The sequence below is a fragment of the Coffea eugenioides genome, chromosome 11, assembly GCF_003713205.1.
Source record: "Coffea eugenioides isolate CCC68of chromosome 11, Ceug_1.0, whole genome shotgun sequence".
Classification (NCBI taxonomy): Eukaryota; Viridiplantae; Streptophyta; class Magnoliopsida; order Gentianales; family Rubiaceae; genus Coffea; species Coffea eugenioides.
The window spans coordinates 44710999-44850290 of record NC_040045.1 but is presented as its reverse complement, the minus strand read 5'-3'; the positions used below and the strand labels follow the sequence as shown (position 1 = coordinate 44850290).

At 36.5% G+C, this 139292-nt stretch overlaps 15 protein-coding genes across 20 annotated transcripts in view; 8 read left to right on the top strand and 7 right to left on the bottom strand.

Annotated features, from left to right (window-relative positions):
* The window catches only part of LOC113753060 (aldehyde dehydrogenase family 2 member B7, mitochondrial-like), a 4238-nt gene extending 697 nt beyond the window's left edge, over positions 1-3541 (bottom strand). The window contains exons 1-10 of the mRNA XM_027297137.1: positions 3323-3541; positions 2322-2456; positions 2086-2228; positions 1855-2008; positions 1536-1765; positions 1310-1399; positions 821-994; positions 596-733; positions 190-327; positions 43-104 (exon numbers count right to left, since the gene is read on the bottom strand). Coding sequence (XP_027152938.1) covers positions 43-104; positions 190-327; positions 596-733; positions 821-994; positions 1310-1399; positions 1536-1765; positions 1855-2008; positions 2086-2228; positions 2322-2456; positions 3323-3398 — 1340 coding nt within the window. The 5' untranslated portion in view covers positions 3399-3541. The remainder of the gene's footprint in view (positions 1-42; positions 105-189; positions 328-595; positions 734-820; positions 995-1309; positions 1400-1535; positions 1766-1854; positions 2009-2085; positions 2229-2321; positions 2457-3322) is intronic.
* A 2178-nt stretch (positions 3542-5719) lies between these two features.
* On the bottom strand, positions 5720-10063 carry LOC113753075 (U4/U6 small nuclear ribonucleoprotein Prp31 homolog). Of its 2 annotated transcripts, none has more exons than XM_027297158.1 (9): positions 9885-10063; positions 9630-9702; positions 9285-9350; positions 9010-9147; positions 7988-8880; positions 7820-7890; positions 7179-7284; positions 6945-7020; positions 5720-6158 (listed from the first exon to the last, which is right to left on the bottom strand). In XM_027297158.1, the coding sequence occupies exons 2-9, from the start codon at positions 9630-9632 to the stop codon at positions 6051-6053; spliced, it is 1461 nt and encodes a 486-aa protein (XP_027152959.1). In that variant the 5' UTR covers positions 9633-9702; positions 9885-10063; the 3' UTR covers positions 5720-6050. The 2 variants fall into 2 exon arrangements, with proteins under 2 accessions (XP_027152959.1, XP_027152960.1); XM_027297159.1 differs by having other exon boundaries at positions 9630-9681.
* Positions 10064-13540: 3477 nt separating this feature from the next.
* Positions 13541-17575, top strand: LOC113751772 (spermidine synthase). Its single transcript, XM_027295900.1, has 9 exons — positions 13541-13827; positions 15092-15168; positions 15278-15400; positions 15865-15969; positions 16297-16369; positions 16466-16537; positions 16615-16810; positions 17021-17150; positions 17248-17575. The coding sequence occupies exons 1-9, from the start codon at positions 13629-13631 to the stop codon at positions 17311-17313; spliced, it is 1041 nt and encodes a 346-aa protein (XP_027151701.1). The 5' UTR covers positions 13541-13628; the 3' UTR covers positions 17314-17575.
* Positions 17576-18858: 1283 nt separating this feature from the next.
* LOC113753879 (serine/arginine-rich splicing factor RSZ21A-like) lies at positions 18859-23090 on the bottom strand. 3 transcript variants are annotated; one of them, XR_003465097.1, is made up of 9 exons: positions 22956-23090; positions 22728-22821; positions 21953-22041; positions 20999-21233; positions 20406-20525; positions 20228-20311; positions 19806-20042; positions 19350-19711; positions 18859-19241 (listed from the first exon to the last, which is right to left on the bottom strand). XR_003465097.1 is itself a non-coding variant. In XM_027298146.1 (7 exons), exons 2-7 carry the CDS (start codon positions 22814-22816, stop codon positions 20036-20038), a joined length of 624 nt encoding a protein of 207 aa, XP_027153947.1. In that variant the 5' UTR covers positions 22817-22821; positions 22956-23090; the 3' UTR covers positions 19732-20035. The 3 variants fall into 3 exon arrangements, 1 of the variants encoding a protein (XP_027153947.1); XR_003465096.1 differs by having other exon boundaries at positions 18859-19711; XM_027298146.1 differs by lacking the exons at positions 18859-19241; positions 19350-19711 and having other exon boundaries at positions 19732-20042.
* A 1641-nt stretch (positions 23091-24731) lies between these two features.
* Positions 24732-32765, top strand: LOC113752900 (putative potassium transporter 12). Its single transcript, XM_027296946.1, has 9 exons — positions 24732-25316; positions 26975-27203; positions 27298-27546; positions 28259-28309; positions 28666-28926; positions 30175-30227; positions 30334-30448; positions 30576-30830; positions 31445-32765. The coding sequence occupies exons 1-9, from the start codon at positions 25062-25064 to the stop codon at positions 32494-32496; spliced, it is 2520 nt and encodes an 839-aa protein (XP_027152747.1). The 5' UTR covers positions 24732-25061; the 3' UTR covers positions 32497-32765.
* A 10763-nt stretch (positions 32766-43528) lies between these two features.
* Positions 43529-49260, top strand: LOC113754092 (potassium transporter 6). Its single transcript, XM_027298422.1, has 8 exons — positions 43529-43959; positions 44061-44547; positions 44646-44699; positions 45983-46243; positions 46356-46408; positions 47060-47183; positions 47276-47530; positions 47955-49260. Exons 1-8 carry the CDS (start codon positions 43921-43923, stop codon positions 49013-49015), a joined length of 2334 nt encoding a protein of 777 aa, XP_027154223.1. The 5' UTR covers positions 43529-43920; the 3' UTR covers positions 49016-49260.
* Positions 49261-69970: 20710 nt separating this feature from the next.
* LOC113753986 (probable alpha,alpha-trehalose-phosphate synthase [UDP-forming] 10) lies at positions 69971-77164 on the top strand. Of its 2 annotated transcripts, none has more exons than XM_027298282.1 (5): positions 69971-70129; positions 70432-70501; positions 73946-76035; positions 76118-76385; positions 76647-77164. In XM_027298282.1, exons 3-5 carry the CDS (start codon positions 74048-74050, stop codon positions 76968-76970), a joined length of 2580 nt encoding a protein of 859 aa, XP_027154083.1. In that variant the 5' UTR covers positions 69971-70129; positions 70432-70501; positions 73946-74047; the 3' UTR covers positions 76971-77164. The 2 variants fall into 2 exon arrangements, with proteins under 2 accessions (XP_027154083.1, XP_027154084.1); XM_027298283.1 differs by having other exon boundaries at positions 73943-76035.
* Positions 77165-80049: 2885 nt separating this feature from the next.
* On the top strand, positions 80050-83756 carry LOC113753825. 2 transcript variants are annotated; one of them, XM_027298081.1, is made up of 7 exons: positions 80050-80419; positions 80720-80800; positions 80939-81115; positions 81604-81774; positions 82033-82245; positions 82325-82413; positions 82771-83756. In XM_027298081.1, the coding sequence occupies exons 1-7, from the start codon at positions 80323-80325 to the stop codon at positions 83440-83442; spliced, it is 1500 nt and encodes a 499-aa protein (XP_027153882.1). In that variant the 5' UTR covers positions 80050-80322; the 3' UTR covers positions 83443-83756. The 2 variants fall into 2 exon arrangements, with proteins under 2 accessions (XP_027153882.1, XP_027153881.1); XM_027298080.1 differs by having other exon boundaries at positions 80051-80419; positions 82768-83756.
* A 2589-nt stretch (positions 83757-86345) lies between these two features.
* LOC113751279 (AP-1 complex subunit gamma-2-like) lies at positions 86346-99513 on the top strand. The gene is made up of 18 exons (XM_027295222.1): positions 86346-86757; positions 89040-89342; positions 89622-89763; positions 90342-90515; positions 91559-91738; positions 92784-92938; positions 93327-93417; positions 94004-94167; positions 94736-94790; positions 95527-95649; positions 95715-95810; positions 96470-96597; positions 96715-96819; positions 96950-97209; positions 97309-97548; positions 97640-97815; positions 98532-98636; positions 99107-99513. Exons 1-18 carry the CDS (start codon positions 86726-86728, stop codon positions 99200-99202), a joined length of 2625 nt encoding a protein of 874 aa, XP_027151023.1. The 5' UTR covers positions 86346-86725; the 3' UTR covers positions 99203-99513.
* Positions 99514-100894: 1381 nt separating this feature from the next.
* On the bottom strand, positions 100895-102250 carry LOC113752692 (beta-D-glucosyl crocetin beta-1,6-glucosyltransferase-like). Its single transcript, XM_027296772.1, has one exon. It carries the CDS (start codon positions 102248-102250, stop codon positions 100895-100897), a length of 1356 nt encoding a protein of 451 aa, XP_027152573.1.
* A 399-nt stretch (positions 102251-102649) lies between these two features.
* Positions 102650-113041, top strand: LOC113752690 (AP-1 complex subunit gamma-2-like). The gene is made up of 17 exons (XM_027296771.1): positions 102650-102657; positions 102888-103029; positions 103599-103772; positions 104811-104990; positions 106053-106207; positions 106598-106688; positions 107270-107433; positions 108001-108055; positions 108792-108914; positions 108980-109075; positions 109735-109862; positions 109980-110084; positions 110215-110474; positions 110574-110813; positions 110905-111080; positions 111796-111900; positions 112370-113041. The coding sequence occupies exons 1-17, from the start codon at positions 102650-102652 to the stop codon at positions 112463-112465; spliced, it is 2298 nt and encodes a 765-aa protein (XP_027152572.1). The 3' UTR covers positions 112466-113041.
* Positions 113042-115266: 2225 nt separating this feature from the next.
* LOC113751689 (RING-H2 finger protein ATL46-like) lies at positions 115267-117110 on the bottom strand. Its single transcript, XM_027295787.1, has one exon. It carries the CDS (start codon positions 116529-116531, stop codon positions 115494-115496), a length of 1038 nt encoding a protein of 345 aa, XP_027151588.1. The 5' UTR covers positions 116532-117110; the 3' UTR covers positions 115267-115493.
* A 1254-nt stretch (positions 117111-118364) lies between these two features.
* LOC113752689 (beta-D-glucosyl crocetin beta-1,6-glucosyltransferase-like) lies at positions 118365-119720 on the bottom strand. The gene has a single exon (XM_027296770.1). It carries the CDS (start codon positions 119718-119720, stop codon positions 118365-118367), a length of 1356 nt encoding a protein of 451 aa, XP_027152571.1.
* A 4638-nt stretch (positions 119721-124358) lies between these two features.
* LOC113753154 (threonine--tRNA ligase, mitochondrial 1) lies at positions 124359-134878 on the top strand. The gene is made up of 20 exons (XM_027297253.1): positions 124359-124647; positions 124740-124977; positions 125100-125159; positions 125585-125674; positions 126775-126849; positions 126927-127055; positions 127340-127429; positions 128574-128662; positions 128757-128853; positions 128939-129025; positions 129586-129670; positions 129777-129871; positions 130227-130259; positions 130331-130417; positions 131184-131276; positions 132187-132279; positions 132486-132707; positions 132937-133008; positions 133294-133365; positions 134351-134878. The coding sequence occupies exons 1-20, from the start codon at positions 124367-124369 to the stop codon at positions 134444-134446; spliced, it is 2184 nt and encodes a 727-aa protein (XP_027153054.1). The 5' UTR covers positions 124359-124366; the 3' UTR covers positions 134447-134878.
* An 863-nt stretch (positions 134879-135741) lies between these two features.
* On the bottom strand, positions 135742-137805 carry LOC113753960 (protein RICE SALT SENSITIVE 3-like). The gene is made up of 7 exons (XM_027298240.1): positions 137624-137805; positions 137446-137499; positions 137144-137317; positions 136953-137058; positions 136761-136802; positions 136608-136664; positions 135742-136493 (listed from the first exon to the last, which is right to left on the bottom strand). Exons 1-7 carry the CDS (start codon positions 137758-137760, stop codon positions 135990-135992), a joined length of 1074 nt encoding a protein of 357 aa, XP_027154041.1. The 5' UTR covers positions 137761-137805; the 3' UTR covers positions 135742-135989.
* Between the last annotated feature and the right edge of the window lie 1487 nt (positions 137806-139292).

The following is a 139292-nucleotide window of genomic DNA, read 5'->3' as shown; positions in this document are numbered from 1 at the left end:
TCGTATAACGGAATGAATGTCAAAAATTCTCCCTGAACATACTTAAATTTCAGGATTGATTGAACAGGACCAAAAATCTCTTCCTTAGCAATCGGCATGTCATCCTACACGTTGCAGCAAGCATCAATGTAATGACATACAGAAACTTCCAGTGGCAAATTTACAGGTTTCTCCACCGAAGAGACTTACCTGAACATTAGAGAAAACAGTAGGCTTAATGTAGTACCCCTTTTCACCCAGTCTGTCACCTCCAGTTTCAAGGGTAGCACCACTATCGACTCCAGCTCTAATATATCTCAAAATTTTCTCAAACTGTTCTGAGTCAACCTGGCACATAAATGCTGAATTTATTTTTCAGTTGAAGACAAAGAAAAGAAGGAATTTTTTGCATTTTTATGCCATTAAGGAAAATAATTGCTGGTCTTTCTAATACAATATTTTGGCAGTTCTCTGTATCTCTGCTTTGCATGTATCTGAGGAAAGCAATTAAATGAACTATGTTGCACTCTTCCAAGAAATAGTTAAATTAAAGACAGCATATGTAATGATCAGTCTTTTGTTGGTGAATGTCCGTCACAGCAAATCAGAAGTTTACCTGAGGACCTTGTTCTATTTCTTGCCTGAATGGATCTCCAACACTGCGTTTCAATGCACGTGCAGTGGCTTTCTCCACAAATTCATCATAAACACGTTCATGAACATATGTGCGGGAGCCAGCACAGCAACATTGTCCCTGAGAATTAAGTAGAACATGCTTAGACTATCAGTAGAACTTATCTTCCACGACCTACCAGATTGAGGAGCAAGAAGTAGTAGATACCTGGTTAAAGAAAAGTGCAAAGTGGGCTAGCTCGACAGCATTGTCCACATCAGCATCCTCACAAACAATAAAAGGAGATTTGCCTCCAAGTTCCAAAGTCACTGGCTTAAGGTTGCTTCTAGCAGACAATTCAAGAATAATCTTTCCAGTTTCTGTTGATCCAGTGAAGGCAAGCTGAAAGTAGAGAGGAACCAAACTTACTAAAGTATAAAGAACAGTGGTAAACGGGATTTGACCAAAGTTAGAACAATTGCACTCTTTATAATCCAAACAGTAGCCAAAGGCATTTAACACCCATGATATTAAGTAGCACCTAGAAATACCACTAGCCACCAACGGAAAGGTAGTGGAATGATCTTTTCTCTCGAGTTGTTTAGCTAAGGGACTAAAATAAAGGAAAGCATGTAACTCTCAAAATTAGGCTATACAAGCATTCTTTTAAAATATCTGCAGCAAACCTCAGTCAGTTACGGAGACACTATATTTTACCTTGTCCACATCCATATGGCTGCAAAGAGCTGCACCAGCTGTTGGACCAAAGCCAGACACCACATTCAGAACACCTGATGGAAGCCCAGCCTGTAAAAGAGGCAATGAAAAAATGAGATAACAAACTTAAATTCTGTTCCGTATCACAGGATTGGAAAAGTAAAGCAACATTACTTGAAATGAACAGTTGTTCATTCACTAATGAAGTTCTGGGTTTGACAGTTACCTCATGCAACAGCTTTGTCACATATAGAGCAGATAATGGTGTCTGCTCTGCTGTCTTAAGCACAACGGTGTTGCCACATGCTAATGCAGGCCCAACCTTCCAAGCATACATTAGGAGAGGGAAGTTCCACGGAATAATTTGTCCAGCAACACCAATGGGTTCATGCAGAGTTTGAACATGATAAGGTCCATCAGCAGGAACGGTCATCCCATGAATCTTGTCGGCCCAACCTGAAGAGCAGATAGATTAAAAATCATGCGATGCCACATAGAGCAGTCACATAGCACAACAAAATTGGCAGAGAGCCCAATGTACCTACCAGCATAATATCGCATGAGGCGCACAAACATAGGAACTTCAATTTTAGCTGCTTGTTCATATGGCTTGCCATTATCCCAAGTCTCTAGTGCTGCAATTTCGTCGTTATGCTTCTCAACTAAATCAGCGAAGCGTAGCAATATTCTTTGCCGGTCCTGCACCACGAGCAATAAACATAATCAAAATAGTTCTCCATTGAAATCATTCAAGAACGAGGAAGACAATTGATTACATAAGCAGTCAGCCTGGGCCAGGGTCCTTCATCAAAAGCCTTGCGAGCAGCAGCCACAGCTCTGTTGACATCTTCTGCATCACCTTCAGCAACATGCGCAATCACTTCCCCTGTTCTAGGGTCCAGAGTTGGAAATGTCTTCCCTGGTAGTGAGAAGAAAGCAAAAACTAAAAACATAGTAAAAGGCGATGGAAGAGGAGTACACATAATGGCAAGCATTGCGACAAAAATCACACCTGAGGCTGCATCAACAAATTGACCATTAATGAGAAGCTTAGTGTATTCCACATTAACCGGTGGCTTAATTGGCTCCTCGAGAGCAGCAGCAGTGCTATACCGAGAAATTGCTCTTGCTTGGCAAGCACTTTTTCCTGAGCAAAATAGTCAACGACTTAGTTTAACAGATGAATCAGGCAACAGCTACTCACAATGGCATATTAGAACCTAAGTATCACATTATCACAATCTAGCTTGAGAGAACAGAGTAAACAGTACAAAGGCATTAAGCTTATAATCAAGTGTCAAGAAAAGACCTTGACAAAAATCGACATCATATTTGGCAGACAATTGTAAATCCATCATCGTGTGTTAAGTGTCGCTTTTGTGCATCTGACATCATCTAATTTTTTGCCGGTAAATTTCATGACAAGAAAACCAGATCAGGTTGCATATTGCAGGAAGGCAATCAGAAAGTTCCTGTTTTACGTAGTCATCCAAGTGAATATAGACTGAACCCCATGAATGAATGCAGGAAATATATCTTCCAAGTAAATTATTTCACATTTCAAAAGCGGTCCAAATAAGAACTCTACTAAAAATTTACAAATTGCTCTGCTGCATCATTCTTCAGTCATTCACTATTTTGCCTTTCTAGCTTCTCATCTTTGACCAAGAATTTCAACACTGCACTACAGTACAGAGTCACAATGAACCTGTCTATCCCAACATAGATCGGTTTCATCATATACATGATTAAAGAAGATAAAAAAGATCTAAAAACAAAACATATGTGATGGATAAACAAATTACTAGAAAAGAACGGAAAGTGATGAAAACAGAGATAGACGGGCGATCACCGATCAGTCACATGAAACGACAAAAATCATCCACTTCACTTTAACGTCTCCCAACACAACTTCACGTGAATACTTACACGTTTCATCCAAATACTGTCGAGGATCGTACATACAATGCTATACATGCGTGAACATACATAGACAGGTGTATGAATGAATACCTCCGGTTAGCCGGGAAGCAAGAGAAGATGTAAAAGAACGAGAGAGCAGAAGCGATGAGACCCTTTTAGCCGCCATTCTTCTCCTAGCCTTCAATCCAATAAACTCTGAGAAGTCAAGACTACTTATTCGTAGCTGCACCAACCTGTTTTTTTTAAAAAAATTTCTTCCGGTTTTTGGTAAATTTCTTTTCTGGAGAAGAGTCGTATGAAGTTGGTACCTTTTTCTTTATCCGGGACAGTGGAAGGATGAATATAATAGATACAGGAGATATGAATGAGAGAGAAGGAATGATTAAAAAAATGTCAAATGGATCATGATTGGATTGTAATTTTCAAGAGTTTTTATAAAAATAATATTATAGTAATTTAATATACGTAACTTAAAAAGTTGATTAACAAATATTGGGCTCCGTTTCACAAGTGAGTTTTTTTGAGTGTCTGTCTAAAATTTTACTGTAATTTACCGTAAAAGTTGTAGAAATTTTTTTTTAAATGCATAAATTTTTTAAATTTATAATTTAAAATTTTTAAAATTTTTTTTGAGATTACTATAATTAAAATTATTAAAAAATTTATAGCAAATAAACTTTGACTAGAAACTTGCTTGTCAAATAAGACCATCATATTTATAAAAAATTGACATCCCAAGCAAGACGGAGCTAATAAATATATAATAGTAAACTCCGAGAATATGGAAATTGGTTGCACGCGATGGTGAAGAGCTGAATGGGATGACTTACCAAACATCATTTGGTTTGGTTGCAATGCTTTTGCTGACATGTAAGTATGAAAAGAAGCATGATTGATAATTAGTGGACTTTTCACTTTATTTCAATCCATCAATAAAGTAGATAAGATTGCAAGAATAGGGTGCCAGCATTATGCTGAGCTCTTTCTTTGTCGTTGTTATTGGGTCAGAACCGTTGGAATAAATACAAGTAGTACGTAGTAAGCCTGGGGTGGATCAAAGCTTATCTTTGAATTTTGATGACTAATATAACTCTTGTCCTATTGTTCAAGTGGACGAAAACAGTTGAATGACTAAATGCTACTCCTGCACCGCATTGGATTACGAAGGATTTATTTTTTCTCCTGTTCTACGTCATGTTTGGTAAGTATATGGTAACTAGGATTTCAGTTTGCTGAACTCCAAAAGGAAGACGTAGATATTGGTCTTGTCTTGTTATCTCGTCATGTTGTAATCTTGGAACCCCTAATCTTACATCTTCCATAAGATCATTTCTCCAGTAATCATGGAATAATCCTTTTAACATGGGATGACACGTATTACTTGTCAAAAGTTGGGCAACATTATTCCAAAAGGAAGACGTATAAGCACCGTTTGGCCAAAACTTTCGTTGTTCATATTTGGCTTAAAGACAAAAACTCCCTTACCATTTGATCCAAAGTTGTGTGGTCTGTTCTCTATCGCTTATTTCTTCGTACTGTACCCTCTATTTCAGTCACACTCATCAGGTTGAATATTAAAACATTTGAATTGATGAAAATACCCTTCTAGTTTTTATTGTAACCAAATATCGAACTAGTGATTTTTTTAACAAATTAATTTTATATGTAATCCAATGTTTTTGCTGATCTTTGTTTTCTATTTTTTGGTACTAAATTAAAAAAAAATGGCCCAAAATCACTACCAAATTATGATAATTCCACTACCCGAAAAATTCATAAACTCTAAATGAATTATTTCAACATTTTCTTTTCTATCTTATAAATCTAAATCCATAATAAAAAAGTACCATCAAAAGTATCCTATCATAGTGATAAAATTATTATTATAGTTGTTTATCAAATAGTAGGTATGAACATGAAAAATTTGGCACCTTTTTTTTTTATAATGATATTAGATAATCTTATAATTGTACAGGAAAATAAATTAAAACTCATTACACAAGGATATTTTTGGGTATTCATTAAAAAGAATTGACCAAATCAACATTATTTTAAAATTTTGTTACCAAAACTATCAAATCAAGGGAGGTAAGTATAATTTTTCAAACTTCAGAGGAGCTCAGTGAAATTATCAGAAACCTCAGGGTAGGCTTCTAAAGTTATCCCAGATTCTTTTGATGTTCAAATTACAAGATTTGATTTTTTACAATAAAATATTTTTTATTGAATTTTAATTGGAAGACTAAAATTCTCTGTCCAAAATCACCATGCACGTAATTATTTTAAGGAGTAAACTGCAACTCTGCCAAATCATAAAGGGAGTTTTTGTCATTAAACCTTCATATTTTAACACAGGTGGATCAAATTAGCCACTTCTTTAAGAAGATTGCCCCGATGATTTTGTAATTTAAATAAATTTTCTTTTGAGTTCTCAACCCAAAAGAAAAAAAAAAGGGTTGTCTTGCCAGCCGTGCAAACTATGCCTCGTACTGGTAAAATAATCTTCTTCAGTCACAGACCTTTACACGGTGATAATTACCAAAATCTTCAAAACTCAAACACATAAATGGACACACTTAGTCAAATAAATGATTAAGTGCAACAACATAATCCTACAATGTGATCAGCATCCCGAGAAGGTTACATCAGGTAAAAAGTATGTACATTCAACCAATACTAGGAACCTCTCGTATTCACGAAGTGGTGCCTACATAAAACCTCTTACTCCCAAGAAAATCACCATCCATCGTCTGAATCTCATGAAAGTAAAGGAAAATTGAATATTGAAACCACTGCTGCGTGCCTCCAAATGCTTCATTCATGTCCGCTTTATCTTTGAAAATGTACCAGTTTCCGAGAAATAGGTGCTTTGAGTTCCACTTCCAAGCTGATTTGCAAGTGCTTGAGGATTGCTAAGCTCAATCCCCTATGAAACATAAAAAGCAAGATCTTCAACAAAAGGTGAAGGAGCATTGGGCCTCTAAGGAGGAGAAAGAGAACAAAGATCGACTTAAAGCAACAATACTAGACAAGTATCGACTTAAAGCAACAATACTAGGCATGTATTTATTACATATGCGAGGACAAAAAAATTGTTCCAGCCACCCAAAAGAAAAAAGGGGAAAAAAACAACAACCATTTTGTTTCGAGCCCATAGGCAAAAACAAAATCATATCACATCCCCAAAACAGACAGATTGGCTACTTCATCCACTTAAATAGTTAAACAGATGACTTAGTTTGAGAAGTTTATGTAACTTCACTGTATCTTCTAAGTTCTATCATGCATAACGGAATCTTTGCATCATAGTTCGACACCAACTCATAGCACAAGGCCACTAACAGTCCAACACACCTCACAGTTCATTTTCTACATGAAGCAGCTTATGCTTAAAAGGTCTAAATAGAGAACTATAAACTGCAACTGATAAAAGAACTCTCTTAAAGGATTCTTACCAAAGTCTATATGGACAAAAGGACAACCATTTAAAAGAAGAATCATATTCTTCTGACTTCAAGTTTCTCGATTTGTTCAATCTTATGCCTTTGCTCAGATGAGAAACTGATAAATAATGGGAGTAGAAAAGATAACACTACCCTCAAGACCTAAGAAAGTACCTAAGCCATCTGGTTGCTTGATTCATGCTGATTACTTTACAAATAGTGAGGCTCAAGAGTTACTAGGAGATTAAATAGTCAGTAATGCATCAAACCTGCACAGGTGTGAAGGCTAAACTGGAGGTAAGTCCTGAGGTAGCACCACTGCTTCCATACTGCTTTTCCTTGAACCTAGAAACATATGAAGACTATAAGGCCGAAAACTACACGTAGAAATCAGAATGATCGCCAAATCAGCAGAAAATAATTTTTTAAGGAGGGAAAAAAGGCTGCAACTTAGATCCACTAGGAGGAATCAGAAACAGATGAAGAGGCAAGAAGAGACGTACTTCTTAGCTACTTTTGCAGAAAGCTTGCTAGGACCAGCTGATGATACACGCAATTTTCCACTACCAGCTTGACCAAGCATTCCATACCCTTCGCCAAGCCCATCACCTATTCCCATGGACAATATAAACAGTGAGAAGGACTCCATCCCATGACAGAATAGTCATAGCACAAAAATTATACATGCATGGAACTTCTGAACATAAGTAGCAACACAGATTTGCTTTTATATGTCTTTCAAAATAAGGTAATAGATGGAACAGCCAGACATATTAGACACGCAAATAGCAGCACATATTTAAATAAGCACGTTTTTACCACTAAGGGGAAACAGTTTGATGTCATAATCTCAAAGCTTCACTGCTTTCCCAACAGGCAAAGCATAACCATTATGACCTTGTTCTAAGTTACCACTTACGAACATTGATTCCTCTCCTCTTTTTCAAGATTCCAAGCATGAAATCAGAAGTATAATCTATTTGCTTGTAACATAAACTACCATGATTGGCAGCAAGCACTTGCATTACTTTATGTCTAAAACTGAACATTCAGCTTCGAGCAATTTACAATAGCAACTCTATAAAGTAGATAGATGACTCGAATCGCATTCATCGATGAATTTTAGGTGGATGATGATCATTACCCAAAGAGCTCTCTTCAGGAACTCCAAAAGCCATCCTATTTGCCAGCTTCCTCATGTCTGTCAAAGCATATCTGAATCAAAGTAAAGAAATACATTAACTCTGAAACTTTCAAACTGAAGAAAGCTAACTTTAATTAATCCGTAGAGAAAGAAAAAAATCTGCAATACCTCTCTTTCGTCTTCCGCAGCCTTCGACCACCTCTCTTTTTCTTGGGCTCAGAATCAGGAACAGGCAGAGGTTTAGGCTGCTTTGCAGGAGGGGGTTCTTGCCATTTCTCTATCTTTTTGAGAATTTCATCACGTAAAGATCTTCCCACTTTCCCAGTTGAATCACCTTTTATAGAGTCTATACGTGCTGCCAAGGTAGACTTTGCAGCCAAGAGTCGACAGGCACGTTTTCTCAAGGTAGGTGGCGTACTCTGAAATATTTCACTTTGCTCAAGATAACCAACATGGATTTGGGAATTTGCCGTTGAAAACCCTGCTAAGGTCTTCCTCTTGGCACCAAGAAGCTGTACATTGCAAGCAGGCATCTTTGCCAGCGCAGAAAGACCACCAGCCGTTCCCATGAGTTTTGCAGCAACTGCAGTTCCAACAATAGCCGAAACATTAGGAGCAATATACCCCATCCGACTCTCCACAAAATCAAGGACCTTTTTCTTGGCTGAATCTAGAGTGAGAGCTCTATCACATGCATCAATTGTCTTCTGCAAGACTTCATCTGGAAGTGGCTTTCCACTGGTAGTTGATGCAGTAACTGAAATAACCATGATAATGGCCGAAGGCAGAAGACCTTCAAGATCAACAAGGGTAAGATCCATCTCATTTCCAATTTTCTTAACCACACGAGCATAATCAATCGGGTGATGAACCAGAGATTCTAGTTCTGGAAACTTCAAGCGATACTTATCACGAATAAAATTGTGGATTATGACAATTTCATTCTCAATATCAACTGACAATGCATTGCAGTCTACAATCAACTGATACTCAGGATCATCCTCCAAAACAATGCTTTGATTGGAAATGTCAGACCCCTTCTCAAGTGCATCTTCAACTTTCTGCAACATAAGAACCAACAACTAATTTATCCAAGGCAGTATGCAGATCAACCATAAGTGGGAAAAAAATGTAATAATGGAGTTGTAACACGAAAATGAAATGATGATCAAATAAAAATTTTAGCTAACCTGCATTATATCATTATACCGCTGTGTCTTATGTAGCTTGGAGACACTGTCCAGGTCATCATAATTCAGAGCTTCGATGTCTGCCAAGTCCCCATCAACATCTTCTTCCATTTGCTCGGCATCCCCATTATCCTCATTCTGAAAAAGCACATACCCAATTAAATCCCAAAACTCAAGGCAAATGTCATCGTCCAACAGAAAATTCATGCATCTTTGAGGAACAAAGAAAGCATAAATGGTGAAAGCCGTGAAATGTGAAGAAAAAAAGCACTCACAAGACTATCAGCTTCATTATCAGACAATTCCTCAAGATCTGCCAGGAATGAATCAGCAAGGGTAGCCTGCGACCAATAAATCTATTGTCACTTTGAAATTTACGACACAGTAGATAAGCATAAAACTACTACGACCATCTATTTTCCATAAGCGAACATATTAATTCACAAAGCAATAAACAGTCATAACAGCTGGCAATAGAAAGCACAAAAACCTTAAAACAATAAAAACCTAAACTTTACTTCAGCAAGTTAATTTTAGAATGATATTATACGATATACAACATAAATCAGCAAAATTAAGATTCCAATAAAGAAGTTGAATTCGTTAATTTGGAAAATTACCATGAGGAGAGCGGTGGAAGAAAATTCCCGGAGCTGAATCAGCTGCTCTAGCCTGAAAGTCCAATTGAAGAACCTGATTTTTTAAACAAAAATTACAGTAAAATTATCATTAAGAATTGCAATTTCCAGAAGGAAGCCGATGAATTCGAGTGCGGTGGGGTGCCTTGTGGACTAGGGTTTATATTTTTGAAAAAGCGGCAAAATTCAAAAATTATCGACTAAAAGAATTGAAGCAAGAAGAGAAACTCCACTGACTTCCGCGACGGGAGGGTTTAGTCCGTTGCCGATGATGAGGAGCCAGAAAACTGGAGCAGACGAAAATTGGTTTTTACTTTAGTAGCGTTTTCGGACACAGGTTTGCAGCGGGATAAGTGTATCGTGTTTTCCCGGACGACGGCGTTTGGAACTTCGGATCGATGTCGAAGTGCAAGAGTGATAGCTGCGACGCTTAGTCTGATACCACGTCGTTTTGCGATTCTTTCTTTAGACCTTTTTATTTAAATTAGAGGGATATATTAGGGGGGAGGGATACCTTTCCGACTCTAAAAAAAATACAGTGCATGTGTTTGGATAGTAAATTATTTGAAATAATTTTTTGAAAAAATATTATAGTATTTTTTTTTATAAAAGGTGGTTAGGAAATGTATTGATAATATAAATAAATAAATTTGATAAATAATCTACTTTCTAAACAAATTAATTGAAAACAAAATTACTTCATGTACAAAAAATCATAAAATAATTGCCAAAAAAGAATACAGCGTAATTTTAACAAAAAAAATTCTGTCAAATAAGAAATTTCATTAAAATATTTAAGGGCAAAATTATCATTTGAAATGATAAGGGAGGTATGTATAATTTTTCAAATTTCAGGAAACTCAATGAAATTGTCAGAAATCTCCCTTGAGGTTTCTGAAATTATCCCTATATTGTATTCTATCATCTGGGATTGGCGGGGCGATGGTGGCCGAACTCAGGTGTTTGGTCACCGAGGGGCCGAAGGCTGTAGTAGTACACCATGATTCTACATTCGCTTGGGCATATTCCGACCGATAAGGAGATGGCCCAAGTTCTTGGTATCAACTATCTTTCAAGTGGAATGCATCAATATGGGCCACTAATCTGGCCTGGTACTGATTCATCTGTGGGCTTTCATTCGTCTAATTGTTTTGGCATCCAAGAGAACCTCGGTACTTCCACATCACACAACAACGAACTCAAACCAAACCAAGACCTTGGATCCATATTCCAAACTACTAAAGCTCTTTTAAGGTTGCGTTGCGTTTGTAAAAAATAACACTTTTAAACACTAAAAATACTTTTAGAGTATTTAGAAATTAATTTTTCATAACTTAAATAGTCCAATTTTTGATAACTTAAAAGCATTTTTATTAAAAATAATTATATCATAAGTGCTTCTTTAAATGTCATTGCAATTTCAAGAAGGACCTAAATACTAGTTTTTTTTTTTTTTTGTGTGGGGTGCAGGGGTGGGGAATAGGGTTTGAGGTTGGGGAAGAAGGAGGAGCAAGGTAAGTAGCATTTGAAGTCCGGATTTTAGGTTAAATAATGTGTTTGGAATGCTCATTGTTTACATTTTATTTACACGCACTGACTTGTTTACATAATTAACACATTTTTCAATCACCTTTTTATCTCACATACGTTACATCAAAAAATTACTACAGTAATAATTTACAATCCAAACACACTCAATTGAAGCCTTTTTCTTCAATGTCATTCCAGACCCACAAATAATAATAATGCTACTGCATGGTCTGTATTACATTAGATGGTACAAAGTTTTAACACCGGAAAGGTGCATCAGTCAAAGAACCATAATGAAGGGCATGCACCGGCCACACATATTTTTGTCACCAACACGAGTTACTTTTTCCATTCATGCATACAGGGTACAGAGCTAAAGCTCCATAATCACAAGGAAATTAAGGACTCATAACCAATAAACTTCTACAAAAGTTCTTTGTGGTGGAGCATATTGGAAACCAGAAAGTTGACTAGAAAGCGAATGATGTTTATGTAAAGTTAAAAGAAGAGGAGAATGCATGCATCAGAGCCAATGATTATCACAATCAAAATGAAATTCATGATTGAGCATGGTGGAATAAGCTACTACAAGAGGAAAGTTAACTGAAAGCACAGTCCTTTTTGAGGAAAGTTCTACATGATGAATGTGACCATCATTCATCTCCTGTAATATGAAATTGGGATTGGAACATATTGGATTTCTACAAAAGAATAGGAGCAATAATGGGAAGAAGGACTTTTTTTTTAAAAAAAAAATATATAAGTGGTGCAGTTACGCCTTCATTAATTAACTATAAATGAAAAAAGAAAAAGAATTGATAGTAAATCATGCTTACATTTTATGAACGATGGACCCAAAAGGACAATAAATGATGCAAGTAAAACACCAGAAAAGGACAATGGGTTCTACAAAATAAAAGGAAAAGAAAACAGCTCTACAAAAAAAAAAGGAAAAAAAAAAAAAGGACTTATGGGCCCAAAGCCCAAAATATGATTCTGATTGAGTAAGAGCAAACCGGAAAACAACACGGGGCATTTTGATATTCTGGACCTCTGACAAAAAATGAGCATCGATCCCCACCTCCAATCCAATCAAATCTCCAAGGACCCACACAACTAGAAAAGCAAACCCTAATCGAGTACCCTATCATTTTATATTCTGCTCTTTTTCTCCCACTAATTTTTCCACTTTCTCTCTTCTTTTTTTTTTTTTTTTGAGTATTTCCTTCCTTCCTTCCTTCTATAATACTCTACTGCTACCAGTAAAACATAGAACTAATACAGAGTCGTTGTAGTAACTTACCTTTCATTTAGACAGTAGTAGTATCTCGATTCCCGGATTGACCACAAATAATCTAAAGAATTGGCAGTCGAATTTATTACTACTATAAACTATTCCAAGAGTAATTTCTAGATTTAAATAGATTATCACTAATTAAGTAAGCCCTTCACGTGACACAAGTAAGCCTTCAAATTGACCACCCCCCCCCCCTTCCCTAAATAGAGTAATATCATCCTAATGCTGTTTCAAAGAAACATCATTCACATAATTGTATTGTATGCATGAAACAACAAAACTAATTGCACACTCATGCTATTTGACGAAATAATTCCCTTAAACTACTCTTACAAGTACACCAATTCCGAACATGCTGCTTCTTGACCCCACCCCCAAAAAAAAAAAAATCATCAAAATCATTAGACATATTACATACGAGACCTAATTAATAGATTTGGTAATTACAGCTTTACTACTATGAAAGTCAATTGAAGCTTTGAACAAATTGCTCAAGAATGACTAAAATATAGGATTTCATATATGAAATGCAAATAAACGCATACTTTATACTCCTAAAATAAATACTAAATCTTAGATCCATTGCGAGAGAGCGGTTCCGCTATCCACAACTTCATTAGGAGCTAAAATAGAAAATATCTGTCTTAAATTAGTTTTACAGTTACATATGCATCTCTTCTTCTAAAATTTAGAATTTTTTTTTAGAACGAAGTCTTTATTTGGGGATAAAATAATTAAAATCGAAATCTCAATAGGAAAATTATTAATTTCAAGAATTTACTTTGTAATGTGACTAAAAATTTTACTAGAGTTTATCTTGAATGGAGCATAGTTCCATGTGACAAAATTATCTTACAAACAAAATATTGGTATCATTCCCAAACTTTAACGAGAGAACCGCGTTTGGAGTAAGCCGATTCTACGCAATCTTTCATACCCCCAGCCCCCCAAAAAAAAAAAAAAAGGGGGAATAACCACAAGAATCTAAAGAAAAAAGGTATTGTGGTGGGATTTTTTGCGTGCGGTCACGTTCACACTTCCTTCCCAATCACTCCTCCCACACACCCACCCAGCCGAGCCCAAAAAAAAATAAAAAAAATAAAAAAATTCCGCCTTCCTCGCTCCTTTCTTTACAGATAGCTTCTGCAGAATAAATGGCCGAGCAGTTGGTGACTGAATTACCAGTGAAAAGAGCCCGTGAAGAAGGAGGAGAACAAGTGAGCAACGGTGTTTCTTCTGTTGGAATGGCTGATGCCGTGAATAGCAATAGTAAAGAGGAGGCGGCGCAGCTTCCCGACGGCGTTTCTTCTGTTATTCCTGGATGGTTTTCTGAGATCAGCCCAATGTGGCCTGGTCTGTTTTTTATTCTTAAGCCTATTCTTTACTTTGTTTTCACCTATTGCTTTTATTTTCGTAGTTCTGAATTTATTTTAGCACGTTGGTTGCGTGTTTTGAGCTGGAAAGAGTTTGATTAATTGATTTGAATCATGGGGTTTCTCTATTGTTTGTTTAAGCATGTCTGTCTTTGAGCTCTAGAGAGATTGTGTTAATTGATTATAACTAGGGTTTTTTGTTGGTTTTTTCCCTTTTCCTTGATATGGGTTCGGAGAATCATAAACATGAGTCTTTGGTTTAGTTGTTGTGTAAAAATGCTTTCTTTGTTGTCCGTTTTATTGGGTGTTTAGGTTTTCTTGTTTTTATGTATTCATTATTGTGGTAATTGTTTTTCAGATAACCTCTGATGTTCTATTCTGTTTAGAAGGTAGCGAGTGTAACGAGGAGTAATAATTTTCTAGTAAGCATCATAGCTGCGGTATTATTTCAGAAAAAAAATCGGAAAAAAAAGATAGCTATAGCTGTCATCACTTTGTTGAATGAAGCATCATAGTTGCGGTATTATTTCAGAAAAAAAAAAAATTTTTGGAGCCAAAAAAGGAAAGCTATGGCTGTCATCATTGCGTTGACTGGTTCTCAAATAGCTACATTCGGACGTAGAAACGATGAATCTCTGGTAGCAACAAAATGCTTTTCATTTTTGAGTCTCAAATAGTCAAAACTTTCCTGTATTTCTGTTAGAAATTTAGCTACTATATCAAACTAGTCGTGTACCTTGGCAAGTAGTTCTATGAATTGCTCAACAGATAAATATGGTGATAAGGGTTATCCTTGGTGTATTATCTGTTTGACTGTTAATGTTGTATTCCAATCCCAAAGAAGCATCCATTTTCACAGGAGATAAAAAAGAGAAATAGATGGTCCAAAATGTTTTAGAATCTCATTGTCTATGTGCCATGTTTTTTTGACAGTTACGAAGTACCATTTTCCTACTCATTGTTTCTATCCTTTAGTTTCTTCTTCAAATCCTTTTTCTTTTCATATGGGCCTTTTCAAAATCCATACCTCAGTGCGAAGTTTGACAAACTTCAATATTTTGCTACATGTATTCAGTCCTCTGCTGTTTTTGGTAATAACTGAAGGTACTTTTATTTTAGTAAGTAATAGTCCTGTGTTGAGACTTAGCAGTTGAGCTGTGGTTTATTTTCTTTTTAACTAGGTCTGTGACAATTGTATGTTAAGAGCTTGGAACTCTTTAATGATTAAATGTTTTGAGTTGCAGGAGAGGCACACTCGCTAAAGGTTGAAAAGATACTATTCCAGGGAAAATCTGATTACCAGAATGTCATGGTCTTTCAGGTGTTTAAAAATGTCCTAATTTCAAACAAACCTCCTCCTGGTCCCCGTTATAAGTGTGATTATCTTGAGCAAAGCTTTGTGCCTAAATTTTCTTTGGCTGTTGCTGCAGTCATCAACCTACGGGAAGGTGCTTGTTTTGGATGGAGTAATTCAACTAACCGAGAGAGATGAATGTGCATATCAAGAAATGATTGCGCATCTTCCTCTCTGCTCTATTCCAAGCCCAAAGAAGGTCAGTTTGCTAGGAGTTGTACTGGAGTTTCTTGTGCCTTTCAGTTTCTATTCAATTTTGTATATGAGATCAAATCTACAGTGGCAATGGGCAATTGGCAATAAAAGGTCCACAAAAAGCTTGTGGTTGCATAAAGACCATGTATTTATGAGTTCTGGATGAAGTACATGGTTTTGTACTGGATAAGTTACTTAATGCTGTCTATCGAGGATGAAATTGGAGAAATTGCTGCCTTTACTTAAATTTCTGCAACTTAGTTGGTGGTTTAGATGTGTAACTAACAAGTATGAGGAAATATGCTCAATGATGTAAAACAGCGCATCTTTTGCATCCATTGCCTTGGGGCATCTCTGTCTATATCTTTTCATGTCCAAGTTTCTAGGCAAACTCTACATTGGCAGTGGGGAAATATTTTGATTAGTTTTATGTCCACTATTTTAATTTTTGAATCTGCATGTTAACAGGTTTTGGTTATTGGTGGAGGAGATGGGGGTGTCCTGCGTGAAGTTGCTCGTCATTCGTCTGTTGAACAGATAGACATCTGTGAGATTGATAAGATGGTAGTTGATGTGAGTCATGGTGTCTTCTTTTGTTCATTCCATTGCCTCTCTATGTCCTCTTTACTTCTCAATGTCTTTTTTTTTCCTCCTATTTTTTTTTCACCATTTTGTAAAGTTCCTTTGTTTCATTCCCTTTGGTTGTTGGTTTTGCATAATTAGGTGCTAGTTATTCTTATTCAAGAATGATGGACACATTTATCACATTAGTTGGTTATTTTTCTACTACTGGAACAAATTCACGGAACAAGATTTATTTGTGATCCCTGCTTAAACAAATTATAAACGCCTAGTTCTGATTGGATTTGGGAGCAGTGAGTATGTTCTTTTGCTATTCAGGTATCCAAACAGTTTTTCCCTGATGTTGCTGTTGGATTTGAGGATCCACGTGTAGTCCTTCATATTGGTGATGGTACATCTCGATTCCTCTTGCCTTATTCAGAAAATTCTATCTTTGTCCTCTCTTTGTTGAGTGCTTTTCTTCACCGGCTGTTGCTTATCCTTACAGGAGTTGCATTTTTGAAGGCTGTTCCTGAAGGAACTTATGATGCGATTATAGTAGATTCTTCTGATCCTATTGGTAACGTTCTGTTAAAGCCCTTTGCTTCCTTGTTCTCCTTGTGAGATAGTTTTGTGAGTTAGTTTTCTGGCATTCAGGCCCAGCACAAGAGTTGTTTGAGAAGCCGTTCTTTGAGTCAGTTGCAAAAGCCCTGCGTCCTGGTGGAGTTGTATGTACACAGGCTGAAAGTATATGGCTTCACATGCACATTATCGAAGATATCGTTGCAAACTGCAGGCAGATCTTCAAGGGATCAGTCAACTATGCATGGACTACAGTTCCTACTTACCCAAGGCATTGTTTCTTTCTTTCCGCCTTGCATGTGTACATTTCTCACTGCCAGGGCTCTGTCAATTGGGGCTGCATTTCTTTGTTACTTGGTGTGTTGTATATTGATAAAGTCCTCAAAAGAAACGGACCATCCTGTTTGATATTATTTAATCTCTAGTTTGTTTCCTGCTGTAAAGTTTTGTCTCTTAACACTGTTATTGATTTCCATTACAGTGGAGTAATTGGTTTCATGCTCTGTTCTACTGAGGGGCCACCAGTAGATTTCAAGCATCCAATCAACCCAATTGATGCAAATGATGGCCGTTCCAAAACTATGAACCCGTTGAAGTTCTACAACTCTGAGGTATCTTTCTACATTAAAGTTGCCTTTGAGCTTCTTTCTTTTTGTACGATGATGTGGCTCTCTTTGATTTCTTCTGTCTGCTTTCTACAAAAAAAAGATCCATTCTGCAGCTTTCTGTTTGCCATCTTTTGCAAAGAAGGTCATCGATTCAAAAGCAAATTGACAAAGGTTTTTTCGGCATTTAAAGTAGGAGTTGCCTCAGATCTCACAATTTGCCTTCTAGGCATCAGTTAGGCGTCGGAACAGATTTGGTTGGAATTATGTTTTCGGGGACCAAAATCTGTTAATCGAGCACATTTTGAAGAGATTTTGAGGAGTATGCAAATTTCTACATTTACTTCCCACAGAGTTTTACTTTGTTAGCTGTTTTGTGCAAAACGTACAACAACTTATCATAATAGCAAAAAGAACTCTTTCTTCTTGAATACTGTGATTGTTTTCTCCGAGTTAGTCAGCCAGATTCCACATTGCCGTGGAAGTGTTTGCTGACCCTTAGCCCCTTTTGAACATAAACCTTGCTACCTAGTGGGTTTGGGTACTTTTGCTTCTGGTGTCAACGAAATATTCGCAGTGACCAAACTAGCTATGGCAGTAATAAGAAATTCAATTTTTGCAGCCACCTAAAAATGGTACGAAATTCTATTTTTTTTTTGTTCTTGCTTTAAAAATTCCACTTATTATTTTGAAAAGCCAAATAGCCATTGATGTTCAACAATTTCGTTTGGGAGTTGGGGCGTCGGACAGAAAAGAATGGGAAACAAGAGAGAGGCAGTTTTCTTTTGTTTGTTACTTTTTAGTAAAAAAGAAAAGAAAGGAAATGGAAGGATTCAGAAATCAGGAGGATGAAATGCAGTGCTACATTAGCCAAAACTTTTTTGCCCAAATTGAACGGAAATAGAAGGAAACTTTGAGGAATCTTGTCAAATTTTTTCATAATGCCTATTTTATCCTTAAAAAGGTCTTGAATAAATATTTTATGACTTCCCCAGTTCCACATCCAAAATCATTTCATTAATTTTCAACTCCCAAACAACATAAACAATCCTTCCCCTTCTCTCTCATAAGTCATAACTTAAAGTTTTTCCTTCTTTTCTTTCCCGTCCTAAGCCTGGATATGCTTAATCCTTCCCCCTCTCTTTCACAACTTTAAGTTTTCCCTTCTTTTTTTGTTTCCTGTCCTAAGCCTGGGTTTGCTTTCTGAATGTAGGAGATTCGAGCTGGTGCGAGACCATTAAGAAACAGATCTGTTTTACATTCAACAAGCAATAATAATGTAAGGTTGGCCTTTTAAATTTGGTGGCAAAAGACGCAGGAGTAAATGCAGTTACATCCTACTACTCTTACCCTGTGACTATCCCAACCACAAAATACACGAGGCATATTCGATGAAAATTAAATACCATTCCACCTCTCCGAGGCATCTTTCATTGGAAGCTGGTACTGTTCCACCTTCCTCGTCCAATAAACCACAAAGAGAAAAACACAAATACGTACCGGATACAATAGAAAGAAGCCACTGGTGGAAAGAATTATCCTTGATAATAAATGTTTAGCACATAAACACCACTGAAACTCCGGACAATTGTTCAACCGGATAACAACCCCCACAAGCCATAGAAATGCTTGACCCACAGGCCATTGAAATGCTATAGAAATGCTATACCCACAAGCCATAGCATTTCAACAATTGTTCTTTACCCACAGGTCATTTCGAGAAATATTTGTTGAAATGCTATTAAATAGCTGGAGTAAAGAACCCAATTACCAGTAGAAACGACCTTTTGTCTCAGCCAAAATTGCCATGTAAATACAGGAGTAGGAGGTGTTGAATGCAAAATTGCTATTCCACCTTGAATAGCAGCACCTCGTGCTCCTAGTCATGCAAATCACCATAAAAACAGGTCTGACATATTACAAGTATTTCTTAACTAAAATTGAACTTCCTAGCACAATGAGTCGGGCATATGAAGGATCATGGGACTGGGAGCGCATCGGTAAATGGCGAGTGACACAGGTAAGAAGCTGGATCCGAACAGAACCCTGGAAGACCCCCAGACAAGCAATTGTAGGAGCAAACAAGCTGGCTCATATCTTAGTATCATACCACAATAGTAGGTTAAGGACAGCACTTGATTAGCAACCAAAGCAGAGGAAAATAAGAGCAGCTAAGTGGGGCTGTTCTCACAACAGGACACTCACTGATTTTCAAGGTGGATGCATAAAGAGAGCTGATGCCACTTTAAGTGCAGATGACAACATGATGTGGTGGTACATGACTGTGCAGCTCGAGTCTTTGGAGAACACAAAGCAGCGAAGTGCTCCAACAGCTGGCAGGAAAGGATCTTACATGATGAAGCTCTAATGCATGAAAACTTGGATCGACCAAATTTAATTGCTTGCAGTTTCGGATCATGAAGTCGAACTCATTAAAGCTCAAGATACTACAGCAATTAGATGTAGAAATGCAGAGAAGCAGATCGTGGAAAACCATGGACTAAGAAGCGAGAAGAGGAGAAGAGGCGATACGATGCAGAGCGATGCAGTCTTAGCCGAAATCATACCTCAAAAAAAGAAAAGTATAAGCATCTTAGGACACATTTATCACTATAGCACATAAAAACGGATTAATAGCAACTTTTTTCAATATAAATAAACCTCCAGGATTTTGGTAAGCTGAACAGAGCAAGTCGACGGCAAAGTGCAGTGCAAAGCATTACTTTTTGGCATCTATATGCAGCAGAAGCAAAACCAAAATCCAAGTTCGAAGACATCCATTGACCAGTCATTAACTAAATTATAACTATTCTTGTTCTTCATCAAGCCTATCAGCCTACAATGCAGAAAAATCACATCCCTCCTGCTGGTAGTCTGATACTCCTCTGTCATCAATCCCTGCAAAACACATTAAACTTCGATTAGATTAAAGTTGGGCTTTTATTAGCAGCTCCTCAAACCAGACAGCAACTCTGGCTCAACCTTGGTCAAATTTCAGTTCAGTTCAAGCAGAGTAATATTTATCTAGCTAGGATGCAAGTAAGTGGAACCACATCATGTAGATCTCAAAGCACATGACATACCCATTGGCATAGGGTGATTCACGATGACCACGACGATGGGCCGGTGATTTGCTGTAGTTACTATAGCCACGACGAGGTGATACACTGCACAAGGGGAAAAAAAATTACTAGTGACTACATAATGATAAGAAAACAAAGAGAGATTCTATGAGCATGTCTAATAACCAATCTCACATACCCGTTACCATGAGGTGAATCCCGATGACCACGGCGATAATCAGGAGACCTGCTGGGGCTTCGCCCACGCTTAGGAGATATGCTTCTGCGCCTCGGTGATCTTCTCCTGGGACTGTAACTCCTGCCATAAGCAGCAACAACTCTTGTTGTACAAATCAGTAGCAACAACAAACCCCTATATGTATTTGAGTTGCCATTCCACAAACTTCATTCCAACTTTTTCCATAGATAACCTTTGATTTACAACTATCACCGTCCCCATGTAAATTATACATGACGCAAACAAAACAAAAAACGGAACAAAATTATAATGATCTTAAAATTCAACAACACTGAGCCAAAAAAGATAATGCAGTTCTACAAATTTTATGCAAGAATGACCAATACAATATGTGATATTAAAACCTAAAAGGATGCTAATTGTTGGCTAGAAAAACCAAAACATCTTACTGAATGCTGTAGAACTTTTTCCAGTAAGTCAGTGCAATTGCTTTTTAGAAATCAGTTGGAAGTGAGAATTCAACGTGTGCTTAAACAAAAATACAAATGGAGCAGCTCATGAACTTTGACATTAATAAAACTTAATAAACACACCTCCTCCCATAACTTGGACTCCTACGATACCGAGGGCTCGGACTTCGACGTCTTCCACTACCTAATCCTCTTGGGCCAATGCGCAAGCGACACTCTCGCGCAAAATGACCAGGTTCACCACATTCATAGCACTTCAGATCATCCCCACCACGACCACCGCCACCACGACCACCACCACGGCCTCCACCACCTCCTTTAGAGTTGTGCGACAGCTCTACACGCCATCCATTTTTACCTGTTAAATCGAATTGTCACTAAATAACAACTTTCAAAAGATTTTAAAGAACAATAAAAGAAAGCATAACAGGTAATTTAAAGGGTGGGGGGGAGATAGAGAGAGAGGAGAATCTCAAGCAATGAAAATCCTGAAATCGACAACCAGGAAAATTAAAACAAAAACAGCCACTCAGCTAAGGATCACTCTTCCCACAGGAGAAATCATTTGAACGGAATTTAAACAAACAAGCCAATTAAAAACCACAAAAAACATAATATTAGTGCAAAATAGCATAACAATAAAACTCCAAAAAATTCAAAATCAATTTAGAATCCCCTGTACAAAAGGAATGGAAAACAATTGTTACTGCAACATGGCATTTTTTTTGTTTACTACTGTGCCATGCTACTGAAATTTCAAGACCACAAGGAAGTGGAATGGGAAAAAAGAATCACATTAGCGTTGATTCACTAATCTTACAGCACAATTTTCCTATAATTATGAGTAATTTTAGCATTAAAAAATCTCCATGCTTTTCAGACAACACAAAAAGTGCCATGACCACAAAATCTCACCTAAATTCTCCACTGAAACAAGAAAACATGAAGAGCCTGGATTGTAAAACCACACTAGGCCTCGTTGAGATTCTAGATTGTACATAATTATACAACTTCTACACGCAAAGGAGGATCAAAATCATATTGAAGTGCATTTTTGAAAAATTGCATTGTGCTTACCATCCAGTGCCCGAATTGCATCTTCAGCATCCCGGCGATCATCAAACTCAACAAAAGCATAACCTGGTGGTCTTCGAGCAACCCATACACTGGGTTCGTTTTACCAACAAAGTACCACAAAAAGCCACGAATTAAAACCATGAAAAGCATCTAGCATTGATAAATTAGTGAAACATCAACAGGACAAAACTAGAAGAAACCCGGGGGCGGGGGGGGGGGGGTGGGGAAGGAATTACTGTAGAACAGCTAGGAGAGAGTCAGTCTAGCATAATAAGCAGTAATCATGTGCAGACATAATCAACCAACCGAATCCATACATCTTAAATATGGCAGCACAGGCTAACAAGAAGTTCTTGTAAATGACCAAAAATCAAACCTTCTATTCCAATCATTAGGGGATTCTTTCCATTCTTTTTGTTCTTTGCAATTTGTATATTCTAATTCTTGCCTGTGTCTGCGCAGAAAGACTTGCATTGAGTATCCTCTCTCTTCCCCTCAACCTCCCCCCCGGGGGGGGGGGGGGGGGGGGCCCAACTCAAGGTCCCAAAATATTAATCGAACACCTCAACAGACAATAACCAACCATTTTAACACAACCGCTGAAGGCACCAATTGATATAAAGCCAAATTTCATCTGCAGCCCTAGACTACCGGCCATTGCAAGAATTCCATCGGCACCCAACTTCCTTTTTTTTATGCTTGAATTAAAAAAAAAAAAAAGCAAAAATAATGGACGATCTAGAAAAAAACGAAAAAAAAAAACCGTGAAATTTACCTGCGAAGGACACCATAGAAGCGGAACTCATCCTCGAGATCCCTCTCCGTCACCCGCTGGTCCAAATTCCCAACGTATACCCTCGACATTTTCTCTTCATCAAAAAAAAATCGAAGCGTTAATCAAAACACCATGGAATCTTTGCGTACGAATAATCAGATAAACGTTTCCTACGTTCCTCTTTTACGAATTCATGAACAGAGAGAGAAAAAGAGAAAGAAAGCTTACAGGTAGACAGAGTGTGGGAGTGCAGCTTTCGCTAGTTTTTTCCGAAACGGAATAAACTCACACACGAAAATAGAGAAAAATCTTTATAAAACCCTAGGGGAGAGAAAATGACAAGACGAAACTCTCTGGAAGTTGAAAAAGAGAATTTGACAATTTGTTGATTTGGTACAGCTGGGCTTCGAGCATGAAGAATAGGTGTTGGTTTTGTACTGTTAAATTTTTGGGCCATTTTAAACTGGACCATCTTATGAAGTCCAGGATGGCCCAGTAATTTATTGGGCCCTGGGCTAATTGGTATGGTTACTCGGTTGTACTGTTTGAATCTGTCCCAGTTCCTTTGCAATTTAGAAATAATTTTATTTTCCATAAATATATAAATTATGTTTTTACGTAAATAAATTTCATATGTAAAATTTTCATTAAAGAACTTTGATCTATTAGGAATATTTTCTTAAATAAAGTCATAGTTAATTTAGTAGGTACAATACTTAGAGTGATTATGTTTACTATCATATCATAGAATAGGGGTCAAAAGGTAGGAAAAGAAATAAATAAATTGAAGGGTGATAAGATTATTTAGATCTTTGAATTTTGATCCGAAGTAGAATCACACATATGGAATTCCACAAGGAAAAAACATTTAGTTAGGCATAAAGTACCTTTTACTAGATAAATATGAAGACTTTGTATTTTTAGGGACTAAAAAAAGAACAAGAGCGCACTTTTCAGCTTTACCTATTTTTTCACTTTCTTTTTAGGCGTGATATTTGTCCAGAAAGCTAACAATATCCACAACAATATTATGGTTCCACGCTCAAAACTCTACAGTAATAAACTGTAAATATTTGGAGAAATTATTATATTTGCCACTGAATTGATTAGGACCGGAGGAGAAATTAAACTGTAAACTCTACACTTAATTATTATATTGATGCATGGATGCGTATTAAAGTGATTTTGATAAAAATGGACCTAAAACAATGCACGCACATCGAATTTTTTTAACAAAATTTTATCTCACGTACATCACATTATAAAACAAGTGATATAATAATTTTTGCTAAAACAATTTGGAAACGGATATTAAATATACATTATCAAATTACTGATTACTGGCCGAAATTCTAAAACTTTTATATATATATTTGGCAGAAATATTAGTTGTACATGTTAAATACTACTAATTCATAATGGGTAATTAGATAACTACTAACTACTAACTAATAGTATAGTGAAGTATTACTAGCTAAATTGATTGCATTTTGTTGGAAAAAAATACACGGAACATTATTTTGGTGTAACAATTCTTTTAGAGAAGGTTAAAATAATTTAACTTGTTATTGACATTTTGAATTTTGACATTACCGAATTTTCAGTTTTTCGGCCAAAATCCAAGTACCAATATCCAATTTATCAAACTAAAGTTTGGACGATAACTGAATATTTATCTTGAAAAATCGATTTCCAAATTCCCAAATTCTTTTTACCAAATTCAGTGCCCGATGAATATCTGGTAAATAATATGTATAAGATAAAAGGAGAAAAGGGGAAAAAATTCTTCTAATTACCACTCCTTTTTCTAGCTCATTAGTCACTATTTATTATTCCCAATTTTCCACCAATAAATAATAGAGAGTGGTAAGTGGAATTGGTGGAATATACTACTACGAATTCTGTCCCAGTTTGTCATTTAGTGCGACTGACTGGGTGAGCTATTAGCATCTGCTAACATCCGTTGGATCCAAGAATGGTGAACATATTCTGTTATTCATTGGTCATCAAACCCATTCTTGGTATAATACCACCAAAAAGTTACCCCATACAGAGCCCAGATTGCCGCCACGGTGGCACCAATCAAAGTTTGGATCTTTCATCCTTCCTGGTGCAACATTCAAGGCAAAAGGGTTCGTGTAAGACTTTTGATTCTGACTAGATTAACTACACCAACCAATTAAGAGAGCCTTTATCTGAACAGCTGGGTAACCTGGCAAGTGAGCTTTGCAGATTATGTCGGAAAATGACTGAAAGGTGATATTTTGAGCCATTTTTCATAGTTAGAAGTCATTGTCTGCTGGTTGGAATTGCAGAGCAGCTTGAGAAGGAGCCATGAAAGAAGAGATTGAAGAGAGTAGTAGCGTGAGGTTGTTGCGTAGTACTAGTAGCAGTGGAGGTGGGGAGTCAAGGTGGGTGGATGGCAGTGAAGTGGACTCCGAGTCACCACCTTGGTCCTTGGGTGGGGATCAGGATATTAGAGAAGGGTATGGATCTATTAGAAGAAGGCTTGTCAAGAAGCCCAAGAGAGTTGATTCTTTTGATGTTGAAGCTATGGAGATTGCTGGAGCTCATGGCAATCATGAAAAGGTCACCATAATTTTAAGTTCTTTAGATTTCTCTCCATGTGCTGACAATTAATTTTGAGTAGTTGCATTTCATTAGTAAAATGGAATCATCAGCGTACTTGGACACTGGAGCATCCGAACATTAAACTCAAATTAAGCATGTTAGGAAAAGATACTCGAGTCTATTCTAATGTATAAAGTTTTGGGTGGGGATTGGTATTCTTTTGTGATGTGAAATGAAATGAAGGTTTTGTACTGCTTGCAATATAATTTGACAAGGCCACAATCAGCAGAATCTATGTCTGTTATGAGTACGCTGTTTCAGGCTTAAAATTTCTGTGACTGTTCTTGGCTTAAATCTACCTACTGGGGCAATTACAAGTCCCAAACTAATATTGTATAATCATCGTTCAAATTCTACTTTCCCCATGGCAAATCACATGCAGGGGAAGTCTCTTAAATTGCGGATTAACTTTTAGGCCTCGAGTTGTATTGAGCATTCAGCTGATACACTCAAAAAGTGAGGAAAGTCATTCCTACTTCCAAAGTTAAGATTTTGTCAAAAGGACTGCATCACTTCTGGGAGGGGAGGACAAAATGAAATGACTATCAAACTTGGAATTAATGTTTCACTTGTTTTCCAACTGATGTAATGCAATTTGATCTTTTTGCTAAGAACTTTGCGATATATGAGCATGCTTGAATTGGTTTGGTTAAGGATCTATATGGTGTTAAATTAAACAGGTTTCTGTGACAGTTAGTGAGGTAAGATGCATTATTGGCATTGGGTACAGAAGCCCGCTGACATTTCAAGTGATCATCTCTGGGCATTCAGAATTTCTCCATGACAGTAGGTATCAGATTAAGCAACATGAAGTAGCAGTCTTGCCAAGTGTCCTATGTTTGGGTAAACTTTGAAGCATTGATTTTATAATTAAATGCCAAAAAAGGAATAGGAATATCATGGCCAAAAGCTCAAATCATCCTACATGTAACCACATCAAGCTTTTATCTCTTGCATGCCAATCTCCAATCTCTAACTCAAGGTAGTAGGATGTGTTTCTTCCAACCTTCATCAGATTAGGAGCCATAATCTGTGAACTTGGGGTAAAACACTTTTGCAACACTTGTTCCAACTCCTATCTCAGTGACTTTCTGGGGTGGCTGTACACCTCTATAGCCTGAATTGTACATATTAATCAAAATTTAGACACGAAGCCCAATATCAACAAAAATAGTTTATTGTCTTTTGAGTTGGTGGCTTAGCTTTGAATATTCAACTGATTAAATTAATCTAGAAAATTGACTTATAAGTTAGGAGGCTATTGTAGGACTTGTACTGCAATTTTATTTCCAGCAGACATTGGAGGGAACTTCTACAAAAACATCCTGAAAGAACAACATTCTCCTTGCTGCCTTGTTACATATTTTACTTAGACGAAACTGCTTTATTTACTTGGCTGTTCAAACTTTTCAGTTCTTATTGTTTGGTTTAAGTTATTGGTTGAAATCCAGTAAGAACTCTAGAAAGGGGCAATTAGTTCAATTACTAGCTAAAGGATGCAAATGTAAACATAAGTTCTTCTAGTATTATCTTTTGTTGACCATTTCTTATTAGGGTTAATGACCTAAGTAGATACTCTATCCTTTGCCTAATAATCTTTTGCTTTACCAATTCAGGATGCTTCTCTTTGGCAAACTCTTGCCTTGGCATTTCAAACTCTTGGTGTGGTGTATGGTGACATGGGCACGAGCCCTTTATATGTCTTCTCTGATGTGTTCAGCAAGGTGACCATCACGTCAGAAGTTGATGTCTTAGGGGCTCTATCACTAGTGATGTACACCATTGCTCTCATTCCATTAATGAAGTATGTCTTTATAGTGCTGAAGGCCAATGACAATGGCGAAGGTATGTATTTTTTGCATAAAAACGTTTCATTGTTGTATAACCTGCTGATCTTTTCAGCCCTGGCTTTTCATTGTGATTTTTGATTTACTGGCAGGAGGAACATTTGCATTATATTCATTGATCTGTAGATACGCAAAAGTTAATCTTCTTCCCAATCGTCAGCAGGCTGATGAGTACATCTCTAGTTTTAAGCTCAAACTGCCCACTCCGGAACTTGAAAGGGCTTTGAATATAAAAGATGCTCTGGAACACAAGTCCTTGCTGAAAACCATCCTATTGCTGTTGGTTCTGATAGGAACATCCATGGTAATAGGAGACGGCATTTTGACTCCTGCAATATCAGGTACTGAGTCATAACCCCAACTTTCCCTCAAGTAAGCTTAGCTTGTGGGCAAAATATTATCCTTCTCGGATAAATTAGTCAAATAAACCACACTTCAGTGTTGCACAATAATTGAACATCCATGTTGATCAATTCCAACTGCCTAACTATTAGCATGACACATGCGCTTTGCTGGAACCATCTCTCACTTACATTGTCAAGTACCCTGGTCTTTCTTGGTTCAATAGTTCTCTTACTTCTGTAAGAATAAACGGGGAAGAAGGATCCAAGATCAGAAAGCTATTCTTTGGAGTGAGGAATTTAGTTCATAGGTTAGATGATTATGATAATCCTTGAAATAGAAGTGATGTAAGGATAAGTTCACTTGATATATTTAAGATGCATTTAAAGTTTGGTACTGAGGTAAGTTCCTGAGGTCAGTCATGAACATTAATTTTTCTTGAATATCGAGAAAAAATAACGCATTAATGATGATGCACCAAGCAAAAGTTAGTTGACTTAGATCAAAATACAATGGTTCTGTTAAAGAAATGAAAAAAAAAATTATTTGGTGATTTGGCCATAGGACAAGTCTGACAACTATGTTCCATGTATTAGGATGCTTAGAATGATGTTATGCTTTTTTTACACCTTACTAATAAACTTAATTTTGTGATAACGTGTAACGCTGCTAGCCCTTCTGTTTGTCTCCTAAAAATACTTTTTTCTGCAGTCATGTCTGCTGTGAGTGGTCTGCAAGGTGAAATCAAGGGATTTGGCACAGGTAAATGAGCTTCTTAATTTGATAACTGACTACTATTCTTTCACTTTTTATGTCTGCAACAGCATACATATAGTGATCATCATCTCTATATGTAGGCTTGTAGCACAAGATAATGAAATGAGCCAACCAAGCTTAATAGATTGAAACCATCCATATAATCGTGTTTTGCCCAAACAGATAACCTATTTTAGGATTAAAAAATTTTAGTTACTTTAGGCTTCTTTTAGCAAGTAATATGGCAAATTGGGGGTAATTAGTGCCCAAGGTTTGAAGCGTGGATGCAGCTGCTCAGTACATAGTGGGCTGCACATGTGAATCCTTCTGACCCTCTTGAGATTTTGTGATTCTGTTTGCAGGAGCTCTTGTTATCACTTCAATTATTATCCTCATCGCATTATTCAGCATACAGCGTTTTGGGACAAGTAAAGTTGGCGTAACATTTGCTCCTGCCCTTTCTTTATGGTTCTTTAGTTTGGGATCTATTGGACTCTACAACCTGATCACGTATGACATTACTGTTGTAAGGGCATTTAATCCAGCTTACATCTATCTTTTCTTCAGAAAGAATTCCAGTAGTGCCTGGTCTGCCCTTGGTGGTTGTGTTTTATGCATTACAGGTAAATTGAGTCTGAATGCTCTTGTGCAATTCGTTTTTAAGTGACCCATGAGTTTGCTTGGTTTGTAATGTAAGAAAACCTTCCTTCCATGGTTGTATCATTGTCGAAGAAGACTCTGGAAGTAGATGCACCATTGTTGATGAACACAAGGTTTTAAGATTAATCCTATGGCCAAAGGAAGAATAAAAATAAAATACTGCAGTTAGTAATTTAAAAGTTTGTATTATTATGTGAGTTTGGGGAGAGCATCACTGTGTAGAGCTGATTAGAGGATTCCTGCAACTAATTGAAATAAAAGGATTGTCTGGTAATCATCCTCTCTTCAATGAGGTACTTTGTTTGACTTACGGTATATGACTTGCCTACTCAAAAGGCTGATGATGTAAGGACAGAAGGATTTGGACGAGTCACGAGATTAGATGCATCCTCTCCTTTCCTTCTTTTCCCTTTGTGTCTCTCTCGCCTTCTCCTTGGTTGCTTTGCGGTATTTGTCTAGTATCTCTTCCTTCATCCTCCTATTTGAATTCTAAAAGCTAATGAGGTGCAATTAACTATAAATGGAGATTCTCAAGTACTCTTTCTATCCATTACTTGCATGCTTTCATGTTCTTCCTCCCTTTTCTTGACTAAGTGGGTGGATTTGCTTTTTTATGTGCAATATACCAAACCTTGTGTATTTTACTAATCCAGCTGAATTAGTAATTTCTGATGTGACTGGTTAAATGAATATTCAAAGTAATGTATCCACTTGATCTCCTTTCAAGTTAGCATGTGCACATGTATTCTCTCCATTTTCTCTGTCTATAAGGGTGCTATATCCTATATGCTTCACTACAAAACTACAATCACTCTTTTATAGGAATGTATTGTAGAAGAAGTCATTACTATGATTTTGATTTCAAAATCAGTAATTTAAGGAAGATAACGCCCATAGCATGGTTAATCACATGAAGCAACTGGCTGAACAATCGACGTTCCTTCTTTTGATGATTATATTATGTATGACTGCCATTCCTATTTCAAGATCATCTTCCTCTTGCTATATTGAGGTTAAGTTTTGCTCGGTAATAGCACATAATAGGATGTTTAAGAAAGCCCAAACATGTTAACATGATTCTTGTTTTTCTTTCAATTTTTGTTTTAACTGCTGAGGGAATGTTTGTGTTTGTCTACTTCTTTGGTTTCAAAGTACAGCACTGACTTGGCAGAAATTGATTCCTAATTGCATACTGTACTCAATGATTGCAGGAGCAGAAGCTATGTTTGCAGATTTAGGGCATTTCTCTGTGCAGTCAATACAGGTTTCTGTAATCACAACCCCAACTCAATTATCCTTTGACTGCTTATAAAGCTTTTCTTTGGATGCATTTATATAGATTATTTTTGTTATGTAACTGACTTTTCCAGATTGCTTTCACGGGTGTGGTATTTCCCTGCCTTCTTCTAGCATATATGGGACAAGCGGCCTACCTTAGCAGACACCCTGATTCAGCTAATAGGATATTTTATAATTCTGTCCCAGGTAATGCTTGCTGAGATGTATACACCCAGTGTCATGCAAAGTGCTTTCTTCATTTTCAAATAGTTAAATACCCATTTTTGTTTCATGTACCCATCCTTTGAACATTTCCATTTTTGTGAACAAGCAGAGAGTCTTTTCTGGCCAGTTTTTGTGTTAGCCACAATTGCTGCTATCATTGCCAGTCAGGCCATGATATCTGCTTCATTTTCATGCATCAAGCAATCCATGGCTCTTGGATGCTTTCCCAGGTTGAAGATAGTTCACACCTCAAGGAAACTGATGGGCCAAATTTATATCCCTGTAATCAATTGGTTTCTGATGATTATGTGTATCCTTGTGGTTGCTGCTTTTAGGAGCACTACAGATATAGCTAATGCATATGGTAAGATTTCTTCTTTTAAGCTTTCAGATTGGTTCTTCATACTCAATTATCTCATCTCCTAAAAGTTGGTTTTATGGACTGAAGTGACATAAATTCCCTAAAAGCCCATATAAAATTAGTACTAAAGCATTTTTGTAAATTTAAATCAGAAAATCTTGTTTACAAACATCCTTATTTGAAAATTTGCTGTCTTTCCGAACCACAGCATCATGTGGAAGCATCCATTTTCTGCAAGTGATCTAAAAGTGCACATTGACTTTTTATTTTGATGTGAAGACTGCCAGCTGGTTTCTTCTCTGAATTGTCAACTTATTCCCTTTCTGGAGCCTGAGTGGTTATCTATCTGCAGATGACTGAGTTTTTGATTGTTCTTACTGCTTCTATAGTTTGCGCAAAATCTTTCATACTTCAGTGCAGACTAAAACCCTGTTACATAGACCTGACGTTTGAGTTTGCTTTTTCTATTTCAGCATGGCCTTTAACCATTAAATTTCAGCTAACTTCTAGTTTTTCCACTTTACGGTTGCGATCAGTGTTGCCAATGTGCATACATGTATGTATATACATGTAGTTTGCAAGTCTTATAAAATTAAATTGTCAATTATTGTTTGCAGGCATTGCTGAAGTTGGTGTTATGATTGTCAGCACTAGCTTGGTGACACTCGTGATGCTTCTGATTTGGCAAACTAACTTGTTTCTGGCCCTATGTTTTCCACTTGTATTTGGAACTGTGGAGCTCATTTACTTGTCTGCTGTTCTATCCAAGATCATGGAGGGGGGTTGGCTTCCACTTGTCTTTGCCACTTTCTTTCTTTGTATAATGTACACCTGGAACTATGGAAGTGTACTGAAGTATCAGAGTGAGGTTCGAGAGAAGATCTCAATGGACTTCATGCTTGAGCTTGGGTCTACCTTAGGAACTGTAAGAGTGCCAGGTGTTGGATTACTTTATAATGAACTCGTTCAAGGCATTCCCTCTGTTTTTGGGCGGTTCTTACTGGAACTTCCAGCTATCCACTCCACAATTGTGTTCGTCTGCATTAAATATGTCCCCGTGCCGGTTGTACCTCAGGATGAAAGATTTCTGTTTCGAAGGGTTTGTCCAAAAGATTATCATATGTTCCGATGTGTTGCCCGATATGGGTATAAAGATGTGAGGAAAGATGATCACAATGCATTTGAGCAGCTTCTTGTGGAGAGCCTTGAGAAATTTTTGAGAAAGGAAGCTCAGGAGTTTGCACTGGAGAGCAGTCTGCAAGAACCCGAGTTTGATAGCATTTCCATGATGTCAAGGGAATCTGGACCACAGGATGGCGATGGTATTGGGGAGCTCAGGATCCCATTGATGCATGACCAGAGGCTGGAAGAAGAAGAAACTTTGTCGTCACAAGAGTCTGTTCCTGCACTGCCAGCCAGTGTCATGTCAGTAGATGAAGATCCTAGTCTAGAGTATGAGCTGTCGGACCTTAAGGAAGCCACTGATTCAGGATTTACATACTTGATTGGGCACGGTGATGTGAGAGCAAAGAAAAGCTCTTGGTTCATCAAGAAACTTGTCATAAACTACTTCTATGGGTTCCTGAGGAGGAACTGCAGAGGAGGTGCTGCAACTATGAGAGTTCCTCACACGAACATAATGCAAGTAGGGATGACATATATGGTCTGATGGTGATACTCTACCGAAGCTTAATTTGATTTCAATTTGGCAAAGCTTTTCTGGAATCTTTGTGCCTATTCTTTTTTTTAGAGGCACGAGAGATTGTCTGGAAAGTGTAATATTGTTTGAAAGTTGAGTAAGGCCAATGAAGAGATACTACTTACTATTATTTGCTATATTGATACGGCCAATGTCTCTGTTGGGTCCAAACTGTAGAAATGCATGTTCCCTCGCACTAATGTTGGCTTCTGCAAGGTATGAGTGCAGGACTACGTGTATCAAGTTTGCAAAGCATGATTCTCGTAACTCACCCCAAGAGACATCCTGGCTTTCCTGTACTTTTGGGCTGCATGGTAGCCTCTTTTCCAAATTCTTTGGTTGTGGCTGTGTTGCATTTTGATTGATGATCTTAAACTTAAGAAGCACGCTGGGGCATGTCGTCAATAGTTCCATCTTTCTTATGTAGTAGTCAGGAAAACTAGATATACGCCTCAGGGTTCTGCATATAACTGCTGATTAGGCTAATAGATTTCTTTGGGCTTCTCTTTCGTGAATTACTTCCCATTCGAGTGCTTCTTCAAATATGCGAATACATGGGATCGTGCATGCATCATACATCCTTCAAAATCGTGAAGAGACCAAAATCTTAGATGGCAGCAGCACTAAAAAAGGTCACTGACATTCTCTAGCTGCTGCATTCGTAAGACCCCTTTTTTTTTTTTTTTGTGGGTATGGGGCTGGAGCGGTTTTCGTATTCGACTGAAATTTGTAACCCAAGTTGCTGAAGGAGTAAGTTAGCTCCATTAATGGTATGGGCTTTGCCAGACAGGGTGATTTCTTGAAGCATCATAATCCCGAATCAGTTTGTCCTCTTAGTATTGTGGCCATTGGGAAATAGCATCTATTCGTCGGTAGCCCACCATCATGAATTTTCTGAGAGAAGAGGGTCTATCAGCGGACAAAGAGACAAAGCAACTGGTCTTTATCATAAGATTGAACCACATCTGAGTGAATGTAGTCCACCACGTGTGATGCGCTTTTTGCTGGCATTGTTCATCGACTTCTTTTGGCGTCCGTGCAAGTAAAGAATGAACATTCCTGAGGCTAGTCACACAGCACCACCACTGCCCCATAAAAATTAGGTTGCTGTAATCTAATGCCATGCCGGCACGCAAATTTTAGGTAACAGCCAAGAATTTTTTTTTTTCTGCATTCATTCTAGTCGGCTGGCATTTGGACTTGTTCTCATTGTTTTTTCAGAAAAGCCACCTATTGTTTTGGACGTGCCTTCCATTTATTTCGGGTTCTCCTCCTTTTTTTATTTTTTTAAAACTAAATCACAAGTTAATTGATATTTAGCTGAAATACTTGCTTTCTCTTAGTCATCTTTACGTATAAGCAACATCAAGATTTACAATATCCGTCATTGTAGGTTTTGCGTTCTTTTTTAAGACGGAATTTAAATTCAAGACCTCTGATTCTTAATAATAACTCAACTTTACAGGTACCGAGTTTCTAACAACTGCTCATGAAAATACTTTTTCTAACATCTATCTATACTATATATCGTATAAGGGAGGAGAGGGCCTTTTTAGTGTAAATTGAAAGCTATTCTTCTTAAATTACACTTCATGTGTAACTACTCAGTATCATACTTCTTTCTAACTCTCTTGCTAAATAATAGCCTATTTCCACATTTTATTTATGTTACACATCGAGTGCGCGTTAAACACTAGTATCGATCGCGAATCTATCTTAAAAAATTATGTCATCACTTTTTTCCCAATTTTACCCTTACAAGATGGAGTGCTATGCAACGATCTCATGCTCTATGTGTACTTCCCATGTGTACATAATTGTTACCACCATATTTATCCACTAACTATAGTCATTCCAAGTCTTTCTATCAACTTCAATTTAAAAAATAAAAAGGCTAGAAAATCCTACTATTCTACAGATTAATTCCTTTACTCTAACTAATTTGCTATTTTATTTTATTTTTTTTCGTAAAATATGCACACACACATAAGTGTGCCTCACCAAGTACTTGTGTGTAAAAGGCCAGAAAGTCAGGATACATCATTTTTAACATGTTTGTAGCTAGAGCATGCATGACCAAATTTCTCTACTATAAACGTAAAGCGCATCTTGTTAGACATATTTTTTTATTGTCACAACCAAAAGAAACATTCCTATCCTTACCTATATATGAGCAGGCTTAAGCTAGCCGAACCCATCAATTCCATTATTAAAGTTAAGCATTCTTGTTTTATTATACTCACTTTTCTTTAACTATCACCAAACTTGTCTAAAAGCCGGATCATGGTATACCTAAAATTTTCTTGAAAAAGAGAGGTAGGGCAAAAGAAATTGCCAACAACGAAATGGAGGTCGACCAACGAAATGCCGGACCATCCCATAATTGTCCAATGTTTGGCCGCTGCACCAAGCATAGACTTTTGCCCTTTGGTGGCTCCAACGTTATACCTAACGATTGAATGGGATTGTTCACTTTTTATTTCAACCGGAGTAAGCACAAATGCAGTTCATAACATATTAACCAAGACGACTATTACATGATCTCTAATATTGCATGTTTATTTTTCCACAAAAAGGAAAAGTATAAATATATTTCTCGATGGGAAGGGGAAACACATTTCCAGTCCTTCTTTTCAGAGGAAGATGCTTTAAGATCTTCAAGGACAATGATTAAGTAGTTGGTAAATATAGCACATCACATAAGCTAGCATGGGCCAAATAATCTGTGATCCTCATGAAGAAAATAAAACTTGACTATAACTGCACTGCACCCTCTTATGTGGTCATGTCAATTACCAAACGTGCATGGCCAAAAGGAATGCTTCATGTTCCATGCTATTAATTATTGGCTATTTCCAAATTATGTGCACCACAAAGTCACCGGCCTTGCATAACAATAACACAGTCTTCACCTAATTATGTCTCTGTCATAACCAATAATGCATTGGATATCTTTTTCCGCCAATAGCTTAAGACCAGTTCTAAGCCACACTACCGTCTCTCTGTAGCCTTGAAAAGAAGAGAGTGATGAACACCATCATCATGCTCCCCAGAGACTTTGTTTAAACGTAACATTAATATATTCCAAGCAGAAGTGTAGAGGATACGAAATTTCCTATTATAGGGTTTTCTGGCATATCTCCAAATTTTCTTTGTATCACATTAAGTTAATTAGATAAGTCAATTAGAGATAAGCCCACTTGTGCATCTTCTGAGGATCAAAACTTGCACAATGCATGAAGTAGCAATGAGTGTGTTTGGATTGTAAATTATTTGAGATAATTTTGTGAAAAAATACTGTAGCATTTTTTTTGATGTGATGTATGTGAAATAAAAATATGTTGATGATGCAAGTAAGTCAATGTGTGTAAATAAGATGAAATAATGTGTAATCCAAACACACTCAATGTTTGAATTATGAAGGAATTGGGACAAATAGATGACGCGTTTTGAGAGAGAGAGAGAGAGAGAGGTGGGGAAAGAAGAGATAAAGATGGCCAAGGAAACGAACAATTTCCCTAATTGTCCTAAATTCAACAATAGAAGGAAAGCATTAAAGATGAAGAAAATATCCCATTATCTTATTCTTGGGGAAAAAAATGATGATATACATATATTGTCTCTTGTTTGGATGGGTATTATTTGCGAAAAATCATTTTCATGCATCATCAACCTCTCTTTAATTTATTTTTTTATTTTATAGACCTCGTGTCGTAAAAAGTTTTATAATAATAATTTTAAATAATCTGCTGTCCAAATCATAATAATATCAAAAAACACGGTGCATTACGATATGTTGGGGAGAGCCAGCCACGAATAGTAAAAAGCATCGGAAATCAGGAGCTTTATACTGTGCTACTACGTCGTTTTGCTCTTTCCGACGTGGGGTTAGTCAATTCTCAATCAATACTGATAAAAAGGAGTGATAAGCAGTCGAACCACATTTTTGTTTATAAAGTGAAAAGAGCTGTCACAATCCACCGAGTAGTGAGAGCGCGTATAAAGTAGAGATAGGAAAGGAAGGTGCAAATTCTCAATCTTTTGTTTGCTGTAGACATTAATTTGACCTCCAGAAAGATATATTATGGTTACCCATAACGCGCCATTTTCCACCGCTGACTGTGGTTTCGTGCATCGCACCCCATCATTGGCGCGTCACATTTCCCTGAAGGTGGACCCTTGGCCTTTCCAGCAAAACTCGTCAACTTATAGCTTTATTTGCTTGTTGCATCCATATGGATGCGTACCACCTGCACCGCTTTCTTTTTAATTTTTTTTGTTCCTTTTCCTCCAGATGATTCTTGTCCTCGTCGTTGATAAATTTTCTCTTTTGGCTAACCAATAAACGATTGTTGAAAAAGTTGTGCGATTTCGAGTTGGTAATTCTGGGAAACCATAGATATTTTCCGAGTGACTTCGGTCTTAGACAACTCTCTTTAATTGGTTGATTTTAGAGGAAAGTGGAAATTAATTATATTATAGGCCTTGTTTGGATTACCTTACGTAGCAGATAGCAGTTGAATTTTCCTCCCTAATTAAACAATGACTTTGATCAATGTCTAATCGTTTTGATAAAATATTTCCCCCAAAAAAAAAAAAAGGTAAATACTCATTTTTATACTAAAGTTTAATCAGATACACGTCTTCTGTTTTATACTCATTTTTCTCCATCATCTTCAGAATTTCTTGAGCTGTCGTTTCTTCAGAATTCATACGCGGTAACTAAGAGAGAAAGTCGTTCTTATCTTTGCTTCACCAATTTCTGGCCACAATACCTCATTCACAAAGGAAAAATAAGAGGTTCTTCGGGTGGGTTTTTCCTTTTGAACGTCGCTTTCAATTCACGAAATAAAGAACTTAACTGAATCATGGGCCCTGCAAGAAAATTATCATGGAGTACCATCCTCTTGATTATATAACTATATGGATGGATACTTGTGTTCTCAAATTGGCCGCCCCACACTAGGAATCTGGGATCTTAAAATTTTACTTGCCTCTTTGATCATCTAACAATCCTTGTATACACAAATAATTATTTAATAGTAAGCAAAATAATAAGAAATACATATAGTTGGAAGAAGGATATGTTGGAAGTTGGAACTGGATAGTTTTCAAAGGTAATTTATCGCGAACATAAAATGACACAAAAAAGTTTACACCAATCCCTTTATTTTCGCATGAATGAGGAAATACTAGTTTATAACTTGGAATAATATGAGAAATCTCCCCTGAAATTTCTTTTAATATTACTTATCACCATCAAATTTTAAAATTATCACTTACTTTTCCTAATAATTGCAAAACGACTATATCAACCCTCTTTCGTACATAATTCACATATCAATAAATACAGCCCAAAAATTAAAGAAAAAGGAATCAAATGTCACTTTCTCTTCTTCTCCCTTTCTCCAACATTATTTGTTTGCTCATTTTTTCGGATGAATATGTGATTTTTTATTTGTAAATTGTAATAAATTGAATATTAATTGTCTTTTTCTTTTTGTGATTATGATAAGGTGAGGTATGATTTCTCTGTTTATCATGAGTTGACTTTCATAATGATTTAGTACAAGTTAAAGGTTTAGACCACCAATTGAGAAAAGGTTGGGAAAAAAATAATAAGAAATTAGTTTTAAGTATATAATTGCTGCTAATTTTTTTTTTTTATGGAGTATAACTTTGTGATGTGATGGTATAACTAGAGATCGCCTTTTAGGTGGTGCTTTTTTTGGTGGAGTAAACAAAGTGGTTTAGCAATATTTTTATTTAACAAAATGAGCAAAGGGGTTGTTTGGGATTTTTAATAATTTTGTTACACAAACAACAAAAATAATGAAGATAAGTGATATTTTTAAAATTTTAAATGTGTTAAGTGATATTTAGAGAAATCTCTCTGATATTATCCCCTATAACCTTGAATGGTAAGACAATTACAAAAGCAATAAAACGGCTGGCCGGATGTAATAGGTTGAGATATAGAATGGATGCCCGTTAAAATATGTCTTGAACAGGAGCAATCCTGCAGACTCGTTGAATATTACGTCACGCTCTTTTTGAACAATCAAGTACTCAACCCTCCCGGCTGGGCCGGGCCGGCCGGCTCCCAGACTAATAGCAGTAATTGAACATTGAATTAGCTAATTAAGGTAGGTTCCTATCATTCTATGTAGTCACATCACGCTTTGTTGGACGCGCACACATAAATAGACGAAAAACATTTTTTTTTTAACTCTTTGTTGAAACCAATAGATAGACGAAACGCATCTATAAATTCACATCCTGTATTAGATTGGAAATTTTAAAAAAAAATTTACGTTCGATTCTTTATATTTTATTGATTCTGAACATTGTCAAATAACTAATTACTAGCATTTTATGAAATTTTCAAACAAACTTGCATGGGGAAAAACAAATTCTCGAGTAGTGTTGTTGGCAAAAACTTGAAGCCTTGTTTGGACAGTGATTTTTCAAAGAAAAATTGTTATATTTTTCGTGAACACATTTCTCAATCACCTTTTTATCTCACATATATCAAATCGTTACAGTAATTTTTCTATAAAAAATCTAAAAAAATGCAATCAAAACACAACCTGAATCAATTCCATAGATCGAGTGGCTTAACATTTATTCATACCCTTCAAACATTAAATGCACAATAAAAAGAAACTAGGACTACTAGATCCAATAAATCAGTTCTATCCAAATTTTGGTCAAATGTAATTTATGTTCCGGTAGCTGATCATGCGAAGGTAATACTGTAGCGATTTGTGTAGCGAAGGTTGTGTTTGGATTGCATTTTTCGTCATTTTTCATAGAAAAATTACTGTAGCGATTTGATATATGTGAGGGAAGAAGGTGATAGGGAAATGTGATCATGGAAAACGATAATATTTTTCGACAGAAACAAGCAATCCAAACAAGGCATAAGTTGATGAAGAAAGAGGAGACAAATGTTGTTGGGGTGGTGAAAAAGAAAAAAGGGGCGAGGTCAATGGCTTGAGTCAGTTTTCACTTCATTAAAACAAGCCAGACAAGATTGATCGTATTACGTCATAGGTCCTCGAAAGTTGAAAGTTCCATGTTTGTGGGCTTATACCTTATCTATTGTTTCTATAATTGTGATACATACAAGTACCCCCTGCGTACGAGCTAACTTGTAAGAATACGTATCATGTCGGGGACCCTCTTTAAAACAAGGATGGTGAACTCATCATTCAAGAATGGAAAGTAAAATTGACAAGAAAAGAATGAATTGTCAATATTGCTATTAGTAGGAAACCACTCAGACTCTTTAGCATACATTGAAGAGAAAGCAAAGCACCAGCCTTTGGTGACTGGTGCCTCTCCCATGTGTGTGTATATATATATTGAAGAGAAAGCAAAGCACCATGTGTGTGTGTATATATATTTCCTTATTTTCATTGCATATTGAAAGTAAATGAAATTCTTTTACTATGTTACAAAACATCAAGTGTGACAATATCAATAGTTCTTCAAAAAAAAAAAAAGTGAAATATATTTGGATATCAAATTTTTTCAAAATAATATTTCGCTTGCATCATAAACACATTTCTCAACTAACTTTTTTATATTACTAACTATATTTTTATCTTACATACATCATATCACAAAAAATGTTATAGTAATTGTCTCAAATAATTATTTGAAATAATACTCTATCCAAACAAAGTAGTACTGTATTGTATTCCTTCTCTTTTCTCTTTTGTTTTCTTTTGATTTTTATCGAAAAAAAGTCTTCCTTTTAGCAAAGGTATTCATTCCATATCAGATTTAACAATAGAGACACTGGCAAAATGTAAACAGCGTACTCTAAATTTCTAATGCGAAGACGAGGCTACACATAGAGTTGAACTTTTCACTAACACATAATCAAGGGTTTGCCCATTTTTCATTTTAATTAAAGCTTTTACTTATTTACTTTTGCTATTCAGATTTTAGATTGAAACCAGTTTATCCAATGACATAATACATAATGGGGCTGCTGAAGATGGGGTGTTGTCCCTGGTTCGAGTCTCGCTGCCAGCAAGTTGCGGGGGCAGGGGATTAATTTGGGGGGTCCACTCCCTGCGGAAAACCTAACAAAAAAAAAAGACATAATACATAACTGACCTACATATTTCATATTAACACATAGTACTTATTTAGTACAGAAAGAGTATACAATCAATATATATGTTTTGACATAAATAGTTAACATTCATTGTATAGAATATAAGAGGATATGAGTAAGATTTTGAATTGATTATCTACCAACTCAAACTCAATTATTTACTTGATTGGTTGAACCCGATCACGTATGGTATGGCTGCTGATCGGGTCCTGTCCTTGATTTGCATGCCTTGAATTCATATATAAAATCCAAACTAACAAGTTAAGCGTGGAGTTTGATGTTGCCCCTTTGAAAGCCACTTAATAATTGTCTCAATGATTGTACTCCCTTTGGTCTTACAAAATTTGTTAGACAGTCGTGATCTACTTATTGTTTTTGATTAATCAAGTATTTTATCTTTTGTGACATTTCCCAGAATCTCCATTTGACTGTATAAGAAGGGAGGTGGAAGATACATGCATGAAGGCATCGAACACGCTAATGGAGAATAAAATATGGAGAAGAAGAACTTGTGCATACGCTTATTTCTTGATCGATAAAGCCCATATTGCTTTTGTATGTATAGATAAAATATATTGCTTCTATTGATCAATCAAGTTTATTGCTTTGTTGGTTACATACATATATAGATATATTAGGTCATCTAGCATTTATACTAAAGGGTGCATTTTTTTAAGGCCAAAGCTGATAAGCATTAATAAACTTGTAAAATATGTTTCGAACTAAAGTTGCACTACATACCTAACAAAACTATGGTCTTGTTTGGCAGATGAGTTTTTTAGATATTTGACTAAAACTTTACTATAATTTATTGTAGAATTTGTAGGAAAATTTTTGAAGTGTATAAATTTTTGAATATTTTGAAATGTATAGTTTAAAAACTTTGAAAATTTTTTTAAGATTACTGAAGTTAAAATTGTTAAAAAAATTATAATAGATAAACTTGGCCAAAAACTTGTCTGACAAAACGTGTCAGCTACATACCTAACTAAAGTATTAGTATACTGATAAAAATGTTGCACAAACGAAATAATGCAGCAAGTATACCAAATAGGTCGGCAGATCCTCACTGTACCGCATTTAAAGATTTAAATGCTAATTAATTATTCGAGTTACTTCGTGGAAGAGACCAACCCACATGAAAATAACTGGTCATTATGTTCATTGTTTATTTATTTTTATCTTGCGCAAAAGACCAGAGTCTGCCTTGGCATCTTGGGGGGGCCAATAATCCAAGCCTTATCTGTTGATTGAGGGTAACGTGCTGCACTTTTCCTGATATTAGAAGGAAAAAGGAAAAAAATTTAAAAAGGGAGAGGAAAGAAACACGAGGACGTGAAATAAGTTTCGGTATTATCATTTACATTTTAGAATTTCTTGTGAAAAACAAATTTTAATAAATTAAGGACGAGATTTGCCTGGTCTACGTAAAATTGCATTACACGTAGGATGTACGCGAGTCGAGTTACTCGTGAGTCACTCGGTCAATGGCTTGGGTTGAACTCGGTTTGACCGAGTTCGAACCGAATCTCGAGTTATTTGAATGTACTTTTGAGTCGAGTTTCGAGTCAGTATTTTAGGGCTTGTGGCTCGTTGAGCTACTCGTCGAGTCGGGATATATTTAAATAATATATATAATTTAAATAATATATATATTATAATTATAAAATGACCGTTATGAGTATAATTTATACTGAATTTACAATATACTCTTCTTTATAATAAAATTTCATAATGGCAGAATTGTACATTTTTCGAGTCGAGTCAAAAGGCTTGATTAGGCTCGGCTTGACTAAAGGTCGAATTTTATCGAGTCGAGTCTCGAGCTTAAAGAGATTTTCTCGAGTCAAGCCTCGAGTTACAATTTTTTAGGCTCGAGCTCGAGCCTAGTTACATAAGGGTCGAGTCGAGCTCGAGTATAGCAATACTCGAGCTCGATTTGGCTCGATTACATCCCTAATTACACGAACGCGAACTAACTAAGAATATAATCATCATTTAGAATCCATATGAAAAAGATTAACTACGGGTACATGACACGTAATATTTATATTCAAATATAAATTCTTTGTTTTAATCATGATAACATGTATTTAGACCGATTAGTGTAAAGAAATATCCATATTGTCAGTGTCAAAAAAAAAATTCAATTCAAAAGCCATAATTTCTTTACTAAAGTCTTTCCACGAAATGTAATTAAGCAAATCGTGTAACACGCGTCTCTCACCGTCCTACTGGTTTTTGTACTAGAAGTGTGATGTGAAAAGGAGACTTTAACCATTAGAATCAACTCTACCCATTGGCTTCTCTATCTTTTCTTTGTTGTTTTGGTTACCTCATTAAACTAGTCTTTCACATTTAATGCTTTTTTTTTTTTTTTACCATTTCATAACTTGTGGACAAGCACATTAATAGTTGCACTGTTATAAAAAAATGGTGTTTACTTTAGCGAGTAATAAAACAGCAAGCAACCTATCACTTTCCTGGCAACAAAGAGTCAACTAAATAAATCACACAGCATCCCTATCTCATCTCAACTTCTGCCTCTACATCTTGATTTATTCATATTAACTACCAAAACAACATTTCCTATTTCCGCTTGTTTTTTTTTTTATCTATCTATCCAATTTCCATCCGTCCATTCCACCATCTGATGATACCTGTATTGTCTGCTCTACTTGAATTCACTTCATGGTACACGTTGACGCTTGACACCCTCCACTTTCCCTCTCATGGGCCAAGCGGTCCGAGACTGAGATCATCCCTTGTATAAAATAAATAATAAGAAAACAAATATACATACCAAAAATAAAGAAATAACAAAAATTTACATGAAAAAAGACACAAACCATTGAAGTAAAAACTTGTAAAATCCCACGAACCAACAAGCAACCAAGCAAAGCAAACAACAAAGAGAAAACTCCTTTCAGCGTCAAATGCAAAATATTCTAAAATCTTGATGCTTTGATTCCAGTTTCTTTAAGAGCAGAAACACTTTTGCTTGTGGCTTTTCGTGCTTTCTACTTCCTTCGAGTTAAAATAGGGGGTTGTTCAACTGCTCTGTATCTTTGGAGTACATGGTCCTAATTAACTGAATAAAAAAATCCAGTCTTGGTGTTATACAATTTGGCGTGTGATATTGTGCGTGTCAGCGTGTGTTTATCGCTTGAAAGTTCCTTACTAGGGAGGGTATTTTGCCTTTGGCTAGCTACTGAGTAGTTTCTTTGCAGAAAATGGTTTTCTTGAAAATTTGAGGACTTATCATGGATCTGGAGACTGGGGTGTTTCAAAATCCTGTCAAGGTGAGTTCCTTCCAGTTAAAATTTGGATTTTTATTGGTTTTAAAGGGATCCCATTTGGATTTTTTGTGATTGGTTATTTGGGAATTTCTTTTTGGTTGCAGAAAGAGTCTTGGAGAATTGTTTTAACACTGGCTTATCAGAGTTTAGGTGTGGTTTATGGAGATTTAAGTACCTCACCATTGTATGTTTACAAGAGTACTTTTGCTGAAGATATTAAGCATTCAGAGACCAACGAAGAAATCTTTGGGGTTCTGTCTTTTGTGTTCTGGACACTGACTTTAGTTCCTTTGCTCAAGTATGTTTTCATTGTGCTCAAAGCTGATGATAACGGTGAAGGTGGCACATTTGCTCTGTATTCACTGCTATGCAGACATGCCAGAGTGAATGCATTGCCTAATTGTCAGTCGGCTGATGAAGAATTGTCAAGCTACAAGAAAGATATCATAAGTCCTGCCCCAACTACTTTTGGGGCAAGGCTGAAATCCACTCTTGAGAAGCATAGAGTGCTGCAGAGATTTTTGCTTGTATTGGCTCTAATTGGAGCTTGTATGGTGATTGGTGATGGTATTCTTACACCTGCTATTTCAGGTATTTTCTAATTTTAAGGTTCTTCCCCTACTTAATTTTGAGCGATTCTATTTTGTTGTATTTCTTCAAAGAGTTTACACGTATGTTCCTCTATGCAGTTTTTTCTGCAGTTTCTGGTGTTGAACTGGCCACTGCAAAAGAGCATCACAAGTGTAAGATTAATTCGTATTGCCTTAAATAATGTTTTTGGTGTCTAACTATTCATTTCTTCATTAAGATCCATCATTTTGAACTCTATCTTTTGTACGTCGAACGTATACTAAGACAAAAACTTCTGATCCTAGTCATAATTTTTGTTGAAATGAGTTCATTACAAATATCAACTGTCACCGAACTTGTGCCAGTTCTCTTTTCTCTTTTCATGCCCTCATTTTGAAAGGAGAAAGTAGTTTGAGAGAAACAGGATACCCTTGGGACTTCTGAAAATTAAGTGACAGGGAACCATCTGAAGTCTTTTATTGCAGCAGGAAAATATGAGTAAACTCTTAAGTACATGCTTATCAATGATATTTGAGAGAAACAGGATACCCTTAGGACTTCTGAAAATTAGTGACAGGGAACCAACTGAAGTCTTTTATTGCAGCAGGAAAATATCAGTAAACTATTAAGTACATGCATATCAATGATAAAATATTCTTCACAGGCGGAATGTGCAATTGCTTGGAGCGTATTAACACTAGGGTAAAAGTCACCCGTTAATAGGTAAAATCTGATGTTCACCTAGTTTTTTGGTACCTACTACCATTTGAGAAAGGTATGCCTGTGACCAGCATGTACTCAACTTGAACATATGCGATCTTAAGAGTTAGGAGCCTCACCATTAAGAAATGCCAAAACCTTTTACTAGTGGGTACCACACAGCCAAATATTCATTTGTGGTGGACAATACACTTTTAAGAGCTTCATGCGTTGAGTTTAAGTAGATGTGTGGTATTCTCAAATCATGAAAAGCTGGGAAGCATGGTTTCTGGTTGGGAATTAAAAACCATATTCATTTGATCGTTCCTTCGATGTTTGGTATTGACAATGCTGCAAAAAGTTGATCATAGTGACGGTTGAATTCTGTAGACTTCAAGGCCTTTGTAACATTTCCCATTAGGCATAGCTTAATGTTGCTGCAAATTCTGGAAGTGCTGGCACAGGCTTCCTTAAAGTACATTGAATATATGGAGCTTCATGGCATGGGCAAGATCAACAAACTCTTTTATTCGAGAGAGCATAATTTGGCCTGACAAAAGAGGATGATGTATTACCAAACAAGAATTTTGATGTCTTATGTTCCAGCCCTTTCTTAGTCAAGATTCTGTCTTTATGAGCTGAGTCGTGATACAGTCAAGATAATTGGTATTAATTTATCACTTAAAGCTAATGCATGTTCTTAAAATTCTTCATTAAGTGACATGGAAAACGACCTCCTAACTATGTCTTTTTGCAGATATAGAAGTTCCAGTTGCTTGTATCATACTGATAGGCTTGTTTGCCCTTCAACATTATGGCACCCACAGGGTCGGGTTCTTGTTTGCACCTGTGGTGATAACATGGCTTTTGTGCATCAGTTCCATTGGCTTGTATAATATCTTTTATTGGAACCCTCGGGTCTATCAAGCACTGTCTCCATATTACATGTACAAATTCCTGAAGAAAACCCAAAGAGGAGGTTGGATGTCATTGGGCGGGATTCTGCTGTGCATAACAGGCAAGTTTGTTGACTGATTTGTGTAGTTATTGCAATTTATTGTTGGTCCCTTTATGTTTTCTTTTCCTTTTCTTTTTCCTGTAATAACATAATACATTTGTCCTCGATTCAGGTTCAGAAGCTATGTTTGCTGATCTTGGACATTTTTCCCAGTTGTCAATACAGGTATACTGCTCTCATAGAATAGAAGATTTATAACTTCAAGGCACTCAGTTTATGGCAGCATAATTCTGTATAGGTTGGCTGCTTGGCTTAGACATTTACACATCAAAACCTTTCATAGTCTGTGGATTTTGACATTAAATATTTTTTTCTTCTTTTTGCTTCGGATGTCATAGTCATTGTGTAATTTCACTTTAGCATAGGTAGTCTTGCTTTCTTGTCGAGGATTCGCTTATATTGCCAAGTCTATAGAGGAGTCAACTTGAAGTAATTACACCTCATTTAGCTTTCTATATATGTCAACTGTGCTTTCATGTGCCAGGCTAAAGCATTGTGCATCTTCACTGTATAATCAATCATAAATTCTTGGTTGATGACGCATTCTTTGCTTTTATTACCCCTTCTCTACTATTAAAAGAGTAAGAATCTGCTGTCAGAAAATAGATATTGTTTGTAGATTCATTGGCTAAAATTTATGAAGCATTGGCTTTCTCATGATTATTCTCAATCTATTTGTTAGTTAGTTAATCAACTACTTCTTGGCTGCAATACATGTTGTAAGCAACAAAGCTAGTGAGTAAAATAGTCAAGTATAGATATTTTACCTTTGTGGTAAACTGCAGGATTGTTTAATAGAGGCTTGTGGTTTTGCAGATTGCTTTCACAACGATGGTGTATCCATCACTAATCCTTGCATACATGGGTCAGGCTGCTTATCTTTCTCAACATCATCGTATTCAGAATGACTACCACATTGGATTTTACGTTTCTGTACCAGGTATGTAGTCTGAGATCTTAAGACATGGCTGTCAATATCATAGAATTTCTACAGGCTAGTTAGCTCAATTATCCTCAAAATCTTCTTTTCAGAGAAATTAAGGTGGCCGGTACTGGTAATTGCCATACTTGCTGCAGTTGTTGGGAGCCAAGCTATTATAACAGGAACCTTTTCTATTATAAAACAATGTTCTGCTCTGGGTTGCTTTCCCCGAGTCAAAATAGTGCACACATCATCCAAAATACACGGGCAGATTTATATCCCAGAGATTAACTGGACCTTGATGCTATTATGCTTGGCTGTTACCATTGGGTTCAGAGACACCAAACGCTTGGGTAACGCTTCAGGTATGGCCATCAAAGAAACAAAAAATAATTGTGGCATACAACATTGCAAAAAATTCATCACTTGTGTTAGGTATGAAAGTTACTTCACGTTTTATGTTCATTATGCCAAAATTCTGGTTTAAGGTTGTTCTTGATGCAAGCCGTGCTTATTCTTTAGCTCCTTGCTCTTATCCTTCACAGAAAGCTGATGTCTTAGTCCTTGTGGTTGCTCACCCACCTTTTCTTCTTCCTACCCTTGTCTGATCATTGTGCTGTAAACTAGATAGTGCATGAGCTTCAGGTGTCTCTAGAATTTCGAGTTTCTATTATGCCTGTGTGCTGATTAAAGCAGTGATTGTTTACCCGCTAACTCAGAAACCCTGCATTTTTACTGAAAAGTTTCTCTTTTTCATTTTATGACACAGCTTTCTTTTGTTTAAATCAGGTTTGGCTGTTATAACTGTCATGCTCGTCACAACCTGTTTAATGTCTCTGGTTATCGTGTTATGCTGGCACCGGAATGTGATCCTTGCAATATGCTTTGTAGTGTTCTTTGGCACAGTTGAAGCGCTCTACTTCTCTGCTTCACTAATCAAGTTTTTGGAAGGAGCATGGGTACCCGTTGCCCTTTCATTCTTGTTCATGATAGTGATGTGTGTTTGGCACTATGGCACACTCAAGAAGTACGAGTTCGATGTTGAAAATAAGGTTTCTGTTGACTGGCTACTGAGCTTGGGTCCCAGCCTAGGTATTGTAAGGGTTCGTGGCATTGGCCTTATACACACGGAACTTGTATCTGGAATCCCAGCAATTTTCTCGCATTTTGTCACCAACCTTCCAGCTTTTCATCAGGTCCTGGTGTTTCTTTGTGTAAAATATGTCCCAATTCCTCATGTTAAACATGAAGAACGGTTCCTTGTGGGACACATTGGCCCAAAAGAGTATCGGATGTATAGGGTTATTGTCCGGTATGGTTATCGCGATGCTCACAAGGATGATCTGGTGTTTGAAAATGACCTTGTATGCAGCATTGCTGAGTTCATACGGACTGGAAAGTCCAGTCTAAATTGCACAGACGACGATGTGACAAAGGAATGTGACGAAATGGCTGTGGTTGGAACCCCTTCAACTCATTTAGACGGGATCCACTTGCGGTTCGATGAATCCGAGAACACTTCCTTAGCTGGCACATCGGAGCCTAGGGAAATAAGATCTCCACCAGTCACCAAGCTGAGGAAAAAGGTAAGGTTCGTTATACCCGAGAGCCCGAAGATCGACAGCAGTGCACGTGAGGAGTTGAGAGAACTTATGGAAGCTAGGGAAGCTGGGATAGCTTACATACTGGGGCACTCGTACGTGAAAACAAAACAAGGATCTAGCTTAATCAAGAAACTAGCAATAAACTACGGCTATGATTTCTTGAGGAAAAACTGCAGATCCCCTACCTATGCATTTACTGTGCCTCATGCATCAACTCTGGAGGTGGGAATGGTTTACCACATCTGATTTTGGATGGTAGAGGACAGTGATGCATCTTGTAAATGTGTTTGTAAGTGTTATAGAAGAAAATCAAAGAAACGAGTTGTTTTAACATGAAACTTGCGGAGTTGCGTTTGCCCGGAGGTTAGGTTGTTGTTTCGAGTAATATTTGTTTCATCATAAAAGAAGGCCAGGACGAGTACAGTTGGAGCCACCTTCGGTCGGCCTTCATGGATCCATTTGAAAATATAATGCAGCAAAGTTTTTGTCCAGGCCGTGACTTATCAAAGCCTCTTTAATGGAAGGCTATGTCTGCAGCCAAAATCATGAATCTTGAAGATAAAACCAGCAACGCAATTAAGATATCTGTAATTGTATAGAAACAGGAAAAGGGCGAGAGAAAATATTAAAACGTGACTGGTGGAGGATGCGAGTCAAAGCATGAGAGTTTAAAATTCTTTCTCTGGGCCACAACCAATTCGATTGGCCTCGTCTTTCCTTCCCCGGTCAAATGTTTTTGGAGCTGGAAAGGGAGGCTAAAGCGCTGAGAGACACCTCATAGCGGGCTGCCTAGCCTGGTACGGCAACTTTTCCAAATTGTTGGAAAGAACGTGGGTGCTTCATCCATCCATGTCTTCTAGCTCCCAACCACACTTAGTCAAAAATTGAGGTCCCTTTGGCAAAATATTGACCCACTCACGAATGTTACGGGTTGTATTCTAAGGCAGCCAGCTTTTTACGGTGAATAGACAATCCATTGGGAAGTCTCCATCTTTCCCATCTTTTATGTGATGGAAAGTCATTAGGGGTTGGGTCCAATAACAAAATCCAATCGTCTGTAAAAGAGCCCAATAGTGCAAACGTGTTCACTTATTGGAGTAACCTAGTCCTGTTTAAAAGTGAAAAGCTAGGTGCGGTCCAGAGTCCAGACCTTGCCCATCGCTCTTAATATACACTTTTTTCAGGTGACATTTGCGCATCGCTCCTAATATTTTCCTATTGAGGTTAAATATTTACCTAACATTTTTAAAGTAATTGAAGAAACCAAGACATCCAATTTTGATCCAAAAGCTTAAATTGTTAAATCCTGGGTTCTTATTTACATATTAATCATTTTTTTTTGTCATTTCTCGAACCAATACGGAACACAATTCTTTTATTCATAAATCTAATAATCTCCCTTTCATGAATAAACCCTTACATTGAATCCAAATTTACAAATTCATTTTCAAACCATGGATCCACTTTTCTTCAACATCTATACTGGATTTTGAACCCTTGCCAAACCCACGGCACACTTGATCCAACACCAACCAAACTCCTTGATATCTTGATCCATCACCAAGAAGAGAATTTCATTGGCTAATTCCGTGAAAAACCCACTTGCCATTGAGTAGTCCAAACACAAAGAATTTTACAAGTCCAACTTTGAGAAGAATCCACTTATCAATAAATAGTCCAAACTCGCAATTAGAAGTTCTAATACCACTTGTTAAAGAGAAACATTCTTAGAGAGCTCATTAAAAAGACCCAATATGTAAGTTAAGAATCCAATTTTGACTCAAAAGTTTATCGAGTTTTCGATCCTTTTTTACATATTAAATACTCTTTTCTCTGTCTCGTGAGCCAATGTGAAACACAATTCTTTTACTAACAAAATTCAATTGAACATGGATGAATGTAGGAAATAATCAAGCATAATTCGGGGGGAGGGGTGGTTGGTGGTTTGTAATAGCTGTTCGATACAATGTGGATTGCTTTGGTCAAATAAATCAAATGATTTTGTATTCAGTTATGCATTTCTTTGAAATTGTGGTATGTTAAAGATAGTTGCATTTGCCCCATTGAGATGCAAGAGTCCCATATTATAAAACCAGACATGAGTTCTCGCATGCAAGCTTTGGATTAGCTGGATTTTGGACCGTCATAAAACCCTTGTCTGTCTCTCACATGGTTTCGCTTAATGTTTGACCTGCAGTCGACCCACCGTTGGTTAGAAATGCAGGAGAGTTTCAGCATCCAACCCAAAAAGGAAAAAAAGAGAGAGAGAGAGAGAGAGAGAGAGAGAAAGTGATAAATATAATATATATATATATAGAGAGAGAGAGAGAGAATCAGGAATTGCCTGGCCCTTTGCCGACTGAAATTCTGGCGAGCTTATCTTCATTTTCTTGATCAGGCAAGGATAAAGAAATTGAATGTGGATTCTCTCCGATGTGGAAAATGAAAAGTCAACAAAATCGGCTCCATCTACTTATGTGCAGCATCAACCATTTTCCGCCCATGGCAAAGGCAAAGCTTTCCTTGTTCGCAAGTATCATTCACATGGCATGTTATCATTCATGAATGCAGGCATGGACTGTGCCGTCTAATGAAACTTTAAATTCAAGTCTGAGAATTTTGCCAGAAAAATTCATGCTGCAAGAGTCATGAGTTTATGAAAACAGGCTAATATATTTAAGGGATAATTTCAGAAACATCCCCTGAGATTTCTGACTATGACAAATAGCTCTCCTCTAATTTAAAAAATTACACCTACCTTCGCTAATATTAGCATTTCAATAACAATATAGATCCACTATACTAAATTTGTCCTCAACAACCCTAGAATACCCTCTTTGTTAGTTAGACGGGTCAAAACTTGCTCATGAATTTCTTCCACATTGCAACTACTGCAATCGACATAACCACTACCCTAACAAAATCAATAAGCTACTTCAACTTAATCCCCGTATTCTCACAATTTTGAAAGCCCAACTTTGCCGCCCTAAAGCTTCTTGTGCAAATCAATAATGACAATTAACATTTGCATTCAACCTAATGTTTATCCTCAATTTTTTGTTTTTTTTTTTTTGCCTAAATCTAGTGTCTAAATTGACCAATGTCATTATCCAAATTCAATTTAAATGGATGCAATCTTGTTGATGCTAAAATAATCTAACCTATCAAAAATACCAACATGGAGCAACCAAAAGCAACATTAGAGACTACATTCTATGTCTTTAGGCAAATTTGATTATAGTTTTTATATCCCAAAATTCTTTTTTTTTTTTGTTGCACAATTAGAATCATAGTGTAATCTTTCTTAACCCATGTTTCTTTTTTAGCCATCATTTTGATTTTCTTGTTAATACTCTGTATTACCGCCATCCTTTTCATTTTCATTTAGTTTGATAACAAATATGCTTCGACAACTTATCATTTAGCAATTTCAATTCAACAATACTTACAAAAAAAGAAAATAAAAAAAAAGATAGAGGATCTATTTCCATAAAAATGAGGATTCGGGATGTATTAGATGGTTGTATAGATGGCTACTGTGAAAAAAGAGTGGATTATGAAATGCAGGAGAGAGGATCGAAGAGAAAGAATAAGAGTTTGTTTTGTGTGGTAATCGTTGTTTTAAAATAAAAAATTAGTTTTGGTTGTAGGTTTGTTTAGGAATTATCTATAAGTGAAGGATATTACAATCATTTTACTACAAAAAGGGAGGTTAGTGTAATTAGTCAAAACTGAAGAGAGGTGAGTGAAATTATCAGAAACCTTAGGGGACATTTCTAAAATTATCCCTATATTTGATAATCTTGGTGGATTTTGTTAGTGTTTTGGAGAAGAGTATACGATGATGAATGATCCGACCTAACCTTCTTAAATTCTTCCCTTAGAATCGCTACAAGATACTTTTTGTGTTTGAATTATTTATCACTTGCTCAACTCTTCTTAGTAAGAAACCCTTTGTGGGGATTCTGTGCCAAATAGAAGAAAACGGAAAGAAAGATAAAGACCCTTCGCGGGGACCTTCAAGTTTTCTGCTTCCTTTCTTTTGGCACAACATTTCAATTTCAAGAACGCTAAACATATTTACCCTTTTACTCTTAGACCATATAAGACCTGTGGGGGCTTTTTTTTTTTCAAAAAAAAAATGGATAGAACTCAATTTAACAAGGACTTGCTCGTCGTCGAATGAAATCACATAATAATCTTATATGTAAATTCCCGCGCATGAGATTATTTGTATGTAAACTCTATCCGTCTCTCAATATTTCTGGAGGAATGGAATCATGGATCTTTTTTTTCATGCAATGTTTACTGAAACCAGGTACCATAACCAAATGCACCACGGTGTGAAAGCAGACTAGTCAAGCTAGCATAAAGGAATGATGAACTATCAATCACTTTCCATACGTTCTAATGTCGATTTCAAGCAAGTGCACTAACAATGCAACAATAATATGTCTGATAATTGATTCGACTGAAAAAAGAAGTCAACCAGACAAAGATGATGGAGAAATTATGAAAGTTTCTACCCCTCTCTCTCTCTCTTCTTTTCCTAATTCTTATGTTAGTCGACATGCTCCACACTTTGTTTCATGCATGATGGTGTCCGTGACAGTCAACATACCAAGCATGTCATTTCTCATTGCAACTAAGCTTATGTTTCCTTCCATCACTCAGAACTTGAAGTGAATTAAGACTCAAGAATTATCCAAAAAAAAGAAAATTAAGACTTAAATATCAGACGCTTCATAACAATGTACATGGTTGAATCTTTGCCGGTAGTTGGCCTCACAAAATTATATCATTTAGGACATATTCTCAACTGATTCTGATTTTTTTTTTTTTTTTGAAAAAAAGTCACAATCCAAATTAAATAAGTAGGAACCTTGTAACTTGAAATAAATAAACAGTTGAAAACATCACACGATCGACTGACTTTCAAAGACAGAAGTTCAAAAAAATCAATTGAGAAAAAAACCCTTAAATTAGGGCATTGATCGAATATTAGTCTTATATATAGAATGAGACAGGCACAACGAGGCTCTGAATATCCTCCCTTTCCCTAACATTTTAAAATTATTTGCTTCCCTTTTGGAAACTAGATACCTTTAAGGGAAACGCTAATTAAGAAAAATTAATAGCTCCTTCAAAGTTATGCCCCTTCAAAGTTTCTGTGAAGTATTTGTAGAGATAATTCCTAATTATTTCCTTCTCGCTTCTCATCCCGGCTTTTGTTCCTGAACTAGTCATTGATGCTATAACGTGAAATAGACAGTTTGTCTCTAAGTTTTGATCAATAAGTCTCATTCCTTTTCCACAAAAATAAAAGAGCAAGAACAAAAAAAATTGGAGGGGAATATACTTTTCTAAAAGAAAGAATACTAGAGTAAGGTAAGGCATTATAATTGACTTTTGGTCATCAAGACATTATTAGGTGAATGAGGGACAAAAAGACAAAGTGATGAAAGAACGCGAGAGATAATGTAAAATATAGTGAAAAAATAAAAAAAAGAGTGTTTGAAAGCTACGTTTGGAAATCGGAACATTCCAATGTTTTAAAAAAGAGTGGGCCCGTTTGTTGGTTTTGGATAGAGACGAAGCCCAATCCTATGACCATCCTTCCATCAGCCCACACGCCACCTTCTAAGAAGCTGCCGCGAAATGCGGCGTTTGTGGATAATGTCGGCCCCACCAAATATACGCACTGCATCTGACCTATTTGCATCCCTTCTTCTTATTTCAGATTTAGATTTGGATTCTGCACCAACTCACACTTTTTTTTTTTTGTTTTATTTGGCTATGTTTGCAGTGGCGTGGACCAAAGCATAGGTCAGGGTTCATATCTCCGTCCTCTGCACCTGCAGTAAAATTCAATTTCTACCCCCTGCATCTGCAGTAAATTTCAAAAGAGTGCAGAATTCTGGGGTTTAAACCTCTTCGCTTTACATTGCACTTAATCTAAAAAGTGTGTAGATATAGAGACGTGAATCACTCCAGTTCCCTTTGATCAAGTTGGATTCCTCCCAAGAGTAGGAGTAACGTAAGAGTTGACAATTTACTAGAGAGAGAGACAGAGCTATGTTATGAATATTTTGTTAGGGTGGTTATCTAAATTTAACCATTGGTGAAAACCATCACCTATTGAACCCAAGATCTATATGGCGATTATTAAGAAATAAATTAACAAGAAAATTGCGGAAGCGTACCTGAATCCATATTGATAAACTTGATACTTGAATCCCTAGAGATTTGGGGTGGCCTTCCAGGTCAACAGGTATTCACCGATCCTTTGAGAGAGGCCTTTAGTTTCTCTCTGGTATCTTTCCTGACGATGGGATATCAGGGAAGGGTATTTTGTGGTATTACGAAATACGACAACTAAAACGATACCTGTGACCTGGGGACCATAACCCTATTTATAGGTAACATTCCTGTTACCTTTGGAGCCCTATTTCAGCCCATCATTGAAATAGGAGCCCATAAGTTTCTACACATAAAAGGGCCCACATCCTATTAGATACATTAAACCCAAACTATATTTGATCACTTTAATTGGGTTTAACCTTAATTGACAGTTTGCAATACATAATTATTCACATATAAGTCCAATGTTGGATTAAGGATCCAACAATCTCCCACTTGGACTATATGTGTAACCTTATAATTATATTTTGCAATTAACCGTATGAGCTCAACTTTACTGTCATTATCACAATGTATCTGCAACCAATTCGGTCCATCAATTACACCAATATAGGATCAAAGCGGCCTTTGTTACAATTTCGTAACTCGACCCATCAATGGTCACATATATCAATGCAATTGAATGACATGAATTATGATGTGGATGTGTAGCATGAAAAATTTCATGTAATGTGACCAAAACATGCCTATTTCCAACTGGTCCACCTTAAATTTTATGAGATCAAACCATACCAAAATTAGAGTGCAAATAAATCCAAACTTTATTTATGCATAAAATATCCTTAAATCCTTAATAACTGAAAAATATCATAAGAGCATTTAAAATAACAAACTCCCACAAAAACTATACATCATTTAACACGACACCCATATGAGCAGTATGCTCATGAAACATTTTGGGTGGCAATCCCTTAGTAAGCGGATCCGCAACCATGGAGTTTGTCCCGATGTGCTCTATTGATAACTGTCCATTCTGCACTCTTTCTTTAACAGTCAGGAACTTGATATCTATATGTTTAGATTTGGTCGAGCTCCTATTGTTATTGGAATATAAGACTGCTGACTTATTGTCACAGAATAATTTGAGTGGTCTTTCAATGCCATCCACTACACGTAATCCTGTGACGAAATTTCGCAGCCAAATTCCCTGATTGGATGCCTCATAACAAGCTATAAACTCTGCAGCCATAGTGGAAGATGCTATGAGGGACTGTTTAGCACTCTTCCAGGATATGGCACCTCCAGCCAACAAGTAGACATAGCCTGACGTTGACTTCATAGTATCTTTGCATCCAGCATAATCGGAATCAGTATACCCAATGATCTCCAACTCATCTGACTTCCGATACGTGAGCATGTAGTCTTTTGTTTTCTGTAGATACCGTAAGACCCGTTTGGTTGCTTTCCAATGATCTAATCCAGGATTACTCAAATATCTACCCAACATTCCAGTAATGTATGCAATATCCGGACGCGTACATACTTGAGCATACATTAGACTCCCTACTGCTGAGGCATAAGGAATCTTTTGCATCTCTCTTTCCTCAAAAGCATTCTTGGGACACTGCTCAAGACTAAATTTGTCTCCTTTAGCCACAGGGGTGTCACCTGGTTTACAATTTTGCATGCCATACCTTTTAAGGACCTTTTCGATATAGCCCTTTTGTGATAGTCCTAAAATACCCCGAGAGCGATCACGGTGTATCTGTATGCCTAACACAAAAGATGCATCACCAAGATCTTTCATCTCAAAATTCTTAGTTAGAAATTTCTTGGTTTCATGCAATAGACCAATATCGTTGCTGGCAAGCAAAATGTCATCAACATACAATACCAGAAAAATATATTTGCTCCCACAGAACTTATGGTATATACAATCATCCACTAAATTCATCTCAAAACCAAATGAGATGATCACCTGATGAAATTTGAAATACCATTGTCGAGACGCTTGTTTGAGCCCATAGATGGATTTTTTAAGTTTGCAAACCATATTCTTTGGATCTCCTGATACAAAGTTTTCTGGTTGCACCATATAAATCGTCTCATCAATGTTACCATTGAGAAACGCTGTCTTTACATCCATCTGATGTAACTCAAGATCAAAATGTGCCACTAATGCCATAATAACTCTAAAGGAGTCCTTTGAAGAGACTGGAGAGAAGGTTTCTTTATAGTCGATACCTTCTTTTTGTGTAAATCCCTTAGCGACAAGACGAGCTTTGAATCTTTCCACATTGCCTTTCGAATCCCTTTTGATTTTAAATATCCATTTACAACCAATGGGTTTCGCACCTTCTGGCAATGGGACAAGATCCCAAACATCATTGTCCTTCATGGATTTAATCTCCTCATTCATGGCATCGATCCACTTTTGAGAATTTGAACTTTCCATGGCTTGACGGAAGTTGATTGGATCATCTTCCATCAATCCAGAGTCATCCTCATGTTCTTGGAGAAAAACAATGTAATCATCTGGCACTGCACTTCTCCTTTCTCTAGTGGATCTTCTTAATGGCACTGGTTCTTGAAGAGGAAGAGTTTGTTCTTCTATAACAGTTTGCTCTTCGACATTGTCTTGATTTGTTGTATCATGATCAAATTCAGGAATAGGGTCCTGAGCAAGAGTAATGACACCTGTGGGAATATTAATATATTCCTCTTTAAAGACAATGTCCCTTACTGTATGTTCTCCCCCAAACTCGACATCCTCAAAGAACCGGGCATTTCCTGTCTCAAAAATTGATTTGGCTGTGGGATCATAAAACTTGTAACCTCTGGATCTTTCAGAATATCCAATAAAATAACAACTAATCGTTCTTGAATCCAGTTTCTTTTCATTTGGCCTGTAAGGCCTTGCCTCAGCTGGACACCCCCAAACATGCAGATGCTTTAAACTGGGCTTTTTCCCTGTCCAAAGCTCATAAGGGGTTTTGATAGTTGCTTTAGTTGGAACTCTGTTAAGAATATATGCTGCAGTCTTAAGTGCTTCTCCCCAGAGTGACTCTGGTAAGGTGGAATGACATATCATACTCCTTACCATGTCTTTAAGCGTTCTATTTCGTCTTTCAGCTACACCATTCATAGTGGGTGAACCCGGCATAGTGTACTGTGGAACGATACCGCATTCCTCTAGGTATTTAGCAAATGGTCCTGGACGTTGTTCACCTGAACCGTCATATCTACCATAGTACTCACCACCACGGTCAGATCTGACGCTTTTAATTCTTTTGTTGAGTTGATTCTCAACTTCGGCCTTAAAATTTTTGAACACGTCCAGTGACTGTGACTTTTCAGAAATGAGATATATGTAGCCATATCTTGAAAAATCGTCTATGAACGTTATAAAATATTGTTGACCATTCCAAGCAGATGTAGGAAATGGTCCACAAATATCTGTATGTATAAGTTCTAAGACGTCTAAGGACCTATTGGCTTCAAATCTCCTTTTATTGGTTTGTTTCCCCTTTATACAGTTAATACAATCATTAAAATCTGTAAAATTCAAGGGGTCGAGAATTTCATTTGACACAAGTCTTTCCATTCTCCGTTTGGAGATATGTCCTAATCTCTTGTGCCATAATGCAGCTGAATTCTCATTGGCTAATTTTCTTTTAACTCCTCTAGTACTCAAATGCAGAGATTCATTAAATGAGACAATTGTGTCAATTAAATATAGATTATCGTAGTGCATTAAAGAACCAGAGCCAACCTATTTTGAATCATGAAACAATTCAAATTTTCCATTTCCAAATGAACAGAAATAACCAAATTTGTCCAAAGCAGAAATAGAAATTAAATTCCGTCTAAATGACGGTACAACAAATGTCTCATTGAGATCCAAATAAAATCCGGTCTTTAACAATAATCTAAAAACTCCAATTGTCTCAACTTGAACTGTTTTGCCATCGCCCACGTAGATATATCTTTCACTATCATTGGGCTTTCGGCAATTCAGGCAACCCTGCATAGACACACTGATGTGAGTTGTTGCACCGGAATCTAACCACCATGTGTGTCTAGGTACCGAAGTTAAATTAACCTCAGAACAAACCAAATTAAGAAGCATACCTTTCTTAGCACGCCAAGCGTGATAGTTGGTGCAATGCTTCTTTTGATGCCCTTCAGCCCCACAGAAGAAACAACTATTCTTTCCCTGATCATTTGATTTCTTTTGTTGTTTCTTTTGTGGCGCTGTACCTGCAGCTCCTTTTTCCTTCTTTCTTTTAAGTCCCTTACTTTTATTATTAGTGGTTGACACCAGATGAGCACTTTCTGTCTGCTCTTGCTTCAACCTTTCCTCTTCCTCTACACAGTGTGAGATGAGTTCATTTAGAGACCAAGTCTCCTTTTGACAATTGTAACTCACCTTAAATTGGCTAAATTGTGTAGGAAGAGATATTAAAATCAAATGCACTAGTAACTCTTCGGAGAGTTTCAACTTAAGTGCATTTAATTTCGAAGCAAGATGAGACATCTCCATGATATACTCTCTGATATTGCCTTTACCACTATATTTCATTGAAACCAGGCGTGTCAAGAGCGTACTAACTTCAGCCTTTTCGTTCTTGACAAACCTTTTTTCAATGTTCTGAAGGAACTCTTTAGCGGTTACAGTCGTTTCTGACATTGTTCCCCTGAATGCTTCTGGAACGGCCTTTTTAATGATCATCAGACACAAGCGATTTGATCTCTCCCACCTCTCATTATTTCTCTTTTCATCAGAGGTACTCTGATCTGTAAGAGGTGGGGGTGAATCATTCCTTAACGCAAGGTCGAGATCCATTACTCCAAGTACTATCAAGAGATTTTCTTTCCAGGACTTGAAGTTTGTGCCATTCAGCATAGGAATATTATTGATGTTGGAAGTAATATTTGTAAGATCATTCGCAACTGAACAGAAAACATAACATAATTAAAACAAGCTCACATAAATCAAAACAATAATAAATTTAAATAATGGTAGTCCCATCTCAAGATACCGATATTCCATTAATATTTCGTCTTTGGACAAAAATATTAACTAGTGAGTGATATCTTGGTGCAGTAATAAATGCTGATAATAATAACATGTCGAAAATAAATTTTCCTTTGGGCCAATTTATAAATCACATGTAAAATCCAAATAATTATCACGCATTTATTACCACAAGTACACATGTAATTTCATTAAATATTGACCTTCCTTTGGGCCGATCAATATTCATAAAATTACTAGTGCCCAACTAATTATATTTTAAAATAAATTAATTTCCATAATAGAGGTCACTTTGGTGGCATATTATTTCAATTAATTTATTCCAAAATATATATAATCATACCAATATTCAAATTTAAAATTATCCAAATAAAACAAAAATTTTGATCAAAGTCAACTTTGGTCAACTTTGGTCAAAACGTGGTCAAACATGGTCAAATTAATTAAATTAAATCATGACTTATTCGACCAAAGGTCCATATCCATAATTTGACCCAAAATTAACATCCAAGCCCAAAATTTTTCTTGAAATCCATAAGTACTTTATAAAAATTACACATTTAATGGGCCATACATATGGATTTTATAGGGCTTAAATGTCCTATTTAACTTTATTAGGGTTTACTTAAATTGAAGAAAACCCTAATTTCCTTAACATACATATATATGGAAATCTATTCTTAAACAAGGAATCAAGCCAAACAAAACAAAAATAACAACCAAAGTCCAAATATAGCCACATATATATATTTCAACAAATTTGCTCAGAATAAGTCCGAACAATACTTATCCCATTAGCCAAGAATCAGGCATGAATTGTTAATATAATCTTCAAAACTCAAAAGTCAAAGTAGGGGACAACAACTGTGAACTAAAAATTGTTAACATGAAATAAAAACTAACTTGTCCATAATGGTGGAGGAAAGGACAAAGGACTTCCCGTGGCCAGAAGACAAATTAGCTTACATCATCACTTGATTCATGTTTTAAGTAAACAATTTCAAACAATCGTATGAAGACTTATGTCTCAAAAGCATTGAGATTGTTGGAAGAATTTGACCGAAGGCCAAAAGCATCACAGTTCTGACCATGAATTTGACCGAAGACACAAGCACATAAATTGCATCAGACTAGCAGTTCATGCCTATTGATTACGCAAGCATTCATGAACATAAAAACCGTATGAAGACTCATCCAACATGGGAGCAGAACCCACGGATTCCCTTTTTTTTTTTTTTTAATGAATCAGAGGCCGAAAAACCAAAAGCATGCGTGGGTTCTCAATCAGCCGTCGGCAATTATAAAAGGGATCCAATTATCAACCATCAGCAACCAAGGCTTGCAAATCACTAAATCAGCCGTACAAATTTACTGTAAATAACTAAATCCAAATTATTTCCTAATAATCAACCATATGGGCTCTGATACCACTTGTTAGGGTGGTTATCTAAATCTAACCACTGGTGAAAACCATCACCTTTGAACCCAAGATCTATATGGCGATTATTAAGAAATACATTAACTGTAAAATAGCGGAAGCGTACCTGAATCCATATTGATAAACTTGATACTTGAATCCCTAGAGATTTGGGGTGGCCTTCCAGGTCAACAGGTATTCACCGATCCTTTGAGAGAGGCCTTTAGTTTCTCTCTGGTATCTTTCCTGACGATGGGATATCAGGGAAGGGTATTTTGTGGTATTACGAAATACGACAACTAAAACGATACCTGTGACCTGGGGACCATAACCCTATTTATAGGTAACATTCCTGTTACCTTTGGAGCCCTATTTCAGCCCATCATTGAAATAGGAGCCCATAAGTTTCTACACATAAAAGGGCCCACATCCTATTAGATACATTAAACCCAAACTATATTTGATCACTTTAATTGGGTTTAACCTTAATTGACAGTTTGCAATACATAATTATTCACATATAAGTCCAATGTTGGATTAAGGATCCAACATATTTTTCTAGCATTAATAAGTTACCATACAAATAATTACTACTATAGTTCAAATGTATAGAGTTTTTTTTTTTTATCAATAAAAAGGACGTTTTCTGTTTTATGTGTTAAGTAATATCTAGGGTTATGGATTTTGAAATCCATCAAAATTACACGTGGACAATGACATGTCGTCTTGTTTGGATTTTTTTACAAAAATATATTTTTTCACCTTTTAAGAATATTGTCTTAACATATTTCTTAGTTATTTGTTACACAATAATTACATCTCAAAATATTGCTCTAATATAATTTTTGTGTAAAATAAACTTCCAAAAATTCTGAAAAAATGCAATCCAATTGCGTTGTTAAAAATGTTAATTATTAAGTTATTCCCCAAGGCATTACCACTTGTGTGTAGCAGTAAGGAAATTGTTGTCAGTAAGGCTGCAAACGAATCGAACTGCTCGCGAGCCGATTGTAAGTGACTTGAATATGAGTTTGAGTCGAGTTTAAGATAATCAAGTCGAATTCGAGTTCAAAAATATCAAACTCATTAGTTCGCTAGCCCCTCGCGAGTTCGATTATATATATATATTAATTATTTTTATTTTAATAGTAAAATTACATATATATCCCTAATATTTTATTATTTATTAAAAGTTATTGTTTTATTCATTTTTAAAATAAAATAATTATTTGTTTTTTTAAAATAAAATAACTATTTTTTTAAACTTGAGCTCAAACTTGACATTTTGAACTAGTCGAGTTCGAACTTAACATTTTGAGCTAGTCGAGCTCGAGCTGGAATTCGAGTTTCGTAAAATTAACTTGAGACTCGGCTTGATTAGACCAAAGATCGACTCGACTTGATTCGTTTGCACCCTTATTGTCAGCTATATGAAATTCATGAAAATTCTACTGTCTCTATAAAAACAATTCCCGTAATTGATATTCAATTATGACTTATCATATCATTCCATAATTTTATATGATGTATATGGTTTATGGGAGATGAGAGGGAATGACATAAAGGAAGAGTTGCAAGAGATTATTCGTGAAGATGGTGGGGATACCACTTTTACCATATTTTGTCTAATATTGCAAAAGAGGGCTTAAGGGGTGGAAGTAGATACGAAGTAGAAAATGTTTTTCTCTCCATTTTATTTTGGTATTCTAAGTTTAACGGATATAATGACATTTTCTGTGGAATTAAACATGATTTACTTTTGGAGGAACTAAATTCACACCATTATTTGAAATCTACATCTTTAATGCAGTAATAACATTAAAACTTGCGCAAGATATAACTTTCACATGAAATGATGTAAATTTAGCATCTCCTTTAAATTTTGAAAATGTTATTTAAACTCCAATTTTTATTATTTACATCCCTACCATTTGTTTTATCATATAATCTAATAAATAAAAAGTATATAATTAAAAATTATGATGAGAGCATGATTAAAAAAAATGAAAGTGCAAATAACATTTTCCTACATGCTTTCCATGTGTCGTCAAATATCAAAAACACTATGTGAATGACGATTTAACTTGATGATAGTGCCAATCTCACCCACAAAATGCAAACTCCATTATCCATTTACCGTATCAACTCATCACTAAAATTAACCCAAAAATGACGTCTAACGTATAATTACAAATTCTAAAGGTTGTCATGAGCATTTTCCACAACACTTGACTTGTAAAGTTGGGATCAGCTTCCAAGATGCAATTAGCTAAACTGAAATGGCAAAAGCAGCATGAAGATGGTTATGAAGGTAAACGCTGTTAGCCACTCGATCTTAACCAATATTTTAAGATCAAGGTTAAATATTTAAACGGGTAAGTTGGATGATCACATATGAATTCTATTGAAGGTTCGGTTCACACTAAACCTGGACATCGCCGAATCAGGAATTACGTAAACGAAGACTTTACCGAACCAATTTCTTCTCAACCAAGAAATTCATTGCAGACGGTTGGATCATCTTCCCGCATTAATAACACCGGTCCTGCAGTACCCTATTCGACTGCTTTCAAATTTGCCGTTTCAGGTATTAAAAAGCAAAAAGGAAAAATGGCTTGGGAATTTAGTTGGAAATATAATGGTACTGTATTTTATCCTTAGTTCTTCCCCTATATATATTTTTAAAAAAAATTTCTTCCTTATACTATTAACCATATTTCTTTTCTTTACACAAATTAGATAACACGTATATCACATTTGCAAAAATAAAAATAAAAATTAAATAAGAAATGTGTATTGTAGCATTCATACTCGTTAATAAAATAAAAATATATATTTACACTAATGGAAGGTCTTCTATACTCCATTGGGCTTCTGAGAAGACCGTGATTTTTTTTATATATAAAAATAAAAGCCAATATTATTAATAAACTATATGGAAATCATCCAGTATGGTTTCTTTGACAAGAAAAATTGGACTAATGGCAGAAAATACATAGAACATGCCACATATATATTTGATATGAAAATTTATTAGATTTAATAGAGTTATAAAATATAAAAAATTACACTGTAAATCATAAATCATCAGATCTGATCAATTGTATGAATTGCTTTATAAATATCCGTGCATGTCCATTCCCTTAAATCCGCTATCCAATTGGTTTAAATTCAAAACTAATGTCGAGACTTGATGAGACAATTCAAAAATTTTCAAATCTAACATATAGATACAAAATATTTTAGCTTTGAGAAAATAATAACAAATAAAAAACTAAACTCTTATATTTGGGAAGATAGTGATTTTGGTGGCAATAAACATACGACAGTTATAACATTTTTAGCTTCCTATATAGCTTAAATATTTGATTCTTGCGGTCAACAAAAAAGCAGAAATGGATTGTGCAAAATTCATTGCAAAAAAAAAAAGTACTAAAAACAAAAAGAAAGGGAGAAAGGGAGAAAAAAATGTTAAAAAGAAAAACAGAAAACCAAGAAATCCACATGGAGAGTCAATCACTGTCACATGACACTCACGTGACAAAACAACGTTGCAAAGCACGAGCCTGCCGATGTGGATACACATGACTGGATTATCTTGAACCGGACCCGGACCCACCGTTTTGTTGGTGGGAAGAAGATTGAGGGGCTAATCTAATTGGTTTAGTGGGGACTGGCGAAGCATGCAAAGTGGGGTCCACGTAGAATGGTCGTGGTTTGGGGAAGTGGTCATTTACACGTGGGAGGTGTCCGTAAGACAGAGTGGGTGGACGAGGAAAATGGTGCGAGTGAGTCCATATCCTTGTCGCTATGATATTTATCCACATTGGAGGATGTTCTCATTTTATGGCCTCATTCTCGTTAAATTTACTTCTGTGCCACTGACGGGTCCAACATTGACCTTTATCTTCTTCCAAAAAAATAAATAAATCAAACCTCTTTAAGAAAAACTCTTTCTATATATAAAGCATAAGGGGGATTTTTTGATTTTTACCTTTATAAAAGGCAAAGATTTACTAGGAATAACTGCATAATTTAGTAATTTTTAATAACTTGCACACTCAATAACTTCTAGTTCTTTTTTATTTATCTGTCAAGAAAAGTCAAAACTTCTTTTTCTTTTCTTTTTTTTTTGCAAAAAAAAGACTTATATTCATTTTAATAAAAGCAACGCGATTTTTTCTTAATTTGGACACCCATAGGGTGTGCATTTTTCACTGGTATACAATTAAACGTCTACTTGGAGTATATGATTCTTGCCGGTCATGAGATTAGCACTTGGAAAAAAGGGTAAGTTATTGTACCTGGTAGTTTTAGTAGTTATTTAGTGTCTCAATTAATAGATTGAATTTTGTAATTTGATTGTTTCATGTCAAAAGTTATTTATATATCAATTTCCTTAAAGAAAGTTTGCTTTTGAAAAATTGTGTAGAGATTTATTAAAGATGCAAATGACAGTATATTAAATTGTTACAGTATACTTTGCAACTAAGCCAGTTCACAAGGAAATGTTACTAATGATTTTTTTTAATCTTAAATAGTGGATAATTTTTGTTGAATTTTTCTCCTCTCTTAACAAAAAGTGCGTTTTGAAACTTCAAAATGAAGTAAGAAATTGGGTGTTCCATTGCTACCATTTTTTTTTTTAGCAAAACTGTTCCTACCAATTCTTATTACATGCATAACTATCAAAACTTTAGCTTGGCTGTTTACCATCTCAATTCTTATTGAGCTTTTGTGCATAGAGATTTTGATACACCTTGGTTTATGCTTAAAGTCAGGATTAGAAGTGCAAAGTGTGGTTCACCTACGATCTATGTTATGATGCATAATATGTATAACACGGCCCTAATCAAACCATTGTAAGTTTGAATGTCTGCAAATGGATTAACGTATCCTTTGCTCTTTTTTTTTTTTCAAAACAAAAAATCAACCAACATGAACTTAGTTTTTTTTTTTTTGGCAGAAACAAATAAATAATAAATAATAAAGAGAAAATGATAGAAAGCAAAGGAAAACGAAACGAAGGAGACAATAGGTGAAATAGGAGGTGAGAACTGTTTTTGCCCGTTAGAAAGAGGCCAAGAAACGAGGCTCAATGTTGGAACAGGTGCAACCATATTTCGAATTCAACTATATCCATTTGTTGCCAGCAAGGAAATGGTGGCCGAGTTGCGGCGTGTTTTGTTTGGTCACGCTTACAGTTACACCCCAGCATCTTCCATGCTGGGAAAAGTGGTGGCGGCGGCATTTAATTAGTTGAGCAAAATATTACGCACCCACTCTCTTTTAAATTTTTTTTTTCTCATTATCAAATGCAATAATTGCTATTCTACCTATCAAAAAGCTTGTTTTACCAGCTGACATTAAGGCCTTGTTTGCAAGCAAGTTTTTGGTCAAATTTATCTGTTATAAAATTTTTTAATAACTTTACTTACAGTAATTTCAAAAAAAATTTCAAAAATTTTAAACTACACACCAAAATATTCAAAAATTACACATTCAAAATTTTTTTCTACAACTTCTATAGTAAGTTACATTAAAGTTTTAGACAAACATTTAAAAAATTCACTTGCCAAACAGGGCCTAAATTCCAAAGACTTTTAGTACCTTTTTTCGTTAAGTACATAATATTCAATCTACGCCCAGTTTGGAATGCATCTGTTATGAATACTTCCATCCTTGGTTATACTCTGTAGATATACTAGAATTAAAAATTTGTAAGTAGGTTTTAAAAACAATTAAGAGTCCGTTTGGATTGAAGCTTTGGTAGCAAAAATAGTGCAATGACGTTATGTTATGTATGTGAGGTAAAAATATAATTAAAAAACATATCAAGAGAAAAACTCACAATCTAGACGAGACCTAAACATTTGTAACAAAAATAGTGTAATGATGTTATGGATGTGAGATAAATATATAATTAAAAAAAATCAAAAGAATATTTTAAAAAGTTTTCTGAAAAACTTATAATCTAAACGAGATCTAAACTTTGTTTTTCTGAGAAGTTCTACTAATAATTACATTTTTCCTTAGCTTTACAACATACAAACTTTTGTGCCCTTAATATGCAAATCTTGGTGCTTGTGCTATATAGTGTATTATATTTGTTTAAAAATTTTTTTAATCAATGCTTAAGCTTCACTTAATTGCTCCATAAACAACAGCCTATGTTAATAATAAATTATATTGTGATTGTGCCCATATCCCTCGTGAGACCAATATCATAGAAACTCAACAACAAGAAATTGCGGAAATAAAATTTCGTCCTCCAATAAGAAGGACAATATTTTCACATGCCACCGGCATAGCTGAAGAAGTGCAGAACTTAGACGCAGTAAGGGAAAGATCGAATATAATGAAACTATAATCCGCACAGTAACAAGAATCGAACACATGAAATATTTTGTGCAGAAACAACTAATCCCATTTTCCATGTTTTGTGCAGAAAAATATGCTTCAATTCTTCCAGATGAGAACTGACATTTAAAAAAAAAAAATCTGCGATGGACAGACAGCATAATTTAATTGGATGCAATTTCAGTCCATACCCCAAAAAGGTATTTCTCATTTACTCCAATATTGGGGTAGGATCTTATCTTGAATTCCCCTACTAAACTAAATTATAATGTGCTACATGCTTGATCTGGTGTCGGTGGAAATCTTAGGAAGGTAAGAACTGATGAAGAAAAATAATTCACCCAGCTTCTGCAAGCTGGAGAAGTTGATCTGGCGGATATGCCTGCCTATGTAATCAATGCATGAGATTTAAACTCAAAAGCTTGCAACTAGAATTTTTTAGTAAACATATATGCCTGCTCGATAAATGTTCACGTGATATCTTATCCACCAACAATAACAATAAAAAGAAAATCCCTTGGGTTGAGTTGTCCCCAAAAAAAAAAAAAAAGGGCGACGAAGTTGATGTGTTGCTTGTAGCTACATAAAGAAAATAGAGAATAAGAGGAAGCTTTAGCTGTCGGGCAAAGAATTCCTTCCTGCCTGGACATTTTGCTTTCTCTCAAAGAAAGGGCACTTGAAATTTTAATTGCCATAAGCTGTGGAAGACAAGTGTGCAATTTATGTCTCTTGAATTGGCCCCCCAGATGATAGAGTTAGGGTAGTATGTTCCTGCCAATTCGGGTCCAAACCTCCCCCGAGACATCTGTCCGTCGCATAGGGACGCCAAACAATTTGGATTTTGTTTAGATTGTATTTTTCTGGACTTTTTGTAGGAAAATTACTGTAACGATTTGATATATGTGAGGTAACAAGATGATTGGAAAATGTGTCCACGAAAAACGTAACGATTTTTCTTTGAAAATCTGCAATCCAAACACACCCTTTGTTGATAAGCTCCATAATGTTAGGGACGGAGATCAATAGGCTCATGACCTATATAAACGAGACCCAAACATGCTATTTAGAGGATAACCTTGTTTATTAAGCTAGCAGAGCCTTCTCTGGCAAATACTAGTAAATGTTTCGATTTTGTTGAACAGGACTCCCCCGAGGCTCTTCTACTTTCTTTTTTTATTTAAGTTTTGAATTTAAGATTTCGTACTTACAATCATTTCTAACTCACTGTCCAATCCAACCTCCCCAAGATTCTCCTACTTGATAAACTACTAATAATACCCTATCCCATTTAGCATAGTGTTAGTAACAATCATCTATTAAGTACTAATCACTTCATTTGGATCACGAGTATAGTAGAAATTAGCAGTGCTCCTTTTCTTAACAGACCTTACTTCAATTAGAGAACTTTTTAAGAAATAAAAAAAATTAGCTCAATTTCTTTTCTCTCATTTAAATGCATCTCTTTACAAGCACAATGTTCTATTTGGTATTTATCAACAAAATTGTTTTTTCTAATCAAGATGTCAAAAGAAATCAAATGTTGGCCAAGGTAATACTTTCTCATGTTAGATGTTTCAATTTTGGCTTTCGCCAAATATGTTTTTTGTTATTGGACCCCGTCAACCTAATCACAAAACACGAAACAACAACACAAGAAAAAATGTTGATAAGTATAAGAGATTGAATATGACATCCATAAATTTGTCATGCAAGATGCATGATTAGAAAGGAAAAATAAAGATGAATCATAAAATGAGGAATTAGACATATGTGTTTCGATAGGAATTATTTGCCTGAATTGTAAATACATTTTTTAACATGCATTTTTCTCTTTCCAATCATCATTTTTATCTCACGTATATTTTATCACATCCAAAAAATGCGCTATAGTAATTATTTCAAACAATCTCCTCTCAAAATTGACTTTTTGGTTAAATTAAAATGTAACGGAGGGTATTACAGAAATAAATTGGAAAGGGAATGGTAATTGTTAACGAAGACCATGTAAGAGGGAGAGAAACAAAAGTGCGATCCGAAACCAGAGTTAAATCCAACTAACCAGAGCCAGGGCGACTCTAATCTCTCATCTTTCTTACATACTTCCACGCGCTGCACCGCTTGTACGCTTACTTGGCAATGGGCAATAAATAAATAAAAAAAATAAAATAATAGAACTTTTTCCAGATTATCATTATCCACATTTCTCTCTCTACTACTAGGACTTCACTCTCTCTCCGGAAAAACTACTGCACTGCTATATCTTTCCTTCCCCACTCCACTTCTCAAGAAAAATATTAAACTCTCTACCTATCTCTCTCTTACTTTCTCTCTCTAGATATCTTCGCCGCCGGTTGTTGACGTAAGCAGGTTCATCTCCCACTGGACCCCGGAATCTTGTTATCAGGTTAACTGGTTTCCTTTATTCTGCTAATATATCTGATCTGCTTTTGTTTATTTTCTTGGCTATCTTGGCATATAAATTCGTGATAATTCTGGTTGAATTTTTATGCCGTGAGCGTAGAAATTTGCGGAAAGAGAATTGCATGCTGGGAAAAACGAGAGAGCTGAATGAAATTAGAGTCTTTTTGGTGGTTTCCTTTTCTGTTTGGAATTTTTGTTCGCGTGTTTTCAGTCTTGTGACGACTCAGTGAAAGATATATGAATTTTGAAATCTGAAATCTGTTGATGTGAATTTTGTTTTTGCAGGAAATTCAACAATTTTTAGGGTTGGAATCAGCTTGAGTTATTAAACAATAATTCTGAATTCTATTTTAAGGTGAGAATTTCAGTTCTAGAACTTAGAATTGACAAGTTTTGAGATGTCCTTGAATATAGTTTTGACTTAATTTTATGACATTTTGCATACCATTTTCCTATTAAATCACTCGCTTTTTTTTTTGTCTTTCTTTTCTATTTTCGGTTGGTAGTTCACTGTTAGATGTCTTTATCAAATTTAGGTTCTAATTTGTTGAAATGTGATAACTTTAGCTTTTGTGAAGGTGAAAGAAAATCTCCTTGAATTTGATTCTTTCCTGATCAGAGAGTCAGTAATGCAGGACTCTTGTGGGAGCTGGCTGCAAAAATGTAATACTGTAAATTTTTTCTTATGTCGATACCTTTTTCTAGGTCAACAGATTTTTGTAAAAGGATAGCTTAAATGGAGCTACTCTGGCTGAAGTTTGGGAATGTGCGTGAATATCATGTTGAAGTGTTTAGAAAAATGTGATGATTAGTGGGTTGTAGATTTGCGCTTGGATTTCTAGAGATATTTTTTATGGTTTATGATATGGTCAGGGAGGTTTGCGAGTAAGTGGATTTCATGTTGAAAAGTCAAGAGAAATGTGACTTTCAGTGGAGCACTTAATCGGCAGGTAGCTTCGATATGTGAGACCCTCGTGTCGTTTCTTCTACTGCATTTCTCTCATGCGTGGCACGGTACTCTCGATAAATGGTTGCTGGATTCTTTCTTTAATGATGTATTGATACTTTTGTCACTTTCAGGCTTATGTGATATATTAGTTGTTGGCAGCTTTGCAACTGAGCTGGCTCGTTAGAGAGTTAATAATGCAGGACTCTTGTGGGAGCTGGCTCTGAAAATGCAATCCAGTAAATTTGTTCTTATGGCTATATCCTTTTCTAGGTCAGGGATTGTATTAACAGATTTTTGTAAAAGCATAGCTTAAATGGAGCTACTTTGGCAGAAGTTTGGAAATGTGTATGAATATCTGGTTCAAGTGTATAGAAAGATATGATGATCAATGGGTTGTAAACTTGCACTTGGATTTTTAGAGTTATCTCTTATGGTTGTGATATGGTCATGAAGGTCTGTGAGTACGTAGGATTTCATGTTGAAAAGGTAAGGGAAATGTGGTCTTCAATAAAGCACTTAATGAGCAGGTAGCTTCGAGATGTGAAACCGTCGTGTCATTTCTTCTACTGCATTTGTCTCATGCGTGGTATGGTACTTCTGATACATCGGTTGCTGGATTCTTTCTTTAATGACGTATCAATACATTTGTCACTTTCAGGCTCACGTGATATATTAGTTGTTGACAGAGTTGCAAATGAGGTGGCTCTGGAAACGACAACATAAACTAGGGACAACAATTCAACTTCAGTTTCATATTCATTTGAAAACTTAGAAATGAAAATTTCCGGAGGCATTAAGTGCTTTGGAAGAAACATTTATACCCTTATTGTCAGAGGTTTAATGTTGTAAAGTTGATAATTTTTACCCTAGGCTGCATTTAGTTCAAGGTCATTGTTGAGGACCATGTGATTTAGTCGTTTCCTCTCATTTTATGTACACCTACCTTACTGGTGATATTGTTCAGTTGGTTGCAGGGGACGTATATGATGACTAGTTTGGATATTTGTTTGATTTATAACTACTGGGTCTAACCTTTTATTGTTCAAGTCTGTATTCTATTCTAAAATTTATGCCACAATTATCAAGTCTTCCTAAGATACTTTACTTACACGTGGTACTACATTTCTTTGCTAGATTATGCTTCAGATTTTTTCCCCCCATGGAATGGAGTTTTAGATGGTCCTGGTTGATGCACACACTTTTAATCCATGAGCAGAATTATTTTTCCATATATGATTTGCAGAATGTAAATTTGTTTCTGCAAATTTTGTTCAATTCTACATTGTTTGAAACTAGTTTTTCACATGGCATCTAAGTAATTCGTCTTATACATGTGTGCATGCGTGTACAGTGCATATACATATACATGTACATATATATATGTATACACAAACACATATATTTTGCAATATTGCATTTTGTCTTGAACATAGTGGTTTGGATAGACTCTAAGTGAGCAAATGTCCATGCCAAACTCATTACATTCCAATTTCCCTTTTGGAAAAATACCGCAACACTATATTATAATAGTTGTATACTCGGTAGGAAATGTTTATCTGTCCAAGAGACATGATTTCGTTTCCTTTAGAGTAGCATGAGAATGGTTAGTGTGACCTGCGTTATGTTAAATTGTTACATTAAAAGGTTCAATTTTTGTGAATTTCTTCTTTAGCATTACTCTTTAGCCCTCATTAACTCGCTAAATGTTGCAAGTTCACATGTCTGATTTGTGCTTAAAAAGTACACAAAGCAACACAGGCTTCCATTTCCTCGTTCCATCAAACAAGAAGTCTACTTTCTTTTAGAAGCCGTCTTACCTCCTACAGAACCAGGAAAAGTGATAATCTATTTTTTCTGCTAGAATTTCTTTGATAATGCTCCATCTTGCTTAGATAGCATAGTCTCCTTCTGTAAGACTTGCCTTGATCTTCATTGGCTGTGTGTACCTACCTAAGACGAGTCATCTGATCTCGTTCCAGACCTCTGATAGGGCCAGGGGTTCCTGACCAGAAAAGGTTTGGGGGTCTTTTAATTCTTTTCCTCCTCAAGTAATAAAATTTTGAGGATGGTGAACTTGTTATAAATTAACTGGACTATATCTGCTTTTTCATGTTTTTACCTATTCTGTGTATAGGATGGCTTTGCTCATGATGATTGGAAAACCTGGCCACCTTGTTAATTTCTGCTTGGTTTGTTGTAGTGTTGGTTAAGTGGGATTTCAAATGTAATGGTTACTTAGTTTTTATCAATCTCTAATGCAAATTTAGCCAAAGATATGTGCTATACTTGGTTGATTTATCCCTATTATGCTTATTTAGTGTAATTTCATATCAGGTGTAGTTGTCAGGTGTAAAACTTGTTTTTTGTTCCTTTGATGCCTGATCTGGTTAGTGAATTTTTGGTGTTTGAACTTTTTCTTTTTTGTGTTCTTTTCGCTTCAGTGGATGGGGTATAAAATGTAATTAGCCACTATTTCTGTGATGAATTATGCACACTAAAGTTAACTAAGCTTGCTTTGCCTTTTCTTTTGGTACTTTCTTTGAAGTTCTGCCTTTGCTACCTAATCCTATTCCACACCATTCTTTGGGTGGCTTTCAAAGCAGCCATATAAATGCTTGTAATATGTAGATTCTGCTCTATTTTTAACATATTTACTCTTGAATAAGTTATTGCTGATAGCTTGATTTTATCTCTGTGACGGGGCTACGAGATTCGAATTTGCAGCATCACACCTTTTTTCTTTTTTCCAAATTACTTTTGGAGCTGTTCTATCTATAAATCATAGATTAATACAGCAAAAGCACAATGTTGATCATTCTTTCTTTTTTTTTTTTGCTTTTTTTTTAGCAGTTAGACAAGGCTTGTGTCTAAATTATTGGAGGACACTTGGGATCAGGGTGCTCGGTGTTAATTAGTGGCTTTATGACCCTTTAGAAGGATATTCTGTTCTGAATGATGGTATCAAGATCGGGTTCGAGCTTTTTGGACTTCACATCTGGAGAATTGCCACGCATCCCTCAAACTCCTAGAGCTCTTCCAAGGCTGATGTCTGTCCCTGGAATCATCTCTGATAGTTATGGCGGCAATGATGGAGATTCAGATGGTACATCATCAGTTTGTCGAGAGAGAAAAATAATTGTAGCAAATATGTTGCCTTTGCATGCTAGAAGGGACAGCGAGACTGCAAAATGGTCCTTTAACTTTGATGAGGATTCACTTCTGTTGCAATTGAAGGATGGGTTTTCACCTGATACTGAGGTTATATATGTGGGTTCTTTGAAGGTTGAAGTAGAAGCCAGTGAACAGGAAGAAGTCGCACAGAGACTACTGGATGAATTTAAATGTTTGCCAACTTTTTTACCTCTTGACATTCAGAAAAGGTTTTATCATGGTTTCTGTAAGCAACAACTCTGGCCTCTTTTTCATTACATGCTACCCATTTGCCCAGATCATGGGGATCGCTTTGACCGTCAGCTTTGGCAGGCCTATGTCTGCGCAAATAAATTATTTGCAGATAAGGTTATGGAAGTTGTCAATCCTGATGATGATTTTATCTGGGTCCATGATTATCACCTCATGATTCTCCCTACATTTTTGAGGAAGCGATACCATCGAGTGAAGCTTGGATTTTTCCTCCACAGTCCTTTTCCTTCTTCTGAGATATACCGAACTCTGCCCGTCCGGGATGAAATTCTGAAAGGATTGCTGAATTCTGATCTGATTGGTTTTCATACATTTGACTATGCCCGCCATTTTCTCTCATGCTGTAGTAGAATGCTAGGCCTTGACTATGAATCTAAACGCGGACACATTGGGCTTGAGTACTTTGGGCGCACAGTGTACATTAAAATTTTGCCTGTGGGTGTTCATATGGGAAGACTTGAATCTGTGTTGAATCTTCCGTCTACATTTGAGAAGGTCAAAGAGATTCAAGACCAATTCCATGGGAAAAAGTTAATTATTGGTGTTGATGATATGGACATTTTCAAAGGCATCAGCTTGAAATTGCTAGCCTTTGAACAGCTTCTGCAGCAACACCCTTCTTTGCATGGCAAAGTAGTTTTGGTTCAGATAGTTAATCCTGCTAGGAGCTCTGGGAAAGATGTTCAGGAAGCAAAGAAGGAGACATATTCAACTGCTAGAAGGATCAATGAAGCTTATGGTTACCCCGGGTATGAGCCAGTAATTGTGATTGATCGTCCTGTTGCTCGCTTTGAGAAAACTGCTTATTATGCCATGGCTGAATGTTGCATAGTAAATGCTGTGAGGGATGGGATGAACTTGGTCCCATACAAGTATATAGTATGCAGGCAGGGCTCTCCCTCTATGGATGAAGCCTTGGGTAGTGCCAAAATGGAATCTCCTCGGACAAGCATGCTTGTTGTGTCTGAGTTTATTGGCTGTTCACCTTCTCTTAGTGGAGCAATTAGGGTGAATCCATGGGATATTGAAGCAGTGGCTGAGGCTCTGAATACAGCAATTTCCATGTCTGAATCAGAAAAGCAACTCCGCCATGAGAAACACTACCGGTACGTGAGTTCACATGATGTAGCTTATTGGGCCCGTAGCTTCTTGCAGGACTTGGAGAGGGCATCTAAGGACCACTACAATAAGCGCTCCTGGGGCATTGGCTTAGGCCTGGGTTTTAGAGTTATTTCGCTTTCTCCGAGTTTTAGGAAGCTCTCTAACGAACACATTGTTTCGTCATATAAACAGACAAACAGGAGAGCAATATTCTTGGACTATGATGGCACTATTGTACCTCATTCCTCAATTATTGAGGCACCAAGCCCTGACGTTATTGCATTGTTGGATGCTCTGAGCAGTGATCCTAGGAACACAGTATTCATAGTTAGTGGGAGAGGGAGGACTTCCTTAGGTGAATGGCTTTCTCCTTGTAACAATTTAGGAATAGCTGCTGAGCATGGATATTTTCTAAGGTAGAGATCGCATTGTTCTGTTCTTAACTCCTAGTTTAGGTGGTATTTGAAATGAGACTTACATTGATATCTTTGAATGCAGGTGGAACAAATCTTCTGATTGGGAATCTTTGGCGGCTAATCTTGATTGGAAGGAAATTGTGGAACCAATTATGAAACTATATACAGAGGCAACCGATGGCTCAAGCATAGAAACGAAAGAAAGTGCATTGGTGTGGCATCATCAGGAAGCTGGTCCAGACTTTGGGTCATGCCAGGCTAAGGAACTGTTGGATCATTTGGAAAATGTCCTTGCAAATGAACCTGCAGTCGTGAAGAGGGGCCAGCATATTGTCGAAGTCAAGCCACAGGTATGACAGTCGTCTCTCTCTCTCTCTCTCTCTTTCACTCATGCAGCCGCCCACCCAATCACAATAATGGGTCATGTGCATTCTGAGATTGAGTTAAATGTGAAAAAGAAAAGGACAACACATAACCATTGTTAAGTGAGTGGAGTTCTTCTGAAGTTCTTAAGGAATAATTCTTAAAAGGTCAATATCCGTTGTCAAAGTCAGTGAATTCCTTCTGCACTGCGAACAGATACTAATCGACCAATTTCACTCTGCCTTCAGGGAGTGACCAAGGGCTTAGTTGCGGAGAAGATTCTCAGCATGTTGGTCAATCAAGGGAAGCCACCAGACTTTGTAATGTGCATTGGAGATGATAGATCGGATGAAGACATGTTTGAGAGCATATTAACCATTGTCTCAGGTCCTTCCCTCCTTTCAGCTCCTGAGATCTTTGCTTGTACTGTTGGGCAAAAGCCAAGCAAGGCCAAGTATTACCTTGACGACACTGTTGACGTTTTGAGATTGCTCAAAGGTCTTGCTACTGCCTCAACTCCAAAACCCAGGAATACCGCAGAATTTCAGGTTGCTTTTGACAATTTTTTCTGATACAAACGGTAGACCCTCAACTGCACGTTTTGCCTGGTGCGAGTATGATAACAATTTAGGGCAGGAGCATCTATTGGACCAGATGTACCTAGTATAGCTCTGTGAATTTTCATGGGCGGTGCCAAATAGGTCAGAAGGCTGCATTATTTGTATAGAAACCTGTCTTGCTTATATATAAAGTGTTCTTTCCACCATTAATTGTCATATAGAGCTGCTGAGTTCTTGTTGTCGCTGTTCAGGTGTTACGGTAAAAAAAAAAAAATCTTCCAAAGGCACAAATGAAATGAGGTGAATTTGTTTCTAAAATAGAAAACCTACAATATGCTATGAGGTTCCATCCACCCCGTTCGAAATCTGCTGATTATGTCAGAACCATTTTCAAGCAGAAAAGTTTCAAGGTAGCTTTTGGCCTCTTAACATATCTTTTTAAATTTAAAAAAGCGACACTCTAAGCTATAATATACAAGAAATTTACTATCGTGCAGATGAAGGGGAACTTGCCTCCCCATTCACCAGAATGATACTTGTTCAGCGGCTGGACGAAGCAAAATCCATAAACTGTTCTCCTTCCCTGAGATTTAATGGTTTTTCTTGGATCTTAAGTTCGGTTGGAAACCCGAATCTTTATATTCGAACGGATCAGCCTAGGAAATAGAAATGCGGTGTTCTGTTGTGGTAGTAGGCCCACAGTCCGTCTCTTGGGTCACCTTGCTTGAGAATGGAGCACATTTCATTCATTTCGGCCTAGGGAAGGTTCCCTGGAAATGGGCCTCGTCCTCGTGGGAAATAAGCCGGCTGGGCCCCTAGAGAATTAGTCCAAATACAGTTCTTTTTTTGGCTCAAGGAAATTAGGTTCAATAGTTACTAAGAAAAATTGAGTTTTTTTTTTTCATAAAGATATATATATCTATATATATATATATATATATATACACACACACACACACTTGGATTTTACGCACTTTCAAAGAATTCATAAGAGGTATCTTTCAATTGCCTCCAAATTCAGTTGCGAGTTGCGAAATAGGAGTGGTAGACTACTATACCGTTCGTTTGGATTGCATATTTCAAAAAAATAAAAATAAAAATAGTATAACATTTTTTGTAATTTTATATATTTGAGATAAAAAGAGGGAGAAGAAACTAAGTGGAAAACATGTTTTAAAAAAACTATATTTAGTTTTAGAATAATATCATTGCAAAATGGACCTAATTTCTGCGACATACAGCGAAAAGCCATCCAAGATAATAATCAACTTAAAAAAGATGCGATGAGGATACTTAGAAGGTTTATACAAACCCAGAAAACAAGTAGGTCCATAAGATATGTCACGACAAAATAATCAATGATGCAAGAAAGATCATCCTTTTCTGTTGATTCTGTGTTTACTATGGGAATTTTTTTTTAACAAGTGTCTCAACATATTAACAGATAATAAAGATAATTTGTTATATAAATGTGAACATTTACATTTATTAACTCTCTAACTTAGTTACATTATTAATTTAATTAAATTTGCTTAATTCTCTAATTAAGAATTGCTAGCAAAACCACAAGAGATGCGTTTGGCAGAACTCTCATTTTCCACGTGCAGAGCGACGGAGCATGGTAATGCAACGCTGTCGTCTTACACTTGGGATCCTCGGTGACATGTTTTCTATGCCAACTCAATGCCACCTATAATATTGTGCCAAGTGTCCTGTTATTATTTACACTTGTGTTAAACCAAACCAAGTTGAATTATTAGAAAATTAAAGTGTAAATAATAACAGGATACTTGGCGCAATACTATAGGTGGCATTGAATTGGCATAGAAAAACATGTCACCGAGGATCTCAAGCGGTCATCTTACGCTGTTTCTTTCCCAACACAGTCTCTCCATGTCAAATCAAATGCAGAGGCAGATGAAAGTTGGGCCCATTCAATCGGACACGGGCCCGAATGGTTAGGAAACTTGTTCAAGCTGATTTTATGTAAAATGTACAAGAAGTTTCTTTGTATGAATACGGTATAATTTTCTTTCGATAACGTGTAACTATAAAATAAAATTTTATGAATCTCAAACATGATGTGAAAAATGACGTACAAAATGCAATTTAAACCTTATATATATATATATATTTGTCAAATCCTGATCACGAACCTTTAGGAACGAATTGCTTCCTCCTCCTATTCAATATGGTCCAAACCTAATGAAAAATTAAAATGGCTCAGGAGTTCCACTAGTGTGGAGGCCTCGTGGCATCAATAGTTACTAGCGGGATTTGCTAAGGCCCTGTTTGGATTAATTGGTCTAAATAAGGAAATAGTACTACAAAAAAAAAAAAAAAGAGGCCACTTTTTTTTTTTTTTTGTGTTGCCCCTTTTAGCTCGTCGAGTCTCGAGTCCTCCTTAAAGTCCTCCCTTCTTTTAATACCATTAGAAAACTGATAAAGTAGTCTCCCATTTTTGAATATTCGAAGCTGTGACTTCTCAACCTTAATGCGCATATATGCAGCATCTCTAGCAAAAGAACATCAAAGCAAGTTGAAATTCCAAAACAGTTCTATCACAAGATTTGCCTGCGGTTCTTCTAAGCCCGAGCATGCATTGGCAATTTTCTAAGCCCACATAAAAGTGTGGCAAGAAAGTGTGGTCCGGTTAGCGTGGGAGCAAGCAGGACAAGGTAAAGCAATAACTAGTGCGTACAAGAGTGAGTAATAAGTTCTTTTTCTCTTCTTTTTTTTTTTCCCCTTTTTTTGATTTTTTAAAGCGTACATTCTAAAAACTTCTGTAGGTGGTGAAAATGTAAATGCTTCAGAGAAGTATTTTTGGTTTTAGGTATGCAAATCTAGCATATATTTTCTTGTTGGCTCTTACATTTGGATTGCAAATCTAACCGATCGTAGGTTGGTTTTTCACACACACACACACACACACACGCACGCACAGAGAGTAGAGTAAAGGTGATGATGATGCATGGCGCATTTCACAGATTCGCAGCATATGATTCTGTTCTCCCACTTGCACTGGCACCCTTCCTTCTCTTGTATTGTACAGCCCACCGCCCTTTCACTCCCTCTTTTGTCTCTTTCATTCATTTCTTTCCCCCTTCACTTCACTCCTCCTCCTTTCCCTCAAAATCCCCCCGTACACTTTTTCCCCATTTCTTTTCCATGTAGTAAAAAGCAAATATTCTCAGAACCCACAACCAAACCCCATCGCTCTGCTCTCTGGTTTCTCCTCTTTTTCACTAAAACCCCATTCTTGATACTAGGGCTTCAGCTTCAGTACCCACATTCTTCTCCTAAGCTGGAATATCCCAACTTCTCTGCTTTTTTACCAAGCATTTTGCCGGTCTGAACGAGACTCATGGGTAGAAATGTTACACTTTCGATCCTCGCTTTTTTGCTGCTTTCTGGTTCTTTTGCTTCTGCTTCTGCTTCAGCTTCTTCTTCTTCACCAGCCAGTGAGTAAATTCTCTCTCTCTTTTTTTTTTCCTTTTTGGGTTCGACAAGCTTCCTGCATTTTGATCTGTTTCTGTTTTTCAGCTCAAAATATCCTTTCTTCATATTGTTTTATATGTACTTGCGAAGGGGAATGGGGACGGGGAGTCCAGAAGAAGAGGCCCTGAATGACTTGAAAATTTCTCTTGAATTAGTATATGTTTGCAGGCATAAATGGGTGTGAAAATGTGTTTGTAATTTAGTAATTTTGTTGTGGCTTTTTACTTCTTTGGTTTTGATGCTGGAATGCTAATTTTGGGCAGGAATAGTAAATGGGTTTCTCTCGAATGCAATTTCAATGCTGATGAAGTGGGTGAAGTCACTGAAAGCTACCACTAAGACAGGTACAGATCTCTTTGTTATTTTTCTTCTGATAACCACTGCACTGGATTTGCTTGGATTTGTCTTTCTTTTTCTTTTTCCTTCTCTGGGGAGGGTTTTCATCCGGGGTTGTGGGTCTCACGAGAATTCTGATGTTACAGCAATTTCTGGCCGTCCGATGATGAAATTTGAGAGTGGGTACACGGTGGAAACTGTGTTTGATGGAAGTAAGCTGGGTATTGAGCCGTACTCTCTGGAAGTATTGCCCAGTGGAGAGCTTCTGATTTTGGACTCTGCTAATAGTAATCTGTACAGGATCTCTTCCTCACTATCACTGTGTAAGCTTCCTTCCATAATCTTGAAAATTCTCTGTTTCGGCTAATGCTTACATATCGTCTTCTTGCGCTTTTAGTTAACTTGTTATCCATGTTGGAGGATGAATCCTACTTTATGGTCGTAACAATGATTATTTGCTCACACAACCACACAATTAATGGTAGTCCAACTTACTTGAATCGTCCTTTGATTGGCAAATGCAGGACTCGCATGAAAAAGTTCTTTACTACAAGCGGTCATTGATAAGCTTTTTATGTTGATAGCTCATTGCTGGTGCATATTTTCCTTCATATGATGGAACAAGATCTTCTGACCTCCCTCATGTTGATTAGTGATTAGCTATCGTAATGTTGCCATCATCCAACATCTGTGAAAACTTCCTTTTTTTTATTTTTAAACTTTTAGCATTCCATGTACTACCTAGATGTGAAGTGATTTGTGCTATTGTGCTGATTAAGAACGACTTCTAATACATGTGGATAAATTTCAGATAGCAGACCAAAGCTGGTTGCTGGATCTGCTGAAGGTTATTCAGGACATATAGATGGGAGACTAAGGGAAGCAAGGTTGAACCATCCGAAGGGGCTTACCCTTGATGACAGGGGAAACATTTACATTGCTGATACTGACAATATGGCAATCAGGAAGATAAGTGACACCGGTAATCTGGCAATCTTTTCATTAAGCTTTGAAAAGACCTAATATTAAAGATGCCATTGAGCATCACTGAAATTCTCATTGATTTTAGTCATAAAATGCAGGGCATACATCACCCCATTTTATTTTATTTGGTAACAAGTTGGCCTGCTTAATTTCTAGATGTGTAGCATTTGATAACAGTAGTCCCTCTTGGAACAGAGATCTTGTGAGCTCATGGGTGTGAAATATGGAAGCATCTAACTGGTACTTCTTTTCACAGGAATTACGACAATTGCCGGAGGGAAAAAGGCTCGTGGAGGGGGGCATATAGATGGACCAAGTGAGGATGCAAAATTTTCTAATGATTTTGATGTGGTCTATATAGGAAGCAGCTGCTCCCTCCTAGTTATAGACAGAGGAAATCAGGCAATCCGTGAGATTCAACTTCATTTTGATGATTGTGCATATCAGTATGGAAGTGGCTTTCCTTTAGGTAAATTTCCTGTAGCATTTTTAATCTGTAGTGTTCGACAACTGACAGATTTATCATGACAAAGTTCAATGGATTGCAGGTATCGCAGTGCTTGTGGCAGCTGGCTTCTTTGGATACATGCTAGCACTGCTGCAACGTCGAGTTGGTACCATAGTATCTTCTCAGAATGTAAGTTGCAAGACTCTTGATGCTGTTGTCCTGAAACTCTTTAACTTTTCATGTTGAAGTTATCATTTGGTATCTATTTCCTAGAAGAAATAGATTTATGAAAATTGAAATTCTCTGAACACTTGGAAAGAAATCCGGACCATATATCAACATGCATCAATCTTGTTCTAAATCATGCAAGTGTATTATGTATCCCATTTGTCGTGCCCCTGGGAATTCCTACGCTCACTTATCTCATAAACCTTGTGTCTGATAAAATGAGCACTTGGAGATCACATACATATTTGCTAATAGTTTGTCTTTGGTGCCAAAATCCTGTATTATTCACTTTCTGATTCTGTCATTTTTCCTTAGAAGGATGAGAGCTTGCTGAAACCAAGCTCTGAAAATCCATATCAAATGCCAGTGAAGTCATCAGTAAGGCCACCACTGATTCCAACTGAAGACGAAGAGGACAAGCAAGAAGAAAGTTTTTTTGGATCCCTAGGGAGGCTGCTGGGACAAACTGGAGCATCTGCCTTAGAAATTTTGGGTGGACTATTTCCTTGGTTCCAGAGAAAATCATGGAATTATCAGTCTCAACCACAGGAACAGCAGCAGAAGTATTCACACGGTTGGCCTGTACAAGACAGCTACGAAGTACCAGATGAAGATGAGCCCCCATCAATTGAAGCCAGAACCCCTACTCCGAGGAAAACCTATGCATTCATGTCAAAGGATTCTGAAAATAAGATGCAGCAGCTCCGAGAAAGCCATGCTTTCTATAGTGGCTGGGATGGAAACTTTCAGCAGCAGCCTCTGCAGCAGATGCAGAAACAGCAACACCGTCATCAGCATCATTCATCAGCCCCCCACACCTACTTTGAGCAAAGTCCCGAGAAAACCAATGAGATTGTGTTTGGAGCAGTGCAGCAGGACAGGCGGCGGGAAGCTATGGTGATAAAGCCATTGGACCCTGGAAATCCCGTTTATGATCGTAGAAACATTCGCACTCGAAGCAATTCAATGGGCTATGGTCATGGAAATTGATCACATATACGTTGAGGAAAGGGAAAAAGGGAAACCAAAACCTTTTTACAAATCAAAGCCGCTTCATGATGGCAATAGTGGAACATATCGAGTATATCAGGTTCTCAGTTATATAAAACTTGGAGAGTGGAATGTATGTGCTCAATATCCTGATTGCAGTGCATAGTTCACCTAGCAACTAATTTTGTTGTTATCTTGGGAAAGTGTCCTGTGAAACAGGATTATAATCATTTGCATTTGGATGTTCCTTCTCTCCAGTGCCGGTGTAAATAGTAGTAATACTTTTGCTACATCTCAAGTACACCCTTTTTTCACTCCATAATGAACTAAAAGAAAAAAGAAAAATAATGAAGAAGAGGAACGTCCCTGAACAGATGGTTGGACAATGACAAGACACAGCTTGGTTCCAATTGCAGATTTTTAGAGGCCGGAAATGCTAGCCTCGAAGATATATGATGACTAGCGCAGGGCTTCGATTTGGAAATTGGCAAGCATTAGGCAAACATTCTTTAACGGTGATTGGTGGTGGAGAATGTCGCTTCTTTTGTCTTTCGCTTCAATTATCTCAACGCTTGCTGGGACATAAAATAAACATTTCTTGGCGGTGGTGCACAGGAGCAGTGGATGCGCCTTAAATTATTCTTCTTGAGGCGAGAATCCAATCCAGTCACGTGCGCACATGACCACATAGCGGTAACCATCTGGGGTTTATCGGTGGTTACCCCTCTCTTCATTTTTGGACGTCAACAACTACAACTCTCTAGTGTTTATCTGTGCTTGTCCAAAGCAGTCGACCCTGTGAATTAGTTAGATAGATGTTCTACATTTAGGTAAAGCTGGAACATAAAAAAAAATTAAAATTCAGTGTCAATGATATGGAACGCGATTATTTAAAAATAAAATAGTACTCACACTATGTAGCAACATTTTATAGGATAAAGCAGCATTTCTTATTACATACATAAAACTTAAGCAAAAGCTCATTCGGTTGTGTGGTTTTGAGTGTATAATCTTTCTCTTCCAATTTTAATCTCCCCCCCCCCCCCCCCATCTTTCTCCCTCTCCGTTGCTCTAGCTGTAGCTCTAGCTTCATCATGTAATATGCACTGCTCAAACTCGCACACATTTCCCCATAACCATAGTTATTAAATTCGGCTCGATCCGGTGGATCCACCATGAACCGGACTGGTTTAGCAATTGGATCGAAATTACAGATGACTCGCTTTGAACCGTTTGACTTGGACGGTCGAATCAATGACCTGCTAAACTGTCGATTTTTTATGAACCCAACAGATTTTGAAATTACCTTTTTACCCAATTTTTTAATTTGATCAACCATACCTTATTGTCATCTTTTTGACAATTAGATGAGCAAAATTGAAAAGCGATTCGAAAATTAGATGAACAAAAATATGAATAGGTTATAACTTGTTAACATTTAAAAATTTCTGTACTTATATTATAATTTATATGTTTATTTAATCATTTTATATATTTTTTTTAACCAGTGAGTTGAACCATTGGCCAACGGGATCATCTTGCCAAGTTGATGCTGGGGTTGATTTTAATAACTATGCCCATAGGCCATAACCCATCCGCTCCACCACCGCCAATATGGCAGTACCCATTTCCGGCACCAAATGGCCCTCCAGATAATTAGTCACACATATATGACATCAACATACGGCAATTCTTTTGCTACACAAGCTAGGGACTCGATTTTAACTCTCAGGCCTCCACCTTATAATTTTTATTTTCCACTGTATATTCTTATTAATTAGGTGTATAGAATCAATCAACATTGATATGACATAGTGAAATGTCTTCTCTGTGACATTTATACACAGTTTCTTTAAACTCTCCTTCCCTAAATTAGAATAAATTAGATTACAGATATGTTATCATTATCGTAAAAAAAAAAGAGGAAGATCATTAGGCAATCCATTGCAAGATTTTCGTTTTGATTCCTATTTTTAGGAATTTTTGTATAAAATTTTATTGTAACGATTTGATGTATATAAAAAAAAATTTATCATTATCATTCATTTAACTCCATGACCCTATTTGTACGATGTTTTATACAATTGACAACATTATCGATTATTGCTCACAAGGGCACAGAAAAAAAAAACATATTATTACCTGAAAGCATTTTAATGAAAAAACAAAATGCAAAATACACACACAGAGAAAAAAAAAAAGGAAAATAAGCAAAGCAACCCACCAAGGAGAGCAAAAACCCCAGCCCATCTCGAGTCCACCAATCACAAAGTAGGGGTTAGGGGTGTTTCGCGAATCGAGCCGCTCGCGAGCCGATCGCGAGCGGCTCGAATACGAGCTTGACTCGAGCTCGTCAATATCGAGTTCGAGTCGAGCTCGAGCCAATTAAGTCGATTTCGAGCTCGAGCTCGAGCTCAAAAACATTAATCAATTATATATTTATTTTTTATTTAATAGTAAAATTACATATATATCCCTAATATTTTATTATTTATTAAAAAAATTATTATTTTATTTATTTTTAAAAATAAATATTTATTTTTTATTTTTTAAAAATAAAATAATAATAATTATTTTTTTTATTTTTTAAGCTCGAGCTCGAGCTCGATCTCGACTCGAATTTGACTCGAGTCGAGCTCGAGCTTGATATTTTGAGCTCGTCGAGCTCGAACTCAAAATTAACTCGAGCTCGGCTCGTTTAGCCAAAGCTCGACTCGAGCTCGGCTCGTTTGCACCCGTAGCAGGGGTGACACAAATATTTGACAGCCGAGACACCCAATCATAGTCATACCTCCCACAATTAGGAAAAATTAGGGAGGAAAAGAAAAATAATTTTATTTTCCCCCGCTGGCAGTGCGCATTCTTTTCTTCGTAAACAAAATGATACTACCAAATGATACTACCAGTCTGCATCATCAAATGCTGGAAATAACACACAACACACACTAGATTTCTTCCAGTATTATTCAATTAATTTTATAACTACTACTCTCATTTTACTAGTCATACTTTTACCTCATTATTCATTCCTTCCCCAGTTTTTCTTCTTTAGAAAAAATTAGGGGACAAAAGCCAGTTCAATTCTCCTCTCTTTCGTTTCCAGATCCAAATCTCACAAATTATATACCTCAGATCCTCTGCCCTGTTCAGATCTTAATTATTTTGTGTATAGCTTTATTATTAACACGAATTATCTTCAAAAGCTATAAAGATTTGATTGGGTAGTCAGGGCGTGATCCTGGATCTGATCGAGCTATCCCGGAGTTTCAAAATCGACCCAGTCATGAATCCCTTTTCGTCCGGCACGCGCCTAAGGTTAGTGCTACTGCTCACTCGAATTATCTGGATCATATTGGACAGTAAATCGCTATGGGTCCTTGTTGTTTGACCTAATTTTGCTCAATTATTGACATTTTAATCTTTTCGCGCGCTGGATTGATTTTTATTTGTTGGGATTTGATAATGTGTCACTTGTTTTGATGGATGGAGTTATCAGTACGTTTTGTTAATCGCGGATAGCGTAATTCTTGATTGTGATCTTGTGTTTAGGTTAAAGTTGCATAATTGCTTGACTTATAAAAACCCTTTTCGGGTTTGTGGTGAATGGGTGCCTCACTTAAAGTTCATAGGTCATGGATGATGTTTAGCAGTGGTAGTGAAAGAGAATGCCTATTTTTTGGGTGATTGTGTGTGACATAGGTTTTTATCAGAGGGCTAAGAGCGCTGCGTATAGGGACAGATACCCTGATATAGCTCAGTTTAAGCTTTAATTTTGATCTAAGTTTGCGTAGGAATGGGTTGTTTGAGATTGTGGAATAAGTTCTTCAGTGGGTTATGCAACTTAGCTCCTTTGTTATGGTTTATTGCCAGCCTGAAGTTTGATATAAGATTTTGTAGCATAGAGTAAATTGTACCATCTTGAAGACAATGGAATAATGAACTCAAGAAAACTTCATCAAAGTGTTGAAGATGATAATGATTACTGGCTAAATGAAACAAAAAAAAAAGAGAATGGAAGTGCTTGTTTGGGTTTCTGATTTTGAGTTTTTGAAGATTTATGTGCTGCATGTTAGAAAAACCTTCTGTTAATCATCCTTTAACTGTAGGTTTCAAAGTTTATTTAGTTAGAGTGTCACTTTTCTTTTCTTTTCAGTTTCAAAACAAATGTTTTTGGCTAAGAAAATGTTATTTCAGCTCTTCTTCTGGTGATTGGTCTGTTGGGCTGAAATGCAAGCATGATAGAGACATCCCTTTTTGGCTTTGCAATGAAAATTACAACTACTCCAATTAGATCTCATGTCATTTTGCTTCAAATCACTGTTAAAAATGATTTTAGCAATATATGCTTGCCATTTTGGAACTTTCTTTGAGAGGGGAGATCTTTTACATCAAAATTTATGGGCAGATGGGCCCAATTAACTTGGATGTTGACATAAATTGAGAAGTTCTTGTGATTTTAAATTTCAGAAACTAGAGGGAAGGTCATTGTAATTCTATCAAATTCCTGGTAGGGTATTGTGAGTACCTTAACCATATTAGGCCTGAAATCTTTTAGCCTGGCATCCATGTGGCATTAGAAAGTAAATTATTTCATGTGAATTTAAAGGCAAAAAATAGTGCATGTAAATTTAAAGGCAAAAAAAAAAAAATTTAGTTGGTATGTTAAGCCTCTTTGAATTATCCAATTAGCTGACTATCCAATCATTTCAATAGTCCGCTCCCTGCTGGACTATCAATTGAGGTACTTTATCCATTCATTAACTTTTATCTGCCTCTCTGTCCTTTATTATTGACCTCCCTTGTATTTATCCACAATCATACCTTTCCTAGTTTTCCTGCCCTTTGTGACAGTTATATATGATTATGTTCTTATTAAGCTAGATTTTCATTACAAGAGTTTTCATTTGACATTAAACTCCTCTCTGTTTGTTTTTCTCCTTTTCTTTTTGAAGCTAAAATTGAATCTCATAGATCCTTGAGTCTTAGCATTTTGCACCTGTAGTTAGTTGTCACAAGGCAATCTTAAAATGATGCAGTGTCTTATAATGCACTAGTTTGCCTATTGCCAGTCAACTGTCTTCTATGGGAAGCCTAATGTTGACTTGTTTGCGAGGAGAACCATACAAAATAGGATGTCAGGTGCAAATGTGATAGGTGCAAGCCCCAACCCTTGTACATTTTACCATACGGGAATAAGGTTGAAAGAAACACTCTCATGCTCAAGGCCACAGCCTATTGCCTATATGTACTAGTATGGCACCCTTGGTTACTATGAAACATTACAATTTAGCCGATGAAACTCTTTAATGTGTCCAAGTAGAAAACTATGCGGTTTGACACCCCAATTGCTTGGCTAAAATTTCTGAACAAGGGACAACTTGATGATCATAGTTTATAGTTATCTTCATTTGTTTCTAGCCTCTAGTGTTTGTCTTAGCATTTAGCTTCTCTTTCATTATGCAAATGTGAAGTTTTGGCGTCAATTTTGACTTGACATGGAACTGATTTATTTTCTTTTCGTATTTATGCACATTTATGAGGAATTAGCTTGACAATGCAATTCATATCGTGGCATATGATTTACTGTTTCAATGCAGGGACATGATTCGGTCCATTCGTGGTTGCAAGACTGCAGCGGAGGAACGTGCTGTTGTAAGAAAAGAATGTGCAGCTATTCGTGCTGCAGTTAGTGAAAATGATCAAGATTATAGGCATCGTAATCTTGCAAAACTCATGTTCATTCACATGCTGGGATACCCTACACATTTTGGACAAATGGAATGTCTGAAATCAATTGCATCTCCTGGATTTCCTGAGAAGAGAATAGGCTATCTTGGCCTTATGTTGCTCCTTGATGAAAGACAGGAAGTTCTGATGTTGGTTACAAATTCCATAAAACAGTATCCTCTGTAAAAACTGTATTTAATGTTTGTTTGTTAGAACTAATCATTTCAGTGTTATACTATTACCTGCATGAAGGGAACAAAGTAGAAAAGACAAAAAAACCTCAATGACTGCTTCCATTGGCAAGAGGCCTAAAAAAAGCTGGAAGCCTTTCTTTCTCCTGTCAAAAAAATAAGAATAAGTGGCACATGCATTCATTTAATAAGAGTTATCACTAGTATAGATACTCTATTGGATTTTGGGAAATTAGTTCAGGCACCTTAACTCATCAATAGAGATCTTAATCACACCAACCAGTACATTGTTGGACTTGCTCTTTGTGCTTTGGGGAATATTTGTTCTGCAGAAATGGCTCGTGACCTTGCTCCAGAAGTTGAACGGCTTCTGCAATTTAGAGATCCAAACATCCGAAAGAAAGTAAAGTCTCCACAATCTTTTAATCACTACTGGCTTTAAAGTATAATTGTCTGCACTGGCTTTATAATTTGGTTCGTGTTTACTGCCATGCTGTCATCAGGTTATGTTGCAAATATTTAGTGCGCGTGCACTAACGCCAAAGAGTAATTGATTTAAGAGCTATTGTTTCAAAATGAGAACAGTCATATACACTGATTAGGAAATTTTCAACTTTAGCCTCCTCTTTTTATAGTTTCATCTTTGGACTTTAGAAAGTCAACTTACTGAGTTGGAGAGAGCATCTGCTGTGTCAAAACTTCAGATAGTTTTTGCACCTTGTAGTTTATTTATCAGTCAGCATTTTCTGCTTGAGGAATTCTGTGAAAAGCCGCTGTTATATGGTCGTGAGGCTCATCAGCTTAGGAAATTCACTAAACATTTTCATACGCATGCAGCTCTGGATGTGCATTTTTGGATTTTTGTATCTTTAGTTGACTGTATAAAGCTATAAATTTATATGAAGACCTATTTTTCTTGTTTTCTCTGTTCCTTTTGTTCTTGAATCACGTAACTCTTATTGGAGCTTCTCTGTAATTTAGGCAGCATTATGCACTATCAGGATTATCAGGAAAGTGCCAGATCTGGCAGAAAATTTTATAAATTCTGCCGCTTCTTTGCTGAAGGAAAAGCACCATGGAGTTCTCCTTACAGGAGTGCAGCTTTGCACAGATTTATGCAAAGTCAGTTCAGAGGCACTCGAATATTTCAGAAAGGTACATTTTGCTTTTTCTCTGTCTACCTACTATTGCTAGGTAACAAAATCTACCTTCTCTTTAGTATGGTCAGTTGCACATAACTTTGAGCTTCCATTGCATCCAAACTTTCTGCATGCTACCTTATACATTCTTTAGCACCTCTTTCCACAAAAATTTTAGGTCAAGAGATAAACTGGCTGATTGAATGAATTCAGTCCACTATTTTAACATTAGCTCCAAAATTTCTGCATGCTACCTTTTACGTTCTTTAGCACCTCTTTCCACCAAAATTTTAGGTCAATAGATAACCTGGCTGATCGAACGAATTCAGTCCACAAAATTAACATTAGGTTGCTGGATTAGATGATTCTGGATTGTGGGAGATATCTTCAACCTGATAAACATCCCGAATCGTAATAATTTTCTTGTGGCAATCTAGTTCCAATTTTCCTCTATGACTGAAAAGCAACATCCTTAAAAGAACTGCTATGCGTCCTCTGTTTCAAGTGATGTTTGCTTGACCAAGGTTTTCTTTCAAATCTTCCTTCTTTTAATTGTTTAAATCCTGTATTACTTGTGTTAAATTCCATGGGTCATTTGGAAAAGGATACGGAGCAGATTATAGCTGGGAAGGATAAATGAAGGCAAAGTACTGCCTTCTCAACTTTGTGTGATCTAGAAATTAACATGAAGGTTGGAGCATGTTTCTGCAACCAAATTAAACTTTTAAAATGAGATACTTCTGCACCTTAGATCTGCTCTTATTGTCTTTACCAGGAACCTTTAAGCTTGGTCTTCTTAGAGATAAAAACGGTTGATTTTGTACTATTCTAACTTGGGTCAATGAGTTGGCATTGTGTGGATGTTTTCTGATTTGATGATATTTCCACGTGATTTTACATTTGAAGTGTTATACTAATAGTTAACAAGTGTAATTCTTGGACTGGAAATATGCTTTTGTTAATTTCAACGACAAGTTGACGTGCAAAGAAATTGCTTTCTGAGTTCTCCAACTGATGAGATTTTCATATTTCCCTTTTTCTTCTTCCACTGCGGATCAGAAATGCACAGAGGGTGTGGTGAAAGTGTTGAAGGATTTGGCGAATAGTCCATATGCTCCAGAATATGACATTGCGGGGATAACTGACCCTTTTCTTCACATAAGATTGCTCAAGTTTTTACGTGTACTTGGACAGGGAGATGTTGACACTAGTGATTGCATGAATGATATTCTTGCTCAGGTCAGTTGCTGTTTGTTTCCAAGTGTTCCTGCGATGTGTTAGCTCCAATATAGTTTCTCAAATAATTTTGACCTTTTCTAGTTTTTAAGAAAAATTTCAAACTTGTGTTTCTTCTGGATCTTGTTATGCTAATGATTCCTCTATCACTCTGGAACACCAGTTCCTTAAATGTCTCTGTGTGACATGTTTGTAAAGCATAAGACTGAGGTTGCCATCAAATGTGGAACTTTTTTTACGCCCTTTGCACAAATCACATGGTTTTCTAATCGGGGAATACCGTAGAATCAATTACAGTGATGTTAAGTACATAATGAAGTCTTATCCCTTGCTTCTGCCATATTTTTGTATTTCCATATCAATTATATGGAACCCCCTTGACTCTTCCTTCTTGTGTAACTTCGTTGGGGCATTAAAAGAACATTTTTCCCGTCAGCTGAAAAGTTTAGTTTAGATATTTCTTCCTTTTTGAACAGTGACTGAGTTTCAATAATTTTTTTTTCAATTCTTAATTTATAGCAGCCCTGTTTAATCTCTCGTTCAGAACCCGAGTTTTACTTCTTTTTTTTCCCCTACTTAGTATCTTGTTTGCTTTTGTGCTCCCCCTCCTTGCACACTCACTGATTCTTCAACCTATTAGTAATGTTTAGAGTCTTGTGGGAACCTTGTTTCTTTTAGCCTCCTAGAGCTACTGAAAATACATGATTTGCGGAAAAGGTGAAAAACTTTTGTGGGTATTTTGTAGTACAAGTTTTGGAAGGGAAAAGCTATTTAAGAAACTGTCCACTAGTGCTTTCAAAATTGATTTTTTTTAAAGCTTTTTAAGTTAGTAAAACGGGTGAAAAGCAAATGGTAGCATTTTAAAGCTACTTTTTGTTAAGAAAAAGTTAATCAACTTCGTTTAACTGGAAGACTATGTTTGCAGCTGTGCATATTGGATATTTTCCTTTCTCTTTTCTACAATGCATTGGTCAGAGAGGATATTTAACTTTTCATGCTGAAATTTTAAACTAATTGTTGTCCTGGCACTCTACATTCTTTTTTCTAGGTGGCAACCAAAACTGAGCCAAACAAGAATGCCGGGAATGCTATCCTCTACGAATGTGTTGCTACCATTATGAGTATTGAAGATAATGGTGGCTTGAGGGTCCTTGCCATCAATATACTGGGTAGATTTTTGTCCAATCGTGACAACAATATCAGGTTCTTTTTTTCCCTATGCTTGCATAGCTTTCGTCACATTTAATGAGACATTGAGGCTGGTTATGTCATTTTGTTCATCAGACCTGTCATATGAAAATAGTTGCCAGGAGAAAAAGAGAGTTTGTCTGTGTCATTTGTGCCACTATAGTTTTTCTTTTTCTTTTAAAATTTTCTTCGCCGTGGGTGTTTAGAGGTGATATTTTGTGCCATTATTGTTCACTATGGTTTTAGAGGTGATGTTTTTGTGGATGGTTTATCTTTGACACTCATGTACATGTACGGCTGTCTGTCTTGGGGAACGTGAAAGTACCCCTTTTTTAACACTGCCAGCCTAGTTGGTCATGCTCTTTCATCTTATGGAATTGGAATTTGAATCTGAATTTGTCAGATATGTTGCTTTAAACATGCTGATGAGAGCTATTACAGTAGATAGTCAAGCAGTACAGAGGCATAGAGCAACTATCTTGGAGTGTGTTAAGGTATCATCTGAGAATTTTTTTTTTCCACAAGCCTGTCCATTGAAGTATGTGTACTTTTATCTTACCTTTGCTGTTAAGAGTTACAAGTACTTCATACCTGTAGCTACCCACTACAAGTGCTATAGAAAGTTTGACATCTATTTTTCTGGGTTTTTGGCCCTTCGGAATTTATTGTTTTGCTGACCAGAAAATTGCTGGATAGTATACTTCTATTTTTGTTTTGGTTTATAGGTCTATCATGGTATGGTTTTTCAAGAAAACAACTAATCTAGGTTCACGAGTAATCATCATGCCTATTTCCAGAACAGAATGAAAAATGAATGAACAGGGAAGAATTATGTATATCTGTTGTCGTAGGGTCCTTGAATGATCTGAAGCAATATTTTCTAGAGAATGCCTCTTCGTAACTTGATTTTTGTAATGCTGCAACGATTGTGCCTTTCCCCCTGTCTAGACTTCTGTTGGTCATTGGACCTGCTTAAACTCTCCATTTTGTCTTATGCAGTTTTATAATTGAAACCTCTTTGTGACAGTTTTCTTTGCAACCCTCTAAAATTATAGCTCATGGCTGCCTATTGATTCTCAGGATTCAGATGCCTCAATCCGTAAAAGGGCCCTCGAGCTTGTGTATGTTTTGGTAAATGAAAGCAATGTGAAGCCTTTGACCAAGGAACTAATTGATTATTTAGAAGTAAGCGAACCAGAGTTCAGAGGAGATCTTACTGCCAAAATTTGCTCGATTGTGGAGAAGTAAGTTTAAAGGCTCAATTTCTCTAGTTTCATGCTTAGACTATGATGTTATGCTTCTGCAGTGGTTTGATTGTTGTATTATTTACTAACGCAGAACAGTAGTTCTATTGAGAATTGTTCTTGCTGATAATATTGGGTATATGTTTGTGAAGGCATTCACATACTCTAGTTTGGATGATTTAATTGGATGCTCCGATTATTGCATTCTACCCAGTTGTAAAGTTAGCATAGGGATGGACACGTCTCTCTTTTTGATGCACCAGAAAAAAAGTCTTACGCTACACATCTGTTAGAATATAGATGCATCAGTATGTTAACCTTCTTTGTTGTCATCCATCATTTGCTTTCTATTTCTTAGCTTCTCTGTGAAAATAGGGTATTTTTTCCTTTTGATTTTGGTTTTCACTTCCTTGCATTTCCATGTGTTCTTCATGATAGTAGTTGATATCCACGACACTGCACTGGGGATTGGTAAAGAATGTCAAAGAATTCAGTAAAATACTACCAGCTGTTCTCTGTGGCATGTTATTTAATATATAGTCTATTTATTGTTGTCCTGTTGTGCTAGGTTTTCCCCAGAGAAAATTTGGTACATTGATCAGATGCTCAAGGTTCTTTCAGAGGTACATTTGAAGTTTGCAGATAGTCCATTTTGTTGATCCTATACTATTTGTTAAATTCTGGCCTTAATACTGACATGGACATCACATATCATTTTTTCATTCTAGGGTTGGCCTTTGATTCCTTTTCCTCCAACCCGAAGTTAAATTGGATTCCCAAAAACTTTCTTTCCTTTTTTGTGCTGGTTCTTATTTTTTTTCCTTGCCACTTGTGGTGGTTTTCATCTAGATCATGAGATATAATTTTGCATTTTAAGTGTGTCATTTAGTAAACCGAACGCAATATCTTATGCAATGTTGTATATTTTCAAACAAATCATTATGAAGAATCATATGATTTAGAGAGCATGAGCATCTCTTATCTCACTCTCACTCTCTCTCTCTCTCTCTCTCTCTCTCTCTCACCTTTCATGGTATATGGACTTGTCAAAGTGCTAGAGAATTTTTTGAAACTGATGCACTCAATAGGTTTCTGATGGTCACTTGATATTTTCTTTTGAGTTGGTTTGCGAAGGTGATTGTTAGACATGCATTAAGTTTACGAGAAGGCAGTTATTATGGACTTGTCATGTTTTTTTTATTCTTCTTTTTTTTTTTTAATTCACACTAAGATAAAGTCCATCTTTTATTTGATAAGACTAAGTTCCTCATGTGTTGGAGGTGTTGGGTTAATGCTGTCCTTATTGCTGCTTGTCTTACTTTTCCTGGTACAGTGCTGATTCTGTACTCTGGTCTGCAGGCTGGAAATTATGTCAAAGATGAAGTATGGCATGCTCTTATTGTCGTTATTACAAATGCTTCTAATCTTCACGGATATGCTGTAAGGTCTTTGTACAGATTAGTCCAAACAGCAGGTGATCAGGTACTTGACATACTATTAACATTCCGGTGGTGGCTGTTGTTATGTCTCTGCTATTTTTGCATTAGGAAATTCTCGTTCGAGTTGCAGTTTGGTGCATAGGAGAATATGGTGATATGTTGGTCAATAACACTGGATTCCTTGATATGGAGGAGCCAATAACCGTAAGTTAATTCCTACAAAAAAATTTGTCCTCCCTTATCTTTCCCAATGTTCTACCTTTTGGGGGGTTGAATATGTTCATATTTTCATGGTTCCATATGAACAATGTTGCCTCTACTCTCAAACTTTTGCGGCTTTTAGGGGAGATTTGCCAATGCTTTTAGCTTGGACTAGAGTTAAAATGAGATATACTTACATGTCCATACTCACATCTGACTTTGTAATTTGTCTTGCCGCGATTGTTTTATTAAGAGATCTGATCAAATTGCAGAGCTTTGAAAAGTTTTCTTTGTTCTCTCCTCTTCTCTTTTTTCTTGTTATTTTTATCTTTTAGTGGGGGGGAGTACCCTTGGCTAGCAATGTTGGTTTAGAATGAGAACTTGTTGCTAATAATGCATTATCCAATGATCTTGCTTAATGTAAGTAGATTAACAATTTCGTTATTGTAATATTATTCTAGACCACAGGCCTGCTCATGCCTACTTCATCTTGTTGTAATATTGTTCTGGACCACAGGCTTGCTATTCATAACAAGATTGACTGTTAGGACTGAAAAAAATTTAAGCATATGACAAATCTTTTGCATGCTTGCTTCATGTTACTGCATGTTAGTGCTTTCCTTTTCTTTGACATGCTTGACAGGCATTATTCTGTAAAGCAGGTAACGGAGTCGGATGCTGTGGATGTTGTAGAGACAGCTATCAAACGGCATTCTTCAGATCTCACTAGTCGGGCAATGTGTCTCGTTGCTTTGTTGAAGCTGTCAAGTCGTTTTCCATCTTGTTCAGTGTATGTAGTTCTTTTAGCTTCCATTATATGATGGTGATCACTTCTACTCCAAATCTTGACCCCATTTTCTTGTGGAAGAGTTTGCAACAATTAGTTAATACATACTTAACCTTGTAGGAGGATAAACGATGTTATTGTTCAGTATAAAGGAAGCTTGGTGCTTGAACTACAACAGAGAGCCCTTGAGTTTAGTGCGATTGTTGATAAACATCGGAATATTAGGTACTGATATATTTTTATCTCATTAAGTGATCTGGGCCATGTAGTTTCATTCACCTATTTGCATTTCTGCCAGTTTCATTATTTTAGGCTCCTTACCTAATTGAAAGTGCTGGTGGACACTTACATTCAGGTCTACACTGGTCGAAAGGATGCCAGTCCTTGATGAGGCCACATATAGTGGAAGGAGGGCTGGTTCAGTGCCAGCAGTTGTTTCAACTTCACAAGGCGCTCCTATTAATCTTCCTAATGGAGTTGCCAAAACGACATCCGCACCACTGGTTGATTTGCTGGATCTTAGTTCAGATGACGTACCAGTACCTAGCTCTTCTGGTGGAGATTTTCTTCAGGATCTTCTTGGTGTTGATTTGTCACCATCTTTGTCACAAACAGGTTTGTGTTGGTACAGCAAGAATTGTCGTTTTTGATAATTTAAACCCATGTTTCTGTTATTTCATACCTTTTTTTTCCCATTTGGTGATTGCACTTCAGACACAAATCAGGCGCAGAAAAGAGGCACTGATGTCCTGCTGGATCTTCTATCAATTGGGACACCTCCTGCTCAAAGTAACTCTTCTATTCCTGAGATGGTTTCCCCTAGTGATGACAGCAAAAGTGCTATAAATGTCTTGGAGCAATTGTCCTCACCTTCTGCGCCAGCTGGAGGTGTATCCACCCCTCCTGGAAGTTCTCCTATGATGGATTTGTTGGATGGTTTCGCTCCAAAACCTGGTATGGTTTTCATTAGTGGTCATAATAGCTTGGAGTTATTATTATTATTATTTTTCCCCTCAAATATCATTTCTCCTGTCTATTGTGACAGAAAACAATGGTCCAGCTTATCCTTCAATTGTTGCATTTGAGAGCAGCACCTTGCAAGTGACATTTAACTTTTCCAAGCAGCCCGGAAACCAGCAGACAACAATTATTGAAGCTAACTTTTCAAATAAGACATTTGATGCTTATACGGACTTTATCTTCCAGGCTGCAGTGCCAAAGGTAATATCATAATCTGGCGGACAATCTTCCAATTCTTTATGTTTCTAGTTATATTTTGTATATGAAGAGGGGAGTTCCACAGCATCAGATGTACAATCCTGCTTTATTCTGGGAATCTCTATTATCTCAGAATTTTTTTTTCTTTTGTGTTTCTCTGCATGTCATACTCACTGCTTCGCAGATCAAGTAAACTGTCTGGTAAAAATATTAAACTTTTCTGCTCCCATCCTCTTATGCAGAACTGATGATTGTGAATTGGTGCTGGAAATGCACATTTGTTGGTAGTGAAACACTTGAATTTGCTCTATTTTCTGGTATTTAGCATGTTTTGACCTGAATATTTTGTTAAGGAAGTTGTATTGAAGAAGTTAAGATGCATTTCTATTGATGAATGGTGCTTTTAGAAATCTTCTAGTGATTATTTGGGATAAGTTTTTGAAAGGAAAAAAATACTGTAGCACTTTTTAAATGTGATGTATGTGAGATAAAAGGGTGGTTGGAAAATATGTTGTTGATGTAAGCAAGTAAAATTGTGCAAATAACTCACTATCCAAACAACCCCCTTATTCACGTTGGTTCTGATGCTAGTTTTATTCCCATATGAACTTTGAGTCAGTTGATTTTTTTGTGAAACTGGATGGGTCAATCTGCACTGAGCAGTTTTATATGGTTTGTCTAAAACACTCGGTGACGATATGTTATGTTTACAATTACAGTTTCTTCAATTACATTTGGATCCAGCCAGCAGTGATACACTTCCTGCAAGTGGTAATGGATCAATCTCCCAAAAATTGCGAATTACGAACAGCCAACATGGCAAGGTAATTGAATCCTTCTTTCTCTACTGTTTAGCTTTGTGTCGCATGTGCTTTTTATTTTGCATCAGTTTTGATTATGAAAAGTGACTTAAATTAGGATTATAATCTAAATGCAAAAGCAAACGAAAACATGAAAAAAAAAAGTAATTATCCAAAATCAGAATCTATGATCAGCTAAAATAATCAACTGAAAATGAGGCCTTTGTCTCGCTAAGATAGATTATGAGATTTGTGTCTGTATTCTTCCCCTACATGCCTGTTGATTGTAAACCATTTCCACTACCATTTCTTGCAAATGACTTGCAGATGTTCCAATTAGAAATGCATCTCATTGAGTGGCGGCGGAGTTGAAAATTAAATCAGGCTACTATTTAACTAGAATACGGTGGGAGGGCACAAAGTATATTACTAACTTAAAAATGGTCATATTGTTGGTACTATTCTGACGAAACTTGAAATGATTTTGCTTCCAGAAATCCCTTGTTATGCGCATACGGATAGGTTATAAGTCGAACAACAAAGATATGTTGGAGGAAGGGCAAATTAACAACTTTCCTCGTGGCTTGTGAAGTTCCAAGGGCGCTCAAAGGAATTGTTTTGATGTATTATGAGATGAGAAATAGAATAGTTTGAGCTTCTGCTCGTATGTATGTAGTTTCCGGTGGTCATCAAATCCTGGGCGATCTGGCTTTCAGCAGCGTGTTACTTCTGACTGGATGAATGAATCAGGTATATCAGATGCATGGGGGATTGTGTCTTCGCCCCCTTTTTTTTTCTTGTACATTTAGGATGGGACAGTCGCATACGGCATTGTGGAAACCAAATTTTGCCTACGAGCGAGGCACATATAGAAAGCTCCTCTCCTCTCCTCTCGAGTCCACCAATTCTTATTCTTCTTCTTCTCGTGCGAGCTGTCATTGATTTCTTCCTCTTCTTTATAAGTATCAGGTGCAGTTTTTTGTTTAAAAAAAAAAAAAACCTTCGCGATTCTGCTTGTAATCCATAGTAGCGTTAGATGTCGATCCGACTTCTATTCCAAATGAAAGATTGTGGTACAGGTTTTCCTTGCATTGCAATATCCAATGTTTATTCTGTGTAATGACTCTTTTTAAAAGGCAAATGTTTTTCGTATTGTTTTTGATTTTGCATGTTCAAGTTGAATCAGAACTCGGAAAGCCGAGCAGATGCAGATTCTGTCATTTTTCTCTAAAATGCCACCTCGAATTATTTCTATTAAACGCCGTTGAGACGGAATTTACTGATTTTAGCTCCATTTGCTAATACCGTAGGTCCTGTTCCGGTTCCTGGGATCTTCTCCTTCTAACCGCTCCATTTCTTTCTTGTCATTACGTTTGGGTTTGACTGCCAAACGCTAAACTTTTCACGTGTTCCGGCTTGCGTGAAGTTTTGGTAATACAAATGGAACCAAACAAATTCAAGACCATGCTTCAACCAAAGAATTTTGGATTTGATCCAGGGCTTTCCTGGCACTTTACCTAACGCCCAATGTCTCCACACTCGAATGTATAGACATTTGTCTGTGTGTATGGCTAATAAATTTTATGTCCGTCTTATTTTGACTTCTTCTCATTCATCAAATACCACAGCATCATATAGTAAGTCTGTACAACAGAATTTATAATGCTACTAATTTCGCCTTTATTGAATCATAAAGTTGAAATTTGTCAGTTTTTGTGCAAAAGTTTTGTCAATTAATTAGCATGGCGGTTCTTTTTCCTTTCTTGGTTTATCATAATTAACATATCAGGCAAAGATATTCTTTTTTCCTCATAAAATTTTATCGATTTTCATAGGGAAAAAAATATTATTATTATTCAAATGGATCGTCTATAATAGTAGGATATTCAAACGCCAAAAACTACAAAAGTATGAAAGAGAAAAAAGTGAAACTCCAAAGTAACAATACTTAAACTGAAGTAGGTATTATATTACTACTTAAAACGTAGTACCTAACATAGAATATGTTAGTAGACGTATGTTTGTACGTTGAGATGCCAACAATCTACGGCAAACTCACGAACAGATAAAACGCCAAACGACCAAAACGCGACAATAATAATCTTTGATGGTTCTAACATTTTGACCATCATATCAAAACCTAGTCCAACCACAAAAAAACCTGATCAATAAGCCTTGATGGTTCTGATATTATAACCATCATGTTAAAACACAAGATGCTAAACAATATACTTGATGGTTGTGCTATTGTAACCATCACATATGCTAAACACGAAAAAGAGCTAATAGTAGTGCAAACCATTTCTCTTATTCTTTGTTGCACAAAGTTGAACCAACTCCTTCACAACATCATCGATCTCTTCGTCTCCTTTCAAATCCATTTTCTCTTGCAATTCTCTCGCCTTTTTCCTCACGGATTCTCCACTTGCCTCCTTCATGACTTTGTTAATTGTTTCTGCCATTCTTTCCCTGTGAAGTTTTCCCTTTGAGTCTCTCAAAACCTCCACCCCAGCGCCGACTTCTTCAATCAATCGAGCATTAATAGGTTGGTCAAGGTGCATAGGCATGGCTATGATTGGCAAGCCAAATTTCATGCTCTCCATCACAGAATTCCAGCCACAATGACTCACAAAGCCACCAACGTTGGGATGGGTCAAAATTTTTGCTTGTGGAGCCCATCCATTGACAACAAGTCCCCTCTCCCCAACCCTCTCGAAAAATCCTTTTGGCAAAGTTTCTTCAATCACAATATTTTCTCCTTTAGGAAACCTCACAACCCATATAAAATCTACATTGCTAAGCTCTAAACCGTGGGCAATCTCTTCCATATCTTTCTTTGAAAGAAAATACTCACTCCCAAAAGAAACAAAAACGGTTGAAACCTTTTCTTTTTTGTTTAGCCATTGCATAATTTCACAATCTTCATCGTCTAGCACAGGATCCTGGACAAGAGGGCCAACGGGGACAACTTTCTTGCCAGTTAAGCAAGAAAAATAATCAAAATATTTCCCTTCAATCTCATTAAAACCCTTGATCAGAATAATTTTAGAAGATCGCTCCATGCAATTAATAACGCGATATGTATCGCGATCACGCCTTGTCAAGTTCTCAACAAAAACGGATTCATAATCGCGATAAAAGATTGCATTACCATAAGGGTACTTCGTACCTGGATTCTTGAAGAAGTGCAGCCCAAAAGAAGTCATGGTGGCGCTACTGCTGATAAACACGACAGCCGGGATATTAAATGCTGAGGCAGCCTCTGGAGCCCATGGCTGAAGGAGATCGTAAATAAGCAAGTCAGGCTTCAAACTTTTCAACACGTTGCAGAAGTTTGGTTTAGCCATGTCAAATGCATCCTTGAGGGTGGGCATCAGATGGGGTGGGAGGCCGTTGGTGGTATGATACTCAGCAGGAAGTTCTGGCAACTTGGGAAGATGGAGTTCAACAAGATGAATTGACTGAGAAAACTTTTCAGTCAATTTTGATCTCACAGAACTGAGGGTCGCCGGGGAAGAGCACAGGTAAACATTGAAGTTTCTGGCGGTGAGTTTTTTGGCTAGTTCCAAGTAAGGAGAGACATGTCCATGAGCCAGCCATGGGAGCATGAGAACGTTGAAAGTTGCATGATTTTCCATTGATGATAAACAAAAACTCACGGGAATTTCTCCAAAAAAAAAAAAAAAGGACTCACAAGAATTGCTCAAAGGCTCACAAAAAACTCTCACAAGAATATTAATCGGGGATTGAAGAGTCGAACTTCTGTGTGGTGAAGGTGGGGAAGAGAAGGCTCAATTTATTGAGTTTTCGGAGTGATATCTATGGAAACTTACCTTGTTGATTGTGCAATTAAAAGGAATGAGAATATTTCATGAAATTTTGGGAATCAGAATCTTAAGGCAATCGTACTGAGTATGTCAAGTTTCCATGCAAGACAATATATGCATTAGCCTTGTATTCATTTCTCAAAATATAATCGATTTTATCTCCCTTCCATGCATACCAAAATTTTAAAATTATTCACGTGACTGTCACATATGGAAATGTGACTATTTTTTCCTTCTACCATTCCTTGTATGAAAAAAAATTTGAACAGTTGAGGAATACTTTTAACAGCTTTATGCACGTAAAACTGTTCAATTGTCGAGCCTTTCTTTCTCCCGTCACAAAAATAGGAATAAGTAGCACATGCATTCATTTAATAAGAATTGTCACTAGTATAGATGCTCTATCGGATTTTGGGAAATTAGTTCAGGCACCTTAACTCATCAATAGAGATCTTAATCACACCAATCAGTACATTGTTGGACTTGCTCTTTGTGCTTTGGGGAATATTTGTTCTGCAGAAATGGCCCGCGACCTTGCTCCAGAAGTTGAACGGCTTCTGCAATTTAGAGATCCAAACATCCGAAAGAAAGTAAAGTCTCCACAATCTTTTAATCACTACTGGCTTTAAAGTATTAGTGTCTGCACTGACTTTATAATTTGGTTCATGTTTACTGCCATGCTGTCATCAGGTTAAGTTGCGAACATGCACTAACACCAAAGAGTAATTGATTTATGAGCTATTGTTTCAAAATGAGAACAATCATATACGTTGATTAGGAATTTTTCAGCTTTAGCCTCCTCTTTTTATAGTTTCATCTTTGGACATTAGAAAGTCAACTTACTGAGTTGGAGAGAGCATCTGCTGTGTCAAAACTTCAGATAGTTTTTTTGCACCTTGTAGTTCATTTATCAGTCAGCATTTTCTGCTCGAGGAATTCTGTGAAAAGCCGCTGTTATATGGTCGTGAGGCTCATCAGCTTAGGAAATTCACTAAACATTTTCATACGCATGCAGCTCTGGATGTGCATTTTTGGATTTTTGTATCTTTAGTTGACTGTATAAAGCTATAAATTTATATGAAGCCCTATTTTTCTTGTTTTCTCTGTTCCTTTTGTTCTTGAATCACGTAACTCTTATTGGAGCTTCTCTGTAATTTAGGCAGCATTATGCACTATCAGGATTATCAGGAAAGTGCCAGATCTGGCAGAAAATTTTATAAATTCTGCCGCTTCTTTGCTGAAGGAAAAGCACCATGGAGTTCTCCTTACAGGAGTGCAGCTTTGCACAGATTTATGCAAAGTCAGTTCAGAGGCACTGGAATATTTCAGAAAGGTACATTTTGCTTTTTCTCTGTCTACCTACTATTGCTATGTAACAAAATCTACCTTCTCTTCAGTATGGTCAGTTGCACATAATTTTGAGCTTCATCCAAAATTTCTGCATGCTACCTTATACATTCTTTAGCACCTCTTTCCACAAAAATTTTAGGCCAAGAGAGAACCTGGCTGATTGAATGAATTCAGTCCGCAAATTTAACATTAGCTCCAAAATTTCTGCATGCTACCTTATACGTTCTTTAGCACCTCTTTCCACAAAAATTTTAGGTCAATAGATAACCAGGCTGATCGAACGAATTCAGTCCACCAATTTAACATTACCTTGCTGGATTAGATGATTCTGGATTGTGGGAGATATCTTCAACCTGATAAACATCCTGAATCCTGATGATTTTCTTGTAGCAATCTAGTTCCAATTTTCCTCTATGACTGAAAAGCAACATCGTTAAAAGAACTGTTATGCGTCCTCTGTTTCAAGTGATGTTTGCTTGACCAAGGTTTTCTTTCAAATCTTCCCTTCTTTTAATTGTTTAAATCCTGTATTTCTTGCATTAAATTCCATGGTTCATTTGGAAAAGGATACGGAGCAGATTATAGCTGGGAAGGATAAATGAAGGCAAAGCACTGCCTTCTCAACTTTGCGTGATCTAGAAATTAACATTAAGGTTGGAGCATGTTTCCGCAACCAAATTAAAATTTTAGAATGAGATACTTCTGCACCTTAGATCTGCTCTTTTTGTCTTTACCTGGTACCTTTAAGCTTGGTCTTCTCAGAGAAAAAAACGGTTGATTTTGTGCAATTCTAACTTGGGTCAATGTGTTGATATTGTGTGGATGTTTTCAGATTTGATGATGTTTCCATGTGATTTTACATTTGAACTGTTATACTAATAGTTAACAAGTGTAATTCTTGGACTGGAAATATGCTTTTGTTAATTTCAATGACAAGTTGACGTGCAAAGAAATTGCTTTCTGAGTTCTCCAACTGATGGGATTTTCATATTTCCCGTTTTCTTCTTCCGCTGTGGATCAGAAATGCACAGAGGGTGTGGTGAAAGTGTTGAAGGATTTGGCGAATAGTCCATATGCTCCAGAATATGACATTGCGGGGATTACTGACCCTTTTCTTCACGTAAGATTGCTCAGGTTTTTATGTGTACTTGGACAGGGAGATGTTGACACTAGTGATTGCATGAATGATATTCTTGCTCAGGTCAGTTGCTGTTTGTTTCCAAGTGTTTCTGCGATGTGCTAGCTCCAATATAGTTTCTCAAATAATTTTGACCTTTACTAGTTTTTAAGAAAAATTTCAAACTTGTGTTTCTTCTGGATCTTGTTATGCTAATGATTCCTCTTATCACTCTGGAACACCAGTTCCTTAAATGTCTATGTGTGACATGTTTGTAATGCATCAATGACTGAGGTTGCCATCAAATGTGGAACTTTGTTTACACCCTTTGCACAAATCACGGGGTTTTCTAATCGGGGAATACCGTAGAGTTAATTACAGTGATGTTAAGTACATAACGAAGTCTTATCCCATGCTTCTGCCATATTTTTGTATTTCCTTATCATGGAACCCCCTTGACTCTTCCTTCTTGTGTAACTTCGTTGGGGCATTAAAAGAACTTTTTTTTCCGTCAGCTGACAAGTTTAGTTTAGATATTTCTTCCTTTTTGAACAGTCACTGAGTTTCAATAAAAAATTTTTCCGATTCTTAATTAATAGCAGCCTGTTTAATCCTTCGTTCAGAACCCGAGTTTTACGTCTTTTTTTCCCCCACTTACTAACCTGTTCGCTTTTGTGCTCCCCCTTCTTGCACGCTGAATGATTCTTCAACCTATTAGTAATGTTTAGAGTCTTGTGGGAACCTTGTTTGTTTTAGCCTTCTAAAGCTACTGAAAATACATGATTCATGGAAAAGGTGGAAAAACTTTTGTAGGTATTTTGTAGTGCAAGTTTTGGAAGGGAAAAGCTATTTAAGAAATTGTATCCACTGGTGCTTTCAAAATAGATTTTTTTTTTTTTTTAAAAAGCTTTTTAAGTTAGTATAACGGGTGAAAAGCAAATGGTAGCATTTTAAAGCTACTTGTTGTTAAGAAAATGTTAATCAACTTCGTTTAACTGGAAGACTATGTTTGCAGCTGTGCATATTGGATATTTTCCTTTTTCTTTTCTATAATGCATTGTTCAGATAGGATATTTAACTTTTCATGCTGAACTGTTAAACTAACTGAACTAACTGTTGTACTGGCACTCTACATTCTTTTTCTAGGTGGCAACCAAAACTGAGTCAAACAAGAATGCCGGGAATGCTATCCTCTACCAGTGTGTTGCTGCCATTATGAGTATTGAAGATAATGGTGGCTTGAGGGTCCTTGCGATCAATATACTGGGTAGGTTTTTGTCCAATCGGGACAACAATATCAGGTTCTTTTTTTTCCTAATGCTTGCATAGTTTTCATCACATTTAATGAGACATTAAGGCTGGTTATGTCATTTTGTTCATCAGACCTGTCATGTGAAAATAGTTGCCAGGAGAAAAAGAAAGTTTATCTGTGTCATTTGTGCCACTATAGCTTTTCTTTTTCTTTTGAAATTTTTCTTCGCTGTGGATGTTTGGAGGTGATGTTTTGTGCCATTATTGTTCACTATGGTTTTAAAGGCGATGTTTTTGTGGATGGTTTATCTTTGACACTCTTGTACGTGTACGGCTGTCTGTCTTGGGGAACGTGAAAATACCCCTTTTTTTATACTGCCAGCATAGTTGGTCATGCTCTTTCATCTTATGGAATTGGAATTTGAATGTGAATTTGTCAGATATGTTGCTTTAAACATGCTGATGAGAGCTATTACAGTAGATAGTCAAGCAGTACAGAGGCACAGAGCCACTATCTTGGAGTGTGTTAAGGTATCATCCGACTTTTTTTTTTCCCCACAAGCCTGTCCATTGTAGTATGTGTACTTTTATCTTACCTTTGCTGTTAAGAGTTACAAATACTTCATACCTGCAGCTACCCACTACCAGTGCTATAGAAAGTTTGACTTCTATTTTTCTGGGTTTTTGGCCCTTCAGAATTTATTGTTTTGCTGACCAGAAAATTGCTGGATAGTATACTTCCTATTTTTGTTTATGTTTATAGGTCTATCATTGTAGGGTTTTTCAAGAAAACAACTAATCTAGGTTCATGAGTAATCATCATGCCTACTTCCAGAACAAAGATGAATGAACAGGGAAGAATTATGTATATCTGTTGTCATCGGGTCCTTGAATGATCTGAAGCAATATTTTCTAGAGAATGTCTCTTTGTAACTTGATTTTTGTAGTGCTGCAACGATTGTGCCTTTCCCTCTGTCTAGACTTCTGTTGGTCATTGGACCTGCTTAAACTCTCTAGTTTGTATTATGCAGTTTTAGAATTGAAACCTCTTTGTGACAGTTTTCTTTGCAACCCTCTAAAATTATAGCTCATGGCTGCCTATTGATTCTCAGGATTCAGATGCCTCAATCCGTAAAAGGGCCCTTGAACTTGTGTATCTTTTGGTAAATGAAAGCAATGTGAAGCCTTTGACCAAGGAACTAATTGATTATTTGGAAGTAAGTGAACCAGAGTTCAGAGGAGATCTTACTGCCAAAATTTGCTCGATTGTGGAGAAGTAAGTTGAAAGGCTCAATTTCTCTAGTTTCATGCTTAGACTATGATGTTATGCTTCTGCAGTGGTTTGATTGTTGTATTATTTACTAATGCAGAACAGTAGTTCTATTGAGAATTGTTCTTGCTGATAATATTGGGTATATGTTTGTGAAGGCATTCACGTACTCTAGTTTGGATGATTCAATTGGATGCTCCGATTATTGCATTCTACCCAGTTGTAAAGTTAGCCTAGAGATGGACTCCTCTCTCTTTTTGATGCACCAGAAATAAAAGTCTTACACTACATCTGTTAGAATATAGATGCATCAGTATGTTAACTTTCTTTGTTGTCTTCCATCAATTGCTTTCTATTTCTTAGCTTCTCTGTGAAATTTTTCTATTTTTTTCTTTTGATTTTGGTTTTCACTTCCTTGCATTTCCATGTGTTCTTCATGATAGTAGTTGATATCCACGACACTGCACTGGGGATTGGTAAAGAATGTCAAAGAATTCAGTAAAATACTACCAGCTGTTCTCTGTGGCATGTTATTTAATATATAGTCTATTTATTGTTGTCCTGTTGTGCTAGGTTTTCCCCAGAGAAAATTTGGTACATTGATCAGATGCTCAAGGTTCTTTCAGAGGTACATTTGAAGTTTGCAGATAGTCCATTTTGTTGATCCTATACTATTTGTTAAATTCTGGCCTTAATACTGACATGGACATCACATATCATTTTTTCATTCTAGGGTTGGCCTTTGATTCCTTTTCCTCCAACCCGAAGTTAAATTGGATTCCCAAAAACTTTCTTTCCTTTTTTGTGCTGGTTCTTATTTTTTTTCCTTGCCACTTGTGGTGGTTTTCATCTAGATCATGAGATATAATTTTGCATTTTAAGTGTGTCATTTAGTAAACCGAACGCAATATCTTATGCAATGTTGTATATTTTCAAACAAATCATTATGAAGAATCATATGATTTAGAGAGCATGAGCATCTCTTATCTCACTCTCACTCTCTCTCTCTCTCTCTCTCTCTCTCTCTCACCTTTCATGGTATATGGACTTGTCAAAGTGCTAGAGAATTTTTTGAAACTGATGCACTCAATAGGTTTCTGATGGTCACTTGATATTTTCTTTTGAGTTGGTTTGCGAAGGTGATTGTTAGACATGCATTAAGTTTACGAGAAGGCAGTTATTATGGACTTGTCATGTTTTTTTTATTCTTCTTTTTTTTTTTTAATTCACACTAAGATAAAGTCCATCTTTTATTTGATAAGACTAAGTTCCTCATGTGTTGGAGGTGTTGGGTTAATGCTGTCCTTATTGCTGCTTGTCTTACTTTTCCTGGTACAGTGCTGATTCTGTACTCTGGTCTGCAGGCTGGAAATTATGTCAAAGATGAAGTATGGCATGCTCTTATTGTCGTTATTACAAATGCTTCTAATCTTCACGGATATGCTGTAAGGTCTTTGTACAGATTAGTCCAAACAGCAGGTGATCAGGTACTTGACATACTATTAACATTCCGGTGGTGGCTGTTGTTATGTCTCTGCTATTTTTGCATTAGGAAATTCTCGTTCGAGTTGCAGTTTGGTGCATAGGAGAATATGGTGATATGTTGGTCAATAACACTGGATTCCTTGATATGGAGGAGCCAATAACCGTAAGTTAATTCCTACAAAAAAATTTGTCCTCCCTTATCTTTCCCAATGTTCTACCTTTTGGGGGGTTGAATATGTTCATATTTTCATGGTTCCATATGAACAATGTTGCCTCTACTCTCAAACTTTTGCGGCTTTTAGGGGAGATTTGCCAATGCTTTTAGCTTGGACTAGAGTTAAAATGAGATATACTTACATGTCCATACTCACATCTGACTTTGTAATTTGTCTTGCCGCGATTGTTTTATTAAGAGATCTGATCAAATTGCAGAGCTTTGAAAAGTTTTCTTTGTTCTCTCCTCTTCTCTTTTTTCTTGTTATTTTTATCTTTTAGTGGGGGGGAGTACCCTTGGCTAGCAATGTTGGTTTAGAATGAGAACTTGTTGCTAATAATGCATTATCCAATGATCTTGCTTAATGTAAGTAGATTAACAATTTCGTTATTGTAATATTATTCTAGACCACAGGCCTGCTCATGCCTACTTCATCTTGTTGTAATATTGTTCTGGACCACAGGCTTGCTATTCATAACAAGATTGACTGTTAGGACTGAAAAAAATTTAAGCATATGACAAATCTTTTGCATGCTTGCTTCATGTTACTGCATGTTAGTGCTTTCCTTTTCTTTGACATGCTTGACAGGCATTATTCTGTAAAGCAGGTAACGGAGTCGGATGCTGTGGATGTTGTAGAGACAGCTATCAAACGGCATTCTTCAGATCTCACTAGTCGGGCAATGTGTCTCGTTGCTTTGTTGAAGCTGTCAAGTCGTTTTCCATCTTGTTCAGTGTATGTAGTTCTTTTAGCTTCCATTATATGATGGTGATCACTTCTACTCCAAATCTTGACCCCATTTTCTTGTGGAAGAGTTTGCAACAATTAGTTAATACATACTTAACCTTGTAGGAGGATAAACGATGTTATTGTTCAGTATAAAGGAAGCTTGGTGCTTGAACTACAACAGAGAGCCCTTGAGTTTAGTGCGATTGTTGATAAACATCGGAATATTAGGTACTGATATATTTTTATCTCATTAAGTGATCTGGGCCATGTAGTTTCATTCACCTATTTGCATTTCTGCCAGTTTCATTATTTTAGGCTCCTTACCTAATTGAAAGTGCTGGTGGACACTTACATTCAGGTCTACACTGGTCGAAAGGATGCCAGTCCTTGATGAGGCCACATATAGTGGAAGGAGGGCTGGTTCAGTGCCAGCAGTTGTTTCAACTTCACAAGGCGCTCCTATTAATCTTCCTAATGGAGTTGCCAAAACGACATCCGCACCACTGGTTGATTTGCTGGATCTTAGTTCAGATGACGTACCAGTACCTAGCTCTTCTGGTGGAGATTTTCTTCAGGATCTTCTTGGTGTTGATTTGTCACCATCTTTGTCACAAACAGGTTTGTGTTGGTACAGCAAGAATTGTCGTTTTTGATAATTTAAACCCATGTTTCTGTTATTTCATACCTTTTTTTTCCCATTTGGTGATTGCACTTCAGACACAAATCAGGCGCAGAAAAGAGGCACTGATGTCCTGCTGGATCTTCTATCAATTGGGACACCTCCTGCTCAAAGTAACTCTTCTATTCCTGAGATGGTTTCCCCTAGTGATGACAGCAAAAGTGCTATAAATGTCTTGGAGCAATTGTCCTCACCTTCTGCGCCAGCTGGAGGTGTATCCACCCCTCCTGGAAGTTCTCCTATGATGGATTTGTTGGATGGTTTCGCTCCAAAACCTGGTATGGTTTTCATTAGTGGTCATAATAGCTTGGAGTTATTATTATTATTATTTTTCCCCTCAAATATCATTTCTCCTGTCTATTGTGACAGAAAACAATGTTCCAGCTTATCCTTCAATTGTTGCATTTGAGAGCAGCACCTTGCAAGTGACATTTAACTTTTCCAAGCAGCCCGGAAACCAGCAGACAACAATTATTGAAGCTAACTTTTCAAATAAGACATTTGATGCTTATACGGACTTTATCTTCCAGGCTGCAGTGCCAAAGGTAATATCATAATCTGGCGGACAATCTTCCAATTCTTTATGTTTCTAGTTATATTTTGTATATGAAGAGGGGAGTTCCACAGCATCAGATGTACAATCCTGCTTTATTCTGGGAATCTCTATTATCTCAGAATTTTTTTTCTTTTGTGTTTCTCTGCATGTCATACTCACTGCTTCGCAGATCAAGTAAACTGTCTGGTAAAAATATTAAACTTTTCTGCTCCCATCCTCTTATGCAGAACTGATGATTGTGAATTGGTGCTGGAAATGCACATTTGTTGGTAGTGAAACACTTGAATTTGCTCTATTTTCTGGTATTTAGCATGTTTTGACCTGAATATTTTGTTAAGGAAGTTGTATTGAAGAAGTTAAGATGCATTTCTATTGATGAATGGTGCTTTTAGAAATCTTCTAGTGATTATTTGGGATAAGTTTTTGAAAGGAAAAAAATACTGTAGCACTTTTTAAATGTGATGTATGTGAGATAAAAGGGTGGTTGGAAAATATGTTGTTGATGTAAGCAAGTAAAATTGTGCAAATAACTCACTATCCAAACAACCCCCTTATTCACGTTGGTTCTGATGCTAGTTTTATTCCCATATGAACTTTGAGTCAGTTGATTTTTTTGTGAAACTGGATGGGTCAATCTGCACTGAGCAGTTTTATATGGTTTGTCTAAAACACTCGGTGACGATATGTTATGTTTACAATTACAGTTTCTTCAATTACATTTGGATCCAGCCAGCAGTGATACACTTCCTGCAAGTGGTAATGGATCAATCTCCCAAAAATTGCGAATTACGAACAGCCAACATGGCAAGGTAATTGAATCCTTCTTTCTCTACTGTTTAGCTTTGTGTCGCATGTGCTTTTTATTTTGCATCAGTTTTGATTATGAAAAGTGACTTAAATTAGGATTATAATCTGAATGCAAAAGCAAACGAAAACATGAAAAAAAAAGTAATTATCCAAAATCAGAATCTATGATCAGCTAAAATAATCAACTGAAAATGAGGCCTTTGTCTCGCTAAGATAGATTATGAGATTTGTATCTGTATTCTTCCCCTACATGTCTGTTGATTGTAAACCATTTCCACTACCATTTCTTGCAAATGACTTGCAGATGTTCCAATTAGAAATGCATCTCATTAAGTGGCGGCGGAGTTGAAAATTAAATCAGGCTACTATTTAACTAGAGTACGGTGGGAGGGCACAAAGTATATTACTAACTTAAAAATGGTCATATTGTTGGTACTATTCTGACGAAACTTGAAATGATTTTACTTCCAGAAATCCCTTGTTATGCGCATACGGATAGGTTATAAGTCGAACAACAAAGATATGTTGGAGGAAGGGCAAATTAACAACTTTCCTCGTGGCTTGTGAAGTTCCAAGGGCGCTCAAAGGAATTGTTTTGATGTATTATGAGATGAGAAATAGAATAGTTTGAGCTTCTGCTCGTATGTATGTAGTTTCCGGTGGTCATCAAATCCTGGGCGATCTGGCTTTCAGCAGCGTGTTACTTCTGACTGGATGAATGAATCAGGTATATCAGATGCATGGGGGATTGTGTCTTCGCCCCCTTTTTTTTTCTTGTACATTTAGGATGGGACAGTCGCATACGGCATTGTGGAAACCAAATTTTGCCTACGAGCGAGGCACATATAGAAAGCTCCTCTCCTCTCCTCTCGAGTCCACCAATTCTTATTCTTCTTCTTCTCGTGCGAGCTGTCATTGATTTCTTCTTCTTCTTCTTCTTGATAAATATCAGGTGCAGTTTTTTGTTTTGAAAAAAAAACCCTTGGCGATTCTGCTTGTAATCCATAATAGCGTTAGATGTCGATCAAACTTCTATTCCAAATGAAAGATTGTAGTAGTACAGGTTTTCCTTGCATTGCAATATCCAATGTTTATTCCGTGTAATGACTCTTTTTAAAAGGCAAATGTTTTTGTATTTTTATTGCATGTTCAAGTTGAATGAGAACTCGGAAAGGCAAGCAGATGCAGATTCTGTCCTTTTTCTCTAAAATCCCACCTCGAATTATTGCCATTTATCGCCGGTGATACGGAATTTACAGATCTTAGCTCCATTTGCCAATACCGAAGGGTTAAAAAAGTACTCCAGCTCCTTTTGTACGAGGGAAGAGTGGTGCTAAATCTTGAATCTCTACACAAAAAACCGGCGACGCTACAGATTGTGCAGACCGGTCTTAATGTTACAACAACTGATTGGATTTAGATCGGAGTCGGAATATATATATTTTTTAATTACAGCCAGTAGCCAGTGATTATTTTAAATAATCACTAAAGGTCCTGTTCCGGTTCCTGGGATCTGGATCTTCTCCTACTCACCCTCACCGTCCATCCATCCAAATAAGACACCCATTTCTTTCTTGTCATTACGTTTGGGTTTGACTGCCAAACACTAAACCATAAGCTACTACTACTTTTCACGTGTTTTGGCTTGCGTGAAGTTTAGGTAATACAAATGAAACCAAACAAATTCAAGTTGATTTTGGATTTGATCGCAGGGCACTTTCACTAACGCCCGATATCTCCACACTCGAATGTGTAGACATTTGTTTGTATGTATGGCTAATAAATTTTGACTTCTTCACATTCATCAAATACCACAGCATCATATAGTAATTAGCAAGTACATCTTTCTTTTGTCCTCGGCCGCACTTCCAGTTACCAATTGGTTGGATGATGTTGGTTTGTGAGCTCCATCTTAGATTGTACTTAACACCAGGATTTTGATTATCTCTGAGTGTTAATCTAACTTTGTTGTATTATTTTCGGTAGTAATATGATTGATGAAAAAGTACGTCTTTCTTTTGGTTGCATAATTCGTATGAAGTAGTCAACAAGCAGCGTGCTGCTCCAAACTGCGTGCGCAATTAATGACAACTACTAATCTTTTTCTTGAATTGATTTGGTCCTCAACCGTGAACCAACCTACTTGTCCTCCCAATTACCAATAACCCTCTATTCTGTATGTTACTCCTAAGCTGTTTGTTTCAGCAGGTTTCGCAACTGCAATCCACTGTTTATTAACTAGTACAAAATTTCTCCTGCTGGCCAATGAAAGTTTGATCTGAAAAACAAGAAATTCATGGACACACACAACAAACTACTACTACTACTTAATTATTTGGAGACTGTTTCATTGATCAAATCAAGGGGGACATCATAATAATACTAATTTTTTCATGAGCTTGTTGGCTCCCACATCTGCCCCCAAGCATGTCAACGTTACATTTCTTCTTCTTCTTCTTTTCAAAACTACCCCAACGCCACTTTTAGAGGCTAATTCCCCCAGCTTGTCATCTCCAATTCCCAGAGTGGGGGGACCCATAAGAAACTCCTCCGTTTCTAGAGAAACCCAAAGTTTCGCTGAAAGCAAGATGTCAATGGACATCACGGCAACCACTTTGAGGACCCCAGTATCTGCTTTTGAAATATCAGAGAGTGCCACACACACACACACACACACAACAATCAAGAAGATGTGAAATTGCCTAACAAAAAAGCTGCTGTAATTTGTAGACCAAGCAGGCGGGGTATCAATGCATCTTTTATCAAAGTGCAACCCATGGCAGTCAATCTTTTTGCAAATTTCGCATTGATGTTTCGTTGAGTATAGATTCTCAGCAACTCTGGTATAGTGGCAATCGTGCAAGTAGCACACATTTATGTAACATCATCTTTTCACATTATTGCTTTTAGAATTTTTTTCCACAGCTCAGATTAATGGATGCATTTCAAAGATTTTATAATCTACCCGGATTTAATTCGGTTTATCCAAAAATTAATAGTACAAAGAAATGACTCAATCTTAGCCATGAATCGTCCCAACTTGTACTTAATTGTTAGACGTAAAAAATCCCACGTTTATGCGCTGTCCCTCCCAACCGGAAATGGCAAAAATTAAAAACTCCCATATTTCGGTTTAGACTTTTCTTGAAACCTCAAATCCCATATTTGGGGAGGTACACTCATTTGGCAACTGCAATACTAATGATACCAAGAAGTAAAGGAAAAGAGACAAAGCATGAGCTCATAATTAAGTTCATTTTGACTCTAATACACGATGCAAAGATCTAGTAATAATGCACACCATGAGCGCGGCCGGCATGAGGTAAATAGCAAAGAATTTACGAAAAGAAAAGCATGCTCTTTGGGAATTTGAATGAAAGATAAAGTAGTAAATGTTTGCCATCTGACCACAAAGTGATGAGAAAAGACGCATCATTCCATTGGTAGTAGACCACACAAAAAGAATCAAAAGGGAAAAGAAGAAAGCAAAAGCTTTAGTAACTAAAGCTTTTATTGATGGTTAAAATGGTGTGGAAAAATGAACTCAAAGTAGCAGACCAGAAAGGGAAAAAAAAAAAGAAAAAAAAAGGGAGTCCTAAGGGCATCTTGCTATAGACTTGTGAGTTCTGGCAGTCCATGGCAAACTTACATTAATTGAACTGGAAATCTGGTTCTCTGTAGAATTCTGGAATTTCCCTTTGTTGGAGTTGGACCACAGCCAGACCTTGGAAACAGAAAAGCTTTCACCTTTACTTCTCATGTTTATCTTCTTCCCTTCGATATCCTCATCATTCAAGGAATTCCCATTCTGTCCACCTTTCTCCTTGGCTTTCTGTAGCCTCGGATCAAGACCATTACCTCTAGGTCTCTTGTGACACAAAGAAACTTGCAATTCTGAGTCAGCAACTACATACTGGAAAGAACCCATTGAAAAACATCTTCTTGCATCCAAATTACTGTTACTAGTCTCTCCCACTTCAATATCTTCACCTCTTGCACAATCGTTTGGGCTTGTGTTCCTAAATTTGCCAAGCCTAACTGAAAACACCCTCTTTTCATTAATACTATTTTCAGCCTCAGATGGCTTAGGACCACAAGGAACAGCAACGCCTACGTTCCCTGAAACCACCCAGTCTTCATCTCTTGATTCATCAAACTCAAAAACTGGATTTTCAACGGAAAATTCAGGGCTGAAAAGGGTCCCTCTGCAAAGTGGGCAAGTTGAATTTGACAATAACCATGTGTCTATACAATCTATATGGAAAGCATGGCTACATAGTGGTAACAACCTTAACTTATCTTGCTCTGAGAACTCGCAGAGGCAAACAGCGCAATCAAACGGCTCTTTTAAGCCCATTATATCTTTGTAAAGAAAAACTGGTAAAGCATCAATAAAGGCTTGATCTAGACCTGAATCATGAAGATGGAATAGCTGTTGTAACTGTCTCTGGTAAGCTTCAGAACCAGACAAATCAGGATATCCATTAGATTGAGAATTTTGTGATGACCTCCTCCTCATGAGGAACCTTACAAGCAAGTGCAGCAGACCAGAGATGAAAAATACAACTGCTAATATCACAATAATGAAAAGAATTGCAGGACTAATCTTACTTCCGGATTGAATCCAAGGCATTTTTAGCACCAAAAGACCATAACTTTCCTCCTCAATTTTCTCGAAGTCCCTGAGCTTAATTTCTACCACTAATAGTTTGCTGCTTTCAAGAAACCATTTGCCGATATTGCCCAGCTTGAGGACAAGCCCAGCTCAGAGATTAACGCGAACAAGTAATGGACCCATATTTCCTTCCCTTCTCGCATTTACAAGAAACCCAATTGGATTTAATTAATGAAGACACAAGAAAAAGCAAATCTTTGATACGGATTCGGGGTGCAATCGCAATAGAGTACCCCTACTTAAGCATGATAAAAATTCAACCTTTTCTGTTGCTTTTGAGTAGTAAACTGGGAAACTAGAACTTTGGAGGTGATGTCAAGATTTTAGCAGCTTACCGAATAGAGGCTCCATGAATACCAAATCCCCAATCAATCAATCTATATCTGGTACAAAATCCACGAATGATGAAAACTCTTTGGAGTTGTCTTTTGTCTTCCTTGTGTTTCTTGGATGATGTGGCCTTGGACAGTTCTGTTTGCAGTGTAGCAGAGACTCTGGGACAGGCGTCTCTCCCTCTTTTAAAAGGATGCACAATTTTCTCCTTTTACAAGGTTTCAATTTATATCAAGTGGAGGGAGAAATCGCTGATTTGCTGCACTTAAGCCCATGGACACCAAAAAAAAAAAAAAAAAAAAAAAAAAGAATTACTTGTTCCCCTTCGTGTTTTTGTTTGGTTTTGTTTTTTGCTACAAAGAAAAGGCCATTCCGCAAGTATTATAAGATTTTTTTTTGGTTTTTTTTTTTTAACTTTCAAAGCACAATAAGTGTTTTTGGATTGATCATTATTTGAAAATCCCAAATAAATAATTGCGTGATTAATATTATCCATCTTGGCAATCATCCCCGCCGATTCTTTAATTGCTGTAAAAAAAAAAAAGAAAATTATTATGTCAAGTATACCGAAGAAAAGCTCAATTATTAAAAAAAAAAGGAAAAAAAGAAAATAAAAGAAAAGAAAAGCTCAAGTAACCAGGTCAAGGTCTAGCTAAAAAGAAGACCAGATGATCTTGACTTGAGGTTTCGGGTTGAATTCCACAGGCATGAGGCCGCAACAAGAGCCCATCATTTTTTATCCAAATCTTTGCTGGCACCCGAGAGAGAAAGTCTGGACAACAGAATTTATAAGGCTACTAATTTCGCCTTTATTGAATCATAAAGTTGGAATTTGTCAGTTTTTGTGCAAAAGCTTTGTCAATTAATTAGCTTGGCGATTCTTTTTCTTTTCTTGGTTTATCATAATTAACATATCAGGCAAAGATATTCTTTTGTCCTCGTAAAATTTTTTCGATTTTCATAGGGAAAATATTATTGTTATTATTATTATTCAAATGGGTCCTCTATAATAGTAGGATATTCGAACGGCAAAAACTACAAAAGCATGAAAAAGAAAAAAAGTGAAACTCCAAAGTAACAGTAATATACTAAACTGAAGTAGGTAGTATTATATATTACTACTACTTAAAACGTAGCACCTAACATGGCATATGTTAGTAGACTGTACGTTGAGATGCCAACAATCTACGGCAAACTCACGAACAGATAAAACGCCAAACGACGACCAAAACACGACAATAGTAATAATATTTGATGGTTCTAACATTTTGACCATCATATCAAAACCTAGTCCAACCGCAAAAAAAACCTGATCAATATATAAGCTTTGATGGTTTTGATATTATAACCATCATGTTAAAACCTAGTTTAATTAAACACAAAATGCTAAACAATATACTTACTCGATGGTTGTGCTATTGTAATTAACCATCACATATACTAAACACGAAAAAAGAGCTAATTGTAGTGCAAACCATTTCTCTTATTCTTTGTTGCACAAAGTTGAACCAGCTCCTTCACGACATCATCGATCTCTTCGTCTCCTTTCAACTCCAATTTCTCTTGCAACTCTCTCGCCTTTTTCCTCACGGATTCTCCACTTGCCTCCTTCGTGACTTTGTTAATTGTTTCTGCCATTCTTTCCCTGTGAAGCTTTCCCTTCGAGTCTCTCAAAACCTCCACCCCTGCGCCAACTTCTTCAATCAATCGAGCATTAATAGGTTGGTCAAGGTGCATAGGCATGGCTATTATTGGCAAGCCAAATTTCATGCTCTCCATCACAGAATTCCAACCACAATGACTCACGAAGCCACCAACGTTAGGATGGGTCAAAATTTTTGCTTGCGGAGCCCATCCATTGACAACGAGTCCCCTCTCCCCAACCCTCTCGAAAAATCCTTTTGGCAAAGTTTCTTCAATCACAATGTTTTCTCCTTTAGGAAACCTCACAACCCATATAAAATCTACATTGCTAAGCTCTAAACCGTGGGCAATCTCTTCCATATCTTCCTTCGAGAGAAAATACTCACTCCCAAAGGAAACAAAAACGGTTGAACCCTTTTCTTTTTTGTTTAGCCATTGCATAATTCTACAATCTTCATCGTCTAGTACAGGGTCTTGGACAAGAGGGCCAACGGGTACAACTTTCTTGCCAGTTAAGCAAGAAAAATAATCGAAATATTTCCCTTCAATCTCCTTAAAACCCTTGATCAGAATAATCTTAGAAGATCGCTCCATGCAATTAACAACGCGATATGTATCACGGTCACGCCTTTTCAAGTTCTCAACAAAAACGGATTCATAATCGCGATAAAAGATTGTGTTACCATAAGGGTACTTCGTACCTGGATTCTTGAAGAAGTGCAGCCCAAAAGAAGTCATGGTGGCGCTACTGCTGATAAACACAACAGCCGGGATATTAAAGGCTGAGGCAGCCTCTGGAGCCCATGGCTGAAGAAGATCGTAAATAAGCAAGTCAGGCTTCAAACTTTTCAACACGTTGCAAAAGTTTGGTTCAGCCATGTCAAAAGCGTCCTTGAGGGTGGGCATCAGATGGGGTGGGAGGCCGTTGGTGGTATGATACTCAGCAGGAAGTTCTGGCAACTTGGGAAGATGGAGTTCAACAAGATGAATTGACTGAGAAAACTTTTCAGTCAATTTTGATCTCACAGAACTGAGGGTAGCCGGGGAAGAGCACAGGTAAACATTGAAGTTTCTGGCGGTGAGTTTCTTGGCTAGTTCCAAGTAAGGAGAGACATGTCCATGAGCCAGCCATGGGAGCATGAGAACGTTGAAAGTTGCATGATTTTCCATTGATGATAAACAAAAACTCACAGGAATTTCTCCCAAAAAAAAAAAAACCTCACAAAAACGCTCACAAGAATTGCTCAAAAGCTCACAAAAAACTCTCACAAGAATATTAACTGGGGATTGAAGAGACGAACTTCTGTGTGGTGAAGGTGGGGAGGAGAAGGCTCCATTTATTGAGTTTTCGGGGTGATATCCATGGAAACTTACCTTGTTGATTGTGCAATTAAAAGGAATGAGAATATTTCATGAAATTTTGGGAATCAGAATCTTAAGGCAATCGTTCAGTATGTCAAGTTTCCATGCAAGACAATATATGCATTAGCCTTGTATTCATTTCTCAAAATATAACCGATTTTATCTCCCTTCCATGCATACCAAAATTTTAAAATTATTCACGTGACTGTTACATATGGAAAGGTGATTATTTTTTCCTTCTAGCATTCCTTGTATGAAAAAAATTTGATCAGTTGAATACTTTTAACGCTCATTAAACAACTTTATGCAGGTAAAACTGTTCAATTCTCAATTTCACTTGTACATTTCTCTTTTTATTTCCCCCTCCCCCCACAAAGAAGTATGTAGTACTTTTAACTGTCTTGTGGCTAGTGAAGTTGTTTGCAAAATTAATTATCCTATGGATCGTTAATTAGTTGCATTAGTTTGGAGTAGGAAGCCATTTATTACGCATAGATCAGACAAATTTGGATAAAACGGTTAACTATCTTTTCGAGCATGCGGTGGCTGATATTAATACTGGAAATATTTAACTAATCAAAGATTTTGAGATTAATACAGAAAATTTTTAATTAACCAAAAATTTTGAGATCTTTTAGTACAAGATGCTATGAGAAAAATTCCTTATTACCCTAATACAAAATACAAAAAACAAGGAGGAAAGATATTAACCGGGGAATCGGGTGGTGTAAAGGATATAGAGCATAAATGAGCATAAGAAGAATTGGTAAATTTGCTGCAGATGGTGATATCATGACTGAAACCCTAACCAACACATCTAATTATGTAATGCATGGATACGGGGTTTGATGTAAAGATTCCAACTTCCCATTGAATGTAGAGTCAATAATGGTCTAACAATAAAAGACTTAACAATTTTGACAAAAATTTCTACCAGCCAAATTGTTTCTAATTTCCCTATTGGAGATTGATTTGTTATTAAGAATTTAGTTCATTTTTTGGCTATAAAAGTTTCTTAATTTTGTATTACAATAAAATCTATATAAATTAATAACTTCTATTAAATAATAATTTTTCGTCCTGATTCGGACTAACGAGCTAAATTAATAATTTTAATAAATAACATGACAATAATTGTTTTGAAAATCTTATGTAACTCTTTGGCCCCATGCGTATCATAAATTAATTTCATTGAAATTATATATCATATTTTCCTAAAATATGGCTATATTGTTGTTTTTTTTTTTTCCAAAAACCTATTGTTGCAATTATTTTTGAAAGTATGTGGGATGCTTTCTACCATACTCACATAATACTTTATATATTTGATTAATCGTAGTTGGAAAGATACAGTTTAATAATGAGATATGTAAGAAGATTTTGTGTTTGTTATTTCTAAAAAGATTTGCTTGTCATTTATATACATAATGTTATTAATTTGATTCTTTGTATGCATTTAATAAAATGGAAGTGGATATGTATCATTTAGTGTTTCTAAATCTTTTTTCCTTCTGATAATAGAAAAATGATATGAGTTTCGTATATTAATATAATTAAATTATACTTTCAAATCAAGAAAATTAGGATTGGTTTATATTCTATAAACTATTAGCCTCCTTTTATTAATTAAATAATTCATATTTTTATAAAATAAAATAAAATTTTAGTTGATTAAATGAGTTTTTTTTTTGAATTGTATGTAAACTTGATAAATTAATAAATTATTAATTTATAGAGATTTTACTGTACGTCAAATTAAGAGACAAATTTCCCACAAATTGTGAGACTTTTTTGTTAGCATATTTTCTTGACGAGTAAGCTTAAGTTGCCCGAGCCCAAGTCTTCTAAATGGCAAATGAATGCCCGACCTAAGAGAGTCCTCGAATACCCACGAAATTCCGCTGAAGAAAAACAATTCACCAATAATCGATGGGCCGTGATTCGGACAATTCTTTGGGTCCTCTTGAAATCCAGGTTAACCATTGTTTAGCAACGCTTAAGATGTCACACAACAAAATCAAAAATTTAAAAAAAGGAAAAAAATGATAATTTCTAATTTAACTCTCAATTATAGTCCTCCTTTTTCTCTTTCCAGGGTTTAATGTTTTTTTATTGATTCTTTTAAATTATAATCATTTAATACATGAGGTACAAATACCATGCAAATGCAAAAGAATATAGGCAGTATATCCAAAACTCAAATTCAGAGGTTGTATACAACACCTCGAGCTTCTTTCTTTCTTTCATTTTTTTTTTTTGGGTTGAATCAATGATCTTGAGCTTTATGTTGAAACATAGTTAAAATGTGAATATTTTGCTTTGCGAGCAACTGGTACTTGACATTCTGATTATTTAACCTGTACTCTTTACGTTTAAGATACACAAATTACTAATTGAAGAACAAAATCCTCTTCTTTTTTTTTTTTTTTGTTACTCTTACGTGGTAGGATATATTTAAGTTTATTGACGAACATAAAGAAGCAAGTTTGCGTTCTGAACCCCCCCTCCTCCCCTTTATAAACGTTCGACCAATTTAGCAAGAGCTAAGCTACCTTCTTGTTTTTTTTTCCCCTGGGTACTAGCAGAAGTATAGGGTAAACTCTTAGTACTTGAAATTCATACTAAATTGAAGAACTTAGATCAATTTGCCGAATAAATAGTGACAACTGTTAAGGGAAAAAAAAAAAAGGGAAAAAGCTGTGTGTAGTAAGACGAATAACTCGTACCCCATTCCATCCTCCTCGGACGTCCAAAACTTATGGCACAAGTAATTTTGAGTTTCTTAAAAATTATCGTACATAATTTGAGATTCTTTGTTAACCTTCTTTACAAACAAGTAAGTTTGTTCTATTGGTTGAAGGAAAGTCTTAGATTTGCTGCAATTTGGGAAATATGCCCTTACACAAATATGATTATCCTTTTTTTTTTTCTGTATTTCCCGTTTTTGGTTACTACTCATTTGTTTATAAAAACTTTCGTTTTTTCAGTTTGTCGGTTAGGTAAGATTACCGATTTCTTCTTTGACAAGAAAAAAAACACGTGCAAATTGTTTATTCACCAAATCAAATGGTGATTCCCTTGTAGCCCACGCCAGTGGTTATTACATTAACCAGAGCCCAAATATGGCCCGCCGAAATAAATAGGCAACCCCAACACGGCCTCCAACCAGTACCTTGTCCAAACTGTCCTTCCCTTCCACCGAACCCACAGCTTGAATTAGTAAAATTTCTCACATAACGCTTGATACAAAGCAGCAGTTGCTTTAGCTTGCAGAAAAGCCAGCCAACGATGAATTTTTAGGTTGCGTTTGATAAGATTAAAGTTTGAATTCATTAATTTATTAAATTGTTAAGTATTAAATCTAATACATTTGAATTTATATCACATTTAGTAATAAATAAATAGCTTATCATTTAATTTTGGGAGTAAATTTTATCTAAAAAATTTAGTGCCACTTAATTAATTCAGTTGTTCAATATTTTTTTTATCAAACGGTTTGAATATATTAAGATCTGAATCTATTAAGTTTAAGTGCTGAATTGAGTTATTAAATATAACTTTCAAGTAGTTCTTCACTTTTCTTAACGTGTTTAGAGAAAAGTTATAATTCGATTAAGCAACTCTAGCTGCTTTGGCTAAAGCCAAAAAAAAAAAAAAAACTCTAGTTGCTCTAGCTGGTTAAACTAATGATCTAACTAAGCATATACTCACTCATCCTATGTTTTCTTCTTATTCATAAACTAGGAATAATCAAAAAATTTTTTTTTTGGGGTGCGAGTCTATGCTCCAAGCTTTACAAAAGAAACGAAGAGAAAGGGAAGGCTTTAAAAGTTGAACTACAAAATAATTAATTTGGTGCCACGTAAACGGCTCACTTTAATTCATTGGTTATTATTCAAGTTAGTTGAAAATCACCTAATCATAATCAAAGCCCAAGTAATATATTATAGTAGTCAAACCCGAAACAGCCTCCTACTAGTAGCCCACTGCTTGGAACCCACGCTTGTTAAAGCGACTCTCCTCTTCCGCAGTAGCCCACCGCTTCAAATCCACGCTTTAACAAGGTCATCCTCCTCCTAGTTTTCATTTATTTTTATAATTTCAGATTCTTGTTTGACATATTTATAATCCTCTCAATCTGCACAATGTGCATCAATTTAAGTCTCTGTTTGAATTGATCATTTAAAATTTTTTTTTTCAAATACAATATTATAGTAATACATAAATAAAAATAACTCAAAAATATCTCACTTATACAATAAATTAAATATATTTTTTCAAAAATATTTATAATAAATTTTTTTTATATATACTACTAAAATAAAAATTTTTAAAAATATAAAAAAACAGTTAATTCAAACATAGCAGCATTTTTCACCGGGTATTATTAGTATCATTTATACTCCGACGTTTGATCCTACTTTCTTTCAATTGAAACCCTCGTCCACGACTGTATGCTATTGACTTCCCAGCTCTGCTGGCGCTTCGCATTACTTCTACGCCGTCTTCCTCCTCCGCCGTCCGCTCTGCATTTTAGAACCCTTCTACTCCGCAACTGCTCTTCATTGCACTCGCCGCCCCTGCCAATGGGCACAGCTTCGAATGATTCCGGCCTCTCCGTCCCCAAAGACGAAGCGTATCTCGCAACAGTTATCAACAAACGCATCGACCTCTTCAAATCCATCCAAGACCGGGAAAACCTCCAGCGCCTCTCCCTGTCCCCTGACCCCATCAGGCACGAAACCCTGAACCTCTAAGTTATATAATATAAAGAATTAATGACTTACGTTTAAGAATAATTTAGTTCTTTGGGTTTTGTTTTGTTAGGATTGTGTTACCTGATGGGTCAGTGAAGGAGGGGAAGAAGTGGAATACTACCCCGTTTGATGTGGCGAAGGAAATTTCCAAGAGCTTGGCATCTAATGCGTTGATTGCTAAGGTGGATGGGGCTCTATGGGATATGCGTAGGCCATTAGAGGGGGACTGTGAGCTGAAGCTGTTTACATTTGATACCGATGAGGGGCGAGATACCTTTTGGCATTCAAGCGCCCACATTCTTGGCCAGGTTCAGTGCTCTTTTTTTTTTTTTTTGAGTTTTCCCAGCTGCATTCTGGTTTTATTTGGTAAAAACTGCATATTGATTGAGCATTGTGGATGTTAATTCGATGTGTTTTATTGCCTGTTCAGTCACTAGAGCAGACATATGGATGCAGATTGTGCATTGGGCCATGTACCACAAGAGGGGAGGTAATTTACTAATTTGGGTGCTTTAGCTGTTCATCTTTGTAGTATACGCATTCACTCGAATATCTGACATCCAAGGTTTAGAATGGCCAGAGTTGGAACGTTGAAAACTTCTTTAAATATGTTAAAGTTGGAGGTGCTTCTGCGTCACACTGATAAGCTTTTGTGACTAAATATTCTTTGGAATCAAAAGCTTCCATGTCACTTGTTGAACCTTAGCTCTCTGTTTGACCCGTAATTCCCTCAAGAAACTGGATTTTGCTCTATATGGTGAATTAGCGTTTTCATATAGGCTGACCATCAAATGTTTTCTGTTCTCTCCTGTTTCTATTTTGCATTTAAGCTGTTTACCCTTTTGCCTTTTTGGTTAATTAGATAGAAAATGCATGTTTATCATATTTTCATGCTCTGAGTTGCTGCTTTTGCAGGGTTTCTATTACGATGCTTTTTATGGTGACTTGGGATTGAATGAGGATCATTTTAAAAGGATTGACGATGGGGCTAAGAAGGCTGTATCGGTATCTCTCTTTTCTATCTAAAATTGTATAATTGGTAAAATCTGTGTTCTATTTTGTGCTTGTGAACAGTGTGCCTGTTTTTCTTTTCCATCTCTTAACATGTTATTGTTATTTCAATTTGTAGGATTCTTTATTTCTGATTTTTGTGCTCTGATGCTTTAAGACAATGGCAAACACTTTTGATTAACCCTTTCATAGCTATTACAGTTTCACTTTCATACAACTTTTTCATTGTGATGTTTCATATACTTATATGGAGAGCTGATATTGTTGTGATGTACCATATATTTATACGGACAGGCGATATGATAAGCATTCTCACATAATTTTGTTATCATTTTGGGCTCATAGAAACATCTTGATCCTGGAATCCTATTTGAAATCCTTAGATCTTCTTTTTCAAATAGGTTTAGCAAACTTACTTTCCTGGTACTAAAAGTATGAAAGACTCTGCAGTCCTTCCAGTCAACATTTTTTGTTTGAGAATATGGTTTTCAGTGTGCACTTGTGATTCTATGATGCTTGAACTGAGATTCAGATGAATTATTGTCAACTGATTTTCTTGTAGAGATAGTCATATATTTTTCCCTGCTATATGGTAACATCCAATTCAGCAAGATGGTTTGGGGTCAGCTGGGATTTGGAAGGACATTCATTTAGGTAACAGTTGGGAAAATGTGGCACATTGTGTTACTAGTGATATTTTTACATAAGAATACAAGTATATCGTTGCTCTGGAAATGTATAAAGCTTCCAAACGTATATCATTTTGGGGAAAGTTTTAGATGCATTTCGACCTTTCAAAATAAAAGTATCTTACATGCTATGGAATAGATGTTAATGAAATTAAGTGTTAAAGAAAAATATTTTAGTGTTTACCAGAAGCAAGAAAAGATAAGAAAATGGGGAATGTCTGCAACTTCTGGTATCTCAAAAGTTGTGAAAACAGTAAAGAGGACTTTATTGTACTATCAGACAATTTTTGATGTATTGCATTTATCTTTCTACTAATGATTTATGCTTCTATGATTCCAATGATTTGGGAGACATGCCGCTTTCTTGCAACAGAGTTTGTTACTTAACTACCTTTTTGATATCAGGAAAAACAACCATTTGAGCGCATTGAGGTTACAAGAGATGAAGCTCTGCAGATGTTTTCCGATAACCAATTCAAGGTAATTTGATATCTTTTGAAATGCTAGTTGTTTGTGGGAGTCAGTTTTATTGATTGTAGTTTATCTGTTTCAAACAGGTTGAAATCATTAATGATTTACCTGAAGATAAAACTATCACCGTATACCGATGTGGTCCCTTGGTTGATTTGTGTCGTGGGCCACATATACCAAATACATCCTTCGTTAAAGCTTTCTCTTGTTTAAAGGTGAGGTTCTGATTTCTGTACTCTGGCTGTAGGCCTCATCTATATTATTTACAAAGCAGAAGCAAGGGCTTTTCCTGTTAGTTTTTATATTTCCATTCTTGCCCTCATTGATTGTTTCTTAGGACACGGATGAACCATTAATGCATTGTAACTTGCATCATTGTTTCGCATAAACTTTTTCTTTTGACTTGCACAAGCAGAGGATGTGTGGCTTTTCCACAGTAGGTAAAGAAATGCATTTGTGAAACATTTATTCATATTGTTGCTATGAATTGTAAAATTAGGCTTCCTCAGCCTATTGGAGGGGGAACAAAGACCGTGAAAGCTTGCAAAGAGTTTATGGAATATCATTTCTGGACCAGAAGCGTCTGAAGGTAGGTTTCATGCTTTTCTGTTTCCTTTTTGAGTAAAGGCTTATTTTTGCATTTTGTCGCATCATGTAATTAGTATGGCATCTATCTTGTCTCCTGCTATTTTGGACCACCATAGTTCTTATTATTAGATATGGTTCTTTGTTTAACTTGTCAAGACATGCCATTTGAATGTAAAAGCAGTTATTAATGAGTTGTAGAAAACACAACTAGTACATGTAGGTGTTTATTTTTCTGCTTAGTATAACAAAAGCTATTTGGTACTTGTATTCATGCCTATCTAAGTTTCATTAGGCAGTAGACATGACAAGATAAAATAAAACTTCTATGTGGATTTAATCTATTGAGCCATTTTGACTCTTTTCTTGTCATTCTGCAATCCTCATATATAGCAACAGATAATTGGACATGCAATTGGCACTTGCTGCTTCAAAAATATTTAGGTAGCTAGTTTTTCAGGAGTGGCACTAATTTTGTGCTTTTAGCTGCTAATTTCTGTACTCCATGAATTCCTCAAGCGCATTCGTTCAATGGCATCTGAGTAGCTTGAGAAGTTTTACATAAATATATTAGCTTCTTGAAACTTATGGCATAAGGCATGAGGTTTAGAAAATATGGTTTGTTGCCAGTTTGTTAATGCCTGTCCCTTAGCTGCCCAATCAAAAATTATCTGACCTTGTGAATCATGTAGTAACTTGCATGATAGTCGAAGTTGGATGTTGAACTGATGATGTGTGAAAAACTGAGTATTGAGAGTGATGCTTCAGCTTTTATGTTCTATTCTTGCTATCAACTCTTTGTCACTTAATATGATGGGTCATGGTTCTTTTTTCCTTCTTTAGAGAGTCAGTGGTAAGAAAGTTCTTACTTGTTGAAGATTTCCCTTTGTTAGATGTTTCTTAATTTGTAAATCTTGCATGTTCTCTGGTTGATGTATGCTCAACATTTTGTTTGGCAGGCTTTTTAAATGAAAATATATGGCTTCCACTTCCTGTTGTCAGTAATTGATTTCTTTACCAGTGGATAGTATATCTGCAAAGTGCTAAGATAAGCTGTCAGAGCTTCGATTTGCATTTTGTATAATATTGGCAGGGTGAATTCTATTAGATTTTGAGCTAGGATTTTGACTTGATAATCTTTCTTGCAGCAATACAAGGATGACCTGGAAGAAGCAAAGAAGTATGACCATAGAGAATTGGCTAAAAAACAAGAACTTTTCTTTTTCCACCCGCTTAGGTAGGACCGTGATGTTTTCATTTATCGTACTGTCTGGTCAAATTTGTCAAAATGCCTATGAGACCTAGTTTGGTTGGTCTTGCATAATTTGCAGTCCCGGAAGTTGTTTCTTTCTTCCACGTGGTGCTCGAGTTTGCAACAAACTCTTTGAATTTATACGAAATGAATACTGGAAGAGAGGTTATGAAGAGGTTGGTAATGTATAATGAACTACTACTGTCGCAAACATGTTGTATTATCCATTGAAGTTCACATCTTATGCTGTTCTTTTTGTAGGTTTGGAGTCCAAATATGTATAACATGCAGTTATGGGAAACTTCTGGTCATGCTGCAAATTATAGGGACAATATGTTCTTATTTGAGGTCAGAAATCAATTTAGTCTTTATTATGTATTTTATGTTGTGGCACGACTGATATTTCTGTAGTTGCACTTGCAATTAAGGAGTTTGCTAGAAGTTAGTGCGACTTAATTTCATGTAAACATGAAAGTTGGCCTAATACATTTTTGCCTGATCCGTTAAAGTCCGTTCAAATTTCGAGACTTGAAATTAATAGTCACTTTCTCAAAAGATTGTATTTTTATTGCGTTTTTTCCCCCATCCCTGAGAAGGCTGATATTCCCACTTCTATACTTCATGAATATACTTTTTCTTGTGCTGTTCACTTAATTTGGGTACTTAATACCAATTTTTAATAGGCATTGAATGTTAAGGGGGAGCCTGGGTTCTTGTTCTGATTTATGTTAATTTGTCATGGAGGAAAGAGTGGCATGAAACAATGAGTTTGAATTTTTTGCTAAATTCCAGTTTGGATGATTCAGCAGATGGGTTTTATTTCCATGGAATGTGGTTGCATAAAATATGGTTGGATGATCTTAGTGAAATTTAATATGAATGAATGTGTTTTCTTGGTTATATTGCAGATTGAGAAACAACAGTTTGGGCTCAAACCAATGAATTGTCCAGGGCACTGTTTGATATTTGATCACAGAGTTCGTTCATACAGGGGTGAGCTATTCTGATATAGTTTTCCAACTCTTTTGTCTATCATATTTGTAGAACACTAGTATTGCTCTTTAATTTTTACTATTCCAGAATTATGCTTAATTTTCAGAACTACCTCTTCGCCTGGCTGATTTTGGAGTCCTGCATCGGAATGAGGCCAGTGGTGCACTTACTGGTTTAACTCGTGTTAGGAGATTTCAGCAGGTATTAAGACAATGATGGTGATGGTCTAAAATCATCTGCATTGGTTGATGATTGCATCTTGATTCCATTCTTTTGAGTCATAGAGGAGAGGATAATCTAATAACACAAGTGATTTGTAGTCTCTTTCTAATAACACAAGGATAATCTAATAACGCCATCTTTCTCGATATTCTTCCCAATACAACGGTTACTCTAACTTGGCCTCGAATAGCTATGTATAGTCTCCAACACTATATAATAGTCTGATATTGTGCTCAGTATTGTTTTTCATGGATATTATTGAAGTCTTTTGCCATTAATTCTTGTTCTAGTGCTAATAGGTTTGTTTTACTTTGAAACTTTGAATTTCTGGCAGGATGATGCACACATTTTCTGCCGTGAATCCCAGGTAAGGCTCTAGTTTATTAGCCTTTGAAAATCTGTTTTGACTCCTGTTGTTAAATAACCATCTTTCGACAGATAAAAGATGAAGTCAAGGGTGTGTTGAATTTTATCAGTCATGCCTACAATATATTTGGGTTCACCTTTGACTTGAAATTATCTACGGTATGTACATTTGGTCTTTTATTATGCGGCCCTTAGTATGCAAATTTAGGGCATCAGTGCATGCTGTTCTTCCTTTTGTTGGTGGTTTTGCACTAATAAGTATTGTAATGGCATTGCTAGTGTCACCAGAAGTTGGTAGCTTTTGCCTCCTTGTTTTTGTTTACATTATCTGTTCTTCACTTTGGTGTGTAGAGCCTTGTTGTTTATGCGTGCTGCTGCTTTTTGTTCTCTATTATTTCTTTTTTCCTTTTTAAACTTTTCACTGCTCGAGAAAGTAGAATTTGACGAACTAACATTTAATCGAGATTATATGTGTAGTTTAAACTGGGCAATCTTTTAGGTCAATGGAATTGCGCAACTTGTTTGTCCTCAGGAGAGACCTGATTATTTATCATTAGAAATGGAGTGTAAATCCAGAATTATGTCTCCTTTAGAAGTCACTTGATTGAATGCCAAATTCATCTACTGAATGGCTTGTTTGTTCTGATTAAAAGGAAAAAGAAGCATAAGCGCAACATCTTATTGCATGTTATTTTGGGGAAGTAATGGATGCTATCTTTTTTAGGCATTTAGACAAGATGCATTGGCTTCATCGCATTTGATCTACCACTAGTCTCATTACTGCTCCTGATTTACAACTTAACAGAAGCCTTACTTCATGTTGTCTGGGATTGGGTTGAAAAGACATGTTACTTTTGCATGAAAAATAGATTTAAGTTTACAGATCTCACATGCTTTTTTGTATTTCATAATCCTTGGATTGCAGAGGCCTGAAAAATATCTTGGTGACTTGGAAACATGGGAAAAGGCTGAAGCTGCTCTTAAAGAAGCATTGAATGAGTTTGGGAAGCCCTGGCAGGTTTGTCCTTATCTTTTCTTGTGAATGAACATAAGTTTGTTCCACTTGTTTCTATTAGTTTTTGTAATGAAAGAATTAGAGTATAGATGTATATGGTGTTAAACCATCAGTTGCTCAGCCAATTAGAGCTCTGGGGCAGTTTTACTTTCCCCGGTCAATGTGCTGTTACAGAAGATTTCTTATATGCTTATCTGTGTCAGATTCTCAAGCATAATTGAAGTGGAGTTCGTTCACAGTACCCTATTAGTGGGTTGGTCTGCTTCTGTCATGCTTGGGATTAGCACAACCTTTTCTTTCCTCTAATGCATTGCAGACTGGTTCATACCTGAAAACACTTCTTTTATTTTCTGCAATTAACCCTGGCATGCGATTTGGAAATAATCTCTTAACTCCATTCAATTTGGGAACAATTTATCTTACTATGACTGGCACTGTATGGTATTCAATTTATCTCAACTCCATTCATTTTTGATGCATTAATTTGTTCTCAAAATATGCTTAAAGATGATTTCAAGTCTTCATCCTTTGTCAAGAACAATGCTATACTAAACCCAAATTCTGCCCTAGCTTTTACACGCTCAAAATCTCTGGCTATAATCTGCAGTAATAGGTTTAGAAAATCTGGTGAGGCTTTGTCTGTATGGTCTTTCTAATGCTGGTTAAGAACATGAAAGAAAGTCAAAACAACTCAGTCATTTATCTGATTTCTTCACTCAAAACATCTTATTTTATCTGAATGGCTTCTCTAATTTTAACCTTCAATATGTATAAAGTAACTTGCATTCAGTGATCTGTTCGAGTTCATTCTTGTTACCTTAATTTGCTGTTTCTCGCTGCTTATATGTATCAAGAAGTACTGCCTTTTAATTTTCTTCTGTTGGTCCCGTGGAACTCTTGTTTTGTTTATCAGATAAATGAAGGTGATGGGGCATTTTATGGGCCGAAGATTGATATTAGTGTCAATGATGCAATGAGGAGGCAATTCCAGTGTGCAACATTGCAGGTTAAGTTGTTTCTTAATTCTCTTCAGTAATCACTCTCTCTCTCTCTCTCTCTCTGTGCGTCTCTTCTTTTGCTTGCTGTTATGTCTGAAATTGTTTAGGATTCTATGTTTTCCTTTTATTTTTTTCTTCTTTAAGAATTAAGTATGCTGTTGTTAGATTTACCAATTAATTGCTATTTTTTGTTAAATTATTGTTGTTATTTCAGCTGGATTTTCAACTTCCTTCTCGTTTCAACTTATCTTACACGGCAGAAGATGAGAATAAGAGGGAGAGACCTGTTATGATACATAGAGCTATTCTTGGTTCTGTGGAGCGTATGTTTGCTATACTTTTGGAGCATTATAAGGGGAAATGGCCATTCTGGCTTAGTCCACGTCAGGCAATTGTTTGCCCTGTCTCTGAAAAGTCACAACCCTACGCTCTGAAGGTCAGTACCATATGTGCTTATGCATTATGCTCATTGAAAAGCATTTCTTTTGTTCTTGACTTGCGAATTTACTTATGCATTGATGCGTCAAATTATATTTGATATCTGGAAGATGACATGGCAAATCTTCTTATTTGTGTATTATCATAATACAATGTTTAGATAAATGTTTTTCATTTTTTCATCAATGCTTCTGAAACTGCTGCAACAATTTGTTTTCTTGTTTTAGCTAAGGGATCAAATTCATGATGCTGGTTATTATGTTGATGTTGATGCAACAGACAGAACAATCCAGAAAAAGGTCCGTCAAAAGTTGCTCAAGCAGCATACTTTTCCTAATTCTTGAGCGTATATTCTCATTGTGTTGGTAAACAATTTAATGCTCAAGGAAGCAATCCTTTCCTCAGGTTAAGGAATTTCTTCCTGAAAAAGAGAAAATTGTTTTTTTTTTTTGTTTTTTTGGGGGGGGGGGGAGGAATTTATGAAGGGAGAGTTGTATTTAAAGTATAAATTGCTCCATCGATGTTCTCCTTTCTATTTATACTGTGTTAGAATATAAACATTACTATATTCTGGATTCCTTTAGGTACGAGAAGCTCAAGTAGCACAATACAACTACATCTTGGTGGTCGGAGAGGAGGAAGCCAAAACTGGACAGGTTGTACTCTTCTTGTATAATATTGAATCAAATTTAGCACTTTATGTTTGCATAGTCTGTGCATTTCCCTGCCAAATCTTGCAAACATGTCTTGCTGTATTGGTATGGGTTGTTGCTTTGACATGAGTTGATAATTTACATCTGCCTCCTGATTGATAAAGCTGGTCATATGGCATAATACATGGTTCTTTTCATTTTTGGTTGGGAGATGGGGGTTTAATAGTTATCTTTGATGGCTGGTTCATACCATCCGAATTGCCTTTCTTTCTCCATCTTCTGACACTGCTTCTACTATCCCTAGTTTTTCATTAAATAGTTACTCTTTTAATTTCGAATATTAGCCATCTATAGGATATGGCTGGGTTAATTACCTAAGTTCCTCGGAGCAAAATATCGCCCTTTGTTTGTGTTCCTTTTTGTAGCGGGACTGTTTAGGCAAATCATTCATTCTGTTCACGAGATTTTACCAGTTATTAATTTTCTTGAAAAGAAAAACTGATTCCAGTTCAATTTGATAATTCACCGGTTGTGTTCTGCAAGACAAATTTGATTGGATAACAGTTCATGAGATCTTGACAGTGTCTAAAGTACTTGTTGATTTGTGTTATCTGGAACATTGAGGTAGATGACCTAATGTAGTTACAAGAGGACGTTATTTAAAAAAAGCAAGCATTTTGGGATTTGCTAGTAGCATCTGCAATCTAGTAAACGGAATGAATTACAGAATTTCCTATAATCTATCAAGTGGTATTGTGGAAGAAAAATTTTGAAAACCCATTAGCTTTTAAGGAACTAAATAATCTATGTGAAAATTTTTAAAACCAATTAGCTTTTGAGGAACTAAATAATCTATGTGGTATCCAGAATTTTTATGCTTGTAGCTTTCTTTGATTAATTGTGCCTTTTCATTTAGCATTACGATAGAACAAGATTCTAGCATCTAAAGGGTTCTGATTTCCTTGGAAATGTCTTGAATCCATTCCAGGTTAGCGTGCGAGTGAGAGACAAAGCCAGCCATTCTGTCAAGAGTGTTGAGGAACTCCTATCAGACTTCAAAAATGAAGTTGCAGCTTTTCGTTAGGAGCTTGGATCTGCTGAATTTACTAGAAGAAACGGGAAAGGCTATCTCACAAGGTTTTATAAGCTTTGATGTGCAAATCAAGGACTTGTTGTAACCAAAATCAGTTACACACAATTAATTGTGTCACCAATATAGAGCCTCAGTTCCATATTTCTGTGTAATATAGACATTAAGTGGTCTAATGTGACAGTCGTCTTGAACTAATGCTACTACTGCCCAAAAAGTCTCAGAGGTTTTGTTTCACGTTCCAATGTAGAATTTGTCCAGTGTGGTGGTCATTGTAATTTTCATCTCATTTGGATTAGGGTTCGACAATTTGCGCTCTCGAAGTGGAGACTGGAGAGGTAGAGTTGAAAAATGCTTAGACCATTTATGCAGTTGAAACAGAACTTGCTTTTTACCTTTAAATTATTCTTCGGCCTGTTTATGTTAGACTTGGTTTTTCTTGATAGGCGAATGTAAGACTTGTCAATTTGTAAAATTTACTTTTGTCTCGAATCGAATTAGATGAATCTGATAGTCGACCTTAACGCCGAAGTCCAGATTGGATCCTTCTTGTCCTCGCATACAGAACGATGCGATTCTTCTACTTTTCTTCCTACTTTTTTTTTGTTTGTTTGTTTTGTTTCATTCTATACAGATGATTGCATAAGCTTCTTATTATTCTCTAAAACCACCAATTAGAGGTTACGAAAAAAAAAAAACAAAGCTTTTAGGCATGGGAGGCTGGGTTTCATAATCATTTAGCAATGCCGAAAGCGAACTGTCTTACAGGTAGGTCCTCGTCCAAATAGCAAGTGTTTCATGACAGACAACAATGGTAATATGTCTTTACCATCAGCTACAGCGGATGACCGCCGAGAAACCCTTCAAATCCCGAGTTCAACTCTTGAGTACGGATTTCCAATCAAGAAAATCTGTCCATCTCTCAAACAGTGAATTTGATTATCCTCCGTATGGTGTCTCGTAATTTTTGACCTCACGTCCGGTTGGTAACTTTTGCAGCACTGCATAATGTTGTCTTGTGACAAAAAAAGATTCTTGACAATTAAGAGACATCTTCTTCTTCTCATCTTATGACTTACAAATTTCTTTTCTATTTACTCTTTAAACGTGACTGCCTCGGGGTTTTAAATTGTACAAACTATATAAGGTCCACAAATTCACAATGGAAATAAGGACAAAGCTAAAGAAGAAATAAAAGTGTAAAATTATAGTACTAGTATGCTAGAACTAAGTGCCGCCAACTTGCTGGTTTATAAGCACGTTGTTCCTCATTTTTAACCAAGCTAATCAGTTAAAGATTATGAACTCCAGTTATCATGGATGTGCCCGGCACTCCAAAGAGATACAAAGCATATACTACTCTACTAGAAATTTATACATTCCACACAAGAATCCGTCCTCATTCTACAACTGAAAAGAAGAGGTCAATAGGAATTACATTCGCTCAGACATATCAGAACAAGCTCTAAAACAGTTGAAATTGCGGAGGCTGATATACTCTTCTAACATGAAAATGATCTTAAACGATATTAACCTCTCATTGGTATCCATGGTTATGCATAGCCTCAGTAACATTCAGGTCCTGATGATAGCCAAAATGATGATGATACGACGACATTGAGCTACTACTCTCACCAGCATCCTTCTCTTGCTTATCCTCCTCAAATTCTTCCTTGGCAACTTTCTCCGTCCCCATCAACTCCATTGGTTTATTCATCATTAAATACTGGGGTGGGGCTTCACCGTTATAAGCTGGCATTGGAGGGGATGAAGCCGGTACCACCACAGATGGTAGTTTGGAGAGAAGGGCTTCAAGACTGCTCATTGATGGAGTTATTTTCATGGGCTGATGAAGATGGTCGTAGTATTCGGCGTGTGGTGCAAGGTTTCCCTGGAAGTGCCATCCTTCTGTTGCTCCATAACCATCAATCTTGAAAGGATATGCTGCTGATGATGGATGAGGCAGAAGAACTCCGGGAATGCTTTCGATGTAACCGAACTTCTTTCTCAGTAATACGACATAGCTCAGATCCTCGACAACCTTATTGACATTATTCAAAACACAATGTTAGTAAGCAGAAAATTGACTTTTTGAGTTAATTCGACATAAATATGAGAGTGCGAATAATGTTGCGAGAGACAAGGAGGAGGAGACCTTGTGGACGGCTCCTAATTGGATGACACCTTCTCTAACAGCAATCAAAGCTATAGTCTACAAGATCATGCATAGGAAACTAGCTGTAAGTTGATCTAGCATGGTACGTACTTTAAGGTGGATGTATGAGTGATTAATTTCGTACATACATACCTTAATACCAGACTGAAATTGAGCTTCCCAAGTCCTAGGATGCTGTCAAGATGATGTAATTAAATTCAAGGTAGAGTACAAAAACAGTTTTATGTTTCCCTCCTTTTAAATAATGAGTGCACGTACGTAGCATGAAGTTAAGACTGTCATGTACACGGTGATGCATATGATATAGATAGAGGAGTTCCTTACTGAGTCAGCTGAGTTGTGCCATGCCGACAAGAAGTTGATTTCTTGGTCATTTGGCTCTTTATAGATCCACTTGTGGCTGTGATCAGCAGCTACTTTTCCAATTAAACTTCAACAAAGCATTCAAACTTCAATACCTACTTCAATTATTCAGAAAATATTAGAGAAAGAACGGGTCGATCTAGTCCACTTACCCTTCACCATAGTTGTAGATTTCATGGGACATCTTGAAGAAGAGTTCTGGTTGAAGTCCTTGATAGTGTTGATATTCACAATTCCCATAGACTGAAGAGCTTGGACATTCTCCAGTGTTGATCTCAGTTGTTGAGGCTGCAAAATTGCAGAAACCATCTTCCCAAACCAATATCCTGGCATTTAGTAATTTGTGACTCATTTATCTCTAGCTTACTTTATCAGCTTTCTCGTGCAGAATGCAGAGTGGTTACTCATGATCATAAATCTCAGGAATGAGTTATAAGAGACTAAGAAAGAATACCAGTTTCTTCTGTTTCCTCTTGACCTATCATATACTCCTCCTTGGCCATCCCACCTATTAATTAGAAGCACAAAAATGTCCCATGTCAGTTGAGCAAATTGCATTTTAGGTGAAAAAGAGGAAAGTCTTTTTTTTTTCTTTCCTTGGAAATATAACTAGCTAGGTTAGGCTCTTTTACTTGGGTGGTGGATAGTTTCTAGGCAAGATCCTCCAAAAGACAGCATAAACCCATTGAGAGTTTTCATGAATGCAGAGGCTTCTTAGAGTGTGTTGAAGAAGATGAGTAACAGCTAATGAGCTGAGTTGTTCTTCCATCGCTACTTTAGTTTTAGTCCTTGTTGAGTGTTGAGTCTCTCACACTCTTTCTTCTATTCTATCTTCAAAAGAAAGAAAAACCCAGCATCCCTTTCTTCCTTTATATAAGGCCACTGGATAGTTGCCACCACCATGGAAATCTCAAATTTATACCTCCGCACGAAGGCCCCCCTCTCTTATTCTCTCTTTCTTAATTAGGCTTTAATTTCTACCGAAATGATTTCTTTAGGCCCACACTCTTTTTCCTTTCTACCCCGTTTCCAACAGTTCCTTTGTCAAACCTCTATTCATAACCATCCAATACTTTTCACTACTTCTCCCTCCAATAATGAGTTATCAGACGGACCAAACCTTATACTAATTCTACCTACATCATCATGAGTAGATCCTCTGGAGTCTATATCAGAATTCATTTTGAAATCTTCTCAGCCCTCGGCCCCCAAGACCTTGTTTCCCAGCCATTCTGATTTCTGACACCATATACTCATTTCAGTCCCAGGAAAATTTCCTCTTGCTGTTACTAATTAATTTTTACTTTCCTCTTCATTTGACTACTCAGCATGTTTTTTTTTTGGGAATTTTTTTTCTCTTATTTCCTCAAGTATTCATAATGAGTTACGTGTAAAACTTGCATTGGGATAATTTTTTTTTTTTTTTTAAGTGGGATTTTTGTAGTTAGCTTAAATGACTAATATAGGTCAACAAAAATGCAGAATGTCACAAGATATGCTCTATTTTGTAGATGGTCCTATACCATGTGTGCATGTTCAAATTTGCCTGTTATTAAAATGGCTGAGCTCAAAAAAATTCACATGATGATCTTTCCCGTTACGTGAATGAGTCTCTTTTGTAGTTTTGTTGACCAACTTATGTGTTTCCTACCTCAAGCTCAAAGGCTGATGGATGCAATTATCAGCCGCACTGGTACCATGGACGTACATGGTAGGATGATATGCTACAACCATTTAGGTGCAGTTTTTAATGTCCTGTGGTCCAATAAAGCAGAAGCATTAGGTCATGCAAGGCAACTGGCCACTCGAGATCACTACAATATCAAAGAAATGCGTTTTCATTAATGTCATTTTTCTTGCAAACTTAAGTAGCTTCTTATTAGTTATACTTTGTCCTCTCAGCATCTTAATCACTAGGCACCTTTCAACAGTGTCAAACAGTTCTCCTTTACGGCCATTTCCTGTTGGTGATTCTATTTCACATGAGAACAAAGAAAAGAAGGCAAAAAGCACATTCACACCGGCCCATTGTAGAATTTCAGAAGTGTTGATTAGCCTAATTATTTCTCAGAAGAAGGAATGTATGTTGCTAATCTACACTCTGTTACCCATTTTATGACTTCACAATTGCATACATACAAACGTTTGACTTGCATGCAAAGTCTTAGATGGAGTAGTATTATCAGTTCTGAAGTTGAGCATTTTTTTTTCCCAGTGATTTAGATACTTTTTGGGCAAGTTTACATAACTTATCAAGAATGTTAATGGGGTATGCTCTACTCGTGAAGAAGTTATTTTGCT

Coding starts and splice junctions, on each gene's coding strand:
- LOC113753075 (XM_027297158.1), bottom strand. Junction 7,021..7,178: donor TCTGCAAAAGTAGCTAAGAA/GTACGTCTCTTC, acceptor ATATGTTTCTAG/GTTCAAGGAAAAGCAGTATG. Junction 6,159..6,944: donor TAGCCTTCACACCTGTGCAG/GTTTGATGCATT, acceptor TATGTTTCATAG/GGGATTGAGCTTAGCAATCC.
- LOC113751772 (XM_027295900.1), top strand. CDS start 13,629: ATGGCCGAGCAGTTGGTGACTGAATTACCAGTGAAAAGAGCCCGTGAA. Junction 13,828..15,091: donor GATCAGCCCAATGTGGCCTG/GTCTGTTTTTTA, acceptor TTTGAGTTGCAG/GAGAGGCACACTCGCTAAAG. Junction 15,169..15,277: donor AGAATGTCATGGTCTTTCAG/GTGTTTAAAAAT, acceptor CTGTTGCTGCAG/TCATCAACCTACGGGAAGGT.
- LOC113753879 (XM_027298146.1), bottom strand. CDS start 22,816: ATGTCGAGGGTATACGTTGGGAATTTGGACCAGCGGGTGACGGAGAGG. Junction 20,526..20,998: donor AGTCCAAGTTATGGGAGGAG/GTGTGTTTATTA, acceptor TGCTTATGGCAG/GAGTTACAGTCCCAGGAGAA. Junction 20,312..20,405: donor GATTCACCTCATGGTAACGG/GTATGTGAGATT, acceptor CCCCTTGTGCAG/TGTATCACCTCGTCGTGGCT.
- LOC113752900 (XM_027296946.1), top strand. CDS start 25,062: ATGAAAGAAGAGATTGAAGAGAGTAGTAGCGTGAGGTTGTTGCGTAGT. Junction 25,317..26,974: donor CTCATGGCAATCATGAAAAG/GTCACCATAATT, acceptor TTACCAATTCAG/GATGCTTCTCTTTGGCAAAC. Junction 28,927..30,174: donor TTGTGTTTTATGCATTACAG/GTAAATTGAGTC, acceptor CAATGATTGCAG/GAGCAGAAGCTATGTTTGCA.
- LOC113754092 (XM_027298422.1), top strand. CDS start 43,921: ATGGATCTGGAGACTGGGGTGTTTCAAAATCCTGTCAAG. Junction 43,960..44,060: donor TGTTTCAAAATCCTGTCAAG/GTGAGTTCCTTC, acceptor TTTTGGTTGCAG/AAAGAGTCTTGGAGAATTGT. Junction 47,531..47,954: donor ACGCTTGGGTAACGCTTCAG/GTATGGCCATCA, acceptor TGTTTAAATCAG/GTTTGGCTGTTATAACTGTC.
- LOC113753986 (XM_027298282.1), top strand. CDS start 74,048: ATGATGGTATCAAGATCGGGTTCGAGCTTTTTGGACTTCACATCTGGA. Junction 76,036..76,117: donor GAGCATGGATATTTTCTAAG/GTAGAGATCGCA, acceptor CTTTGAATGCAG/GTGGAACAAATCTTCTGATT. Junction 76,386..76,646: donor TTGTCGAAGTCAAGCCACAG/GTATGACAGTCG, acceptor CTCTGCCTTCAG/GGAGTGACCAAGGGCTTAGT.
- LOC113753825 (XM_027298080.1), top strand. CDS start 80,323: ATGGGTAGAAATGTTACACTTTCGATCCTCGCTTTTTTGCTGCTTTCT. Junction 81,775..82,032: donor CAGGAAGATAAGTGACACCG/GTAATCTGGCAA, acceptor TTCTTTTCACAG/GAATTACGACAATTGCCGGA. Junction 82,414..82,767: donor CCATAGTATCTTCTCAGAAT/GTAAGTTGCAAG, acceptor ATTTTTCCTTAG/AAGGATGAGAGCTTGCTGAA.
- LOC113751279 (XM_027295222.1), top strand. CDS start 86,726: ATGAATCCCTTTTCGTCCGGCACGCGCCTAAG. Junction 95,650..95,714: donor TCCAAACAGCAGGTGATCAG/GTACTTGACATA, acceptor TTTTTGCATTAG/GAAATTCTCGTTCGAGTTGC. Junction 97,210..97,308: donor ACCATCTTTGTCACAAACAG/GTTTGTGTTGGT, acceptor ATTGCACTTCAG/ACACAAATCAGGCGCAGAAA.
- LOC113752692 (XM_027296772.1), bottom strand. CDS start 102,250: ATGGAAAATCATGCAACTTTCAACGTTCTCATGCTCCCATGGCTGGCT.
- LOC113752690 (XM_027296771.1), top strand. Junction 104,991..106,052: donor TGAATGATATTCTTGCTCAG/GTCAGTTGCTGT, acceptor TTCTTTTTCTAG/GTGGCAACCAAAACTGAGTC. Junction 111,901..112,369: donor CGAACAGCCAACATGGCAAG/GTAATTGAATCC, acceptor TTTTACTTCCAG/AAATCCCTTGTTATGCGCAT.
- LOC113751689 (XM_027295787.1), bottom strand. CDS start 116,531: ATGCCTTGGATTCAATCCGGAAGTAAGATTAGTCCTGCAATTCTTTTC.
- LOC113752689 (XM_027296770.1), bottom strand. CDS start 119,720: ATGGAAAATCATGCAACTTTCAACGTTCTCATGCTCCCATGGCTGGCT.
- LOC113753154 (XM_027297253.1), top strand. CDS start 124,367: ATGCTATTGACTTCCCAGCTCTGCTGGCGCTTCGCATTACTTCTACGC. Junction 124,648..124,739: donor CTGTCCCCTGACCCCATCAG/GCACGAAACCCT, acceptor TTGTTTTGTTAG/GATTGTGTTACCTGATGGGT. Junction 127,430..128,573: donor TGGACCAGAAGCGTCTGAAG/GTAGGTTTCATG, acceptor TCTTTCTTGCAG/CAATACAAGGATGACCTGGA.
- LOC113753960 (XM_027298240.1), bottom strand. CDS start 137,760: ATGGAAGAACAACTCAGCTCATTAGCTGTTACTCATCTTCTTCAACAC. Junction 137,059..137,143: donor ATCTACAACTATGGTGAAGG/GTAAGTGGACTA, acceptor GCTTTGTTGAAG/TTTAATTGGAAAAGTAGCTG. Junction 136,665..136,760: donor AATTTCAGTCTGGTATTAAG/GTATGTATGTAC, acceptor ATGATCTTGTAG/ACTATAGCTTTGATTGCTGT.